This window comes from Phalacrocorax carbo, chromosome 5 (genome assembly GCF_963921805.1).
Source record: "Phalacrocorax carbo chromosome 5, bPhaCar2.1, whole genome shotgun sequence".
Classification (NCBI taxonomy): domain Eukaryota; kingdom Metazoa; phylum Chordata; class Aves; order Suliformes; family Phalacrocoracidae; genus Phalacrocorax; species Phalacrocorax carbo.
In genome coordinates, this window is record NC_087517.1 from 66,229,278 (window position 1) to 66,373,456 (window position 144,179).

A 144,179-nucleotide genomic window follows, 5' to 3' on the forward strand; every position below is an offset into this window, starting at 1 on the left:
CTTGAGAGCTAGGGGCATCTCCCACCACACATCTGTGCACAGTCAGAGGAGAGAGTAGACAGTGCAGGATGTTGGGTATTCAGCACACCTCCCAGCTGGGACATAAGAGATTATCTCCACGTCGGGAGCCGAAGTTGTTCTGCAGTGCCTATGATTTTAGTCATCTATGCTAAAGTGCATCTAAAAAAATGACAAGAAGCTACAATGGTCCTTTTTTATATAAAAGGATAAATAGAGCATTTTATTAACACTTTTTGCAGCAACAAAAGTGACACGGTCCACATCTTTTTCATTAAACACAGCAAAAGCTATGGTCACATTTTACATCACTTTGAGGCACAAAGCAAAATATTTTTTTCTTAAGGTCAAGGTATGATTTGCATTAAAAAAAAAAGGAGAAGAAACAATCCTCAAGTTGTATATTGCGGTAGCAGGGTTTCCAATCACTAGCACAATACAATGAACAGACCAAGAATCCAGAATGGATTATTACATACAATAATAATCATTTGATTGAATTAAGAAATGGATCTTTGTTGTCATTTTAGAGTATTAAGAAGTGGTCTGGTGTTGCTAACTTCGGTTTGGTTCAGTTTGGTTTAATCCCAACAACCCCAAATACATACAACAAGCTAAATGAAGGTTAATATATAGTCTAGAAGATTATGCACTTCATAATGCATTGCACTTATTGCTTGGTACACTAATGTTGCAGTCACCGTTGAGTTATGCTAAAAAGACAAGCGTGATGCTTGTTGGCTTCTTTCAACCCAACACTGGTTATTTGCCACTTTGGTTTGTTGTGAGTTTATATGTTACTCATATTCAGTGTCCATTATTAGGTTTAATTGAAAGACAAATACGTTTTTTATTTCAGGGATTTCTAAAATAGCAACATTTTCTATAATTACAGTATCTTCAATAAACATATCTATGTATACAACTGTGGCACAATGTGTAAAAATATGAAAGCTATTAAGGGAAGAATAAGGGTTAAATTATTCTCTGTTTCCTCTATTGGCTTCAAAATATTCTGCAAAACAAATACATCCTTTTCATAGGGCTACTTGCTCATAGGAAATTTCTCTTTGGAATTTTGTAAAAGACTATATCTTTTTCTAGGTTATATCAGTACGTTTTTTTTCTCTCTCTAAAGACACCAGTACAAAGTTGGAGTCTACTGCAAAGAAAAGAATAAAGCTTGTTTTTTCATAAAGGGATTTGACAGTCTGCATGAAAAGTCAGACGTAACATTATATATTGTTTTTATATTAGTTGACAAATGCAGGGAAGAACATGACAATAACTATAATTTCATAAGATTCTGTAAAGAATAGAAATAAGAATTTGTGCCCAAACATTCAGTATAAAACTCCTAAATAATTCCTTTATTCATCACAGAGTAGCCTGCAGCATGTAATCACGATAAACATACAATATGCCCTATTTGTTCTTTAGGCTTGATACAATTACCATTAAAGGAACTGAATCAATCCTCTGTAAATGCCTAGGACTCGACCTTTCCTCTTTAAGAAAGCCCTTGTCTTAGACTAAACACACAATTCCTACATTGCACTGAGTAAACGTGTGTATTTAACACAATCTCTTTCAATACAGTGTAACAAATATATAAGTGCATTTTTAATGATCAAGTAATTTTGGCTTTCTAAAAAGAGCATTAGATGTGCCAACTTGGTTGCTTAGTTGTGCTTTAATCCTTAGTTATGAGTTTTAGCTCTTGTATACTGTAAGTATCTAATTGCCTCTATAGTTTTGACCAGTAAACCCTTAAAACTCTAATGTTTATAGAACAAATATAACCTAATGAAAGTGATGACATGTCACAACTCATACAGATTGCACTTTAATGGATTTTTTTTTACAGTAAGACCTTCCTTTTTGATATGTGTTTACATGTTTATACCACATTTTATTTCTGTGTGCAAACAATCACAATGAATTTAATCACAAACACTACAAAATATACCCAATATTTAGGTTTGTTATGAATAATCTCCTTCCTTGTAGTTGTATGAGTCTTGTACTTCCTCTTGTACGAATTCCTCTTTTTTCTCCCAACCATTAGGCCAGCCACCGTTGACCTGGGTTGTAGCACCATAAGACTTGGTGGTACCATAATTTACATAATTCTGAGTAATGTCCCCTGTCTCTTCAGCAAGTTCATCTTCATGAATAAAGCCACATTTCTCTTCACTTGTCTGTTCAGGGTCTGCCCAGGGTTGTTTCTCTCCTGAAGCAAATATGCCATAGAATATAACACCTCCATAATGAACTAAAGCAGCAATGAGGAAGACATACTGCCACTCTTCACGTGTCTGTAAAGAAGAAATTTGCTAAATCAGACTAGTGCATAGACTTACCTAACTTCTCTGAGCGGAAAGATTTAGGTTAGGGATTGAGGCAGTGACAGCACACCTAAAACCTTCAAGCGTCCGGTTTCTGTTTATTTCTTCCTTTGAAAAATCACTTTTCATTAGCCTACAAAAGCATTGACCTAGTGAACATATACTGAAGCATGCTTCAAATTCACAAGTTCCCAGATGCGATCCCCTCGAGGTCCCAGACTCTAATATGGATATTCTGGCAAGTTGTACTACGGAAAGGTCTTTTTCTTGAAACCAATGGTATTAAACTGGAAGATTTGAAAACTGTATTGCCATTTACCTTGTTCTTTGTCATTGCTCCGACAATTATAGGGCAAACCATTCCAGACAAGGTCCCGACTCCATTAGAAATCCCCATTAAGATGCTGGCATACCTCGGGGCAATGTCTAAATGGTTGACATTGAATCCTGCAATGCAAAGGTCAGCAAACATTCATACCAAAAGCAGAGCATTACTTCAGTTCTGAAAAGTAATGCTATCACTTGACAATTTTACTCTGACATATCTGGGCTGTTTAATTGCATTTCTTTTTCTCTAAAAGGCTTATAATGGTTAAATATTCCTAGAGAGACTCTGGGTTTTAATTTTCTTTTAAAAATATATTATAAGAGGTTACCAAATATATTTTTTTCCCAAAATTGCAGTTTAAAAAAAAAATCCCAGTAGTGACTGTGTGGAGTAGAGAACCCAGAAGGTATTTAGGCAGGGAGAAAGTTCATATTTCACACTGTGATTCATGACCACTTCATGCTGTAAATAACATGTCATTTCTTCTTCCAGCTTGTACCGCTCTCCTTTCCTATTGCCCACATTTTTCTTTTTGTCACACAGAGCAGCAGAAGGGAGTTCCCTTCTGTTCTTGAGTGGTAAAATGAAGGGACTAAAAAGACAGTATGTATAAATCATTTATTAATTACTTTTTAATAAATCTTTGTTTGCTCTTTTGCACTTCCAGCAGCTTAATTCTGTTCAAATTTATGCAGCAACTATTTAAATAATCTTTGAAAAAGCACATGCTTCTCTGAAGTGACAGAACTCGTTGTCCCCAAAATAAACACTTAAGTAAATGAAAACAGAAACCAAATCTTTGGATACAGAAAGATAATAGAAGGGAAAAGGCAGGCAGTATGATATGGATAACTGTTAGAGAAAGCGCAAGATGCTTTTCAAGTTGTACGAAACAGGCATGATACCTTGCAGAATATGTGGGATTAAGGAGAGTTCAGATGTTTGGCACAAAAGAAAAGAAAGCCTGTTTTAGACATAAGGAACCAGCATGGGAGAGGATACAAAGATCACAGTGGGAAAACAAGGGAAGGCCAGGTGACTTGTGTTTGGGAAAGGCAAAGGGTTATATATCAGTAGGAAAGCGGAAAAGCTGAATTTTACATCAGACAAAAGTTGCTAGTAATTAGGCCCCAACATAATGAAAAAAATGCAACACTAACAAAACATTAACTAATATACAGTGGAAAAAAACCAGTAAAAGGCCTATATTTAAAAAAAGCCATGGAAATGTAAGTATCATTGTATAATATCAGTCCATTTGTGTTGTATGCTTGATTTCAAGAAAAATCTATGGTGTGCATTAGCACCTCACTGTAAAGAAAGCCTAGTCTGCTGCAATGATTATGGGAAAGATTGAAGTATTTCAACAAACAAACTGATATAGAAGATGTGGTACGGATTGTATTTTCCTTTGTAACTATCATAAATAATGTCATTTGGAACTCTGACGTTTGTTTAAATTACTGTCAATGAATAAAAACCAAAAGAGATGTTCTATCTCTGAAAATAAAATAATTTACTAATAACAGTAATATAATCTTACCAGATATGGCAAATCCACTAAAGCCTACAGCAAGCACTAAGAATGAAATAGCCACTCCTTTACTGTGAGAATACCCCACCACGAGAAGAAGAGTTGCTTCCATACCAAAACCTGGGGAAATCATAAAGAAAACCAGGCATCAAATTTAATTCCACCCCAAATATTGCAGGCCTGAGGATATGGTAATATTTCATAGGAAGGCAGAGGCAAACCATTAACCTCAGAGTGGAATATAATCAGGTATTTCTTTCATCCCTAAAAAACACATGTTCTGGCTATCTCAAATAATCCTTGTTTTATTCTTTGTATGCTAATTTATCGTTACTTCCTGTGAGTTTTAAGATAAAAAGAAATACTTGTGATTTGATTAGATCTTTCCAGCCAACCCTAATGGGAATATACATTTAACCTGCTTATGAATTTTGCAGCCCTTATCACAGCCAGGATTCTGCTCGTGTGACTTTAACCTCTCAGAAGTCAGATAAGTAATCTCAGGTGACTGCCTGGGCTTTCTTAGTGCAGAGGGTGCTCAGAGGGGGAGCTAAGATTCAGTAAGTAGCTACAGGTAGGCAAATTACCCCCCAAAAGCTCATCTGTTTCTTTAACAGCCTAAATGCTTTTTCAAATACCAAACATCTGCATTGGAACTGGGAATAGGAACAACTGCGTTTACTTGTCTTTAGTAACCACATCTGTAATACACCAAAAATGCACAAAGTATTGATTCATAAGTACATAAAACCATGCAGTTTGTTTGTTTATGGTATACAGCATACTATATGGACATTGAATCTGTACAGGAAGCTTGTTAATAAAATAGGAAGGCTTACCTCCGCAGTTCATTATCTTTCTCACAGTAGTGGTTGAAAGAATCTGCCTGCTTCTTAAAAAGTCTGCAATTTGTCCCCCAATAGGAACAATAATTGTCATCACTAAATGCGGCACAGCAGATAAGATACCCACCTAAAATAATCATTAGAAGTAGCAGAGTATAAACCATAAGAAAATATTGATTCTTCCTTTTCTGAAGTATTCAGCAAGTAATCAATTGTTTGTCTTCAGTTTCAGGCAGCGTGCTAAAACTAAAAATCTTAACTTGGCTTATTAAATGAACAAAACTGGTGATCTTAAGTTGGCTTTGTATTCTATGAAGGACAGCCAGAGTTTTTAAGAGTCTCTGATGTCCTGACACTTTCTGTTTTCACAGCTTATATTTAAGCTAATGGCTTTTTTCCCCCTGACTTATAGTCCCTCTGCCCTTTCTTTTCTGAAAATTTACGTTTGAACGTGTCGAACTGAATCGCTCCATTTCTGTTGGTGATATGTTTAGCGTAGCACTGCCCAGCAAACCTAACGTGTCTAGACAGATTCCCTGTGGATCATCCTCATGTGCACAATGGCCATTTGCCTTCGATTTCTGACCGTCCCTCAAGCAGGCAAAGGATATGTCTGGGAATCTCTGTACATAGTGAAAGATAACATACTAAATATCCATTGACAATATTCCAAATCCTGTACGTACTAGCAAAGTGAGACACAGTAATTTTGTGATGTCTGTCCCAAAATATATTTGAAGACCATTCCTTCAAAGTGAGTGTGGATGGACTGCCACCAGCTACCTCCTGTCTGACTTGAGTCACATCAGCATGCAGAGCAGACAGACTCCATGACAACAAAAAGGAGACAAGTTTCCTCTCCCTTCAATTAAAATCGTGAAATTGTGAATTTCACTGTACTTTATATATGTGGCAACTACGTCGTGACAGTTAGCTTCATGGTAATAGCTGTTTCTCCCAGTAAGCCAGATATTAACTATGAGATGACTGGTATTGCAGCCACCTCTCCGAGGTATTCCTGACTAAATGATGACTATTCGTTACGAGCATCCGTAGCCACAGCAGGTGATAACTGACTTTTCAGTCATTGTTTACAAAGCTCCACATTTCTTTGAACACGCTCTAAGAAAAATCTTCTAGAACAAAATGATCAGCTTAATTCCATAGGATGTTACCATTCTTACTGCATGAATACCAGAGGATGTTTCAAGCATAGCAAAGCTTCTTAAAATAACTCCGGCTAAAGATGGAAGCCCATATTTAAATGCAGGATGGTATTACATAATTTTGACAATACTCCATAATATGGCAACACTTTGGAAGCTGCTCGCCTAGTTGTCACTTACACCACAATTTAGGGTGACAATACCTCATGGAACAATAGCAAAAGAATACAGGTCTCTCAAAAGCACAAGCCCCCGTCATCTTTCACAAGAGGAAATCTGTACTAGTAGAAAGCTTACTATACACGCTGAAGGGCGTACCAAACACCCTGAAGGCTTGTTTGCATGTATCCATACTAACAGTACAGGTCTGATCCAAAATTCATACAAATGATGTGGAACCTTAGATCATCCCTATGTCCCATATTTTGTCACCATCTCTTTCACTTCCTAAGTGAAAAAGGGGGAGAAATTCTCACCACATTAAAGGGAGGTATAGAAAGGTGATAAATTGTACCATCCTTCCTAAAACTAGGTGGTCCTGATTTGTAAAATGCACCTGGAAAAATAGAACTTCTTGTCAATGTTTTCTTTGGAGCTTCAGTGGGATCCTGCGTCCCGTGGGATGGCAGGGACAGACGTGTAATGGGTCTCTCAATACCTTTCTAATACCATGCATGATCTTGTTGCAAGCACGTAACTGAAGGTCTTTTTGCAATATGGCCCCAAGTAGCTCATCACCAAATCTCATCCTTCTTTCACCTTCCCCTGTGCAATCCCTTGTCATTGTTGCTTCCCTTACGTGTGCTAGTCAAGGGAACTGTAACTGGGAGGGATAAGTTTTAAGCCTTGTAAACCCATGATAAAGACACAAACACTTTTCTTTCCTCCTCCTAATACATACTGCAAATGTAGCTCTGACATGTACTTAGCTAAGATAGAAGCTTTACATTGTTTTTACATACCTTGCTTATTTCAAATCCAAACACTTCCTCAAAGTAAGCAGGCTGACTAATAAGCAGCAAGTAAAAAGTCCAGCTTCTACAGAAGTTTGCAACAATTATTGCATAGACTGGCATAGATGTAAAAAATTTTCTCCATGGAGTTTTGTATTTCTGAAACATAGAAAGGGGGATCCAGTCACTATTTTGATCATTATCAACTAGCTATCTTCCCCTTTCCTGTCTTGTTACTTTTACCTGTACTCCAACAAGCTCGTATATGCACAGCTTTACGTATCTGAATTCCAGTGACTTCGATTAGCATAAAGAACATGCCTCCACGTTTGGATGATCAAGATTAGATTTAAAAACACAAGCAAGTAAAAATTACTGCAAAATGCACAAGTGGAGAAACTCAGTAGTACTTTGGTGTATCGCCACACTCGTGTACAGGTGCCACTATCTCAGTGATGTAAACATGAACCCACCAAGTCCAAAATAATATCTCTTTAAAAGACAACGTTGCTGTATCTAAGGCAACAGTCAGATTTTACACTGTAAGTACACAATTTCATCCAGATTTATTTTAAGCGTGTGTTTTAGCATTTAAATATTAATCACAGCATTCAGAACAGGTTTTTTTATCAAGCCTCAGCTGAAACTGCTTGGTCAATATATTTTTGTTTGGTTTATTGTATTTTTAAAAAGAATTGCATAATTAAAACAGAGTGACAGATGGACAGAACTACAATCCTGCTGAGTCCCAGCACCTCTCTATGAGCCCAGGATTCTGCCCATCTGTGTCGATCCAAGAACAGGACCCAGACTCAGATGAGTGTTTGAAAATCACTTCATCAAGGTTCCAGGCTGAATTTAGTCCGACTGTTGTCTTTGAAGAAAAACAGTCCATAGATGGGTATATGCAACACCTTGTATACCAATTAAATTACACTTAAGTGAAAGGTAAGGATTACGTGTGACTTAATTAATGAGAAGCCAGCCAGAAAAACGAACTTGATACTATGGGAAGAATTTCAGCCTAAATATTTTAGAAGCAACTGACCTATTGATACAAACTAATGACTTCCAAAAAACGTTTAATTAAAAAGCAACAATAAAAAGGATACAGCAATTATCCAACCCATTAGTATTATACGGACATCCTTTGGAGTATCTCATTTCACATCAGATTTTCAAAAGCACTGATAGGTATAAGAAACCATGAACACTGCTGAAAGCTATTTAATATCAACCTGGACACTCCATCAAGAGCACCTAAAAATATCAGCTATGAGGGAAAATGACTCTGTCATATTTCCAGTTCCCTATTTAATCTGGATCAAAGGGCTTTTTAACTAAGAGAGAAATGGTTTCTTTCTGAGTTCAATCCAGAACCAATGTTCTGATCAATTAGAGAATATACTGAAGAGTGGTAGTGAGGGTCTGCTGGGAATGGATGGTGTCAAAATCTGAGCAGATGAAGTGAGGTTTAAGAACTAAGATTTTTTTACTTTCTTAAGTTAATAAGCATGGTGATAGTTTCTCTAAAGCTTTTCATTTGTTACAGAAATAAGAAAATTATTATTTAACATGATAGGATTATTAAGTCGCTAGAAAATTCTCTGAGTTCATAGCTGTTTTTTTAGGAGTACTTGAGAACGAATCCAGTACAGAACTAAGTCAGATTATGAGAGGCGTGATAGCAGGTTTCCAGCAGTTGCCACAATAACAGGGAATGTTCCTATGGCTCTCCTAGCGTTCTCTGTTGCAACTTGCAGTCTTTCTTGCAAATGAAACATAGAATAGTCAGGGTTTGCTTTTTTCCTGGTGTTCTGAGGACCTCAAGAGAACCTGAGTACTGCTTTTCCTCCAGTTTACTTTTAGGAAAAGGAAAACATTCCAGAAGGGATTATGTAGGAAGGGAGTTAACCACTTGAACTCAAGGTACTATGAAAGTTTAAGAAAGCTGCAATTTCAAATGTAGCTGTAGGAGTTTTTTATATACTTTGGAGTAGAAAAAGAGGCATAAATTCCATGAGTGGTCTGCTAAAAGAACTGGAGACCTTATTATGGCCTTTCAGTACTTAAAGGGGGCTTATAAGAAAGATGGGGACAGACTTTTTAGCAGGGTCTGCTGCGATAGGACAAGGGGTAATGGTTTTAAACTGAAAGAGGGTAGATTCAGACTAGACTTAAGGAAGACATTTTTTACAGTGAGGGTGGTGCAACACTGGCCCAGGTTGCCCAGAGAGGTGGTCGATGCCCCATCCCTGGAAACATCCAAGGCCAGGCTGGACGGGGCTCTGAGCAACCTGATCGAGTTGGGGATGTCCCTGCTCACTGCAGGGGGGTTGGGCTGGATGGGCTCTAAAGGTCCCTCCAACCCAAACCATTCTGTGATTCTATGATTCTCTTGATGCAGAAGCAATATCCACTCAGAAATCCATCAGCAGATTTCAGACCTCCCCACCCCCCAAAAAAAATTCAATTGTTTGAAACATGCTTTCCTGTGTTAAAGAAGAAGGAAGTTTGGTTTTTTTGTTGTTGTTTCTATTTGGGGTTTTGAGTTTTATTACTATCTCACAGGAAACAAGTGTAAGAGTAATATTCTTACTTCCATTGCACCTAGGAGGTTGGCACTCTCTCCAATGCTTTCTTCTATGTATCTTCTTTCTTCATCTGTGATTGTAGGATGCTTCGCAGGACTCTCATATGAAACCAAAAGCCAAAACATGTACCAGACTATACCAAAGCTCCCTTTGGAATGGAAAGAAAGACTTTAAAAAGATGCACAGTAAAGCAGCAAACAGGAAAAAATCTGTGAATAATTATAACTAATCTAAATGGCAGTTGTCACTGCTCTTCTACTGAGTCATTCTAACAGAGTTGGATCCTGCAGACAATATTTGTGCAAAATGCATGCAGAACTGGACCACCCTGAAGTCCTCTTTGTTTCATTTGCAGAATGATTTCTCTATAAGTGAGTATTCACTGGTATTTTAACATCAGTTTGTACAATGCAGTACAATAAAACAGTTTCCATTTCATTTCACCAGACTGTAAATGAAGTTCCATTCTGCTTTAAGCCACTGTTGTTTGATAACAGCACTAAATATTTTACCTGCAAAATACAAAATTGCGGCATTGTTTTCAACATAGCATGCAATTCCCTAGTTTATTACATTTCAATCAGGTTTTCCCCTAATTCACACAGAATGAACCACTTTGGGACATTTTTTTGATCATGTCAGTTAAGGTAGCACAACTAGTGTGAATGAAGTTATGTAGCTCTTCAGGTGAAAATCAGGACATATTCATTAGGGCAGGTGCTCTAAACTTACAGTTGTATAAAAGAAAGAGCGACGTTACATGATGTGAGGTGCTATAGATCTGCATAGCACTTTGCACTACTTGTACTAGAAGAGATTAAGGTTTCACCATGAACTAGCTTCTCTTCATAATAGTGTTGCTTTCCTACTCTCTCCTTTTCCTGCTCTTTCATTGTCCTTTTCTCTAGACTGTATTTTTAGTTTGACAGGCCCACTTCTCTGGTATTTGGGCCTCTTACAGTAGTTTTTACATTTTTAGAAAGGGTAGAGTAAGGTCATACAATATTGGAGATGAGCAAAAATGCATACCATACACATAGAACACCGAAGACCACCCAGTATATTGCACTAGAATTCCAGCTAAAGGCATTGCAATAACAGCTCCTGCATAGGAACCTACAAAACAAGATATGTGTGGATGAAAAGAGAGGAGAAATCTGTCTCAAAAGACTTTTACATTACAAGTGAAAGAAAGACAAAAATAGAAAGTCACTTACCACAAAAGGAAGTGGTTGCTAACCTACTTCTTTCTAATGGGGGGGCCCACTTGCTCCAAATACCGTGGCAGGCAGGGTAGGTGACCCCCTGGGGAATGGGGGTGCCACAAGTTAGCTAATGCTGATTAATCACTCAGTTCATTGTCTTTGCATGATTCATTTGTTTTTTAAATTGCAAGAAACAAGAAGTTGAGAATGTTTTGCATTCCTATAGACAAGCCTGAGCACAGCCGTAGAAAAACTTCAGTTACTATTAAAGTTGAAATGGGTTTTATATATCATTCCAAATCGTTAACCATGACAAAGCCTTATGAAACAGATATAAGCCATATTTATTTCCTTTTGCTCCCCCTCCCCCTTCCAGGAAAGAATTGCAAAGAATTAAAAGGAAAGAATCTTAATGCACAAGTACCAGTGTCAAAGGAAGGATGAAAAACAGAACCTCTGCAGTCTTTCTAATGCTGGGCTCGTTTCTCCAACCCTCAGTTTTTGTGACCTAACATTTTTTGATCTAACACTTAAAGTATAATTTAGGAAATACAGATTACTGTTCCACTGCTCTAAGACTAGAAAATAAGATTAATAAGAGCTTAAAAATACAATGTTCAGAGAGAAGTTTTTCGCTACCTTTGTCTTTGATGAACCTTCCTGAGCACTTAAAACAAAGAATCAGCTGATATTAGTTGGTTTGATTTTAAACCAGTTATTTTTAGGTCGCTCTTCAAAACCAGCGTCTAATTAGTGATAGGAAAATCACACAGAAGTCAGGGCATCTTGCAGTGTTGAAATTCTAGAAAATTTTATATGAAATATACAAAAATATTTTTGCAAAATCATGCCTAAAAATTATGATATATGCATGGTTATACAGAGTTGCTTTTCTCTTAATTTGATGTTTTGTTTCCTATGCAAGAAATGGAAAAAATTAATAACTTTTGGCAAATGTTGAGATTATCGTAAGCGTTGAGATTTTCAGTCTCAATATATTAAAAATGTTGTAAAATACATTCTTCTGTTTGGAAAGAAGATCCTATAACCAATTTCATGTTCATTTCAGTCTTTTGTTAATTTCTCTAAAAAATCTAAAGACTTAATCTGAAGATTGTCATATTTTATTGTAAACCTTCTTCAGACAGTCCTGTTTGAGAAGTTTTGCGTTCACCATTTCTTTGAACAGTATCACAGAAATAAGTGGGTCTAAAAGAGCTATTTGATTTTGTAATTACCCACTTGCTTCTGTTCCTCTCCTCCCTGCAGTCAAGCACACCTCTGTACATGCAGGTCACTTTTCAGGGATGGATCCATATTTATGCATGTATGCTTTAAGAACTTGGCTGACGGTTACCTAACTTTCAGGCACGTTCTGCACCCTCTTTTGGAGTCTTTTTATACAATAAAGCGCATGAGTTAAAATCAGCTAACACAACAAAAGTGTTTAGCCCTGAGGAACAAAGAACCAACGATCACAGGCTTAAAAAATCTGTCTTTCAGTAAAGAAACAAACAAATTTAGGAAACAGACTCATGTTTTTTCTCTCTCAAATCACAGTAAACCTCTCATTTGTACCAACAAGAGCATGGTCAGGACCTGTGACAGAAGCTTAATTCTTTATTATAGATTTCATCCGTGAGGCTGGACAGCAAATAACTCTTGAGAACAGCACCAGTACAAGCCCTATGCCGTACAGAACTTCAGTGAAACTTCAGTGTTAAATAGGTATCTCACTGGCTTCTCAGCAAGGGAAAACTTTGCTGTGTAATTTCATAGATGGAGGAAAAACAAATGGCTGTAATTCATACACTGAAATCCATTACACTGAAAATCAGTAATAAGCCAAAACAATTTTTATTTTGCCCTGAAAAGTTACAATTGCTAAATAAAAGCAAACAAACATCTGTCACATTTACTGGTTATTTTGTAGTTTTTCCATACCTCTACAAGGCCCTGCAAGATCCTAACAAAGATGACACACCCATAGTGCACCCTGGCTGCAGACGGTATTAACATGTTGAGGGAGGATGTCAGCAGTATAGCAGCACCAAATACTCTGCAAAGATGGAAAAAAGAAAAAGGAAAGGAAGTAACTTCATTGTTCTTCCAACTGACTTACTCCACATATGCTCAAATATCGATATAGATGTATTTAAACATATGGTATTTATGTAGGGAATATACTAACTGCTGGACTGGATTAATGTCTACTTCCATCCTGTGTAATGACCCGTCTGATAAGACCCAGACCAAACGTGGACTTATACATCTATTTAGAATCATTTCCTAAGGAAATACATCACAGGTATAGAAATTACTCTCCCTATAAATCCCCACTCTGATTTTCACATTTATTTTAACCAAATCTGATTGAATTCACCACCCTTTAGAGAAATCAGAAATTAGGTCTCCAAATGGTTGGCTAAAACAGGTGGCCAAGTAAAAGAGAGATTATCATTAGTGCTTTAATTGTAAGACAGTGGCACCATGCATTCACTGCTTATAAAGCAGAAGAGAATCCGCTTTTATAAATGCCAAAGCAACAGGAAGAATTTCAGAGAGCTGGGATTTTCTTAGACACAAGAGTTAATCAATCTGGAAATACATATCCATAGATCATTCTTTCTGCTGGATTTTCAGAGGCTACATACGGAATATGGCTGATTTTTACTCCAGCAGCATCCTAGGAATTGCTTCAAATAAGGCACATTACAAGGTCTAAATAAATGGGTGAAGTGATAATACATTTTCAAAATTCCACTACTTTGAATTTTAATTTGATTCAATTAATATCTGCCCCTTATAGGAGGAAGCCTTTTCTCCAGCATTATTATACCTTTTTTCCATATTAATTTATTTCTTTATTGTGGAAATAATCCCACACACACACCCCTTTTCCTTTCAGTAGAACTATGCAAAGGGATGAAGCCAGTAGCAATGACTGGCCACTTTCTTTATACAAAACTATGTAATGCTAAGATAAATCCTGGAGATGTCTTAACATATGACATCACGGTATCTGATGTGGAACTGATTTGACAGAAACCTTTAACCTTAGCATGTGTTCTTCAGAAATTGGTACAGTGCCATAAGTTAGTGAGAAACAGACCTTGGGCTAAAGAAGCAGGAAGCAGTGGTGAGTTTCAAGATGAAAATTCTTCCCAAAGACATCTATGGTTCACATTCTCTATTTAGAATTACAGCCCAGTACAAATCTTTAAATAGCAAACTGAGCATACTCCACTTCTATCTGACAAATATTAAAGGGCAGCAGTAAAAAAGCTTCTGGCAGGGTAAGGAAGCTTTGTTAAATAGCTCTAAATCTGGTCTCCTCATTGTGTTCCCTGTGATCCTCATCTCGTGTTAAACAAGATCTAGCTGGCTGTGCAGCACATTTCTGGCTTTGTTTGGCAGCGTGCTCAACACATTTACTGGGACAGACCGGTGCATGTGTTTTTGTTGCACTGTGTGAATTATTTTGGCCTGAATTCTGTCTTTAATTTTAATTTCTTTATGTGTAAGTTTCTACTCCAAAGTAAGTGCTGTTCATTTCCTTACATTTTAACACCCCCCGTACGTTCACATAAAGCATAACGGTGCCTTGGGTTTCATTTGCTTTTTTCTTTATTTATTATTGAGAAGACTGCTAGGAACTTTGCTTGTGATTTTTACTAATTCTTTTAAAAAGTTAGGTGTTCCTGTTAGCAATTTTTGAAGAGCAATAGACTGTAACTGTTCTACAGGTTTGTCAAGAAAATCCTTATTTGCTTGTAAGCAGGAAGGAAGGACAGTTTGGTTTGCAGCCTTCCCTGTTTCTTTTCTGAATAGATAGTTAGCTAAATGCCTAATGCAGCAATACGGTTTTCGATTTGTGATTGTGCGTAGACTTACTGGAGCAGATTCTTAGCTAGTGTGAATCAGTGCAACTCTTTCTAAATCACTATTCGTCTTAAAATCATGCTAAGGTAGAATATTAAAAAATGCCGCTTCTTTCTAAGAGTGAGATTTGAAAAATTGTTGTGGTATGTAACTGCTTCTTCAAGGAAATTTGCTCTAGTTTTTCAATTCTATATCTGAAACCAGCTTCTGTTTGCCACAACTGAAAGCTGTGCTTCCCAGAATTGCCTTTGTTCTCGTGTTCACTAAAGAGAAGCTGTTTCCTTGAGTCTGTTCCTTCTAGAAGAGAAAGGAAAATGTAATTTAAGGAATGATCAGAGATGTGCATCTCCCAAATGAAAATCTTGCCTGTATTTAGACACACAAGTACCAGCGAATATTTAGTTGCATCGAGGAGCAGGTAATGAAATAATTCCACAATGTCACTTGTAAGTCAATTCTCTCTCAGAACTATGCTTTATCGGAACAGCCTTCTTAAAAACAGATCAATTTTTCACCCCAAAATCTATGGATTTAAGGGTAGAATAAATTAAATTATGATTCTTGTCAGAAATGGCTTTTTTATGCTTTTTCTTGAATGCATATTAAAAGTGGTACCATGAATTTAGTGCATGTCTATTTTAGTGAGTCTGTTTCCTCTATAACTCTTAGTCAAGACCAAATACATCTTCCTACATTTGCTTTGCACCTCTCAATGCACAGCCATAAATATAATCAGAATTTCTCCTTTGTGCTCTTTTTTCTTGTTACATTTATTTCACCTCCATAAAAATAAATTCTTCCTAACAGAATATTGTGATATAGTTCTGGTATTTGTACAAACTCACTGTTTTATTGTTTTAAATATCCCAGCTAACTAAATTTATGATAATTTAGATCAAATAAGACTGTTTTGCAGCTACAATAAATCTAAATATATTTGAATGCTGCTCACATTCTGATATATTTAATTTGGAAATGGAACATTCTGATTGTTCCTAAGGCATTTCTAAGGCATTTTACTGACCCACACATCAAACCTCAAGATTGTGTTGTCTTGTTTTGTGCTTACCTTTCAGTTATGTTTGTTAAGCTAGTTATTCTATGATCTGTTATGCTTTTTAGTGTCATTTCTGCTTCTCAAACAATTCTGATTTGCTCAATTTTGCTGCAACGTCAACTTCAAACATGGGTTAGAAACCATGTTTTTCTTTAAGTTCCTGTGTTTCCATGGCAAATTGACAGTACGTGGGCTTCCACAGTTGTATTTATTGCAATTGAAGATAGATTATGTTCCTTCTCAGACAGACATGGTTCCCTGTTTAAAATAAGACTTTCAGCCTGTTTAGGGGTGTTCATTCCTACCCCACACCCCACTGCAAACAGTCATGTATCTGTTTGTCCTCTTGATATTCCGATATCATCTTGAACGGCAGGTGTGGCCCTTATGGGACACGCAGTCTTAAAGCTGCTGTACCCTGTTGTGCATTTCTTTGGTCATTCCTGCTGTAGTGGCATGGGCTTGTGAAGAAGGCTTTATTCCTCAAGCACAAATACCACTAGAGTTCATGTCTCTTACAGAGCCAGACAATTCTTGCTGCATGGTGGCCTTTGGGTTGAGCCCAGCCTAGGAATGCCATGTAGCTGTGCTGTTGAATTTTCATTCAGATGTATCCCTGAACATCCATTTCATGCTGGGCACACTCCAAACCCCCCAAGCATATTTTAATGCCATGGCAAAAATGACGAGCTTTAGCAGATCGAAGGTAAACTCTGGGAAAACTACAGTATGCCACAGAGACAGAGCAGGGGAGGCCAATGACAGTGCCATCATTCTCAGCCCTGGCATTAGGAGGGAATTAAAATGCTCTGACATGCCTTCAGCAGTCCCTAGACTTAGAGGAAGATTCCTATCTGACACAAAATCAGCAACTGTGTAACTATATATAGAAGAAAATAACCATATACAGGAGACAAATGCATAAACACAGTAGTAGTATGTCAAGGAGAGGAAAAAAGGTAAATCCTCCTCCTCATGAGTGACCAGAATAAGCCCTGAAACAAAGAATTATGCTTTGCTTATCTGTTTCTGTTTCTAGACTCAGTAGACTCAGTCCCAAAAGACAGAATCTAACATTGCTCCTCAGTGTTTTACTGACATTGGCATTATATGAAGGTCATGAGCTGTGACTTAGTCCTCCTGTAATACAAGTAGTAATAATAGCAAAATCATATTTGACTAAGAGACGTTTGGGATGGGAGCAGAGGAAGGAAATAACTCTGACAATTCAGGAAAAATGCTTAGAATGGAATGAGGTTGCAGGGGGAATTAATCTTTTTGGATTTCAAGCCAATTGGCTCCTTTTTCTCTTTGGGGAGAAACTAAAGAGAAAGAAACGTATTTATTTTCATGTCTGGATTTCTAATTTCTGCATCTGTGCAGCCCCACTATTCTCATCTACCTTTTCCAGGCAATTCGCATTACATGAGCGTTCTGCATGGAAGTGCGTTATAGATATTGTTACTCGGCTGGAAGAAGTGTCAGCTCAGAAACTGAGCTGAGCACAGTGGGAGCACAGATGCACGCCAAATGCTGAATGCCAGATGGGTGACATACTGGGGTACACATATGATATCTGAAAGCAAGGGGTCCTGGTTGGAAGCATCCTTTTACCCCAATGACTGGGACTGGAAATCGCTACGACGACTCCATAAAGCTAAAATCCCTTTCACAAGTGTATGGGGAGGAGTCAATGCCTCAGCTGTCTGAAGCCCTTGTATTTCTATTTATGACTTTTTTTAATATAATTGACAAATTCCACAACTACCTGTGTCTCTTTATTATCTGAATAAATGGTCAAGCTTTGTGAAAATGAAACTGGTATGGAAACCAAATAATATGTCTGTTCTAAAGCATGTGAAGCACCTTAACTAAAGTTTATCCTTCAAAAAAATAAAAATCATAGTAACTCTCTATGTTCAAAACAGCACTTTTTAAATATCTATTTAAAAGAGAAAATACTGTAGGTTTAAGATGCTTAAATGTGTGCTGTGTCAATGAATTATGAGTGCCATTTCATTAAAATCCAAAATAATTAAAGAAGAGTAAATGCTGGTCACTGACAGCTACAAAACAAGAGTGCAGATATTTTAGTGGATTTACACTGAGAACTATGAAGGCACAGAAAGTTTCACATTGCTCTTTGTGATAACTTAAAGAAGTTTTTAATGGCTTCAGGAGAAAATTCATTCAGGACTGTAGCTAAATAATTTTCATCTCCAAAAAGCCACTGATCATCACTTCATGTGACACCTATCTACAGAATAGGAAAGTTTGATAATTTTGTTTTCTGTGGAATCAGGGCTGGGCTGGGATGTGAAAGCATTTCGCAGTGCTATAATAGATTAAGTGAAAATATTGTAAGGTGGTTTATTCTGACTGTAAAGAGGAACCTTTGGAAAATGTAGCCTGTGTTCTTTTCTGAGACATAAAACCTCTGCACCTGACAATTTTACAGTAATACTGACCATATTATAGAGGACATATTTTCATCGTGTAAAGTATCTGTGAAAATATGAGTTTTCCTTGCAAAGTTTTCCCAACCCAGTTTAAAGGTAAGATGAAAATCCTGGCATTTAAAAAAAAAAAAAAAAAAAAGGACATTTATTTGGATTCAAGTTGGTGAGCTGGTAATTGCCATTCCTTTTCCTTAGAGAAAACACATAAAATACTTTGAACAAAGACTTATTTTATCAAACACATATAAAAACTAAACTGGGTCTTGACTATCCTTTGGTGTTCTTTCTTGAACGGTGCTTGTTTGGGAGAGCCGCAGAGCAGCAGCAGCAGCTTTGAGCAGCTGAGCACGTAGCATGCAAAGTGACTTTTTAGACTATTCTGACAGCTCAAGATTTCTAAAATTTATTATCTTGTACTCTGACTCTGCCTACTATCATTCACCTTTGACATACCTCCTGCAAAAGGCCAACAACACAACATAGAACTGATTATGTTATAGTTTCATAGAACCCAAATAATTCGTTGTCTGAGAGGAACTTCAAGCTAAATGCTGGATTAAATGCACAATTTTTTGAGTAGAACATAATGCCTAGGGAGAAACAGGATTGGAGCTAGCTGGAATGCCTGTAGTCGTGCAGCATTCTTCAGAATCCTTCCTTCTGCAGATGTTGCTAGCAATGACAATTTGTGATTATCCTTTTTAACTTAGTTTTTCTTGTTGAGCAATGACTGAATATATAGAAATTTCAGGGGTTTGGCTGCCAGTTAACACCTCCCTTCTTACAAAGTGTGTCTCTACCCATGTCAGCTTGTGATGAGGGCCTTCTAAGACTTTGATAGAGAACATAACATTTTGATGACCTGAATTTGTTGTGGTTTGATCTGCCAGCTTTGAAGGTAAACAAATCCCAAAATATTCACAAGTCTTTTAGCAAAGCAGACCCTACAAGGACTGGATCAAGCTCCAGAGTGAAATGCCATGCAGAGACTAAATCAATGTGTATCAGTAACACAGAGTCCCTTTAGCCTTCTGCCTGCTCCAAGCCCCAATACTGCCACTGCCTTGTACAGGTCAAACCAAGACCCTGAAAGCTTTTCAGGCTGTGCCTTCCTTTGCCTGTTCCCAGACCTATTTTTGGTATGTCACTGTGTGTTACGAAGAACCTGGGCACTGTTGGATGACAGCATCATTGCAATTGATGTTGAATGTAAAAGACTCCTGGGTCATTAAATTCTGACTGTTGCTCTTACCAGCAAGTACATTACATCATCCTTTCATAAGTAGATCAGGTTCCATCTCAGAAGTAATTAGCATTTGCCCTACTTATTTTGGAGGACTTTCCAGCTTCTACTTCCTACATCCAGTAGATGCCTTGTACCTATGCTGTTTTATTTTAGCAGTTTTAATCTCTGCAGTTTACCCCAATAGCAATCCTACCTTCTTTCTTTTGCATCGCAAAGCAAGCCAGGCCCCCTTCACCTCGTCTTCTTTATTCTTCATTCATTTCATCTCCCTATCAACCCTCTCTCCTGTTTGAATTCAGCTGGGGAATCTCTCAAACCTGCGGTTTCATTTTACAACTCATTATATCCCTATATGTCTAGATAAAACTCTGACTCATTCCTTCTAGCTCATTAGCTTTGGGATGGCTTGCTCTTTAAATATCTAATCTGCTAGATCATGTTTCAAACCAAGACCATCTCATTCAAATTACCTTACCAAGTTCCAGGGCTTAGGCTGTGATTCAACTGTCTTTGTTGATTTGGAGAGATATAATACACTTATCACAGAAATCATCAGTGGTTTTAACTTTAAAATGTTTTGTGGAGCTGGTTGGGAGGATAACAGCTATGTGTTGGACTCAAAAGCTACATCTGTACTGCTTTGTGGAGGGTTTTCTGACATGTGGGCCACGTGTTACAGCTGATCGTATCAGGACTGCTCAGAGCAAATGCAGATTCCTTCAGAGCAAAGCGACTGTGACATTAGTATTTTTATGCAAACAACCTAAACAGCATTTTGTTGCATGAAATCAGGTGTACAGATTGTGTGGGGTCAAGTATGAAAGCAAGTAGAGGTGTTTAACTCTCCCTGTTAATCTCAATCTGTTGGGTAGAGTGCCTGGAATTAACTATGTCAGAGGCATATGTGGGTTTTGTTTCAGGTAGGATTAGTCTTTTCCTCTCTGAAGGGACCCTGGTTATGAGGTGTCATACATGCAGTAGGGATTCATGGAGGTTTGGGAACCAGGAGAGAACTGGAAGCAAAGTTATTTGACATATCTGGATGATATAATCCCAATAAATAAGTTTCTTTATCAGCTGGGTCTGAAAGCATCTGATGTAATTTCATGTAAACTGTGTAGCAAATTTTCTACAGGTACGGATTTCAAAAGATTTAGACCAATGGAGGATGGAGTGCAAAAATAAATCAAAATTTCAGACCTAATCCTACTCTTGTTAGTTATATCTGAACAATCAGGGCCAAATTCTGAAATTTTTGTATTTAGGCCTGAAATAACTGGTCAAGAATAAATGCAGTTCTCTGCATTCGGTATCTTGAGGATCACTGCCATTCTATATCCAAATAGTTCCAAAAGTCCACATTTGCCAACGGAGAGTTATACGGGTGCTTCTCAGTAACTGAGAAAATACTATTTTAGCCTATAATGTTCTTCCTTGAGGGTCACTTGGAAGCTAAAATTTTAACACCATTAATGATGGTTTACTTGCTTCCAATTTATGTAAATACAAACAGTGCTCTTACTGGCTTCTGAAAATATTATTTTTCCTCGGTAACCCAGTCTGACAATTTTTTGCGTTTTTTTCAGCCGTTCCCCTGTGCATCGATGGTTACCTCCTTGCCTGAGAACTGTGAGTAGCCATATTTATTTACCAAATATTTACATTGCCTATACGAATGCTTATATAGTATGTACCTATCATGTTGTTTGTTGATCTCCTTTGTAACCTAAGTACTCCTGACAATATTTCTCTTACTCTAGTTGTCTGTTCAGTCTGTAATCATGCAGTTTACCCTTCTTGGGACAACTTCTACTTACGTTTATGTATTTAAAATGGACTAAGTGAAAATGAATCCAGTATGTCGAGACACCCTTTAGCTATTCTGCGACATGTATCACCATTCTGACTTTTCTCTAGTATAGGCTGATTTCCTGATGACCCTGTTGACCCCTCTACTGTAGACATATTCCTGTGAAATGCCCACCCTGACAGTTTATGGCTTCATAAATGATAGACAGAATGTAGTGGTTTTTTCTGAATCAGGCCTTTAATTTGCATAAAATGGCATAGGGCTAACAAAGCTAGGATTATGCCATGAATATTAGAGCGGTTGATGAACTCAACTGCCCAACAAAACAGATAGAATAAGCTACCTTTGACATTAGAGAGGAACACTTATTCCCAAGTGCCAGTCTTAGGATGACCGTGCTTCATGAGAGAATTGCTTAAAACTGATCCCCTTTAATAATAGTCTGGCCAGAAGCTGTAGTATAGCAGCTTTATTTGGCTTTTTAAAAATGTGATAAAACAGGTTATTTTCATTCATATGTGTACAAGGGAGGAGGGGGAAGTGTCTGTGTGCCCTTCATACTAAATCCTATTATAAGCCCTTCATGAAGCATTAATATGGAAAAGCCGACCTCCCGCCATCTAATCTAGTATAATAAGGGCTTGGATACATTATTAATTTTTGTCACACATCTGAGGCCCCCTTTTATCAACCAAAACCCCCATCCAAATCCCTTGTTGCATCATTAAATTGTGAAAACAGCTTCATCATTCATGACAGAAAAATGGAAGGACCCTGAGCCATATGGCAGAGGAGGCAGCGGTACCAGCCACCCGTAGATGTTTCCCCAGTCCCCTTCTTGCAATGACTGGTGCTTAAAAGACCCTGCAATACAGTAGGGCGACAAAATCTTCTCAGTTTTTTTTTGTGCAAGGTTGGCTTCTTTGCCTGTAAGCAGACAAACCCAACACCAGTGCCTGGGATTGGAACCCAGTTTAATCTGCAGGATTTTGAACTGAACGTGACAGGTGGGGTTGGCAAGTACAGCTTTGGGGGTCCTCTCTTACAGTGCAAGGTCAGTTTACATCTTCAGAAGTTGGGGAGTTAGCTCTTGTCTAACCATCCACAACTCCCCTGGCCATGCTGTGAGTTATACATTGTTTGCCAATCAGGAAAACACACAATATGTCTACTTGCTAAAGGAGAGGGAATAATTTCTCTCTTTAAACCAGGAAACTGTAAATATGTAAGGTTCTAGGAAATCTTTGGACTTGCATTTCTAAACCAATACTTTGCCTTACATGTTTTATGCTCTTTGTCATTATGGCTGAGTTAGGGAGAAATATTCTGATTTCACTTACACTCTAATGACACAGTTTCAGTGAAAATCTTTGGGACTCTGAGCTGAGATGCACTGACATGCAGTTGTCTGAAATATCATTCAGTGTATTCATGCAAATAATCCTGTCGGATTACTTGCTGGGAAGAAGGATTTAGCCCTTAATAACAAGATGAATGGCATTTTAAAAACAAAGATTAATTTGAAGTGAAAGGCTGATTTATATATTTTCATTCAGGTTAGAATGCGACAGTGATGAGGAGTTCAACATAGATGAGAGATAATTGCATTGTAGAGAAATTTAGTATAGTCATGTAGTGACAATTCTTAATATGAATAGTGCCAGGACTTGCTGTTTAACAGGTAAGGAGAAATAGATGTCAGTAACATAGAATTATAAGGTGACTTTAATTTTTAAAAAAATTGTCACTCTATTCTGCTGTTTGTGTTTCTTTGGGAAAGCGTTCTAATGTCTGAGTGTACACAAATGAGCTAAAATGGTCACCCAACTTCATTTTACCAAAAAAAATCTGTGATTATTGCAGGTTTATTTTTGAAGCAGTACTTGGCATATACAGTCAAAACCTGCGTTTCTATTTTAAAGATATAACTGCAAACTCATGAATTAATTCCCTATCCTGTGTAGTCTAAAAATGACCCATTCATTTCAGAGAAGCTTTCCTGATTTACAGTGAGTGCTTAAACTATTCACTTAGGAAATCAGTGAGGAAATACTGCTATAGCATTTTGGTAATGCTTTCGAAAGGGCAAGGGCCTTATTATAGATATCCAGCATGTTTTTTAAAGAATTTTTAAGGAGTTTATCAGAAGCTAAAATTTAAATTAACCTGAGATGAGGTGGTGAAAACCAGTAGAGTTTTACACCTTTCCATATGCGTGTGACAGCACAGCAGGTAGTTTATTCACAGGCAGCTACAGCTTTGCAATAGCATGGATGTGGGATAGGAAATATTAATTTAAATAAAATTATTATATTTCTAGATTAAAGACAAAACAAGTGCTTAGTTTTAAGGCCATCTAGCCTGACATTCACTATGGCATTAATCCTTATGTTTCACTTAATTATCCCTTATAGTTTGCTTAATCTTCCCTGTACTGAAAACACTTGTTTATAACAGCTAAAATATAACTTCCAATATAGGAATTTAACACCCAAAAAAGAAGAATCTAGCATATAATTTCTCTGGCTGGACCAGTGGTGGCTAGTCATTATTGCTAATATTTATGCTTTTTTCATTTATGTGGCTGTCATTTAGTGATTCTTGTTATACCTTTCCACAGGACTAAAGCACACATTTATACCCAGCAATTTTTTTTTCTAGTGGAGTTATATGCATGCTTTGGAACCAGGTTACCTCCTGGTATTCTTTGTTATATACTGACATAGTGAATACATAATTCTTGCTCTTTCTTCCACTGTATGACATTATATACCATCACCTTTTAGGTAATTAAAGACCTCAAAATAAATCTCTAATTTTTTACCACTCATTTTAATATGCAAGTACCCAAATTACCTGCAACACTGCAAGGTCAGTGGCATTGACCTAAATACACCCACTGCACTAAATACAGAAGAATAAATATCCCAGGATTACATCGACTTCCTTATTAGAACATCATGTTGGAAGCTCATGATGTGTTTCTAGTCCAGCATGGCTTAAGATCCTGCTCATCATGACTGCTTTCCAGGGTGGTTCCCTACTCCCAGATGTTACTTTGCACTTAAGTGTTGTATATACTGAACAGAACCGAGTTTACCAAATGGCATTTAACATATTATCTGATTGACTGGTCTTTCCTGAACCCGCAAGTTTATCAGTATTTATACATATTTCCAAAATGGCCAATGAAATGTGGAGATCACAGGAGATCTTGTTTAAGGACTATTCAGCAGTATCATAGTGGCATTTAAGTCTTTGAAAGGTTCATAAACACTAGCCAGTTAATCATCCATCTCCCAGAGTGATATCACTAGTCTGGTTACAGGCACACACTTGGTTGTGCAAAACACAAAAGAAGAAGTTTCATCACACCACGTGTTGACCCAGGCCAATACCCCAAGTAACCTGGGGTCCCTATACCGCAGACAGGCAGCGAAACACATATTCAGGGAACGACAAAATACACCTGAGGTCTGAAGTGCTTGTTAACTCACTTAGTTAAACAATCTAAATCTTCTTGGAGGAGTTCAAAGTCAAGAATAACTGCACCAGTTTCTAGCTGTCTGTTTTTAAAGCATCAGGACAGCAAAATCTGTTTATAATGCAGTTGTTAAGATACTACAAAAGAATGTGATTATTAAATGTCATTTCTGAATTTCATATCAGAATATTGCATTGGCTCAAAACATTTAAACATCTTGGCCATCAATGTTTAAATGCATTCCTTTTAAATCAATTTTGAATGATAGAGTTGAAGAACCACCAAACCACAATTTTTTTAAAATTTCTTTTAATAAGATTTCAGTCCCTGGGAATTATGATTGTTTTTAAAAATTTGTCAAGATGAAATGAGTTCTGATTAGCCCTAGCCAAAGCTCTTTTCATGAACTAGGTAGAAATTAAGACTAGGTGGGGCTGGAGGACTGTCAGCATTTCGTACCCTTTCTGCTCACATCGCATTGTAATCATATAATGACAGCCTCTCCGGTGGGAGCCTCTGTAATGCTGACACTGAAACCTATAGTTTAAAAGCATTCAAATCAGATTTTACATGCTTTTAAATGGCATTAACTGCCATTATGAGTAATAGCTCAGCCAATTAAAGAGTGCAGATACATGTTATTAGGGCATCGTGCTTGATTTTTCCTGTTTTCCTGTATTTTTCAAGGAGAAATAGTATTAAACAATGCAAAAGCATCTCAGTTACTCCCTCGTGAAACCTCTGCTCATGCTAGTCAAAATCCACTGAGATTTAGTGAAAAACATAGCATTGAATCTCCGACAATCTCAAAAAAAAAAATCACACTTTTTGGAGAGCAAGCTTTGCCATTACTAATCAGAAAGGGTTGTAACCAATAAACATTACTATTATTTTGGATTTGTTTCTGGAATCTGCTTGTCTATTCTTGCTCCTACAGTCTCAAAAGCTCTGAATCATAGCAGATTTTCTCCCAGTAAAGATAGTTACATAAGCATCTCTGTGGGGACTATGAATTCTACTCCTGGTGTACTGCAGCCTGGGGAGAAGGACGCTTTTTTTAGTGTACACCTCTATATATGTTCAAATAGGGGAAGTAACCTAGATTAGTCGCAAACCTGGACGTCCATGTGACAAGATGCCTTCCCTAAACTACTAGAGCCAGCTCAATACTCTCTGCTGTCCTCGTGTCACGCGTAATCGATGGCAAGGTTAATTGTTCATTGTTCATTGAGAACTTAACCCTGAGAAAAGGCACAGCTGTAACAAACCCTGCCCATGGCACTCCACATTGCGCTTCCTTTGTCCCTCCAGTCTCCTGCGGTTGGTTGCATAGTGGTTTCATACCAGCATCTTCCAGAGGTGGATCCTCCTCTGGGAGAAGAGGTCTCTAGCCTTGTAGCAAAAGGGAACCCTCTTCTATTTTCACACACTACTCAAGGGATGCAAGTTTAAAGCTTCACTGATTGCAAATGAGGGGACACCTGAGGCCCGATCCGTGTCTTCTGAAAAATTATGTTGTCTTGCAACGTACTGAAGGTTCTGTACGTTCCTATTCCTACAGAGGGTGACAGTGTTCAGCAGCACTGACCTTTGTAACATATAGCCCAACTTCTATTGACCGCCTGAGAGGTAAGCGCTCAGCAGATGTGTTGATTCTGAATGTTCTCTGGAATTTTCAAACACGGTTTTTTCTGACCTTGTTGGTACTACAGCAGCGTAAATACACCGCTTTTAACTAACGCATTTTTCTTAGTGCAGGGCTGAAAATGCTCTATAACAGAAAGTTCTCAGTGATGCAGTATGAGATAAATTGACACCCAAGCTATCAAGTGCAAATTCCTGACAAACTCCATTTACTACTTGCAAATCTGTAAACCACTAAAGCTGATCTGTCAGAAGTAATGGGGAGCTCGGCAGGGTAAAAGCAGTGGGTCAAGGCAGAACAGAATAACTATGCAGCAGCAGCCTTGAGTTCTACAATTAGCAATGGATCTCAGTAAAATGCTACCCATTGACAGATTCAGTTGAAGGACGTATTTTAGAGAGCTTAGAGCTCAGGGCTGCTAATCCTTGATTGGCACTAAGCATTTTAATACAGGGTCAGAATCAAAATAAAGGGGTTCAGCTCAGCTTGAAATTCATCCACTGTGTGTAGAAAGGTTTTCTTGATACCACAGGAGGGTCATTTCTTCCATGTGTTGTACCTTAGAGAAACTTTTGAATTTATGTCGACCCAATCTCTATAATTGGTTGCTAGACTGAATCTTGATGTCAGGCAAACTCAGCAACTTCCTGTCAATAACAAATGGAGCTCACAAAGCACACCTTAACCTTCCTCCCAGTTTCCTTCCTCTCAGCGTCTTGGAGTCAGTTTTTCACTCATGCTTTTTCCTTGTAACAATTATCTCCTTCCCTTCCAGGGAATGAATCTCTTGAATATCTCCCTTTCTCTTGAGCTCAAGACTGAGTTTCTCACCGATCATCTTGAATCTGGTGATGCTATTTGAGAGTCTATTATTTTTTACATAGAGCACATCTGAACTTCTGTTTTCCATATGAATTCATACTTATTCCAAATGCAAAGGACACCACAAAAATATTTGCTGAGGTTTGTTTAAAAAAAAAAAAAAGAAAGTTCCTTGGCTGTCATCCACCACAGCGTGAAGGGACCAGTTGTGGCTGTAGCACAAGATGTGTAAATCAGCAGAGACTTTCATAGTATAGCTCGTATTCTGTTGGTGCTGTAGGCCTCCAGGCCTGAGTACTCACTTGTCTGACTTTTTCTAATGCAGCTTCTTGGAAAGGGTATGGACATCAAAGCTTGCCCCCTAGTTTGGGGGCTGCTTTACCCTACAGGCATCCTGTTCATTTCAAGTTGAATGTGTAGATGTCAAAATCTCTTTGTAGCATTCAGGAACTAACCTGTATTTTCACCTCCTCAATACCCTGTTATTTCCAACAACTACATCTAACCACCCAGCACTCTATTCTCTACCATTTTTATCTCCAGACTAAATATAAAACACAGCCACTATCCATATTTTACTATTTGCAATACTGGCATGTATGTCATAGCTAGTTCCTTAATTAAATGTGATCTACATAGTCATTTGCCTTGTGTTGGAGTTGTCTCAGAGGCTTCCACAATAGCAATAACTAACCACTGGTCTGTGAAAATTGCTGGGTTAAAATACAACCAGGTTAATAACTGGAACTAGTCTTCACTCACTGTCATAAATGTAAATGTTTGTGAAAAGGAGGAAAAATTGATTCACATGTACCAGGTTGTGTCTTTCTACTACTGAGTCTTCCTGGGAATGTCCCTGCCATTGTCTTGCAGATCTTGGTAGTTGCACCACTTTAGGTCTGGATTGATTCAAATGACTTTACTGATGTTGCTCAGATGAAGCAAGACAGATTTTTGACACTCTCAGCCAAATTCTGTAGTTTTTCCTCAAGGAAATCTCCAATTAATCCTGAGGAGCTACAGACTGCAAAGCTGTAAAAATGCTCAAAGGCGGAAGAAAAGGAAAAGAGTCCTTTAACTGGCTGTTAAGTGTTGTTTGAAATGGCCCTTTACATTTCTGAGCCGTTATCAGAAAGACGGCACTTGTAAACAGACAGGCAATGTTCATTGCCTATTAAGCCCCAGTTTAATAAATGTTGTATTTTGTTTTATTTGCCTTAAAAGGAGGGACATTAGAGTTATCTCAGTTACAGAGCATCTCTCCATTAGTAAATACTCATTAGTTTTAATGTAGGTCTCTGTCTAAAAGGTATTTCCCTTGGAGAGAGCATTTTGCCATAGGTCCCCTCTCTCCTCCCCTCTTTCTCAAGCAAACACAAGCTCGCTTCCAGGCAAAGCTCTCCGCCTATCCAGGTCTACCTTTGATGTTGCCCACTCCTGAGAAGAGTTAAAGGTATGTATTGCTGATTTTAGTATCCATTTGCCCATAGTTTGCTATTGTTTTGAAGAGCGGCACTAGGACCGTCGCTACTTCTGCAAACGATGAGCCTATGGCATTAAGCACGGATGTGAGAGCCTCATGTGTCTTGAATACTCAGTGGATCTAATTAACAGGTAGAATCGCACCCTGGGTGCTTGAAAGATTGCCAGACACCATAGAAACGAGTCCTTAAGTCCCCGCACCATCTGCACTTTCTTTTCATTGCGGAAATCTCATTGAAACATGTTTTTTCGACCATTCTAAATTCATTTGTGCGTTAATGGAAAATTCCTGCTGATGGTTTTCCTTTTCATTAAACCAAAAATCATAAAATTCTTTCGTTCAATCGGGGCGGGGGGGGGGGGGGAACAATCTCAAGCTTTGATGAAATAATGAAGCTTTGAATTTGCCTCTGGCTACGGGTTGTTTGAATATCATCGCCACGACCTCCTTAGATGACTTTTTAAAGGAAAAAGAAACCAAACCGAGACATCCCCCGCAAAACCAGGAGGCTGTTTGAAGGCAGGCGGCCGATGCCTCACCCCACCCGCGCTCCCAGCGTTCATACAAGCGTTCCCTCCTTCTTTTTTAACGCGACTGCCTTGGTAGGAGGGCCGGGTTGGTGCCGGGGGGACCCCCCGGGCTCGGGGGATCAGTGCCTGGGCTGCGGGGGGTCCCCGCCGCCCCGCGCCCCCCGGAGCCCCCCGCCCGGACTCCTACAGGCCCCTGAGGCCGTGGTTACCTGTTAGCTGCCAGCCGGGAGGAGATATACCCGCCGGGGATTTGGGTGATTATGTACCCCCAGAAAAAAGAGCCGTGGATCATGCCAACTGTTTCAGGATCCCAATTAAACTTCGCTTTCTTCCAGTGCAAGGGACCGGGAGAGAGGGAGAGAAAGAGAAGAGGAAGGCTGTAATCGTGCCAGGTTAAAGCATTCACGGGCAGTAACTTCACACCGGGCAAGAGAGGCAAAAGAGGGGGGTTCCAGCGCAGGGGCAGGGACAGGGACACGGGGCGCCCAGGCTGCTCCCCCCGCCTCTGCCCGCCGCAGCAAACGCCGCACGGCTGCCCGCCGGCTGAACCAGCAGCGAAACGAATTCGTTGCTAGCAATAAAAATAGCATCCTCCGTGCCTCTGTGGGACACGGGAGGGGCAGGGTCGCTCATGAGTGACCCCCGCATGTGCCGGGGGCTGGGGAGAGCCGCTGGGACCCCCGTGAGAGCCGCTGGGACCCCCGGAGGGAGCCGTCGGCTCCTGCCCGCCTCGGGGCCGGGTGCGCGGAGGTGGCCCCTGCCCTCCCTGCCCGCAGGGCCGCGGCAGGAAGCACCCGCCTCTCGCCTGTGCAAGGGGTGAGCCACACGGGTTTGCCTGTCCCCGACTTGTATATTTAACCCTCGTCTGTAGTTAGCACTCACCTCTTTGTCACTCACTATAACCCGCTTTAAAACGGGTCTTAGCACTTCACGCCTTTTCTCGTTAATGTAAACTCTCTCACGCGGGTGCTTTCAAACCCTCCTGCACAGCCTCCCCGGCTCCGTGGCGGCACATCTCCACTCCTTCCCCTAGCCCCTACATTTATTTTACGAGATTTCTGCGTTTTTCAAGGTTGTGTGCAAAAGGGGGGGGGGGGGGGGGGCGGGAACCAAAACAAAAACCCAACAAACAAATCTGCTCGCAAATTAATGCCGCAAAATGGCTTTGGGCTGGGAAGTGAAAGGGAAAAATGGGAAGAATCGGTGGAAATAGTTTCTCCTTCAAGAGCAGGGTTCCCGCCCTACGAAGTGCGGCGGCGGGGCCGGGCGGTGCGGGGGGCCGGGCGGACGGACGGACAGAGTCCGGGGCCGGCGGGGTCATCGCGGGCTGGGGCGGGGAGACACACGCCGCGGAGCCGCCGGAGCCCTCGGGGGCTTGAGCCGGGAGTTGTGCTGGGAGGACGTGGGATTTACGAGGGAAGGGTTCCCACCTCTTTAATAATTTTTCCTCCTCGGTGTATGGTGCTGTTATTGACCATATCCACGATGGCCACTCCCAAGTTACATCGGATCCCGAAGGAAATGCAGAATCCCAGTCCGCTCATGATGGCAATGATGTACCTCCGGGGCAGCCCGAAGCAGGTACAGTCGCACAGCGGAGCTTTCTTCTCGGGCATTTCCATGGGCTTTCCATCTTCCGTCAGCTCGATGGTGTCCCCGGGCTTCTGCCTCTTCTCTAGGACTCTGCCCGACAGAAGAAGGGAAAGTCAAGCCCCGGCCGCCTGCACGCCCAGCCACCTGGGGTAGCTCAAGGCTTAAGTTCACCGCTCCCCCCGCCCCTTTGGTTCGGTTTGGATTGATTTGAGGATTTATTCCTTGTTTTCCATTCACCTTCAGCTGTTCTTTAGCAGTGACCTGTGGGAGTCACGATTAGTCATCCCCAGCTCCCCCCGCCGCAGAAGCCCAGGGAGGAGCTCTAGCTGAGAATTGCTCATCTATCATTAAAGACTTCTGCTTAAATATGTAGGACGCATTAAGAAGACATCATCTGTAACCACTGCAGAGGCGCCATGTTGGGCAGCCCAAGAGGCATAGTATGGACACCGAAACAGCCTTTAGGAGAAGGTTTTAGTCCCTCCTTGCTGTATGCGAAACACCAAGGGGGGGATCTCGGTGTGCACCTCGCTTCGGGTCTGGGAACAAAAGGAATATTAGAAGAAGGGGGGGAGGGCGGGGGGCGATATTGCTACTTATTTTAGATTTGCAAAATGGCTGTCACATGCAGTGGAAGAAAACATGACCGTCTTTAGAGAACGGGCATCTCCAGAGAAGTCTTTCCAAAGGATGGCGTCTGCTCAGCCGCACGTTGTAAGCGTGCGATCGCTTAGCGGGTTGAACCTTCCCAGACCGACTTTAAGCCCGATCTCATTGCCCCCACTCCCGTGTTTGTACGTAAGAGCCCTACCTCCTAGAAAACAAGGGGCGGGAATCTGAAGGGGAACCGTTATTTGCAGCTATTTCGAACTGACAGAAAAATACCGGGGGAAAAAGCCCCTGCCATCCACGAAAGGTGACTTAAAGCGTTTCATTTTATTTCTTCTTTGGTGGAAAGCTTTAAAAATGCCGGCTTGGCAGCGAGAAAGATCGGGTTTATCGAACAAGTGTCCCGTGCTCCATCTCTTAATCTTCTTTTGTAGCCACCGAGACATTTAAAAGACAGAAAATGTAACGGCGTCCATCCCAGCTCCAGCGTCTTGAGGAGCGAATGTGTGACCACCTCGGGGCTCTCCCACCGCTGCCCTCACCCCTGTTCTGGGAGTGTTTTCTCACGTCAGAAATTCTCCTCGGAGGAGCATCTCTTTGAGGTTAACTCAGCCGGCTAATGGGGCAGTAACAATTAGCAGAATAAGGCTCAAAAGGTCCTCCGTGTTTTGAAGAAAACACGGAGATTTTCTCCAACAGTTACTCAGTTGAAATCCTCCCGATTTTTCTTTGCTGGGAGAATGATTTCCATGCTTAAAGACCGCAGCAGTAAGAAATGCCTTAAAGTTGTGAATAAAATAAACCACTGCGGTTTTTCGTTCGAAATTCGTTGGTGCGAATAAAGAATGATGTCGAAGTGTCTTCTCCCTGAAAGAGCCTCTCGTCTTCGGGAATACACTGAGGTGTAAGGGAGAGGAGAACTATTTGAATTCTGAGAATCGGAAACGAAATAGTTCAGTCCCGTGCGTCGAAAAAGATAAGTAAATCAGGCATTTGCTAATCAAGGGGGGAGTTCAAACGGAGTTGGGCTGGAAAATGCAAACACCGTTTCTCCATTATTCGCTGTGTGACTGTATAAAAAGCAGCAGACATGACTGTTTTATTTACACATTTTCGAGTCTTTCACGGCGAGGAAGAGGTTTATTTCCTTAATTATGCTTTAAGCAGTTATTCTGGGTTATCAGTATTTCTTTTTTTTTTTTTGACCATTGAAAATTACTTAAATATGACCAAAAACTGTAGGATGTTCACTGCCTCGTTGATGGCTTTGGCTTTGCTTTTGGGTTTGCAAAATTGTACCCTTCCTACTCACATGGAAATCTTAATTTTGTCTTTATCACTTCGCTGAAAATCTTTGTCTTTATCACTTCGCCCTTTCCTGAAAATGGCAGCAGAAGTTGTGACTCATGCTGTGGAACAGCCTTGTGCCTGTGCCCAACACTGCCGCATAGGTATGGAAAAAAAGGCTTTTACGTGACCTGTCCTCGGCAGATAAATCCGCAGTTACCTTTAATCTGTAATTCGGGGGGGAGGGGGGGAGAGGAAAAAAGAAACCAAATTCGGGGTACTTTCTAGCAGAGAGGTAATCGAAAACACATTGGTATTTCACAGACTGTTCTTACACGTCCTGGAGGTCACTAAAGTCGCCGGATCAGATGGAGCACGATGTGACAACTTTAGTGCACACACTTTTTAGGTATGCAAGAATTTGGGCTTGTTTCATCATGCGTACAGGGCTCGAAGAGGGTACAAATGTCCTGTACACACAGAAACATACTGTTGAGTGATGCTTTTGAGTTCAGCGGTTGCAGTTGTGTGTTACTCATAAGACAAGTGGATGCTTCTCAAGGCAGACGGATGAATTATTAAACACATCCCTCTATATGTTTCAGCTTCAGGAGGAAAAAAAATCGTTCGGATATCAATTATTTATACATCTCCATGTTTATCTTCCTCTGACGACGAATTACACAAGGGGCAAGACTAATCGAAACCAGGAAAGATTATTATTATTATTTTTTAATGATCGGTAAGGGCAGGGGGAAGGATCCTGCGACTGCATTGCAAAATTAACACAGAACAAAAATCCAGGGAGCTGCTCTCTCCTGATTAAGATTTCAAGATGGGATCCTGTTTTGTGGGGGAAAAATGGTGTAATCTTTTCGCTACACATTCACTGACACCATCTACGGATCAGATAGAGAAGTTACGAGGGTGCCATATTGAGAAGCTTCAGCACTAGTTTCCAGGATCCAGCCTGTATCAGCAGTATCTCAGCAGCTCCCAGCCCCTCTACCACCAACCTCCCCAAAGTGTTCGACCTCCTTCAGCAGCTGCCGGCTAGGAAAAGCTTCCGATTATTTCTAGAAAGTACAGTCCTTAAGAGATCTCAGTCTTACCTGTAGAGTTGACCAAGCGATTTTCCAGCAAAATTCTTCAATCCCTCCTTGCCAGGGGTCAAAATCCTTTGTTTTACCGACTCCATTCCTGCAGAGGTGCTCGCTGGATTCTGCTCTGCTCTGGATAGGGCACTGCTACGGGCAACGATGGTTCATATTGGTTTAATCTCTTAACTTTTCCCCCTCATTAAATGGCTATCAGTGCACCTCCGGGTACAGGGAGAGTGAGAGCAAGCGTGCGCGCGTGTGAGTGTGAGAGAGAGGGAGAGAGACAGCGTGCGGAGCCGGGGGGGGAGGGGGGGGCGAGGGCGAGGGCGAGGGAGCGCGCCTGTGTGCGGCGGCGAGCGGGGAGGCTGAGAGCGCTGCAGGCAGCCCCCGGCTTTCCCGGCAGCGCGGAGTTGCCAGGCACGGTCAGAAAGTCTTCTCGGCCTCGCAAGGTTCACTGGTGGCGGCTGGAGGCAGTGCCATGCCCGGCTGGGAGGGAGACGGAGATCCCTTTGCGGGAGCGTTTCAAAGCAATGTCGCTTTGGCGCTGGCGGCTTCCCCGGCTGTAGGGCTGGAAGGGGGAGGGGTGTGCTTCGCCGCCGTAGGCAGACAGCTGCGAGGCACCCCGCGCTCGGGAGCCGCTGGCTAAATCCCTCGGAGAGCGAGAAGCCCTGGCGTGGCGGCGCTGCCCGCGCCCGCCCACCCGCGCCGCGCTGCGCCGCTCCCGGGTCGCGCCCCGAGGCGGCGGCGGAGGCGAGCGGCACCCTCGGGGCTCCCGGGGCCCTGCCTTCCCTCAGCACCGCGGACAGCGCCGCGCCCCGCCTTCAGCACCGCGGACAGCGGCCGCGCCGCGCCTCGCCGCGGGGGCGTTCCGAGCTCGGCAGCCCACGGGGAACCCGCAAAAGGTGGGGCCGTGGGGGGCCCATCGCCGATCCCCGCTTCGGGGACAGCGCCAGGCGGCCGGCAGCGGTGTGCCGCACGTCGGGGTGAGCACCACCGATCCCTTCGTGCAGAGAATGGACGCGGCCTTCGTGCAGCCGGTTGCACTTTGGCAGAAACAGGGCATTAACTGCAAACAAAACTGCTCTTGCTATAACTAGATAACATCTATTCTAAAGGTATATTTATCTCTGCATCCATATTTACCCAAACAGCTTATTTTGTATCGTATCAGGCATCCATTAGCAACTGCTTTCTCTTAAGCATTTAATATTTCCCTTCTCTTTTGCATCCTCTGCTTTTATGCCTTGGAGCAGGCCAGCATCACATTTAGACTTCATTTGTGGTATTTACAGCACTGGAATGAGCTGGGCACATTCTGAATTATTTTTCATTCCAGAATCTAGTAGTAATTTGCCAACTTTAATCACTTTGAGGTAGATTGAAGTTGCAGAACGTAGTATTTCTTTGTAAGTCATACCCATTATACTTCTCTTAGGCTTCATGTTAAAGTTTCTGCAGATTTGTTAATTAAAAAAAAATAATCTATAACTTGTGCTCTAAACAAATCTTTCTAAAACTATTAAGCTCCTCCACTTGCCTAGTTGGTGAAAAAATGTAAACAGCATATTTTAAAAATAAGACTCCCTGATGAAAATATGTGTTGTAGCTGCAATATCCTAAAAGCAACTGCTCTTTGGATTTATATAAATATATTTTTCTGATGTTGCCCTCTGGTGGAGGGTTAATGAAGGTTTCCAGCAGCAAAGCACGTTCATACAAGAAAAATAAATTATTTTAATATTGAAATTCCCATAATGACCAATCCGTGTAGAATTTCAATATTTCATTTCAAAGTTGGAAAAGAACTTCCATGTACGAGAGTAGAAAATAAATTAAAACTACCTGTAATTGAAAGGTTGCTAATTAGCACCATAATACAGAGCTGATTTCTAAATCATGGTAGGTACTGACTATGGCTTTCAGCATATGTTTCAGTCAGTACAGCACCTTCCCTACCTTTATGCTGCCAAAAGGATTTTTCCCAGTAAATGTGAAGCTGACTGCACAGTTACATAAGCAACTCTTCCCAGCATTTCATGGCTCCAGTGTGCCATTGCAGATGCTCAAAGGAAACCCGTATTAATAGATTTTTCCAAGGGTCGGCAGGAAGTGGATATTGTTTAGCAGGGATGAAGTGGGATTGGGTTCCGTAACGCGAGCCTTTCAGAAAAGTACTGAGCACTTGCCTGAGCTGGAATTTGAGAATATAAAGTCTGCGGGTGAGGGGGCTTGCTTTGTTTGCACACTGCATACAAGGACCTCGAGCCCCTTTTGTCGAAAGCTCAGCACTGGCGCGTTTGTGATGCCATGGCTACTAAGTAGCAGCAATAATTATTAGAAAAATATTAGCATTTAATAATAAATGATGACTGATTTAGGAAAGATAAATGATTTATTGTATCACACAAAAATGGATTTAAAGGCCAGATGAGATATTCCTGGGTGTAGACTTTTGCTAGAGGAGAACTAGTTAGTCCTTAATTGGATAAAATATATATAATCAGAAAGCAACCCTGGTACAGTAAGATGTTATAGTGACTAGGCCGCTGCTGCAGCTGTCTGAAGTAGAAATTTATGTCTATCACATGTTATAGCCAGATATTACTGAGTCACGTCCTGGTGAGGCTCAGCTGTTTTGGTTTCACATGAGGCACTAACAAGAGCAGTAGAAAGCTAATGTCATCGGTGCTATAAAATACGTACAGACTTGTCACCTTTTTGAACTTTCTATATTAGTTATTTAAGCTTGGTAGAATAAGCTATTTCTAGGAGAATCATCGCATAGCGTTTACATATGTTATCAAAATTGTTATTCATAATTATTTCTACAACAAATACCTGTCACAGACAGACTCCTCTCACAAAAGACCCAATTCAAACTCCAGTGAAATCACCGGGAGTTCTTCCCACTGGTGTCAGTGGCAGGCGAAACAGGACATTATGCAGAACATTCCAGTCCAGGTATCTCTGGTAAATATTCACCTATTGACCAGAAGGAAAGAGATCCAGTCAAAAGTCACCCAGTAAAGAAATGCCATTCTGAAAAAGCTCTAAGAGGATCTGGGGGATTGTGTGGTATGATGCAGGATGCTGCAGATGCCTGCAGTTTTTCACATAGAGCAGAAAGCTTATTGTTTAATCCAGAAATATCTACTACAATTCTCTTCACCTGATAAAATCTTCTTTTTCTTTTGCATGTGTGAAGGCTAAAGGATGAGTCCTTACCTGCCCTCCTGTTTCTATAGATAGCTCCTTGTTAAAAGTTTCTGACTGAGTGATTTCAACAAGCTAATTGAAAGAGATGAAGAATTACAGATGTGGTTCTTAGCTCGTTTTTTCCTATATATATATATCTAATCTCAAATTTTTCCACAATAACCCTCAGAATAGTGTCTAAATATTGTATAACCCTTTTAGAGAACTACAAAGTTAGCCCAGCAATATACATTTCTCTTCTCTGCATTTTAGTCTTGCTGAAGGAAACTACACCCTAAGCTCAAATTTTTGTCAGTGATACATACCAGTGATTTAAAAATACAAATTATTTAAATTCCATTTTTTACCTTATCTTTGCTGCTGACACACTGCAATACAGATTTGCTATTTCCCAAGTGCTGTGAGTGCAGAGCTTATAAATGAATATGTATTTTATGATCTATTTTGAAAAATAATATATGTATTACTTCAAATTCATACAGATAAAATCTAAGAGATTTTATTTTCCCTACCTACTCAAAGATGACAAAACACTGTTCTTAATGATACAGTATCATCTTCAGAAATAAATGATTTGCTTAAAATCTTAGTTATGCCATTAAATGCAAGTCTGTAATACAGAGTCATCTGGGACTGAGGACAGCATAACCATGCCCCAATAATTATGATCTGTTTCTCACTTTTATTTATGGTAGCTGTCCATTGAATCCAATGGAATTTGATGTCAACTTAAAAGCAAAGCAATTTTTTACCTTCTCTGGGACGACATAACTGCAAAATTCCAAAGCAATGCCAAAATAATGAACTTGCATGTCAGGATCATGGCTGACGGTGATCCTGTCGGTGAACCATCAGGAAGACTGGAAGACGGTTATCTGGAAGAAGCAGACTGGAAGCAACAAGTTGCTGGAAGGAGCAACAGCTTGGTAAACGGTGTTTCAGTAAACTATTAATTGAAAATATGTATTTGATATTTCAAAAGTTGTTGAAATAAAACCACGTGCCAGGCCTTTGACTGAAGAGGCAGAAGAGCAGGGCAAGGGGATTGTTTTAAATCAGGACCTTCCTCATCCTCCCTGAAAGTTTGTGAGGGTCACTCCCTAGAACAACTGAGGTGGGCTTTTGTTTTATCCTCCAAATTCATGATGGGATTCATGGCAATGACTGGCCAGGTCTCCTGAAAAATCACACAATCGAGCAATGTGAGGCTTTAGATGTAGCGTCCACGTGTTGACACATTAAAGACGTGCCTATGCTGAATCCTGTGCTCCAACCTGTAAAGATTCCCGAACCCCAGCTAAAAGTACATGAGGTCGGTTTGACAATACTTTATAGATTATTTTGCCTTTTGGAACTATATCCAGCAGTGGCAAAACTTATATTTTATGAAATGTCCTTGTTCTTTTTTGTGCATATAACTCCAGACCTGGGTTGTGTGCACAACGCGGTTATTACGTCCCGTTGAGAAGTGTGTTACACAACGGTGCTGAAAGGAGTAGCTGTAATGTGCCGTAATGCTAGTTTGCAGAATTTCTTTGTTTCCTCCTGATCTGTGTCACTTACGTCTTGAATGATATTTTAATTTCCTGAACTGTGGGCCGGACTGGTAATTTATATGCTATAAAACAAACGTGGCAGAAGTTGAACTGTTGGATCAGCTCTTGGCTCTGTATCTCTACAGCTGTGCGAAGACTGTTTATCTTTCTTGTTTTGTGTGCCAAAGAGAACAGGCTTTAGCTGAAGCATGCTAAAGAATGCATACGGCTGGGCAGAACATACACATTCACATGGAAGGTCACTCTCAACCAGCTCGTGCTTCTTGGAAATAGAAAGCTGGAACTATGGGCCAAAATCACAGGGACAAATAGAAAAATCTAGCAGGAAGCTGGCCCCAGAGACAAAATAAACTATGACCGTGGAGTTTGTCAAGCAAAGCTGTGTAGCTTTTCCCCTACTTCAGCTAAGTGTGATATATGACAGCTTAAAGCTTGTAAATTGGGCTGCTCTCTTTCAGATGCCCCCATTCAGTTCTGAGAACATTATTACTTTGCTTTGCCAATAGCCTAATAAGCACAAGAAGTGATACATAATAGAGGACAGAAGTTGCACACTAATTTTTCAGGGCGATTTCTAGTTTTAAGCCGAACTGGAGGTCATTTGCCCAGAAATCTCTGCTCTAACATAGATGATGAAATACTCTAATGACTTGCTACAAGCCCCAGTATTTGGGAAGTTGTTATTGCTTTCGGAGATGGTAACAATGGTCATTAAAAAAAAAGAAAAAAACACATGAAAGTATCTGAAAGCTGTACTTTTTTTTATTAAGGAATATCTTGGTTTTAAGCATATAAATTCATAGTGTTAACTCTCATGGCAATGCCTAATGTTCAGGTAATCCAAGGTGTCTTTGGTTTGTGTAGCAGGGCAGGTTCATTACCGTGTTGAAGCTGTTCCTTCGGCCCTCTAGCGGTAAGAGCCATTAAGGCACTAGAAGTGCAGTCAATGTTTACATTCTACTAATACAGCAGATTTCACTGGGGAAAAAAAAAAAAAGAAAAGCCACTAGGTGATCTGCAGTTGCCACATATGACTACTCTTGGCTGGAAAATTTCCTGTAACGTTACATAAAGATTTATTTATTTCCTCCAGCCTCCCTTTCCTGTCTAAAATCTAGTTTGTTTTTAATATTCTCAACTAGATTAAAAAAAAAACCCAACCCTAATAAAAGTCCACCAAAAGGCAAATTACTTTTAAATCGCAGAAGCAATGATATTCATATTCAAAATCCTCCTTTTCTTGGTATATCTGTGGAGAAATTTGACAGTGCCGAATATATTTATCTTGAAAGTAAATGGGGGTGCTTATCTTCTTCCCAGATATTACAGGAACATCTGTTCCTTTGAATTCCTGTACTGCTCCATGAGTTAAATGCAGAGGATGCTGAAGGACTTCAGGCCATCTGTCATGTTATGCAGACAGAACCGCGCCTGCCTCTGGGGGTGAGCCGGAGTAGCAACTCTCTTAGTAGACAAGAAAGCTAGGCAACACTCGGTGAGTGGGATGTGATTTCCCACAATGAAATTTAGCCAAGGATTGCAGCATATTACCCTATCTTTTATTAATATGATGGTTAATGATCTTTTATATCATTAATCTAGCATTATTTTGTTGTTCCATGATGTCCATCACTGGACTGTTTAACAGCTTAGGGAAGGCTTTTACGCAAGAGTCAGTTTGGTCTTAGTGATAGTCAGGTCTCTTTTTGCTGCACGAACAGCCTTGAGGGAAACATACACATTGAAGACCGTATTATGGTGCCTTTTTATTGCTGGAATTAGAAAATCAGAACCAGATTTTCTAAGGCTGCAGTAGTCCTTTCTTTTCTGTTGACTTGTCTCTTAACATTATTTTAAAATGTATTAAGAGAAGTTCGGGGAGGAGTTTCTGTTGATTCAGATCACAGGTCGCACTGATTTGAACAGGGCTTAAATCTATTATTGGCAATCATTTGCTAGGAGAACTGTTAAAGAGATACCAAAGATAACTTCAGATATCTAATTTGATCAGGAAACTCTTCCTGGTGGGGAAAAACAACTCATAATAGATATTTGGAAAATAGTTGTGCTTAGTACAACAGGGAACTGACATCTGAGTTTGCGGGCAGCCTCTTGGGCTACAGCGTTGGGTCTGGGATTGCTATTACAGCCTGAATTTGTCGCTCATTTTTTCCATGACTCAGTTTTTATAGTTATGAAAGAGGGAGAATAATCCTTCTTTAGGACAAATATTGATTTGTCAATAGACAGAAATTAAATGAAAACGCATGAAATGATGTATAGGAAGAATGTATGGAGATTGTATTACATGTAAAGCGGTTTCTCTATGGAGAAACACATACCTGAAACTATAATTAGTAATCTATATCCACAATGTATAATTTGCTAGTGATACAGGCAACACATTTTGACTTCACCACTAGACTCTGCCAGATGAGGTTCCAGTGATCTAAGGACACGTGTGTATTTTCAACTGCTATCCCATAGCTTTTCTATTCAGAAGGATATTGAGACAGTGTGCATAACTCTAGCAAAAAATTAATAAGGAGGCTGCACGTGTCTTTAGTTGATGTTTGGGGTTAGTGGAGTGTGTAGAAAGTGACTCTCATGTCTTCCCAAGAAAGAACCATGTTTTTCACAGAGGGAGGCTTCCATTCATCCCATATTTCCTTTAGTTTTATTTCTTGACAAGCTGACAATCATCACATGAATTCAAGACTGAATGTAATCGCATTTCAGCTCTTAAATTTCCTTGGAATCAGCCTGGTAGAATTGTCTCCAATCGCGATCCAAAACAAGAAGATAAGGAATGGGGGTGTGTGGGGTGTGTTCTTATGTCATATGTTTGCGTCTGTATCAGATAACACTAATCCAAGCTACCAATGCCAACATACTCTCAAATGACTACTAATTCAATCAAAAGAATCCCATCATTTTATTTATAATATAAAATCACATATTGGTTGTTCTATGAGCATCAGAATGAATGCGTCTGCCTCCCTGAGGCTTCCTGTCTTCAGTGACCCTGGGTTTCTACTCCCCCCTCCTCACACCAGGCCCTGGTCAGGGTCTGTGAGAACTCCAGTCCTCCCCTGCATGTTCCCTAACGCTTTCCTGTCAGCATCCTTCGTTCCTGTCATGTCATCAGCATGCATTTTCCCTCTCCTTCTTCATGTCTTTTCTATATTTCTTCACAAAACTGCTTCTGATAAACTATTTTTTCTGAAAATTGTAGGGAACTCTCAACTCTGGCACTTTTATGTTTCTAGCAAACTTGACTGAAATAGCTTCAAAAGTGATTATGAAGGGGAACGGACACACAAAAAAGTGTAAGTCTCATTTAATTAGAAAACTGAACTGAAACAATCAGCATTAGATGTTGTTGGTTTTGTTGATCTCATGTTTCATTCATAGCGGAAGTTGTCTTTGATATTACTCTATCTTTTGAGAAACAATTCCTCTGTTTTCTATAACCACAAAGGTCTCACCTCTTTTATACAAAAAATACTTAAGAAGTGCTAGGTACCTTCTTTGGCGAATATGTCCATGGGTTTGAAGGCAGAAGGGTTCAAACATTCTTTTTCTTTCCACAAGATACAAAGGAAAGCTAAAGACTGTAAAAGGCTTTGAGGGAATCTGAGCACAGAACCTGTTCCTGTTGGTTTGCTGAACCCATAAGATGTTCCTTACCCCCTGGGAACATTAGAGCAGCACATAATTCAGGATGACAGGAAAAGCTCTGCTCTATTTTAGGGCACTGCTAATGACCTCAGTGGTGACCACATTGTGTTCCATAGGGCAGGGGGAAAGATCAGGGTATCACATAGCCTTTACGCTTTTGGCCTTTAGGCCAAAGCGCTCGACCCAGCCTTTTCAAAATACCTGTGATCTCGAAATGTAACTAAATATACCAAGTTCTCAGTTCAGACCCCTTTTCTAAACATCACAGGGAACACCCTCAAGCTTAGGCTTCATGCACGTTTCATTTTATAATCTGGTGTTTAAGTATTTTATATTTATTTTTTCTTATTGCTTGTTATAAATAAATCATCATAGAGCTGGTGGATTAACTTCTTGATTCCACTAAAGGAAGCTGTAGCATGATTAAGCTCTACAGGCACAGAATGAAATGGGCAGAGTGCTTCTGGACCCTTATTTAGCCCTTTTATATATAGGTATACCAGATTAAGGACAGGCCCATCCACACAGTTATGAGCATGGTCTTGATTCACTTCCAACTCTGTCCTTCCTCTTCCTTCCCAGGTTCCTCTGGATGTAGCTAGCCAGAAATTCAGGTATTTCAAGGAATGCCTCTGGCTTATTCGATTCCATCTGGGTCAAACTGAGCCCATCGATTCCTGTGTGACTCAGTCTCTGTGTGCCCAGTTCTGATGTCTTTAGTTGTTCCAGGGCTTCTCCTACAGGGGAGGTCAATTTTAATTACACGTTTAGTGGTCTATTACAAGACCATTCAAGTTCAAACCATTCAAAAGACTTATGCTCAACCTTCAGCCCTTACCAGGCTCAGGGTTTTCTTGTCTGTCTCTTAAGCTGGCATTTTCATCGTGAAAGCCAGGACAAGCTTTTCTGTCTTTTGGCTTTCAGCCCAAGAGCCCCCAGCTCGATCGACTGGGCCTCCACCATGGACTTCTGCTGCATTATGTCTCATTATTACATGTCATTCTGTATTTGAGGTACTTTCTGGCTCCTCTAGTGGCAAAGATTTTCTGGCTGCTTCCCTTTTCTAACCAAAGGGCACTGTTTTATGGGCAGTTCTTAACCGGCTTTTTTTCTCACAGCTGGAGAAGTGATCAGTATTACAGTTAGTGCTATCTCCTTAAGCTGTGGTGTATGAGCTATGAATCCCACTCTGTTTGCCAAAGCCAAATACTGAAGCGTAGGTAGAAAGCTCTTATAAGGCAATGCTACTTATTCTCTCTTTTAGTGCTACAGAAACTTCTCAATCCATTAGAAAATAACAGTTTAAAGAGGGAAAAAGACAAATGTCAAAGTCTCTGCTTGGGCTGTATTCCTACCTAGCTCAGCAGGAGGCACGTCTCTGCAGAATATCAAGAAAGGAATTCAGGATTTGGCCTTCTGTATGGAACTAGCTTTAATGCGCACATTGCATTTTGCCAGTGGTCTGTCTTTAGCTGAGAACCCTGCCATACCGGGTTTCACATCCTCTATGCTCTCCTCTCAGAAGTGATGCCAGTTCCTCAAAAATTGTCTTACCATTTGGTTGTTCTAAAGCCCTGTTGAGGAATAGGTATTTCTTAGATATTAAGCCTGCTTTATCCATGAAAAATATGCATTATGCTACAGCCAAGCAAAGATCAAGACTGAGATGTGTATAAATACGTAAAAAAAAGGTAGTCTACGAGCACAGCTCTATTGCTGTTCACCAGATGTCCTGAGATCACACCCTGGGGGCTGCAGCGAGGTAATTAATTTCTGCAACACATAACTTGTTAAATTTAGCTGCTTGTTTTCTTGTTCTCTCTCACTTAATATTTCCCTACAGTTCCAAACTGTAGGTCTTACTTTGTATATAACCCCAACAAAATCGCTGGGACTATTTCCAGAGCAAAGGATCTAAATTTTTTTAGATCTGAATCATGCCACATCTTTTCTGTGCAGATCATTTTTTCCCCTGATCAGGATAGACTGACTTTTAACTCAGTAAGGAAGGTACTGGTTGTACCTATTTTTGTTTTGTTCTATTTTATTTTGTTTTGGAGTGATGCATGTGTCCAGTAATCGGTCTGAGACTGCCAATTCATTCACACCTAACAGGTTGTTACATATTCCTTTTTTTTCTGGATGTCCTCTGTTTTCTGAAGGGCTGAACACATCAGAAGCATTACAAAGGCTAGCCTTTGCGGCCTTTGGAACAACAGGCTTCATGGAGTTTTTTTGCTTTCCATTAGGAATAATCATATAATAATCAAGGCTCTAAAATAACTACATGTCCCCTAACTGAATGGCTGGAAAGGAAGTAGTCTCTAAAAATCCATTCTGTCAGTCATGTCTTCTTCACTTCCAAATTCCCCTTTACTATGAGGCCCCCATGGTTCAGGCAAACGCCTTCCCCTGGAGGTAGCTTATCTCTAATAAAAATCTCCACTGAATCCATGAGTTCAATCATTCTCATATTACTGAGTCACTCTTGGTGAATTGAGTTGGTCTTCTGCTTTCACAGACAAATTTGCTTGGCAGGTTGCCCATTTCTTTCCATTTATGACAAGAATATTAATCACTCTCAGAATGGTGCGTGCTCCATCATCAGTGCACATCATAAATCATTGAGAGGTACTTTCGCATCTGGTTAACATTACACCTAAGGGCCTCGCACAGCGTACACTTTCCCCATCTACATGGGCATCTTTCCTTTGCTCGTGTCTTGTACCTTGACTAGTATTCTCCAAAAGGCTTCATAAATCAATTGCTTGTCTTTCAAAAGCTGCCCTACACTCTCCAGCACTTCTAATAGACTTCAAAATGATCCTCATCAATCCTTCTTCACTAAAAGGGTGGGTGACCAATCATACAGCCTGAAGGAGATGGGACAATATGACCGGTGAGGGCAAGAGAGAGCAAGATTCTCTCTTAAGTCCATGTGGAGCACGGAGGAGGTCAGAGAGTGTGAAAAACAGCCCAAGTTTCTCTACTTGAGCTCAGTCTCCAGGAATATGACCTTAAATGCAATAGGACCTTCTCACGAGCGCTAGCTTTTTTGCAGGAAATCTCACAACGATTCACGTTCTGCAATTGCTTTCCCATACCACAGGCAGGTTATCGGCCTGAAAGCAGACCATAACTAGGCCTTTTTAGGGGGGGGTTTTCTTTGTCATATATATTCTCCTTGTTTCCAAAATACCCTACGCCTCATCATCCCATGCCTCACCTACCCCACTCCCCTGTAGCAGGGTAACAAGCAGGTTACAGATCCAGTGGTTCCCAGTGTCTGAGTGAATGGCTCTTTATCAGCAGAGTGGGATGGCAAATGGACAGGACAGCTGAATCCCCATCTTCTCCAAGCTTTTTCTTAATGTAATCCTTGTTATTTCGCAAAAGGTTAGAGGGACATAAATAGCAAAAGATGACCTTCAAAATTAAAATAATTCTAAACAGTTGATCGTGTTGCTAAACATTTGGGCCCACTTCTGATACCCTTAGCAAATACTTGCCCACAGAGTAACTTCATCGGTTTTCCTGCTAGTAGCTACTCCAAGAGAAATCAGGCTCAGAAGTTCTTTGTTCTCTGTGCATCAGGAGTGAAAAATGAGTGAACTGAGCATGTGCAAGAACTATTTTCTTCTTGATTACGTTCAAATACCTGATACTTCTCAGGATTTTTGTTTATGAATTGGCCTGAGGTTAGTTCTCCAGCTAATAGGAATAGGCTACTCATCATATACAATCTGTCTGATATTATGGCCCCATGACAACCTGCGCATGCCGGTAGCTGAAATGCATCTTGAACGTGGGAATTGCTAATTCAGCCTTGCAGAACAAGACGGAGGATGGAGAATTGCAAGAAGTTGAAAACATTTTGCCTTTGATGGTAACAAAAAATAATGACAGCTTCTGTTCTTAATATTTTAAAATATTGCCAACAGCATACTTAACAACCATTTAGAAAATTTTGTATGATTTAAAGCTTTTCCAGTTTAAACACTGTCCACATAGAAGTTTGATTTTAATGAAAAATCCTATTTTAGAAAATATTGGGATAACAACTAGGAAATAAACCTAAGGGAATCATTTCATTTGCCAAAAGTGGTGGGTCAAAATGTGCTGACTCCTTTCATGGTATCTTTAATAGTATCTGGGATGTATTAAAGCAATAAAAGAAATAAACAGACAAATCTTGATGAAGCGATCAGTTGTGAGTCTTCAAAAGAAAATTTTGAAAGCATAATTTTTGGCAGCGTTATAGTTTTTCTTCCAGCTCTCTTTATTGCCTACTTCACTTCGTTCAAAATCACAGAATATTCAGGGTTGGAGGTTGACAACTGCGGTGCCTGAAGCCGTTTTGCATCATTCCTGGAGATGCCCAAATTAGCAGTCTTTAGAATATAAGCATGAGTGTCAGTATGTTTCCTGCATATACGGTGTAATCCCATCTTGGGAAGTCGATGGGGCTTTGCTGTTGATTTCAATGGCAGAAAAGTTTTCATTTCTTCAGCTAATACTGTGGGAGGCTGGAGTTTTACTGGTTATACAGGCGCCCTCTGCTGCTGACTGCTCTGAATTATTCTGGTACAAAACGAGGCTACTCTGAGAGCAACCTGTTCTCAGAAATCCCCACCGGCTAAGAAGCAGGAGAAATGGTTGATGCACGTATTTAGGCTGCGTGCTGCCAGCTTCAGAAAGTATCCACCCACCCAACGGGCTTCCTGGCAGTGGGCCACCATGCTCGCGAAAAGGTGCAAGTTTTTCTTCACAAGGGTTCAGGAAAACAAAGGAACAGAAAATATTGGAAAAGAGTGGAATACCTAAGATTGGGGAGTTTATTGCTGTTAAGAAAAGGCAAGGAGGGCTCTATTTGTCAGCATGCTGATGCTGCTGCAGTTGGCAGTAGCAAACACCAACAGGCAGTAAGCAGCCAGAAATACACAGCTGGAGGAAGGGGCAGTGTTGGAGAGGTGAAGAAGCTGGAAACTACACAGATGCAACAAATAATGTTGTTTGGAGACATCTGATTACGGACAGTAGTGACTGGCACACTGCTCAGGGTAGTCATGGTCCACATGGGGAGGCAGATCAGAATCCACCACTGTGTAACACCCTTAAGGATTTCGGTGGATGTACCAGGGCCAAATAGCGATCCACACTCCGACACGTGGCAAAATCAATGGTGCCGTAGTAGCAGATGTGGTGTACTGTCCTGGGTATCTTGCAAAGAACATCTCAAAAGATACAGTGGAGCTGGCTCAAGTGGCAGACAGTCAGAAAGGGCAGGGTTAGGAGCCACGTGGGTTCAGGGTGCAAGGGAAAGTCGTGCTCGCTGAGTCCAGCCTTTCCCCTGGGAGATGAAAACCCAGGTAACAGAGATGTTCAGTAAACCCCACAGATGGGCTGAAGAAAAAGGCCCTGGAAGGAGAGTCCTGTGAACAATGTCCAAGACGGTACATCTGCGTTTCCACAAAAATCTGTCTTCGTTTTCTGTCCAAATGCAGAGATATAAAGCACGACGTTTCCACTTTATGTGACAGACGTCTCCTCTCTGCGTTACCGTTAACATGAACATCTTGTGATTGCCTCTAGCATTATTGCCAGTTCTGAGAAGAGATTTATGGTGGGTGCATCTTCATTTTTTTTAGGTGTTTGACATTTTACTGACAAATCGCTACGGTCTGATCAAAAGCATTACAATTGACAGAAAAATTCCTACCTACTGCTTTGGACTGGCCTTGGCCTTATCAAAACACCGCCAGGCCCAGCTGCCGTTCCAGTGCACTTTAAAAAGGGACAAGGAACAGGTTCTTTGAAGAAAATGATCCCATATCACTTGCTTTTTCTTATGCTAAATAATATGAAACCTTTTGCAGGATAGAGGTTTAATTATGAAGTTTAGAATGACCAAGAATTCTGTGCTTTTGTGTGGCAAACGTGCGCCAAATAATTGGCATTTCTGGCATAACGAAGAAACCCACCAAGGCAGCCTCATAGGAATTTGTAACTGTTCTTTTCACAAAGGAAACTGAAGTTACCTTCCTCAGCTTTTGCCCCATCCTCACCAGACCTCCTGAGCTCTTTGGGAAAGGCACTTGCTCCTGTGTCTTTGTGCCCAGGAATGAGTCAGTCCCTGCGATGACAGATGCACGAGTGAAACACTGATGAGGGGTGGTGTGTGCGCAGGAGACGGGGAGGCTGCGCTGTGCACAGGGAGGTGTCTGGTTACTCTGGGTAGACATTTGAAGCAGAGTTTATCCTAGCAAAAGTGAAGCAAATGCTCCAAATGCTTTCTTTGCATTTAATTTCTTCCAGGTGCAAAAGCAGAGGAAAGTCTGCTTTTCCCTTCCCTGCAGAATCAATGGCTTGGATGCCCCGTTTCAGTTTCTGTATTAACTGCTAATAAAACTGGCCCCTCTCTCCTAGGCAGGGGAGGCTTGCTGACAGACTAGCATTTACATTTAAAGGTTTTTTTTCTACACATCTGAATATTAACAACTCTCCATAGCAGTTTCCCTACATGGTCTGGCTTCAAGCTCGTCTGCTGCCTCAGCTTTTTCTATCTTCTCCAGGTCATGAGCCTTTACACTTCCATTTATTCACCCTCCCCCTTTTGAAGATAAAGTCATTATATCAAGGACTTCATAGTTCCTTCCTAAATTCAGTTCCCTCCACATGTCCAGCAGGTAACCCTAGTGCTTTGAACTTCCAGTAAAAGTACAAAGCAGGTTTCTTCCTGCATTGATTTCCTCTATGCATGGCACCTCCTTCAGCTCTAATCGCAGTAGTGACCCCATTAACTAGCTCATCATCTTGTTACGAAGCCCAGAGAGAATACTTTCATTTGATGATAAAGTTGCATGTTGCTCATTGGTACGTGGTGACTCGGCATATTGCGGCATCCGCTAATTAAAATGTGCGTCATCGTGACAGGCTGGTTGTAGCCACAGACTCGGTCGCTGTTTTCACTTAAGTGCACAGCAAGAAAAATATAATGAAAAAGCATTGAGCCACTTAATGCTTAGTATAAACCACACAGGATCTTGTTGTTCCCTCACTCAAAACATGAGATTTTTCTACTTGGAAATCTTTGTGAAAAAAAAAACCCAAACAAAAACACATCCCTTTATGGTGATATACCAGACTGTCCCAGTTTTTTGAAAAAAACAGTGAAGTAGAGGGCTGGAAGGTTTGTCTTTTCCCAAGGAAACACCCCTGACACACCCCACAGGATCCGCTCTCATTGTTTCTCTGGCCTGAACCTACACACACCAGCTTCAGCGGAGCCGAAGCAGCAGGAAACATCCTTAACTCGGGATGCTCTGGGTTCTTGGCCGAGGTACAAGGAATAGTTCTTGCGATGTTCGTGCGATGTGGGGTGAACACGCATATCCTCCCCAGCGCAACCCTATTGCCTGGCACGTGCCCCTTCACACTCTGCAGCATCTTGGGAGGGTGCTCGGGAGGCACAGGAGTCTCACGTCTCGCTGAGGAGCTGGAACCCATGCAAGGAGGCCTCTGTTAGCAGATGAGTGGAAGTGTGACCTGGCACCCAGGATGCGGTGTGCGGTACTACTGCCACATTGTCTCCTGCACTGCTTCTGAGGAAGCCAAAAAGCTGTCGTGACATGAAGGCAATCCCATGTGAAAGGGGAAAGCAGGGACTCCTTCCTGATGGCAACGCACTAGCAGCTTTCTTAGAGCAGCGTGAAATCTTGACATCTTAAAATTAGAGGACTGCCGTTATACGGTGAGCTGTAAGGAAATCTCTTGGCCCACCTGTTTCAGCTCGTTTCTTTTTTTTACCTGGATCTTTGTTAGAGAAATGTTGCAGTCTTGGCCACATCTGAAAATAATAGTACGATTTCCATCAGTATAGTCGGAGCCAGGGTTTTATCCGAAGAATAATGTAGGTGCCACAAGCAGAAAACAGGCTTAACTGTAGCCTTACTGCTTGCTGACGCTCTACTAATGGGCTAATGTCAACAGAAATGTTTATTCAGGAGAACCCGATAGCAAAACTGTCTGTTGCAATGAGGTGGTGACACAGCAGGGAATGTTGCTTTCTGATCAGTTTTTCCTGCTAAAACCTTCTGTCTGGAGTATTTTTATTCTTTTTTGAAAATGTATTAAAAGAGTCAGCGAGCACGCAGCACCCACTGCTTGAACATCGGCTTCCTAGTGATTGCGCCAAGTACTAGTCGAGACAAATTAGTAAAAGCCTTCAGCACGGGAGATGCGTCGAATTGGGGATACCAGATACAGAACTTTTCCACCATGGCTTTTCATTGCCGAGGACAGTATGGCTCAGCTACACAGGTGACGTCAAGCATTTCAACCTTTCCATGGTATGGAAGGGACAACATAACAAAAAGGTTCATTTAGTTAATGCCTCTTGACTACAGAAGCAGTTATGATGTCCCCGACATCCTTCAGTACCAAAACTGAAACGCTGACTAGCGTTGGACGCTTACAACACCCAAGGAGGAAGCTAGGGCAGCCTGTAATTCAGATACAAATTCTGACTAGCTAAGAGCACTGGTTTGTTGAAGAGTTGAAAAAAGAAGTAAAAAGAATCCTACCCTTACTAAATGTTTTAGACTGACTCATTTCTGAGTGACGAAGCATAGTCACTAATTATTGCAGGGGAATGTGCATATGCACCTTCCAAAAATTGATATGGCTGCTGAATTTCACATCCTACTCATCTCCCGGCAGATTTCTCGGTACACATGTTTACATTAAAAAAAAAAACAACTTCCTGAGCTGCTTCTGAATGATGTAAGTGTTGGGTAGAGACAACTGATTATTTAAAACCAGAACAAGATTTAATTTAGCTATCCCTTTTTCAGGATGCCAAGACTATGCCGCAGAGCTGTTGTGCCCACCCCCCCCCCCCCCCAGCATGCAGGAAGGCAGACAAGAAACAGTAGATGTGGCTTAATGAGGTTACAAAGCAATTCAAATATTCTGGAAATTATTTTGTTATCATTCATATGGTAACGATAATTTTTTCCCTTTACTTCTTTCCATCTGTTCAGGGAAGGACAGATTTTCATGCTAAATAAGTCCTTTGCAGGGGTGCCTTTGCCCTCTCTTGGTACCACCTCTCTGCCGCACCAGGCGTTAGGAACCCCGACTCCAGCCCCTGCCTCTGTCAGCCGTGTGCTGCTCCCAGCCTCCTTCCAGTTACCAGCCGTGCTCGCAGACTGCAGAAGCTGCCCTTGGTACAGTTGCACTGAGCCGTGGTTAAGACGTTATTTTCAGAAACACAGGTTTTCTTTTAATTTTGAACATTTTGAGGAACGTTAGACAGGATTTGCGTTGTTGCAGAGCCCACACAGCTGAAACAGACCTGAACCATGCAGGCTTCAGATGTTGGGATATAGTTCCGTCCAAATCCTGTTGTTCTTTTCCACTGATCTACTAGTGAATAGGTTATGTGTTTTTCTATTCCTGGTATTCTACCCCACTTTGAGATGCACACATTCAAAACACCTATTTCAGTGCTTCCTACCATTTTTTGCACTGAATAAACAAGGACTTATGTTTAGAAAGTCCCTTTAATCTGGGTAGACGAAGACACCGAGCAAGGGAGATGCCTTACCTATTTTTCCCATGCAAAAAGAACAACCACCAAAATTTTTGTGCACCTCTTCATTTATTCATCTCACCTACGAGATGAATGAAGGCATTAAGACAGCCAGGAATGACCCAGGATTTGCGAATGTCTCACAAGTTATCACATTGCTCTTTCTTAGAAAGTATAATTGGGTTTGGAGGAAATTGTACCTCACTAAACTTCCTTACCCATGTAGCGCAGGCCTCAGTGGAAGCATGGTTTAACCTCCAAAAGCAAAGCCTGAATGCACCTGAGAATTTCTAACACTTTCATAATACATAAATATCCCCCATTTCCCGCACAGCAACAGCGCCTTCGTCTCTTTTTCCCCCTTTCTCACTTTCCTTTTAATACCACCTTCTCTTCCATCTTCCTTAACACTTTATTTTTCCTTTTGATACCTACCTAAGTAACCCATCCCTCCTCAGTAACCAGCACAGCGGGAGCAGCATAAGACACAGTTACACCCTGCTTGTTTTGGTCTTTTCTTCTTTTATTATAGACAAGATCATTTTATTAATCTCATATATTTCTTGCATTTGCTCGCTGCTATTGCATCTCTCTTATTTTATCGTTTCAAAACTGCAAAGGAGATGAGACAACCTCCCCAAGTCTGGCAGGTTCCCCAAGTTCTGCCACCACGGTCTAACAGGAGCGATAACACGTGCTGCTGCTGTCTCTTGAGAGCACGTCATCAGCTTGAATCCAGCTTCTCTGTGATTTAATCCAAAGCCCTACACTGGTGCCAGGAGTGAGTTTTAAGAAAGATTAAAATATGTAGAGGCATCTATGAACAATAAGACTAACCAGTGCCTCGGAGAAGCTTTAGCTCTGCCATATTTTCCAGTCTATGTGCTCAAAGCTATTTAAGTCCACGTATGTGAACCACTCGCGCTGCGTGTGAGAACCGCGCGTGTGACAGAGAACTTGAGAAGCCACCTCAGGTCCTGGCATCACAAGAAGCAAAACTCTATCCAGCGAATGGAGGGAAAAGCAGCTTGGCTGAGAGTGAATGTGTGTCAACACGCCGTTTGTACCGTACCTAAAGGAAGATGAAAGTGCTGAGTCTTTTCCACTTAACTTTGGTCTTCTAAGGTAAGGAATCCGCAAAGCTACGTCCCCCCATGGGCTACCACACGCTCCCGCCACCTCGGTCCTTGCGCGTTGCCTACAAGATATGCAGAACTTAGGACAGGTTTTCCTTGGTAATTCATTCCTAAGAAAAGGCACGACGAGAGAAAAGGCAGACAATGTGATTATCAGGTGGAAGATGGCAGGCAGATGGAGGCTTTCTTCAATAACCCGAGTAAGAAACTGGTGAGGTTACAACTGCAGGAAATCGATACACAGCGTCCAGATACCCGGCCCTGCGTTGCAGGAATCCGCACGAGCACTTTTCGCCATGAGGCTCGCCGGGCACTCCTAATACGCCTAATACTCCTAATAACTCCTAATATTTCAGCTCCTCTCCAGAATCTTGGAATACTCAAAAACAAGTTGACGGCACATTAGAAATAAACACTGCTTTATTTGCCAGATTTAGATCTTAGTAAACATACATATATATAAGTTAGCTGAATGCAATGTTTAAAAAAGTTTATTCCAACATTAGTGTATCATATGTATCGGCAACATACTTAGCAAACAATAATGCCTCTCAGATTACACGGCGGTACAGGTCAAAACAAGCAGTACACATGGAACAGTAGGGAAGCCCATCTATTTTCCCTTTTCAGTTGTTGTCTCAAAATGATAGTATTACCTAAAAAAGTAAAAGCATAGTAACAAAATCTTCTAGAAAAAACAGTATAGTGTCTTAGACTGGCACTCTTATTTTGCAGTCGTTTGCAAAACCTACCACACAAAATCTTTCCAGGGTAAAAATATTAAATTTTAATCGGAAAAAAAAATATTCCCTGATGGCATTACACTTGAAAGGCCGATCTTCTCTTTCTATTTCTAATGAAGCAATCTAGCGTTGCTTAAATTACTGTAGTTCCATCACAGAACTATCTTCACTTTGGTTAAAGGACACTTTTAGATACTTGCATTATTAAACGCATCAAAATCAAACATTCCAACAGTAAGAATGAGCACATCCCCAGACTGACCGGTCCATGTTTCTGATTTTTGTCACTTTCCAAGAACACTTCAGGAAATGGCCATGCATGGGAACCAGTCTAATCCCAATCATACCATCAATCTTCTGTCAAAATACTGCTTGATGACAAGTAAAGGCAAACTATTACGTGAAGAGGTGCTACCGACTTATTTTGCTATGTGACATTAACTCGTAATACAACACATTCTCTCTTCAACAGTTTCTATACATGAAGTAGTAATGCTATGAAGTGTAATGATATATTTTCAAGATATATATTTCTTTTTCAATAATCTGATCCCAGATTATTTCTAATTTCTATTGTATGATACAACGTATGCACAACATCTGTTTGCATAGCATTAAATAGGAAGTTATCTCAAAAGATGTTTGAAAGGAGCAAGAAGTAGGGTCAAAACATCAGTTCAAATTCATGGTCTGCAGGCGGGGCTTCTGCCTATCAATGCTGTATCCCAAACTAAGGTGTTTCCTTGCTTTCCTCCACCTTGCTTTTAAACAGCGTTATTCGTTCACAGCACAGCTCTGGTGCTGACATCTTTTCAAGTGCAGTGTATCGGGACACTTTATCACAGGACCCGAAGAAACTAATGTTCCGGAAGCAGGAATAGTGCACCTAATGCTGAAGTTTCAAATCTGTTTTCAGCTTCAGATTGTATGTTTTGCATAGAAATACCGTTTTGCATCTCACCACCTTACTGTTGGAAGCAACTGTTTGCACTGCTAACAGTAACAAAACCATGAAGCCTGAATCGAGCGGTTTAGTTAACAGTATATGTGTAAGAAGCAAGTGCTTGCGTTGTGTAAATTCTGGTGTCGCATGCGCGGCTGCGGTGACAGATACTCCTCTTTGACTTATACATTAAGCAGCAGAGCTAATTTATGTATACATGCATTCCTCCAATAAACCCATTACTTCAACTATATCTGAATATTCAAGAACACGGTCAGTTCATCATGAACGTGAGTTGCCAGCGTGCTTGATTCATCAAGCAAACTTACAGAACGAAGCTAAATAACTTACAGTAACAAGAAATGTACATCTGCTTCAACTCCTTGACTGGCAGCCAAACCATGGGATGTTTGTTCGAGGTAGGCACTTCAATGTTAAAACTTTCACTAATAGTGATGGTTCTACCCAAGACATCGATTTAAAACTCTGTTTTAACGTTAAGGTTACTAGCCAAGTGTTCCAAGACGTAGGCTAGGTCTGCTAAAACAGAATACGGAAACCTTAAGTTGCGGATCTAGTAAACAGTACGTTCGGCTGATACGGAACACAAATCTGAAATTTTTTTGTGTATACTTGCAAGAAGTATAACTTTCAAAGTGCAAATATAGTAAAATTTCTAACCTCTCTAGCTAGTGTACTTCAGCGTGAGAGAACTCAACAGTCTGGTGCTACTTTACCTAAGCAGTCTAGGCATGAACTGCTCTCTGCGGGCAGTTCGATAGCGCTAGAACAGAAGCGGGCCAAGGCAGGTTTGGCTAACACTGTACAGCCATGTGCGCAGGTTCACAGTATCACGATGCCTGCAAGCACGCTTTGGAAATGCGCGTCTCCCCACAGCGATCATCTTCACATCTTTCCCCAAATGCAAACAAACAAGGCACTAAGCATGGAAGTGCTGATATGTTTTAAATATACAGCAAAATCAGGAGAATGACTAACTGCTTCAAATTATAAAACGAGGGCACATTCGTAAACAGCTAGTAGCTACTCTGCACAAGTAGTTGTTGTGTATCTAAAAACTCAGTAACTTTGTAGAAAAGCTCCATGAGAAAACAGAAAAAGCCCCCGAACCTTCTTAAAGGTTAAAAAGAAAAAAGAAAAAAAACCAGACCCCAACCCCAACCCCCCCAGGCTCTGATGCGTAAGGACAGTAACAACCTGAACACAGATGATTTGGCATGCTTAAAATCTTTCGAATACAAATCCGAGCACAAACCATGCAGCTAGATCAATCAGCGTGGCGGTCCAGCTCCCAGGCCCCTGCGCCGTGCAGTCGTACTCCACAGTGCGCACCGAGTACGGCCACACAGCTTTAGCCCCTCGTTGGCATTCCCAGAGAATCCGAACAAAGAACCCTAACAAAGAACCCGAACAAAGGGGCCGCTTTGGCCAAAACTAAAGTCAAGTGTGATCGTCCGATGGCAGTTTTGGAGACCGAGAAATAAATTAGCTTACTTCTCCAAACTGTGTATTTCTTTTAAAAAACAAAACAAAACATCGTCATTAGACGACTCCACAACATTTGCATTTAAAGAGCAAACTCTTTGGCAGACCATACCTTTACAAAAATAAGTTATGGGTTTTTTTTTCCTTCATCAGTCTGTATTAACTGAATTCTGTGCCTCTAAATAACTCCAAGTGGAATTAAGCCAATATATCTTTAAAAATCCATTCCTTCTAAAAATTGTATAGAAGTTTCAAAGCTGCAAATAAATGTTTCATAAGACATAGCGGATTAAAAAAAAAGCCCCAAACCCTTGCATCAGGAGTGTTCTCCTATTTAAATGATCATGTCATAAAAATAATAATCCTCAACATTTCCCACAGCAGGAGTCCTCTGTGATACCCTTTTCATTCAGCTGGGATACAGCCTGGAAGTTTGCATTTATCAGCAGGGGGAGGGCTCGGTGGTAATCACCTCAGTATATCCTGTGAGCCCTTTGGGGGTCACATTCCCTATACCGGGAATCCAAATTCTAGGATTACAAGATGACGCTTATTATTCAAAGCGATGGGTAAACAGAAAACAGTGCTGAAGTCATACAGTTAAGTGGACTTAGACCTAGAATGCTCAGTAAGACTTTTAAAGAAAAGTCTAAAATCTTTGGCGTGAAAGCAAAGGGCTGAAACTGTCCGATAGCTTTCCAGATGATGCGTACTGAGCAAATCACAGATAAAAAAGCTGAAACGAGCTAAATCCCAAGCAGTTGTTTTTTTCAGCTACATTGCTCTGGATAACTCCACTCTCCCTTCCGTGGCGATGAACTCCTTTTCCGTGGCTCGTTTATCACCTTGACACAGTCTCTCCTTCAGTTTTTCAAGTTCATACTCATGTAGGATTTTCTGCGTTAAATACTTCTCACGTTTTATTTTGGCTTTCACGTCTGCGGGCACATCAGGAATCATCCATGCTACAAAGAATTTGACGATGAATACAACATGCTGCCAAAAAATAAAAAAAAAAAAAAAAGGGAAGCCAGGAGAAATTAACAACTCGTTACCAAACAAAACACCTATTGTGTTATCTAACACCGAACAGACTGCTGCTCTTTTTGTTCACAAACAGAACACATTTCATTTGGCTGTCCTGGAACAATACCTAACAACTAACGTGTATCTGTGATGTGCCCAAAGATTAAAACGTTTCCTTTTATGCAGAAATCTTAATTCCAAACTCCATTTTCCCTTCAAAACTTGCAAGACAGTGGCTTAAGACTGAAATGCCAGTTATCCAGAGGACTGATTTAGCTATTTTTAGCTGATTTTTTTAGCCACTGTACATCACTGGCAAATGCTTTCTGGATTTTGAATACAGTCATCTCACACACAACACTTTAGTGAAACCAGGAGTGAAAGTGCTAGTCCTTGTGGTTCACGTCTCTTCCATCTGCATAAAGACATTTTTTTCTTCTGCTGTTTTATTTTGATCAAATCTAGCAGTCTCCTCAGCTGTTTTCACTGTTCTTACTCTGAGGGCAACTTCCTGGAGTTAAAAGACCCACTTACAGGAATCATTTAGGACGTGAGGATTTGGTATTACTTACGGAAGAAACTACTATTTTCTACTCCCAGCAATTCTATTTTCTGTCACATTAGTAACTACCTGGAGAATCCGTAAGGTACCGATTTTGGCAGGAAATCTTGCAGGGAACGTACCTCCATAATAATTATAAAGGCCAGTTTTGCAGCAAGAATGTGCCAAAACTGCATAGTGTGTAAGTATCTCCGCTCGTGATCTGGAGGATATCGATAGTCTCTGTACCTGTTGGACAGAAAGACAGGCGAAGGTGAAATGTCACATTCAGCCTGAGACAGACTACAAGCGCAGTGACACTTACAGGCAAACACAGCTGTCGCTTCAGGAACCTTTTCATCTTGTTTTAAATGGTCTGCTTCCTTCTGCAGAAAAAGGTTGCCTCTCAATTTGTTTCTATCTTACGTTTGCTTGAATGCCCTCTTACTCACAGCACCCGAGCAGGGGCGAGGATGTGCGAGAAGTGAAATTTTGTACGTAGGTTGCTGGTTTTCTGGGTGCCGATCAAATAATAGAGGACAGAGTGAGGGAGTGGATCACACAGTAACGGACAAGTAGGGAATAAATGCGAAAGATGTTGACAGATTAGGGACTGGACAGAGGGAGGGTTTAATGGAAGGACAGCCTTGAGTGCTATGCTCACACGTGTAAGTAGGGTAAAGACTCCTGGGGCTTTAAAGCTAAAACATCACACAAATGTAGCGGCTTCTTAAAATGTCGGGGTTTTTTTCGTTTGGTTTGTTTTCCTTTTTTTTTTTTTTTCATCAAATCAATACTTTTCCTTTACCACGGACTTCTCTGATGTTCTTTCTCAATTATTCTAGAACCTCCAATGTTTCTCCTAGCGAGAAAGGCCTTTTTTCTTTTTTATTTTTTTATAAAAACAGGACGGCCCGGATCTCAGTAACATCTAGCGCAATAACAATTGACTTCAAATACCATATTTCATTTTCAGCTTTGGAATCTACACTGCCCTTAATAACATTTCCTCACCCACTTAGGCACTGCAGCCTAAAAACTTTTGAAAATATAGGCTAAAATTGCAATCCTAGGGACATAAACCTCCTCCCCCATTCAAAAAAATTGATAGTTTAATTAAGTAAAAAACCAAAACCAAACAATAAAACGTTAGCAATGAGACTCTATTAAACAACAACAAGGTGTTCTTTTTGTTTGTTTGTCACTGGCATGATCTCTCACCATCTCAAGCATTGTCTTGTTAATAGCTTAAATATTGCTTCTCACAATTGGGAATTATGACAATGACATTATTTAACTTCTAGTGGACAACTTAGATCTGCATTGACTTCTTATACTGTACTCTAAAGAAAGCGATAGAATATTTATTATTACACCAACACCAACCTGCATATGACAAAGTTTTCTGGACTCAGTTTAGGCTTGGTTCTGTCAGGAAAATCTGAGATTTGAAACACTGACAAACTATTGTTTATGTATCCAGACATAGGCGAGTTGTCATTTACGGAATAAGCATAGTAGTAAACTAAACGAGGAATCATATCTGATGTGAACGCAACAATAAAAGCCTGGAAAAAAAAAATCGGAAAAAGAAATTAAGGAAGTAGCACACAAAACTGGTGAGCAGATTCATAAAGGGGTTTTGGTACTGTGACTCTGTGGCATAACCCAGGACCTTTTAAGCAAGGGTGAGCATGATTAGGGCACTTTACCTTGGTAAAGATGCTGACCGCAGCCTCTGCTGCAAGGGCCAGCACTCTGTGACCAAAATACGTGAACAGTCCTTACAAGAGGCACCAAATCCCACACAGCCCCTCACACCAAACTGCCTTCTATCTCTGATCACAGCGCTCCTTAGTAAAAGAGGAGGTGCAGTTTAGAATGCTTGTGAGAAAGGATGGACTCAAATCCAGTGGGTGATTGCTTTGTGAAAGAAGGGGAGCCATTTTCTCCAGCTGTATTTAAAAAGGAAGCAATAGCTACCAGCACATTTTGCCTGGAAACTTGAGGTACTGCAGATACACAGGTACCCTGCTAATTAGGCAATACCTGCAAGGGGGTTTGTTGCCCAAGACACTTGCAGACCTGATGATGTTTGCTCTTCTACGTTAAGAAGAGGCAACTCTTCTGCTCAGCAGTCTGCTTTACGTTTTACTTAAGATGAAATATTAGCAGAGCATTTTGTTTCTGGTTTATGAAAAGTACTCTGAGCCGTTGCCCTCCCCACCCCGGGACACCCAGAAGCAGCTGAATGAGCAGAATTCCCACAGAACAGGCCTCATAACGACAAGACAGAAATGTCATCCGGCCGACAGAATTAATTCACCTCTCCTGTCCTCTACAGTCCCCTCTGCTTCAGCAGACTAAGCTTCAGACTGGCTTACGCCATTCCAAAACATTGGAAAAGACAGACAAGTGAATGAAAAATGACGGTCCAACGAAGTGTGGATTGGGAGCTGCATGTCATCAACGTACGGCCAGGCCGAACCACCCAAATGGTTTGGCCTTACCTCCGTAGGGTAGCACGTGACAAAGGGGACACTGCTGATGAAGGAGAAAAGGCATCAGCTGATTTTTAAGTCTGCAAATTCTGAGCCCCTGGAAGAATCAAAGCTGATGTAGCACAGCTAAGGTACTTACGTTAGTGACAACAGACAAGATGGCCATTCCGTTCAGGATCTCTTGCCAAACTCCTATGCTATGCGCTTTTGCAGCCACAGGTCTCCTGTACTGAGTGGTTAATTTCCAGGAGTCTACTCGAATCTCCAGGATATTATTCATCAGAGCAAGAAGGGGAGCCAGGGGAAAGGATGCCACGAAGAGAGTAATGAATCCAAACTGAATGACTGCGAGGGAGAAAAGAGAAGTGCTAAAATCTGCCCCTATGAAATACCCTCAGGGTGATGACGAAACAAAGTTGCCACTCGCAGACAAGTGGCAAACTTCTGCCAGGCTGCACAAGGAGTCATCTCCCGGCCTGGCCTGAGCTAAGTGACAACCTGCCCCAGCCCCAGGACTTCTCTAGTCTCTTAGGGCTGCCACTCAGCAGCACCCAGGGGAACAGGACATTCGCGTCCTGCCAAACGATGCTGCCAGCAGCGCTGGACACTAGCTCTTTCATGGTGCTGCAGTTCTGCTCTCATGAACGGAACCTAACTGCAGGGGAATGTACTCACACATCAAGTTTCTGAATTAGGAGAGAGGAGTAATTTAAAGTAAAATAAAAGGGCTAGTTTTCCTCTCCTGCAGTTTGTGCAGAGCAAGCCTGTTCTCCTGAATGAAAAAGAGGAAATACTTTTACTTTTATCACAACCTTACCTCCACCTATTGTTATTGGTTTAGTCAAAATATTAATGCCAAATCTGTACATAAGAGTTCCACTGGGGAGTCTTAACATTAGTTTAAGAATTACAAGTAAAATACACAAGTGATCCCTTTAGTCATTACCAAAATGAAATGTCTCTGGGTACAGAATGTGACAGCCCCCAGTGCAGAGCCAATACTGCCACTGTATTTTCCAGACAGGAAACAGAACATCTTGTCTGGTTTAGGCAGTGGATAAAAATAAATTCCCATACACTAGGCATCAGCTCTTCCATGATTTCAGCGATCAGTGCTTCACCCTAGACGAGCAACAAAATTCCCACTAGCTTAGCAGCCCCAGGACAATGCTAGAGCGTACTGGTTCAGTTCTGATTTAGGAAGAGCGAGAGACCACTTTTCAACAAATTTTGTCCTTCTAATAGACAGATACTAATATTCTTTTAGTGGTTTTCAGATTCAGTTTGGTTTTAATTTCTAGTTTTAGTATCTCAGGTTTTGTAAAGTAATTTCATACGCTGACCTGTTCATGTTACCTTTGAAAAAATCCTGTTCTGTTCCCTGTGCTCCCTCTGCTGGTCTGCTGGACTGTATCAAAACTCTAATCTGTGCAAACCTAAAACTAAATGGATTCTCCCCGATCCAGTTCGCAGATCTCATATCTGCAGTACCCACCCTTACAGCATATTTGGCACTCACCCCATACATACAGTTTCCCCTGACATCAGCTGAGAAAATGCTTGGAACAAGAAAGAAGAGACACGGAGACAGCTGGCTGTGCTGAGAATAATGTTCCCCATTCAAATGAGGGAAACAAACAGTCTTTGCAGCGTTTCTGTGAAATTCCCTGCAGTCTGAGATGCAAAGGCAGCTTTTTCTTTTTATTAATTGGGCTGACCTATTTAATGATTTCCCATAGTTCATCGTCTACTGTTTACCAGACCGCAGTGGTGGCATCAATACGTAACAATTAATTGAGACTCTATTTTTTTGAAAGTGTCAGTACAAGGTGCCTTCTCCTCAATTCTAAATGTGTATTTTTAAACTTACCCATTTCTAGATATTCATAGAACAGGCCTAAGGCTCCAAACGTCTGCAGATCATGGTCTTGCTCCCAGCGACTGTATAAATTTTCTGGATTATTCCTGGCTTTCCGGCGACCCCACCAGTTACAAATCCAGCTGTATATGCAGAAAAAAGTTAACAGTGAGAGAACCAGATCAAGCATCCCTTTCTCTAAGCAAGCTTCTTGTTGTGACATGCTTTTTACTAGCGTGGCTTTCACAAAAAGAGGCCAAAAGCCTCTATGAAATGAGTCTACATGTCAGAAGTTGTGCTTAATTTACAGAATTTTTCTTAGCTTCTTCATACAGCAATACTTGTTATCACCCCTTCCAGGAATTTCCTCTGTCTATAACATGAGCACCTCAGTGTAAGAGCTAACTTACGGTACAATGGCCTCTTGGATATTTCCCCAGATCTGTTTGCCAGCCATGACGATGGTGAGCTGTGTCGTCAATTCTATCAAACAGCCCGCAGGATCGCACTGGCAGAGACAAATTAGGGGTTAGTGACATAAATAATGGACATTGCCCAGATAAACTATATTCTACTACTGCATAAATAAAAGAAAGAAGAGAAGAATAATTCTTAAAACTTGTTTGGACAATACTCGGTTTTGACCTGGACTGCCAGCTAAGATACCCTCTCAGGACGGCTGCTACAGAAAGGCTTTCAATGCTCACTGTGCTTGAAAAAACGCGCACCAGAACGTTACAACCATTTAAAGATGAAGTAATTCAGAGCTGCTTCAGGCTGACCACCGTGCAGGTACCCAAAGGCAGGGCAGCAGGATCCGTGTGCAGCAGCCACCCCACAGCCCCAGCAAGGTGAATCCATGGCACTCAGTTAGCTCTTAGCACCAGACCAACACTGACTGCCCAAGCACCTGCATTTTCTGTTCATATCCCTACACCAGAGGTATTTAAATACCTGCCAGTATCTGGTCTCTGCTGTTTGCTGTAAACACTAGTTTTTAAGTTTCAACTCTTTACGGAAGCCTTCTTAAGAATTTAGCAGCCAGACCAGTATTAGGAGATAGTCCGTCAGTAAGCACACTGCATTGCTTCATTGTGTTTTGCATCAAGTTTTTCCTCCACTATTGAATCCCAAGCAATGCTTCACATTAAACACTGTTATTTCACCTTTGAACAAAGAGCATAATTAGCAATGAAATGAGGGGAAGAAACCGAAAGCTTACAGTTGTGTCTCTTACCAAACAGCTTCTCTGAAAATGTACTGCTTCAAAAAGCTTATGAAGACACCCAAATGCCAGAGACCATTTCCATTTATATTAACTTCCTTCAACCTAGAGGATCACTGTTAAGACCTACAGTGAGATCCACTGGTATTTCAGGAGAACTGAGGCCAAGAAAAGCTTTTTGATTTTTCATAATTGTGACTGACGGCCACAGATTTTCATTGCTGGCACTTCCTCGACCAGCAACAGCGGGAAGAGTCCTTGGAAGCCCCTCCATCAGCCTCAGGATGGCCAGCTGAGGTCCAGCTCGCTCCAGACCAAACCTGCAGCTAGCAATTTATGACTGCACAGGTCGGAGGGGATAAGGAGTTTAAACTAGTTCATTAATATTCAGTCCGCTTTAATTAAAAAGTCCTACCTCTTCGTTCCGCCAGCGATTAAACATGTATGTGTAGGCACCTGGGTAACCAACAAACTTCCCTTTGAAGAAGGCCACGTAGAAGCAGGATGAATAGTAGTTGACAAACTGGAACAGAAACATTTTCATAGTGAGCCTGTTCTCATACTCCATATGAGTTCTGGGAATCTCTGTGAAACCAGAAAACAGTAATTTTATTTTCCTTTATTCCCTTTGAAAGGATACAGATCCATAAATACTCATCACCCACAGTGCCTTTTCATCTCCAAGGGAAGGAGAAGGGAAAGGGAAAGGGAAAGGAAAAGGAAAAGGAAAAGGGAAAGGAAAAGGGAAAGGAAAAGGGAAAGGAAAAGGGAAAGGAAAAGGGAAAGGAAAAGGGAAAGGAAAAGGAAAAGGAAAAGGAAAAGGGAAAGGAAAAGGGAAAGGGAAAGGGAAAGGGAAAGGGAAAGGAAAAGGAAAAGGAAGAGGAAAAGGAAGGGGAAAAGGAAGAGGAAAAGGAAGAGGAAAGCACCTACAAACAGTCCAGCAGATGGAATTCCTGCTCTGAGACCCTACCCTTCGTTTACAATGCAATGCTCTGAGTAGAGAGGCAAGCGAAATTCATTCTTGTAACTTTTATAAATAAGCTTCAATTTCCCCTTCTTTGTACTGTTCACCAGCACTTTTCCACCCCGAAACCTTACCCTGTTTTTAGGAGATCCAAGACGAATCTCAAACATTAACTAGCAGGGTCTCCTCAACTATGAAAATGTCACTGTTGGCAATGCACACAATAAAGACTTTTTTTTTCTTTGTGGTAGAGAAGTACACTTCAGTATTGTTTTTTTTTCAATATGCTCCATGTGTGTAACTTCTATTGAAATCAGCAGAAACCGGATGGGTCCTTGTGCCTCTGGAAGGTGAGGCTGGTAGTCAGGGGAAGATCAGGGAATGATACAGGCATCTCAGTGGTACTGAACTTCACCAAGCCTTTGCTTAAAAATCTGCTGCCATCACATTTACATTTTTAAAGGTAGCAGGAAGCCCTACGCACATTATTGGTGAAGTGTTAAATGATAACATTTAACCAATTCAAGCTGGGCAAAATGGGAAGAAAATACACCACAAGCATTCACATCCCTCTGAATTGGTCAGGACCTGGCAGACGTGCTGAACTCACCGCCCATATGGCAAAGTTATTTTATATATCCGAGTAAATTAACGTTTCCAAGCTTGGCATACGTTTGCACGACAGAAGATCGTTACTGGGAGCCTGTAGTGTACTCCAGAGAAGGCAGTACTCCGTGAGGCCGTCTGCCCAGGCTGCAGCTCTTATGGGCAGTTCAAATGTTTACACCAGACACTCCACATTCAGAGCACCAGAGGCAGGTTACACCTGCATGGCCAAAAACAAACTCTGGCCTAACCTTTTTAAGTAATTCAAGAGTGAGAAGAGTTAGAACAGACAATCCTGATGGCCGCAGCCAACATTTCGTACCCTGGACCTGGGATAAGAGCAGCTGCCAGAGCTGCCAGAGGAGGGCAGCAGACCCACAAAAGTAAACGTTTATTTTCCCTCTGTAACGGATAACCACAGGTAATGCCGACACTTAAGAAATTAATCCTCTGCACTTGCAAGCAGCAAAATAACACTGCTGAGCCTTCATCCTTGTAATTCATGCCCTTCAAGAAAGAAAGGTTTTAAAAAATGACGATTTTCTGGTTTGTTGGGTTTTTTTTTCTTTTTTTGCTAGACGCAATTTTACTTATTACTTGTTCTGTCTTTCTTTGGTCTAATTTGGCCAAGTGAGATAAGCAATACCTATCTCTGAGACAAGAGATGGTTCACGATAAATCAGAAGAAACCCGATGCAACATGACATTAAGTTTCTGCAAGAAACATCTTTCGATTCTTGATTCTACTTGTAAGACCTCATAAAAAAGATCACCCAGCTGTTTTTGACAGCTGTACAAACCACAAGTACCTAATACGTTCAGCTCCCCCGCCCCCAGTTGAATATTCTGCAATTACTTCTTTCCATAAAGCACCCGCAGGGACTTTTACATCTAAATCATTTAGGGGAAACAATGAAAAACATGTAAGAAGGGCTCTAGGGAAGGATATTTCCAGCAAGAAAGCGACAGTCAAACATAAAAACCTGCTACAAACCCAGCAGATCTTTCTGGGCTGGCCTGCCTGCAGCTCCTCCAGCTCTGGAGTGAGCCTACTGCAGGTAACGCTTCCCAGGGCTACAGCCACAAGGACACATCCTGGGCCCAACTTCTCAGCCTGCTCAATCGCTGCCTTCAATCGGTATGAACTCCAATCTAAACCCAGGGCTACAGGAAATGGTGCCAAGAGAAAACCCTGGAAAATATACTGTCCTATCCCATACCCCAGCCTCCTACCTTTTCCCCCAAAGAAAGAGACACGATTATTTAGTCTTTTTTCTTGTAAAGATAGCTGTGAAATCTGTGATCTATTTGTAAAAATATATCTAATTTCTAACTAGGATTTCTAATTGAAACACTGCTAAATCGAGACAGTTTGATCTTGCTTTGGTGACTCTGATATAACACGATAATTTTTAATTATGTTCAGAACTAGGATTGTCTCTGTAGACTAGTTTTAATATAAGCAAACATGATACTGAGAGAAACCAGCTTATGATAACTATTCAGATGCAGGGAACGTGTTCAGTAAGGCCATTAATCCAACCGAGTCATTGCTGCAAGCTGCAGACTAAGGTCCTAGCGCTCCTGCTGTGTCCCAATTGGGAACAACTACACAGAGCGCCTCTAGACGCATTCTACCTTTAGCGACTCCGTGAAAATTCTGTCTTCAAGTGCACTGCTTACCCATATCAGTAATCCAGATGGCTATTCTCTCGTATAAGAAATTCAGTATCATGATGATGACAAAATTCAGGCACGAGGCTGTGACTGAAGTTGCCAGCTGGGGGGTCAGTAATCCGCTGATGGGCTGCAACGTTTGAGTGTTCTCCATCAGGCTGGCAAAGGCAGCGTACACCGCAAGACGATACACGATCACAGCTATCATGCTGGCTATAATCAGAGACACCTGAGGAAAGGACAGAGATTTGAAATACACTTACAGCTCAGCAGAGCTATATGCACACAGCTTTGGACGTAAGATGTAAATCAGCATGCTTTGTAGTTTGTACATTTTATTCTTTATGGGTATGAGTTCAGCAGCATTGAAATGCAAAGTACACAGGCAAAATACTTTGTTATATTAGACACATTAAACCCAACAAAATTCCTTTGTTAATGCAAGAGAAGCAGACAACCTAATACCAATTAAATAAACAAATAGTGCAGAAGGATACAGACGGACAGAAATGGAGATGGAAGGGACAAGTTAATCATATTGCCTGCCCTGAAATTCACTCTGCAGATATTTCTACAGAGGAATATGTAGGTATTTCATCGTAGTGAATAATACTTTTTTTCCCCTTTACTACAAAGTTATTCAGTATCGTCTGTCAACAGCACATAAGCCAGCAAAAACGTTACCCCTGTGCTAAAATGTCCAATCAAATTACTAATTAATGGTAGATCTCCAAGGTAGTTTTTTTTTTTAATCTAAATTGAAGTACATTTTGCATGACAGCAGGATATCTGCAGGACAAGAATAAAAGCATGTGTTAATATCATGATTAAAACCAGTTTGGGTTAATGGCATGATTAGTGATGATCAGCAACTCTGATAAATGTTAAAATGATGATTCAAATAGATGCTCACCCAGAACAACACTGTAGTTCCTGAGATGCAGAACCGCACAGCCTGGCTAGTTATAGGCAAATAAGGCTCCATCTCCTGAAACAGTCAAGCAAGCACAGCACAGTTCACAAATCCGTAATCTTATTCTAACATCAAGCAGCACACAGAGCTCTCATCAGCTGTGTGAAAGTGCCCACATCCGAGGAAAACCATTCAGAAGCCCCCTCTCTAAAAGGGCAGGTATGACACGATTTTGAATGTGCTGGTGAGAAAAAAAGATCAGGACACAAGTGGCCATAACAATGCTAAAAGTAAAGACAGTACTTGGAAGAATGGTTAAACCTTTGCAAAAATCAATCAGTAGCTGAAGGACAAAGACCACCTCCTTCATTAGCTGAAGAGGACAGAACAATTACTGTAAGGCTAGGTCAGCAGTCATACAGCTCTGAGTCCGAAACTGGACTGAATTTTAATAAATTCTTCATGTCAAAGTTTCTTAAAATGGTTATCTACTTGGACGTACCACATTTTTCCACACAGCCAGAGAGCGTTTTTCTCCACTCCTTCAATTTATTTCTTTATTCTTTTTTTAATGGAAGCAATGGCTACATTCATTAGTTGCCAATCTCTGCTGCAGCATCAGGCAGCTAGGTCTTACCCAAGAGAGTATCCCCACATAGCACATGAACAACTTTCCATGTTCGTGTAAAGTTCTCTTTTTCGCAACCAATTCTAATTCCTACAATATCAGATTATATGTATTAAGAAAGGATCATTTAAGAACTAATGCCAGTGGAAGAAGATTTAGTAAAAAAAAAAAAAGTCTGAACTTGATAAATCTTTGGGACAAGGCACCATAGTATGCTTACGCTCCTCTTGGTCAAAGGAGCACCAATTACAGGCGAGCGCAATATTAAGTAATATTATCAGTAAGTATATTGAACGAGGAAGTGCTTGTTTTGACAACAGAAGATATCGATCCTGTAAAATGCTGTTGAAGGGAGTTTATTTTCTGTTGCACAAAAGCCCAGAATGTGCCGAACGCGCTGCTGTAAGGTGGTGTAATTACGCTGAATACAATGGCCCCAACTGAGCCATTCTTTGGTGATGTTACAGTTAAAGGCTCTATTAACAGAGCTATTAAAAAAACCAGCTGAAGGTAAGATACAAGCGCAGACAGCAGGTGGCTTTACATAGGCTCATAACATTTTATACCTATTATGTATTAATAGGTATATTCTATATTAAGAACAAACGTTTCGCACATTCTAGGCTGTTCTACAAGTCTTCCGCTTTAGAACAAAACGTAGGTGATAACGGTTGCCTATCAATGACAGGCAATGACAGAGCCTAGGTCTGAATGGAACGTTTTGTTATTTATATAAATTAAGATTCTACTGTAATCATCAAAAACAGATTTTAGCTACTATCTAGCTAAATAGTTTAGCATTGTGACCAAATGAGGGGTTAATTAAAGCCTCAAGATGGGCAAATCCTGTTCCAGTGCACCTAGAACTTTGAATCATGGCCAGGAATAATGAGGACAGTTTTCCGAGCAAAGCAAAGCCAGCCTCCGGATGCAAGAAACTCAGTGACCTGTATCCATATTATCTTATCAGTCTTCAAATAAGTTAATTCTGCAATCACTGTCCTTTCACACGTTCAGTATTGCACATTATCTAAAAAAAGGAAATTACACTGCAGTGTGGCTAGCCTACATGGTTTGCTACAAGTGGGTATTGATAAGGATCACAGCTAAAGCCTGCCACGCAAAAGCTTCTGAAAATCTACTGAGGAAATAAATTGATGTGTCATAAAGTAAAGGACTGTACAGTCATTGAATTTTTATGGTAATTGTTAATGCATACTTAGAAAGCACAGAACAGTGCAGTATCTCACTCTTGAGATAAGAAAACTATGGTCCAATTTCTGTTTCCAAAGTAAAGTCCAAATAAACCGTCCTAAGAGACCTGCATTATTTTGAGAGAGAACAATCTTCTCCCTCCGGACAGTCACACAAACGCACCTCAGCCAGGCCATCTTCGGCCGTAATCTGCTGCAGCTCATTCACCTTGCCAGACTACAGGTTTTGGTCCCTGCTGTACAAAACCGCTGCCTACCCGTCAGCCCATTACTTCCCTGTCCTCACACGATTACCCTCCGCTGCAGGCCGTTACTTCAGAGCACTCAAGGGGCACGAACTGCCTGTGAGATTTCCCCTTGCTCTTGCCTCCGACTGCAGAAGCACAGCGGTTCAGCTGGTTTTGGTCACTGTGCAGCCATGTAAGACAGCGGAGGTTTTGAGCCTGAGCATACACAGGGATGGATGCAAACTAGCAACTACCACGCAACAGGCAGACATCTGTTTTCAATTAGCTGCACTAGCTATCCAAAACCTGATTTACCTGAAACCATTTTCCTGAGCATGCCGAAATCAATATCTCAGCGGAGCTACACTTAAAATCACAGTGCACGGATATCAAAGATCTCTGCGTGACTCCAGAGTACAAGTTACAGGTATAAGGACAACAGCATTAATGCTGCATGTGCGGAAGGGGAAGGAGAGACAGAAAAACTGCCTCTCATGGGAAATAAGATTAGTGTATATACTCCCTAATAATTAAGGAGAGAAACCCTGAAAGACAGGGCTACTCTTTATATAACAATGATGCTTCCCATGTTCTGGCTAAGCTGCTGTTTCTTTTCTGAAGACTGTGTTATCTAAGTCTACTTACGGCTACTGAAAATAAGTTATTTATATGCAATTCTATGAAGAGGAAGGATGATTTAAAAAGACGTCAAATTCAGGTGGCAGGAGTTTTTATTGGAATGCAACCACCTGATCCCCAAATTTGTCAAATAATTCCTACCTAAATTAAATTTAAATGAAGACAATTAACATCTAGTGGGTATTTGCATAGAGCATTTAACAGAGTTAAACAATGTGGTTAATTGTATCTCAGATTTCAGCCAAAGGGCTTCAGCAACCTTCATCTCTCTAGAGAGAGTTCCCCAAAGTGGCTGTATATCAGAAACAAAACCACAGCAGCACAGAGTGTTTTTAAAGCCTTGAAGATTTCAGAGACCACTACCTTGAAACATGCAGGACACTGTAAAGATGGTATTAGCCACGTGAAAGCTATGAACTTTGCCTTTGTATTCCTGCTTTAATATATTGGTTTCCTGTGGAAATTAAAATCAGGGTAGTAAAATTAAAATCAGAGACTAATTAATGAAAGTTAAGTGCACTCCAGAGGCAAACCCCTGCCACGTTCCATTTATTCTGTGTCAAAAGCCTAGATACAGAAGACGGCTGCAGGAAGAGAGCCACGGTCCAAGAGACGGGGCATGCCCGCCATGTGCAAGAGGAGGCTGAAGTGCTGAGCGCCCTCTGCTACTGTTACCTTCAGACTGGAAAGCAGGACAGCCTCACCGCAACGGCCCTGCGCCGGCGTAAAACACACCCTTGAAAGGCAGGGCTAGGAACTCCAGAACTTTGCTTTGATATTCAATGCAGTCTATGCTGTTCAGTGAGGATATGCTTGGCATCACGTTCTACATATTTAAGCCAAACTCACTGCTACCATAAACACAGCTCTGTGGAGATGTAATAGCTGAGGGCCTGCCCTGTGCCAACACAAATGCAGCACTGCTTATGTGCGTCACACAAATCTCTACCTAGCCATGAGATACGGACTTGTTCCTGAGGCACAACTCATTATCAGACCATCTTTCAGCACACAAGTGAATTTGCGTGCACGTCAGCCCAGCAGGCTCAGTACCTGAGTTACAGGATTCTTCTTCTTTTGGGTACATTTTGCCTCGTACTCAGGCCTCAGCTGGAGTTGTTGCTGTTCCTCTTCAAAATCAACCAAATCCCACTCATATTTCAGTCTAGCTTGCCGCCTCTTCCAAAACTCCAAGAAAAGTGTAACTGCAATTTGGAAATGTTAAAATAAAATTAAAGGAGAAGTTAAGAAGTTCATGAACCAAGTTAAACTCTTCTGCATTGGCTTCTATTCTGCTATTATTTATCCTCACAGTGTAACCCTTCTGTTTTTGTTAACTACCTATTAAAATCCTCAACTAAGACCATACTACGGATTAAGTAATTTATCAGCTACCTGAATTCCAGAATTGGTTGACAAGGAGGATGCTAAGACAGGACACGGGTATTTCCATGGTTATGACGACCACAATCAGTTACAGTTTAACTGCTTTTCATACACAAATAGCAACATGGAATTGACAAAGGAACATGGTAATTCAACTAGTTGCTTGAGTATAAACCCGTAACACATGAACAGCTATTACAAGTAAGGAGAACTGTTTTCAAGCAGAATGTTCAAAGATTTCTGTTGCTTTTTGATTATTACTCGATATCATGGCCGTTTTAAAGACAGCGAATGTCTGATGTTTTCACATGATTAAGAGTGAGGCTGGCTTAAGAAAGTTTTAAGGCACGAGGGAACTGATTTCATATATAAAATAAACAACATTATTGTATTATGTAAGGTTTAAAAAGCCCTCCAAAAACTACTTTAAAATGTAAACCTTTGGTAATCTGATTGTTCATGTTTGAAGTGGAGAGGCTTTACGGTTTTCACAAACCCAGGAAAGCATATCTTCTGCAGTTCTAAAACCTTTTGCTAGTACTTCCTGAATGACTAATCCATGTCACTCAAAGGCTGGTGCTTAAAACCAAGAGAAGTTTTCAAAAATGGCCATACTACGTCATCTTATTTGATTTTTTTTTTGAGAGTGCTCTACAAAAAAATTCGTGGCTGGGTCCTTCGATGACAAATATACAAACAGATTTTCTATTAGCATACAGAGATCTTTGTGTGTTAATGAAATATCTATATTCAAATCGAAGATTTAATTATGATATTTCATAGAAACTGTATGAAACAGGAGACAAGGTACTTAAGGAAATAAGAAACAATAACTACACTATCCTGCATCTATAAACCTTCACAGAGTTTAAGAAAAGAACATGTATTCAAGACTCTGAATGAGTATCACTTGGTGTGAAACCGTGCTTATAGAGTCAGGAAATCCACCTATTTCTGCACCATCAAAACATACTATAATGTATGAACTTCACTGGAGTAGAAGCCAACCAATTCTCATCCTAAAAGTGCTGCTAATGAAGTGGGCATGCTGGACCACCATCCAGTGAAAGGACACGGCTCTCTGCTCCTTCACAGGGACACTGATCATGTGCAGGGCTCAGCAGAGAGGGCTCTTACGAGGACTGCCTAAGGTAGGACCACTCTAAGGTTACTAAGGAAAGAAACAAATCTTAGCAGTTAGAGCACGCAGTGCTTATGATATCCTAGATATCTGCTGGATTTTGTTTAGGTTTGTTTAAGCCCAGTCCCTCTGTAACTTTAAATTATTTTTACTCCTTCATCACTTTTGCATCTGGGGGAGAATATTAAAGCAAAGCCATTATTCCTCTCCTTCTCAATTCCAGTGTCCCTCAGCAGTTTGGCCAAGATCTCCTTATTGCTCAACATAAAACTTATCGACTGTACTCACCCCATATGCCCATGAAAATGGCAAAAAAGAGAGTTGCCACGTTGTCAAACAAATAGGAATACTGCAACGGAACACACAGGAACAGGTTGGTACCGAAACAGTTTTCAGTGTGAACAAAAATGACAAGTGACTGGAGAACCAGATACAGACCTCTGAGGACGCACAGGTCGTGTTTAGTCTCCAGTATTCGCACTCTCGGTCACAAAGAGGGCACATGATGATCTCTCCTCCAATTGCAGGGTCACAGATTTCTTTGCTGAGGAGAAAATATTGTACAGTATCTGTTTTCATAGCATCTTAAGAGCTTGCTATATGAAATTTATTTTTAAAAAATGAATTAAGAGCTTCATTTGTTCAAAGCTCAACATCTGCAGCTTCACAGAGAAGATGCCAAGTCTTGTCATTCACTGGTGTTAACCTGGAGCTGGTCAGGACAAGCCAAGGAACGTAGCAGCTGCTACAAGGACAACTAGCAATTCACTTGGTATGGGCTTTCTGCTTCTATCAGTAACGAATCAGAAGCCTGTAAGGAGCCATACTGCACATGCACTGCTTCCAGGCGAGATATAACCCATGTTATTTCTCATCAGGTTAGCAATGCGTTCAAGACACCTGTACTAAAAGCAGAGGTATTAATTCAGCTTTGCTGTCTGCAGTAAAATTTGCTACTTCGATTGAACTACTACAGTGGGCAAAGTTTACAATCCTTTGATAGTCCTTCAGTGTCCAGAGAAATCTGCACATGTATAGCAGTATTCCCAGGTGAATTCTGAACCTAGCTAAAATGTAAGTCTCAAAATGACATAATTCAATAGAATGGATGATAATTTTAACCTGTTATTCATCTTTTATGGTTAAACCTCAAAATTTTCTGGAAGCCTTCTAATAAAAATCAATGTCAACCCTCTTTTCCGCTCCCCACCCATCCACCCGCCCCAAGTCCCCGAATACAATGAATCTTGTGACCCTTCAAAAAACAATGCTTATTTACAAAAGAAGCAAACCCTGGCTTCCAAGATACTGGATCCCTCTTTGATGGGAGAACACTGCTGATCTGTGCTGTACTCGTGCTTTCAGTAGTTAGTACAAATGACGACCTACACAAAACGGTCAACGGACTACTCTGCCAGACAGATTAAAATAGGAAAGCTTAAGGCAACAATGAACACTTGAAACAACTGATTTTGAGAGATACCAGTGGTAGCCTTAGGACTTTATGTATTGCAGGTACTCCAGTATAAAACGCTGTTGCCAAATGGGAATAAAATATTGCTTTTCACCTACAAATTGATTCTTACTAATTAATAGTCACAAGTTCTGCCTTAGCCACAAGTTCTGCCTTAGCCGTCCACCACCATTTGAGTCAATAAAGATAGATAAAGAACAAATTAATCTGCTCTGACAAGCTTTAAAAGCTTGTTATCTGTCTTTTTTGCAAGAACAAAGTTTTCATATTGCTTAGCTTTTTCCGCTATAAGCCCAGAAGATTGCCAAAATTACACTCACCTGCTCATATTTTTGTCCATTGTACACAAACCATAAAAAAAACACATTAAGCCAACAACTGCTGCAAGGAATAACATCTCAGTGTAAAATCCCAGCCAGGCAAAATAGATTCCAATCTTCTCACCATAGTACTTCCTGAATACAGAGAAAACGCAATTAACAGGAATACAAAGCAAAGTATAAAACTGCAGTAGAGCAAACCGGCCAGAGTCAAAAATGGAACACTTGGCAAAATTCTCATTTAACAGAGAGGAAATGCATTGATGCACGCTGAAAAAACTGGATTTGAAGCTAGCTGCGAGAAGTTACACAAGCTCAATGAACAAAATATATGGCCTCTTTTGACCCTTTTTTCCCTCCTGGCAGAAGCTCCAGCTTTAAAATTACTCTTTTCCCTTTCCACGGGTTAATATAAATGAAGACTTACTTTATTTTCCAAGGAGTTACACAAAATGAAACTGGGCACAACAGTTCTGATCATATGGTTGGAACCAGCGAGTAATTCACAGAAATACAACTGGCTGTGTTAAAAATGGGGCAATTGTAACCCATGAATAAAGTAATGTTTTTGTTATATTGTATGAACTGACTCAAAGAAATCTTGGGCAAGGCGAGTTCAAATTCAGATTTAGTACTGAATTCAGAGCCCAGCCTCAGAAACTGATTTCATCACTGTTTTTAAGTCTGTATTGAAATTTCAAAATTTCAAATCAACCTTCGAAAATTGTGGCAGATATCGATTATAAAATCCAAGATATTCTTCATACAGGCTCCCCTACAGCGGAATTACCTGTAAGATACCTGACCCCAAGAGCACTGTCTAGATTTCAAGAGGCTTGATTTGAGACAAAGCATGTTTCCAGTTGCTAGTAAAAACCTGCGTCGTGTCCTCCAAGGACCTAGTGCCCAATTAAGGAGCCAGTTCTCATCAAATCTTAAAAGTAGTAAAAGGTTCCCAGCATGATCAAGCTACAAATGAATACACGCTTGTATTGCAGTGAGAACCAAGTAAATATAATAAAGCACAGGCAGTATTTTACCTGATGAGGTCCAAAGGCTGTTCTTTGTAGAACTGCAAGAAACGGGCCCACTCCATGTACAGCGTGTATCTCTCGTTGTCACAGTTTTGATCATTTGCCTTTTTCCAGTACTGGCACTGCGAGCAAATCAGAGTAAAGGCAAAACACCTGACTGACAGACTCAAATAGTCCATTAAAAGAAATGAACATTGATGATGCATCCTTCTTAAGATTATGCCAATTAAACTGATTTGAAATTCAACCTTAGCACTCTACTTCACCACTTTATTTAAGTGGAACCCTTTTTACACGTGTTTTAAGGTTATACACGTTTTCAGAAAACATTTTCTGCCTTAGACATTAAGTCAACCTGGGCTGTAACCACATCACGCTACTTTACGCCAGTGTTGTGCCAGTACAACATACTTGTTTGCACTGGTAGATTACTGCAGTGACTGGTTTGTTCCTTTACACTTGCAAAGCACGTGCAGTTGCAGAAGTTCAACCTTCCCTAAAGCAGAAATCCACCATTTTACTCCAGCTTCATTAAAAATAATGCAAATTTAAATCCTGTTCTCTGTACTTCTGAATCAGGCTCTCATCGTAAACTGCACAACCAAAAGCATTTCACCCAGAGATGTAAATTAGGGGATATAAATTAAAGTTGTTTCCTGCCTCCAGCCATAGCACTGTAACGTACTCCACGCCACGGTTTCTCAAGCTGTGTAGTGCAAGGACGTGCAAAATGAAATTCTGACTCTAATTAACTTCGGTGGTGGTCACCACTATCGTGTATCTACCTGTCAAATACTACGAGAATTTTGGAAGTGCATCCATTTCTGAGGAATTAAAACCAGCACAAAATCACCACAGTTTCTGACAGCTCTTGCAATTTCATTTTGTGTTGCAGAACTCCGCCTTCAGAAATACTTTGCTATGTCAAATATTACGTTTGTGATCTCGGTTTCCCTTTTGTCCTGACTGTCCCTCAATGACAAAGAAAAGCATGAAAATTGGTTACTAAATATAAATTGAGATGTTTAAAACACCTAGAGTTTGCATTTTTAAAATATTTTAAAAGGTTAAATACTTATTTTCTAGACAATGATTTGTGAGTCTGTCTCATGATTTTGGATTTTTTTTCCAGCGATTTCTTTGCATTTAAGGTTGCCTGTACTTGTATAGAAGAGAGTCTTGTACAACTGCTTTTTATGATCTGTGTTTTTGGTAGTCCCAACAGTATGAAGTACCTCCCAGCCTAGGCTAGTCTTCTACAGCCTAGACTCTGAGCAGCTAAACTTTCCACCTGAAAACCTAAGGAATGTCCATTCATCCATTCCTTTTCATTTTCTAAAGAAGAAAAAAGTATTTTAAAACATTGAAAAATATAAACCTATATAAAGTATCTTGTGGTAGAATTCAGATATAAATAAGCAATTTAAGTTCACTAAAGCATTGTGACAAATCTCTAAGTATTAAAAACAAGGAGAGAATTTAAGATTTAAGCAACAAATTAAACACAACATTCAGAAGGAAAAAAAAAGAAGAAATTTTAAAAAAAATTCATAAAATATGGTAACCCATCTCTCTCTTGTTTTCTCCAAGGGATTTCAGGGCTAAATCCATACGTGTTGTATTAAAAATTGACACTACAGCAAAACTGAACACCAGTATTCACCATCCTGACCGTACTTCCAATATTTGCAGCTGCTCACCAAAGCTCACTAGGAGGTGGACAGGTGACCACCCCACACTGAACTGCAGGGCTCGTGCCGCTCATCTGGCTTCCGTCCCAACACGGTATGATCCCAAGGGTATTTATGTAACTACAGCGTATGGATGAACACACCCTATACACACACTGCTGAATGCGTGCACCTACAGTAGGTGTGCATTCCCTGTTAGCATCTTTCTGATGTACCACCGCATAGTCTGTATCATAAACATCAAAGGAATATACTATGGAATAAGTCTCTTACACGTTATGTGACAGACACATAAGTATATCCTAGAAAGACTCAGCTCCCGTACGCGTGCATAGGAAGAAACAGAGCAGAGCATAGAAGCCAAATAGTAGGGCTGGCAGATGTGCCCTGTGTATTATAAACCAAAATCAATTACTGGGACAAACGGAAGTGTTTGAGTGGATTTTCACTTCTGCTGGAAACAGCAAATGTCACAGTAGGTAGAAGAGTAAAAAACTCGGGGAAATGGTCAAGGGAGCAGAAAGCTAAAATACTTACGTCATGAAGAGGGTATGCAGCTGAGTAGGTGCCATTATTCAGCAGTCTCTTAATCCCAAACTTTTTCTTCCCTTCTTCTGTTCCATACGGGCAACGTGTAAGAATATAATTAACCTGGGATTCAGACACAAGGATTTCAGACCTTTCCTGCTTTAAGGCCGTTTAATAGAAACCTTTAAAAGCTGTGCACTGTATATAATCTGCAGGAATAATACACAAACAGTGTTTCTTCAGAAAGCCCTACCCTGTATGAGACCAGAGCGCACGCTTGCCTTGCCAATGTCTAGAAGATCCATACCAACAAATACTATTCCAGATTTATAAGAAAGATGCAGAGCCATCTAGGTCTCCTCATATTTACCCACAGATATCACAGTTTATATACTCACTCCTTGCATGAATATTCCTACAGGACTGTGTAAATCCACATGTGAAAAGAAGTAGACAAATTCACATACGTACTATTCTGTTTCTCATGGACGGTGAGAAGAAAGTGTTCTCGTCATTAATGAGGTACAGCTCCTGCTTATCCTTGCTGAATGGGGCTGTGAAATAATCCGGCTCGGGGTGCATCACCTTGTCAGGAAGCCTGAGCGGGGCAAGCATACAGTCCAGGGGGTTCTCCACCGTTGAGGGAATGTCGTTTTCCTTGATGGGAACTTTTATGTTCAGCACTTCCGCATACGTGATCAGAACCTCCCATGGGGCATGGATCTTCACAAAATAAATCTTGCCATTTTCAGATTCCTGCCCCATAAAAGTTAAATCAGACATCAGATTAAACTGTGTTTTACTGCAAGATTTATGAGAAGTTACTATACAAAATTTGTTGCCTTTTACATATTTCTGAAAGCTTTTAAAAAAAAAGGGGGAGAATAGGGGGATTTTTTTATATATATGTATTTTATATTTTTAGGTGAAAAGCTTATTCGAGTGGTTGTTTGTTAATAAAGACAATCTTTGCACTATTAAAAGTTCCCAAAGGCTTTTCAAACTCCATTATATTTGCACACTGAGGCCCGAAAACTCTCATTAGACTCTGAGGGCATTGGAAACGCAAGGGTTTGCTGTGCAGGGCTGGCCACTTCGCAGCCCAGGCGTCCTGCAGACCACCCTGCTGGACTGCGAAGCTGTTCTCTTGCCCGGAGGGGGCAGCTTTCATCCAGCAGAGCGTAGGAGACTCCTCGCAAAAGGGAGTTACCAACCACAGCTCAGACCTGTTACAGCCTCACAGCTATGATAAGAAATAATCTTATCACAGGCCTCAGCCCACAGTATATATTCTTCTAGTCCTCCTCTGCATACACAGGAGAAAACAGCAATCCGAAGGTATTTTGAACATGTCGCTCAATGAATCCCTGTCTTTGGAGGTTACAGAGTCTAAACGTCAAGACTTATTTTGTCCCACTCGATCTCTGGCAGAAGAAAAAAAAGCATGCTGACTCATGAAGTTCTCAAGTTATTAAACAAAACAGAAAGACTGATCAAACATCCTCCAGTTGTTACACCAGAGTCCTTCCTCATCCTAATTACAACATCCAGTGGGCATATACTAATCTATTAGTATAGATTCCAAACATTCCAAGTTGTTAGGTGGGGTTAGATCTCGCTGTGATCATGCTTCTCATTTACATGGTTAAATGAAGCCACAGCTATTTTGGAACTGCTTTCTTTTTGTTATGAAACCAAAACCCATCACTTCCTCTTGAATTAGAATTATTTTCCGCAATTCTTATGAACCTATCTGGAAAAATAACTCAAACAGACCCATTAAGCTTGTTTCACTTGAATTAGTTGCACTCCACAGGAATCTGTTAGAAAAATCTATATTTATTCTCAAAGAAACAAAGTGGAATACATTAATTAGTAATTTGCAGGTCTATTTCTTTGCTCTTAATTTTTCTTTTTTTTTTCTTTTACCTTCTTATCTTCCGTTTCTAGTTCCAAACCAGCCTTTTGCAAATTGCTCTCAAATTCTTTTCTTCTTTCCTGAAGAGAAATAAACACACTTTATTAACTGATGAAGTTTGCAACTAACTGATCACTTACTGATGACTTCATGGAGTTTGACTCCTCCTAACTACCCTGCTGACAACCCCTCAATGCTATGTGACCTTTGTAAAAGAAAGCAGACCAACAGACAAAAACCAGCTGATGCATACCAGGCCACTTCCGAGCGAAGGCCTGCCTAGCATGGCAACACATCAGGAAACGCATTGGCTGGCAACAGGAAACCTATTTGTTAGGAATAGGATCATAAACTGTGCAGTCTTGTTAACCAGTGTCATGGTTTAACCCAGCAGGCAGCTAAAAACCATGCTGCCATTTGCACACGCTCCCCCACTCCAGCCAGTGGATGGGGGACACAATCGGGGAAAAAAAACCAAAAAAAGATTCATCGGTTGAGATAAAGACAGTTTAATAGGACAGAAAAGGAAGGGAAAATTAGTAACAGTAATAAAATAATATACAAAATCAGTGGTGCACAATGCAATTGCTCACCACCTGCCGACTGACACCCAGCCAGTCACTGGGCAGCGGCCCCTCAGCCAACTGACCCCAGTTTATGTCCTGGGCATGATGTCCTATGATATGGAATATCCCTTTGGCCAGCTGGGGTCAGCTGGCCTGGCCGTGCCCCCTCCCAGCTTCTGCATCTCCAGCCTCCTCTGTCAGCATGAGAAGCTGAAATGTCCTGACTTCGTGTAAGCGCTGCTCAGCAGCAGCAACTAAAACGTCAGTGTGTTATCAACGTGACTCTCATCCTAAATCCGAAACACAGCACTGGGAAGAAAATTAGCTCTATCCCGGCTGAATCCAGGACACCAGAGAAGTAAATGAAATCATGTCTTCAACATTTCTGACTCTTTGGAAGGGTGGTGTTTGTGGTGTATTATTTTTCAAGTTTAGCTATATTTCTAAGAGAATGTTAAAAACAGATGAAAAGAAAAATTCTGGAAGCACCCAGAAGGCTGATCGCTTATAGTAACATCTAGTTAGCAGTTTAACAAGCGTGCCTAATACAGATGTTCAGGTACTGATTACAGACAACTCAAACAGTATGCTTCACCAACAAGGTAATTGTAAACCTGGATAAGACTAACAAATCATCACATGTAAGCTTATGTGTGCTCAGCTTGCATAAAGTCAGCGTGGACTTCATGCAGAGATAAATAAACCTGCCTGTGGCAGTGCATGATGGCTGCACGACCTCTGTGAGTTTGAGACTCTCCTTGAACTCTCTGTTTTGCCAAGTAATTCCTAGGCGGCGTCTTTAGGTAAGAACATTTTCTTCCCCTTCTTCTCTGTAGACTACAATTTTTGCTCCTGTTGGGAGACTGAATTGAATTTCTTTTTAATTATATAAAATTTGCTGAAGAACTGCCAGAATAACTACAAGTTAAGCTAAATACTGAGTCCTAGTCTCTTTAGAATGCAGTAGCTAGACTACCAATTCATTTCTAGTTAAAATTTGCAATGCTGTGTGTGATGTTTTCTCTATTGAAAGTTCTTAAATGATGTTTTTGAAACACACTTAAAAAAAACCAAAACACCACAGTTTTCAGCCAATTTCCTTTTCCTGCAGGTCTGTGAGGAGCAGGCTGCCCTATTTGTATTTCAGTTTGCATAAACTACTCAGATAAACACATACAGACTGAAGAATAGCTTTAACGGTCCTCAAACCTATGTTAAAATATATTGATATATATTTTCCTGTGTTAGTGGCCTTGCATTTTTACCTGTCACATCTGATTTTGCCAAGTGTTATTAGATACTAAACACTGGCCTAGGTAAACTTGCAAATATGATAATTCCTGAGTTCTAGCACATGCTGGGGGCAAATGCAAATCCGTGCATTATTTTTTAACTCACGTATCCCACAAACCTGCCTACTTGCACCCATATAAACACAACCGTTCACTGACCAGCTGATCTGACAGAACAATTCAACTAAAAGGTGATTTATGATTACATTCAAAAGTGCTATATAAAAGCTGACATTCAAGCCTGGTATCCAAAGCTATGTTGCTGTGCTAAATTACGTTTTCCCCAAACAAAGCACGCGGGCGTGCATTCTTTCCCCAGCAAACACTGGAGGAGAGCCAAGTGAGTCAGCTCAGAGGGTTCTCTGCCACCAGACACCAGCCAGCTCCTCCTCCAGCTGTGCAGCTTAACAACAGACAGACCAAAGGGTCCATCCCCATCTTACTGACCTTTCCTTACTACACACTTAGTGTGATAAATTGCAGTGCTCTAATAGAAATTATGCTCTCTTTACCACCTTGCTCTCTTCCCATAAGCTACCTTCTCTGAAACCCATGAGAATGTACTGTACTTCCCAGTCACCTGAAACAACCACCTTTAAAAGGAAATCAATTTGCTGCAAAAATAAAACAATGCTCCCCCTTTTCTTGCCAAATAATGGATTTCTTCATGTCGGTGTCCAAGACTTAGAACAGAAAAAAATGTACCCTTGGACCCAGGGCTCTTTTGTTCTAATATGTACTTGTAAGAATTTTAAGCTTACTGTACCAAATGTAAAAAAGCTAGTCCTGGTGCATGTATTTGTGACTCCACTATAGATGCCACTCTGCAGCCAGAGGGAAGCAACATAAGTAATCACATTAGTGAAGTCCAGTAGTAGCGGGCTAATGTCCTTCCTCACATTGTTTCAGTAGAGTTCTTAAGCCCCTCCGAAGTACCTGTAAAAGACTGAAACCACATTTTCTGAGACCACTGTGGCCTATATAGGCAAGAGGCCAGTAGTGCACTCATGTCTCCAAACACTGCTGTGGATACCCCACATACTTGTACAGAGTATCTTTACCATCTACCATACGCTTAGCTGTAATGAACTGTCCTGATAAGAATAACAAAGCAAGATCCAAAGTCCAGAAGTACTAATATGCCCAACGCAGATGCAACACTGCATGATTACTTACCTAAAAAAGACAGACAACTGTTATTAACCTGTTTTTTCATTACAGGGTTGTTACTGCTAGTAATAACAATCAACAAACAGGAGATAAAATAATTTTAAGTTCACACCATACTATTCCTTCACCAAACTTCTCATCCTTGCTTTTCCCCTTCATTTAGGCAGGGAGCACCAAGCTTATAAAAGCTGTCTACATATGAGGATGCTCAGGCTCATTCTAACTGCAGTCACGGGCAGGACATGGGGAAATAAATATGGCCTTTCATCATTCAGAGAATCACAGAATCACAAAGTGGTAGGGGTTGGAAGGGACCTCCAGAGATCATCCCATCCAACCCCCTGCTTGAGCAGGCACAGCCAGAGCAGGGGCACAGGACCGCATCCAGGCAGGGTGTGAATGTCTCCAGGGAAGGGACCCCACACCCTCCCTGGGCAGCCTGTGCCACTGCTCGGGCACCCGCACAGGGAAGGGTTTTTTTCTCATATTGAGGTGGAACTTCATGTGTTCCAGCTTGTGCCCATTGTCCCTTGTCCTGTCCTTGGGCACCACTGAAAAGAGTCTAGATCCACTGTTCTGACACCCACCCTGTAGATATTTATAGGTATTGATGAAATCCTCCCTCAGTCTTCTTTTCTCCAGGCTGAACAATCCCAAGATTCTCAGCCTTTCCTCACAAGGGAGATGCTCCAGTCCCCTGACCATCTTGGTAGCTCTCTGCTGGACTTGCTCAAGCAGTTCCATGTCCTTCTTAAACTGGGGGGCCCAAAACTGGACACAGCACTCCAGATGTGGTCTCACTAGGGCAGAGCAGAGGGGGAGGATAACCTCCCATGACCTGCTGCCCACACTCCTTTTAATGCAGCCCAGGATACCGTTGGCCTTCTTGGCCACAAGGGCACAGCGCTGGCACAGGGTCACCTTGCTGCCCACCAACACTCCCAGGTCCTTCGCAGCAGAGCCACTTCCCAGTAGTTCAGCCCCCAGCCTGTACTGGTGCACGGGGTTGTTCCTCCCCAGGGGCAGGACCTTGCACTTGCTGAATTTCATGAGGTTTCCCTTGGCCCAGCCCTCCAGCCTGTCCAGGTCTCGCTGGGTGGCAGCCACAGCCTTTAGGCCTTTAGGAACAATGACATGCTATTGTAAGACATATACAAGAACTCTGCTCTTAGCTGTACCCTGAGAAAACACAATTCACTTCACAGGATAGATGGGCTGAGGCCAGGCTCAGGCTGCTCATGCAGCTCCTTGGCAAGAACATTTCAGGTGAGACAAGGCCCATTTAGAAAAGGCCCCTTGTCCTGCCATCCACCTGCAGCCATGACAGCAGGGGGCTGGCAAGACGGATGAGATAAGTGTCCCCACTGCAGCGCTGCAGGGACTGCCTGTGTGGCTTGGGAGGGTGCTCCGTGTGCCCTCTAAAAGCGCGGGAGATGCCAAACACCTTCTTTCCACAAGTACCAGCCAGGCTGCTGTAAAGCAGCATGGGGAGGTACCCAGCTTGGACCAAGCAGTTCTCAGCTGCTCCTGCAGAGCTGGGGACACAGCTTCTCACAGTCAGCAGCCTAAGAGGGTGCAGCAGGAGCAGCAAGCATCTGATTTTTTGCTGCCCCTGGTTCCCTAACTTTGGGCTATCTGGTGCCTGTGAGAAAGCAGAAGTTTCTGTCTGAGATGATGAAAAGTGATGAAGGACTAGATAAAACTTCTTTCTGTACCTCTGTGCCCCACTGGGGCAATGGGGACTTTGCTTCCAGTAAACACAGGAACAAGTTGCTTTGTAGAGAGATTCCAGAGTCCTAATGCTCTGGAGTTTCTTGTAAAGAAATACAGTCATGGACAACAAAGATCACGTCCTGGTCATACATTAGTAATTTTTTACATACTTTCAAAATTTATATTTATTTTCCCATGTTCACATGCATTTTATATATGGGTAAAATATTTACACTTACCTGCTAGAGGCTTTGAGGAAAAATATAAAGTATTGTCTCACAAAACTTTAATCCTAATTTTTGTTTAGAAAGACTTAGTGGTAAGGATTTATTCATGCAGCTTACAGAAGGCAAGTTCAAAACAGAGTTTAAGCAGAAAAGTTCCCGGGGAATATCAAAGACGTTAACGCATTTATTCTTCACAAAGTTAAAGGAGAAAATGAACAGACCATCTCTTACATCTGTATCAGGGCCATGTTGAAACACACAAAGACGTTATTCACCCCTTTCTTAGAAATGCGCAATAAAGCTGTTTCCTTGAGACAAGGAAACAAAACCATTTGTCACAACTGTTATTCTCTTCCCATGAACATTTCTATTCTTAGCTGTTACATTTTGCTGTATCATTGTACTACAGTAGAAGAAATTAACATTTCTTTCCTGTGACAACTGTACAATAGCAAGTACAGTATGTCAGACAAATTCCAAAGGCTGCAGTGCATCGCTATTTTATTCTTGTTCCCACAAAGACAACAGCACGGTACTTCTACGCTAACAAGTCTGCCTTAATTTATGGGCATCTTCATTGTATAGAAGTCTATGCTGGACATAAATACAGGGCAAAATTATTTTTCTTAGCAGACTCCCCAAGAACTGTGTAAAAACCTCACAAGCCATAACACTGATATCTTCACGCCCATCTGTTCTGCAACCGCAGAGCTGACCTACAGGGCCACAAACCAAACGCTTTCTTCCAGGGGGCCAGAAACTCTTTGCAAGGAACAGACATATACAGAATGATAGCCCACAAAACTTAATGCGCGTGTTCCAGCCTTTTGCAAGACAGAGATGTTTCTTCCTAACTAAGCTCTTTTTTTACCTCAAAGAGGGTCTTCAATATTAGCTACTAGCTCTTGGGTTGTTCCCCATGTGAATCCTTAGTCAATAATGACACCCATGTACATGGCGTCTGGTCTGGCAAAGATTCCTGCTCCCCCCAACAACCTATAAAGCCATGAGAAGGAAACGGCTGCACACAGCTTGAATGAGTGACTAGACCCAGCATCTGGCTCGTTTTCCTTCCCACTTGAAACATTACCTAAATAGTCTCCATTTCTTTCCTCATGTTATTTGAGTATGAGTAATGGAAAAGTTTATTTTAAGAGCAGCTTTCACATATTTTGCGTGGATATCTTTCTTCTCTCTACACTGACTGGTCTCTTCCTTCTTTTTTGAATGCATTTTGCTTTATGGGAGAAGAAGAAACCTAGCTAGGATCACAGCCTGACACAGAGTCAGTGTGGGTCTGAAAAAGTATGCCTTTATATAAACTTATGGTACCATAGCGATAATATAACCCTGGTTTTCCAAGCAAATCTCCGGATCTTGGCTAGCTGAGGAAAGCAGACTGTGAGATGCTTAAGCTGGGAAAAGCATCAGAGATGTTGACAGAGATTCTAGCTTTTTTCTAAGATAACAAGAATATGATGCAGAAGCTGTGTTGCACACTGGGTCATGCTTGCATATAGGCAGCATAAGTCTTGAATGAAAACAGCACTTCCTTCAGAGATGTGAGCAGCAAGCAATTTTTTAAACAGCCCAATTGGGCAGTTTTTGTTCAAAGGAAATTATAATTTTTAATTATGAAACACTTTAATATGACAAAATATAGATGAGAAGTGTTCTTTACTTCACAGACCTTTAGTTTTGATCATAATTTTGTCATAAGCCTCTGGATAATTAGTTTTCTTCAAGAAGCCTTATTTTTCAAAATGATGTGATTACATGAGAATGAAGTAATTTTTGCCTTTTTTTTGTTTATTTGTTTTGTTTTGGTTTTTTTAAGAACAAACTTTGGAGACCTGTATTGGAAAGACAAGTTTGTAAACTAGTCTGAGCCTCTTTCTGAGCCTCTCCTGGCTCAGAAAAACAGCAGCAAATAAAAAGAAAACAAAATAATTAAAATCCCTGCAATTATTAGGTTTTTAAATGTTATGTTTGTATAGAATTTACTGTTCATCTTGACTGCGTTTCATAGCACTGGATTTTTTAAATACCTTGGATTTATATTAGTCAAGTTAGACCTCAAGTGTCAGTGTGAGCAAGTAACAAATCATGTCATTTACCGATTCCATCTGACCTACTGCTACCATTCAGGCAACCGGGGCCTGCTGGGAAGTTCAGGGATGATCAGTGACCACCATTTTGGAGAAAGCCTGTACTTGAGTATTGCTGAATGCAGCTAAATCCAGTTGGCAGCTGGTCACAAGCAGGGTTCCCCAGGCCTCAGTCTTGGGGCCAGTCTCATTTATTATCTTTATCAATGATCTGGATGAGGGGATTGAGTGTGCCCTCAGTAAGTTTGCAGACAACACCAAGTTGGGTGGGAGTTTTGATCTGATTGAGGGCAGGAAGGCTCTGCAGAGGCACCTGGACAGGCTGGATCAATGGGCCGAGGGCAACTGTATGAGGTTTAACAAGGCCAAGTGCCGGGTCCTGCACTTGGGACACAACCACCCCAGGCAACGCTCCAGGCCTGGGGCAGAGTGGCCGGAAAGCTGCCCTGCAGAAAAGGCCCTGGGGTTGCTGGTCAACAGCCGGCTGAACATGAGCCAGCAGTGCCCAGGTGGCCAAGAAAGCCAACAGCATCCAGGCTTGTATCCACAACAGTGATTGTGCCCCTCTGCTCGGCACTGGTGAGGCCGCACGTCGAATCCTGTGTTCAGTTTTGGGCCCCTCAGGACAAGAGGACCTTGAGGTGCTGGACCGTGTCCAGAGAAGGGCAATGGAGCTGGTGAAGGGTCTGGAGAGCAGGTGTTATGAGGAGAGGTTGAGGGAGATGGGGGTGTTCAGCCTGGAGAAGAGGAGGCTGACGGGAGACCTTATCGCTCTCTACAACTACCTGAAAGGAGGCTGTAGCAAGGTAAGGGGTTGGTCTCTTCTCCCAGGTCACTAGCAACAGGATGAGAGGAAACGGCCTCAAGCTGCATCAGGGGAAGTTTAGATTGGATGTTAGGAAACATTTCTTTACTGAAGAGTGGTCAGGCATTGGAACCGGCTGCCTAGAGAGGTGGCGGAGTCGCCATCCCTGGGGGTACTTAAAACACGCGTAGATGTGGGACTTCAGGGCATGGTTTAGGAGACAGGGTAGTGTTGTGTTGATGGTTGGACTTGATGATCCCAGAGGTCTTTTCCAACCTTAATGTTTCTATGATTCATGCTCTGTTACACAGGAGGTCTCTTATCAAAGCCACTGTAAATATTCTTCTAGAAGAATGAAAACATATATGTAGAGAGCGAGTCAAGCAGGGGGAAGAGCTCAAAGAGGAGCTTTGTGTTTGTTTTTTTTTTTAATACTCTGAGCAAAATAAAGTCTTAAAAGTCTTCAAAGGAAAATTGCATGGATTCTTGGATCTCTAACTGAAGTCAAAGGACTGGCAAGAAAAAAGTTATTGTTACGTCTCATTTGGATAATGCTTTGCTTATTTAGAAGAAACCTCCTTCATTTAATTAGTTACAGATACAGTTTCACCAGAGCCACAGCTAACTGGAAGACTTAAATGAAGAAAGCAAAATTATTTGTATTATTTCCACTGATTTTGTAATATATTGACCAGCCTAAATAATGGGACAGCTATCAATTCAGTAAATAAAGCCCCCCAAAGAGCTAATAAAATTGGGTCCCAATGCACAACAGTAAATTACACAAAAATTTCAGTACATGGAACGGCTTTTTACACAATCATCAGATTTTTAGCTAAGTCCGATTCCAGCTGAGTGTAGTGACCTGAAAGGCTCAGTAACTGATATTCAGGTTATAACAGGTAAGAATTAAGAGGACCTCAAAAAGACAAACTTACCAACTTTTTTTCCCATTCCTTATTAAGATCATCCACATAGGAGAGAACAAAATCAATTCTCCTGACACCGTCCCTGAAGAAAATAGAATCTTTGCTTTGATGTCTTTTATCAATCTGTGGAAGATATAGGCATATGATTAAAAAAAACCAGGTATTGCTGTTGCTCTAAAACATAACAGAAGACCAAGAAGTTTCCCCAAATCACCCCAATTCCTCAGTTTCTTCATAGCTGAAGATATACTTGGGCAAGTTTTAACAAGGGCTAAATCCAGTTAAAATTACTTAAAAATTAAATGCTTATATCCACAAACAGACATGTAAATAACCGGCATATGAAGAATGCATCTATGTTAGTGTTGCAGTACTTGTGAACAATGCTACCATTTATTCTTTCAGAATCTTTACAGTGTGTCATAAATGATCAAGGCAAGTGTTATTTTGCAGCATGATTGTTTTCTGCAGTTAGTCAGAATGCCCCTCTACACAAAAGCCAGCTGGGGCACAATTCATTGACTTGAAGCAGGTAACAGAAAGTAAATTCCATGCATTTTCTTCTATGTAACAAGATTCACCAAACCAACCACCATGGAGAAGTATGTCCCATGTATGAAAACAGCACATGAACAATACTCAATTTTGAACTGTAGCCCCTGTATTTACTTTCTTGGGGAAGGAAGGGGGGCAGTCTAATAAAATGTATCAATGCAACAGGGTAATTAGTGTTCCAATTGATCTATTAAAGGTCTTATTTTCATTTATCAGCATGCCAGAATGTCATAATATCAACATCCATCTTTTTCACTGTACAGGCTACAGCACTTAATGTTAAGCAAACAAAGACTATTACTTCACTCTCCTAGACAACTTAACATAACATTAGGTAATGTTATTTATTATCGTATCAGTACTCAGCCATACCAAATTGTTTACAAACTAGAGGTTCATAGAGCAAAGTGCTCTCCACAGAAGCTAAATTTAACTCCATGCTAAGGAAGGTTGTCGGTGTTTTTTTTTAACCACACCCATCAGCAAAAGTGTGTTTCTGTAGGACCAAATTGGGGTTTCATTTTATTAAAGTAGGAACAAGAAATAATTTAGAGGATTATGTCCTGTCTTCTCTCTCTTAAACTACGCAATGATGCATGTGAAAAATTTCACTGAGAAAACAGAACATTTGTAACAGTGAACCTTGCTCCCAGTTAACAAAAGGCATCACACAGTGAAGCATGTTATTACTGCAGCCATCCAAGCCACTTGCAATACCATTCATCACTGTTTTACCCTGAGACGTCGCTTCAGGAACAGATTATATCTCCTTCCACTCTGCCGGAATAACGAACAAGTAGTTAGCAAGCCCACTGTTCCTCTCCAAGACCCAAACCAACTGCTTCAAGCAGACAACCCCAACTAAAGTTACCAAGAAATTCATGTCCTTAAAAAAGTCAGGAAGAGCCTCCAAGTATTAGAAAAACACAAGCACCCACCAACATTATGACTATAATGCCTTTTTTATTAAAGGCAAAGCTGTGCTGGCATCCATTCTGATAATGGACTCGGGTGGTTTAAAATATCGCTCCTGTAATGCAATTGCCATCATTTGGATGCTTAAGCAGATTTAAAAAAAGAACAATAAGAAAGTTTCTTTGAATGCAATGCAAAGGTAACAAAACAAGGACTGGCTAATGAATAGTGCATGCGTGTTTCTGTTATGCTCATGTTGCATTGGACCCACTGCAAAAAAATCCCAAAAGGATCCCTATTGCTGTGTAGTGTTGCGCAACTTCATGCATCTTCACAAGATGCTCTGGTAACTGCTGAAACCAGACAGGTGCCTACTTGGGCCATCCATGCATTACAGAGAATCCCTATACTTCTGAAGCTATCCTACCCTTTGGGGAGCTACAAAACACTGCATTGCAGATCAAAGTAACACAAAAGCGCTAAAAGAAATTATTTCCTGGAAATGCTGCAATCATAGAATGGTTTGTGTTCGACGGGACCTTAAAGTTCATCTCGTTCCAACCCCCCTGCCACGGACAGGGACATCTTCCGCTAGACCATGTTGCTCAAAGCCCCATCCAATCTGGTTTTGAACACTTCCAGGGACAGGGAATCTACAACTTTTCAGGCAACCTGTTCCAGTGCCTCACCACCGTCACAGTGAAGAAATCCTCTCTTTGCCTTCCACCATTGGCAGTTCTGTTTTTTGGGTTTTTTTTTTGTTGTTGTTGTTTTTCTTCTTGAGAAATATTTACAGCAGATCAGTTAAACTACATTGTAAGATTGAAATCCAGACAGTTACCTCAGAAAATGCTTTTGCTTCCAAATGCAGTGCATAATCATGCAAGACTGGAGGCTCACAAAAATCATGGAACCCAACAGAAGAAAAGAAATGCTATTTTTCTATTCTATTTTTTGCTTACAGGTTGGGGTTTTTTTGTAAATATAATTGTGACTACAAGCAAACTGCAACAGTTTAGATATTAATTTGATGAAATTAACACAGTGCATAGAACCACACCAACATCTATATAGCATCAACAGTACTGTAATTATTCAGCATTACTGTAAGTGAACCTCAAAGTGCATTTAACAACTTACTACGCTGGGAATTGGCCTAAAAACAGACCACCCCAACCCCCAACTTAATAAGACAGAGATTGTGCGAGCACAGACATTGTCCTAGTCAACTAAAAAAATCCATACACACAAAGAAAAAAAAAAGATCAATAAATAATATTTACTTCACAAAAAGCTCCTGCCAAAGGAGTGTCCCAAATTCTTTGGGTGGCATAGTTATCATTAGATTATGCCACACAATTGATGTAATACTTTATCCTTAGTGCCATCAAAGTTTGCTCATTTTCTAAGATTTATCAGAATCCTGGTCAGTCATTAAAGGCCCGACTATCAATTTAAGAAGACTGGATCATTGTTGGATCTGCTTTGAGAAGGGGAATACTTATCACTTTCCCCGCCTTCTGTACATGGGATTATTCGTCATGGATAGTGAGAGGCCTACTTATTAAACCCATAAATTATTCCTTTCCATTCTGCTGCATTTGGATTTCACAAAAAGAACAAGATCAGTCTTGCATATTCATGGAATTCTGTGCAGACATGTGCACTTGCAGGTCTAAAATGTATAAAATGATAGTAATTTGCACCGGTTGCATCAGTGAATCATAAAACATTATGGAATAGTATATCTTATTTCTTAACAGTTCTTTCCAGAACTACATTCAAATTAATTGATCTTAGACAACGTGCAGTTATTAAATGAAGTTACACCTCATCAGAGCAGATTTTCTGTGACATGTACCTTCCGGAATACAAGTAGCACAATTAAAACTTCCCAACGCAGCACAGCAGAAGCTTTTGAATAATTGAATAATACCCAATGAGGGATTACAGAAGAGATGGAACCCCGAGGTGTACGGTGAAAACTCAAGAGGCAACAACCACAAGTTGCAACAAGGGAAATTCCTACTGGATGAGAGGGTGTGGTTGAGCAGGAACGGGTACAACAGGTTGCCCAGAGAGACTGCGCAATCACCATCCTCAGAGATCACACAGCTCAACCCCAGCAAAGCCATGACTGAGCAACCCGATCTAAGTTTGAAGTCAGCCTTGCCTTGACTAGGAGGCTGGCCAAGGAGACCTCTAGAGGTCCCTTCCAATCCAAGTCACTCTATGACTCTATGAAATGGTGTTATTGCAAGCGTTCAGCATTTGCCAGTGCTTCCAAAAAGTTGAATAAATCCATCAGCTACAAAGCAAGTTTACAAAAACTACTTGTTTGAAAACAAATGCTGCCCTCCTCCTCTAGTAAATTTCCAGTTTTAATAGTCTAATTATCTCTATAAGAACTAAGCAACTTCATAGCCTGTGGACAAATATGCTCATTAAACACTGTAGTGGTCTATCATGAAGAGCTAAATTTTCTTTTCAGCTGGCTACATAAGTGGAAACTTACTGGATTCATACAGAATTATATTAATATTTCTAATTACCACATAACCGGTAACTTCCGTCTAGATATCCAGTGGAGGTCAGGGTACAGGACTGTGTTCAACCAAACAACCCTTCAAGTACCTCAACTTGCAGTCCTCACATTAGACACTAACTAAAGCCCTGCCATAGGAAATCCTGACTCAAATAGGGCAGGTTACAGGAACGACCAAGATGTCAGTATGGAAATAAACAAAGCACAGCTCAATACAACGTGAGGCTGTAACACCCCACGTTCAGTTCTGCCCGAACTGGTTTGGTAAAGCATGTAAACGCTGGCTGGTGGTTGCACGCTCCATTCAAATCCATCAAAACCCTCCCTCACTGCTCAATACTTGATGAGGCGGCCTCGGCCACCTCGCTCCCACGGGTGGCTCAGATACCCTCCTCCAGGGCCAAAGCAAATAAGCCAGTCACCGCGAACAGGAGCAGGGAAAGAGAGCTGCTGGATGTGGCATCAACCGCTAAACACGGTAACAGGAAAGTGCTTCAGAGAAACGACTCTGGATTGAAGCTGAAGAGACTGCGGTAAACGTTTCCGTGGCCCTGCTCACCCACCGAAGCACACCAAGAGCTGACCTTGGTCAGTACGATCAGCGAGCCCTCAGTGGTCTAACAATATCACAGTATCTGAAAAGCAAATATATTTTGCAGATTATACCTGAATGATTTAATCGTGTATATTTTCACAGGACTCAGAGGGATTTATATTCCTGGTCATCCACCTAACAGGAAATTTATGTCCTTACAGGCCCCTTAGCACATCTCTCTCCTTGGAGGCAACCGCGCTTTCTCAAATACACATTGCTGCTAAATATCCCAGCCCTCTCCACATCTGTACTTCAAAGACAGAGGAGCTTGGCTTAAAGCAATACTTTTCAGATTAATATTCAGTCGGAAACCTGCAAGTTTTAGGGGCCCACATTCAACTCCCCAGAGTTTAAGGTTTCACAAGTGTCCAGCCTCGCAGAGTTGGGATTGTGGGTTCAGACCTCTGCGTCCTTCACCTTCTGCTTTTCATATCTCGAAGTGGGAAGATGGCTTAGAGCAGCAATTTAAGTAACAAAGCGGTAACCAACGCTAATCTGCGATGGAGGAACCCAATACATTAGCTTTATTAGCATTATAGCATAGTGAAGCATAGCTTAGCTCTGGCTATGATTTAACCGCTATCCTGAGAAGTTACATCAGTAACATGATCCCCACCAGCACATCCAGAAGTTATATTAACAGAGTCCTACATTAACAGACAAGAAAACTGCCTGAAATTACAAAATAACAGTGATTTGCAACATTTTGCTTGCTTACCAGATACCATCTACAAGCCAAATATTTATTTACTGCATACCTTTGATAATCATACAGGCAAATTAGTTTTTATCACAGACAATATAACAGACCAAAATAACTATATTACAAAGCAATTGGTAAATTTATGAATTAACAATCCCCTGCAGGAAAATGTTCAGAATGCAGAAATGGACAAAAATATTAGGGTTTGAAAGCTGAATCAAAATACAAGAAAAGCCTCCGTAACTGCAAGGGTAGGAAACATTCAGTGGCTTAAAAACAAAATTATGACTCTTACTTAGATCCCCAGTTCACACAGAACATTTATACACCCGTCTTTTGACAGAATTAAACATGCTTACAGCTACAGGAGAAACATGCTGATTAAAGTGCTGCTGTGCTAAATATAACCATTCAACAAAATTTATTTCCACAAGCAAAAAGCTCCTGGAAATGCATTTCCACAACATATGAAAATATACAGGCACTCTCTGCTGCAAATGAAAAAGGCAAAATCCTGGTTTATGCACAGTGAACTCAGTTCCCATTATACCAGAGATCCCCTTAGCATGAAGTTCTCTTCAATATTCTTCCCTGGAGGAATCCATGCAACTGAAGTGCTTACCCACTTCAAAGTAGTGTGTTAACAACATTCTTAACACCACACATCCCGATTTCCAGTTATGCTTCATGCTGGCTACAAAGCTGCACATGAAACTACAACCTTTCCCATTCAAAGAAACACAAAACCCCAGGTATTCCTTGCAAGCTACTTTTTGCACTCTTACCACGCTTGTGTTTCAGTTTTGAACCCTGTTAAAGTCTGAAAGCTTGAAAACATGCATTTCAAAGCAGTTTAAGACACCAAGATGTTTGCACTAAAATTTAAATGCGCAGAAAAAGCCTCTCTGGATAAAAGAACACATTAAACAAGCACAGAACAAAGAAAAATAAAAAAATATACTAAGAGAGCTTATGTGTTAATGTAAGACACCAGAGCCCAATGTAAGCAAGCAGACAATTTTGATACATCTCAGCATGTACTTCTTCAGTTATCTTAAACGAGATTTTGTAATTTTTTTCTCCATAGAAGAATAAGTTATTTTACGTTTTCTGATATATTTGACAATTACCACCATTATCTTGCCTGTGAATTTCAGCAAGAGGAAATTTTGAGCTTTTCCTTATTACTTACTACAATAAGAAAAAAAAAAAGGCAACACATTTCAAATGGTGTCAGTGTTTGCTTCTTGCTCTTTAAAACATTTTCAAGTATCATGCTGACTCAGGGAGCCCTCCAGATTATTATGATAAAAAGGGATCCCACATTTGTTAATAACACCATAGTCAGAATATGTCCTATAGCCCATCAAACCAAAACAATGATAAAAAAGCAAACTTTCCAGTTTACTCCACCAACACTTAACTTTTCAATTTTATCTATTATCCTTTCGATTTGCTTGATTTTATCAATTAAGCCATCACTAGCAATAAACTCAAAAACCACATTCATTTTTATATGCTAGAAAAAAAAACCAATTCGTTTTGGAAGGATGGCTTCCTTGAAACTGGAAAATTTTCTGGTGAGGGACCCCCTTGGCACACGGTAATAGAAGACGCCACACAAATTCATGCAAGGAAGCATGAATATCGCTTACTGCTTACCACATGATGTTCAGGGATGAGTAAAGTAGTCTCAGTGCTGTTTAGGCCCTGCCAGTGGCATCACGGGAAAAACAATGTTATTAGCGATGATGCAAAGGATGCTTTAAAATAAAAGGCTATTTCAGAAAAAGTGGTATAGTTTCTGGTTTAAGCTGCTGAAAAGCTGTTCTGAGTGATAGTTGGATTTTCAGCCTAGATACTCAAAGTTTAAACAAACCTTTACTTCCCCAGATGAACTGGGTCTCTATCCTACACCACCGCCTTTTACATGGCCCAAACTCGTTTTTAAATATTAATAACTTTTAATAAAAGCCATACAGTACTCCTCCGCACTTCCATTATAACAAATGAGGTCTAAACAACTTGGCACAGATTTCTGTTTACAAGCTGATAAAGAACAACTTTTAACAACACTTTTTATTATTTTAATATCAAAGAGAGAAAATGTACATAGCACAGACGGCTGCACTTGCATTCAGAACAAACGTGACAGCCTTTACTATTTTTTTCAGGACAAACTGGAATTACTCCACGTGAACCGAAGGAAGACAAACGCGAGGAGACAAATCATTAATCTCAGTGTAGACGAGGCAAATTGGTATCAGTAATTGTAGTTGTTCCGCTTAATGGGACTAGTCATGGCTTCCCAGCTTCCAGTTCTGATCCCCTGCCTGGCGAGGCCCTACCTTGATTTTAATTGTACAGTATCTGGGTGCTCATTATTTTCCTGTATGTGAGCCTGGAGGGTGCTGCAATGTCGTCTGGCCACACTCCACTCAGGGATGACAGAAATACCAACAGCAGAGGACTCTGCAGAGCACAGCCATCTTACAAAGACATCTTCATAAGCCATCTGGGGTACTGACCCACAACTGTGTGATTGCATAAGCAAGGGGTTTTGAGATCAGGCTTTGCTACCAGTATGAATAACGGTTTACAGTACCGAATTCTGTTAGTCAATAATTTCTCATACTGTTCTTTTGTTTTCCTTCTGAAAACAAATCCTAGACAGGTTTAAACTCTGCAAGCAAATAGTGTAAGCGCCTTATGAAAATGTGACAGTTCTCTATGGCATTAAATTAACTTTGAACAGAACCAGAATACTAACTTCATTTCATTATTGTATCACCATTTATTTGTTTAGAGTTGTAATACTTCAAAAAGTGTATTTCTCAAAATCCCATTTTCATAAAGTACTGTCTATGATTCTTGAAATTAGAAATTAATATTTTTTGCTTTTATTACAATTTCACTTGACAGAAACCCCACAGGCCCATTCCCATAATTCTGTGAAAAAACCACATTATTTTTCTTCTTGTTTACATTGCAAGTAATATCTACACACATCTGTACATCCTTTCTTAATGATGCCATCTAGGTATTTGCTTATCTAATAAGATACAAATGTCTTTTTCAGAATTCCGACACAGAAGGATCAGTCTGCTTTTTTGCCAAGGAATCCCCATGAGAAACAGCGCAAATATAAATAGCTGCACAGTGCTCTTCCCCTAAGATAGCCTGAACTGGGTTTAGAGGTCTAATCCTCACAACACTGATGCTACAGGAAAAACTGCGCTATTTGTAGAGAAATAAGGGCTGAGATGCTTAAGCAGAAAGTTTTTCTCCAATTATACACTGAAAACATCTGCCATGTAAAGTACGGTAGAAATCTGACAACAGTAAGAGCGCAGCCTTGCTTTGCGTTGCTGCCCTACGGCTCCTGACCTCTCCACTGCACACCTGCCCTCCCCGTCCAAGCTGGTCCCCTTCCATCTTCTTTTCTTCCACCTCTCCGTCCTGTGCTCCTCCCACCTCCTCCACGACTAGGTGTAAATACGGGTTTTAGCTACCCACTGGCCCTCATATGCTGCCCACACTGCCTCACTCTGAGACAAATCTTAATGCATTTAGGGAAACACTTAACTGCAGGATGAAGCCACACAGCTGACAGAGCCCAGCTCCTAAAAACCCTTTGTCCATTCCCATGCGCTTTGAGAAATGCTTTCCTGCTAAACTAGGGACTGACCCTGCTCTCGATACAAGTGCCTGATTAATTAGCTCAAATCATGGGGGTTAAGTATTGTAAAGCCGGTGACAGTCAACATACCCTTTCCTACACATTTAAAATGGAAGAACTCTTGTAGAGAGACATCACTTTTTCGTTATATGCCACAGTCTATGTACAGCACAAAGGGGCTCCCATCTTGACAGCACATGACCCCCCAAAACAGGAACTAAACAGTGCTGTCAGAAACACTCAGAGAGTCCATCTTCATATGTAAGCCAGGAATAACGAAGGTTGGCAGTGGTGGCAGCAGTGCTGGGCTGGCCCTTCAGACTTTGGAATCCACTCTCGTAAGTCTTTAGTGCACTCACTCTCTCCCCAAAATATTCTTCAGACTGTGTTTTGTAGTCCTTTTTGTAATTCCCTCTAGATTTTGAAACGGATCTGGTCTGTCTTCACAGTACTAAGTTTCTCTCTACTTGAAAACCCACTGGTCTGAACTGAAAAATGAACAACCATGAAAAGTAATGTACGTTATCATGGTTTTTCTTCAGGAGAAAAAAAACCAATTAATTTAGAAAACCTGCAGCACCTGCTACTCTCAAAGAAAATTATCTGTGTGTCACAGCCCTAATTTTGGTAAAATGCACTGCTTTAATACATCTGATGGAGCTCTGCCAATTTACTTCTGCTAACCTGGTTCAAATAAAGACTGCTTGTTCTCATATTTTCTCATGGTCACATTACCATATGGAAAATCCTGATTAACAGGATTTTTTCGTGAGCATTTCATTAGTGTGAAATTAACAGGAAAGGTGAAAAAATTTCATGTAGAACTGTGCAAAATCGACTCCTACCTTCTCACAGCTAGAACAGGGCACAATCCTGCAGCTCTACTCAGAGAATAGTGCAACCACCTGCCTTTTATGAGGGTAAGAGACTCAGGGTCCACATACATACCAAGCAAATGTTTTAGGTGCCTTTGTACTACTTAGCTGGAATAGCAGACAGACAAATAGTCCTCAGTGTACCACTCCTACAGATGTCGATACAGGACAAACTAGTTAGCGATTCAATCTTCCATAAAATCTGTACTGATTTTACAATGATCCCACTTGAACGGCCTAAAATTTCACTATCAGGAAATGTAATATAAATTCCATTTTTTAACCTTTCTTAACAATCTTGAATTATTTAACTGACCTTCTTCCCTCCTAAGAATAGGAACTCTATTTTGTCCATGGGCCTCATCCTCATTTACTTTGCACTTGAGCAACTAATAATCACTGAACAGAGGTGCGCCGTGCTACCAAAACAGAATCGTGCCATTAGGTGTTTTTCTAGCTCTCTTGCTGCATAAATATAAAGGACAGAGGAAAACCAGATTCTCAGGTTTTATTTCATTCATATGTCCAATCTGCTTGAAAGGATTTTCAGAGGCTTTTATGTATTTCTTGGAACAGGAACTCCATAAAGACTGATTCAGGTAGATTCTACATAGAGGGTCAATCAGGACAGCTGCCTACCCCTAACAGAAGTGGCTGCCTGTGAATTACTGTGATTTAACAATGATATCATCTGAAGCAGTCCCCATTGCAACACCTATTTGGAAATATCCCTGTCATATCCATTTTTTTCCTTCTCCAGTCTGCTCTTTGCTGGAAACCATCTCCTTGCCTCCCTGCATAACAAAGCATCTAAAAATGATGCATGCTAGAAGGCTTGTAATATGAAAACCTATTGAACTCCAAGTGATCCTGTTCCTTTTGTCTTTGTGGGAGATTAAAAAGGAAAAAAAAAAAGTAAGGAGGCTCAACAAGAAGCAGATAAAAGAAAAAATGGGGTAAAAGTAGGGAAGCAGCAGTGGATTAGAGCACAAATGCAAAATTTTAAGGAAGGGCCAAATGCACCATTGATTGGAGAATCAATTGCTTTTTGACTCCTGGACTTCATCTGACTTTTGTATATATGTTGGCAGGCTTCACTACAGACTATTTTTCACCTTCATTTTTGTTTTACTTGCATCATTCGTTATGTACAAATCATGTATTCTTTTATAGATTACAAAAGAAGAAAAAATGCCACTGAATTATGCATAGGTAATGTTTTCTGCTCTAAATATTTGAATAGAGATTTCTTTTCTTTTTTCCCCTCCTCTGTTGCTAAGTCAACAATAAGGCTGTAGCTTTTTCTCCCTACTGCTGAGCAGAAGCATACTGTTATTGTATGTTACATTTCTTCTCTTCCAAAAGAAAAGACAGCCCAAGCATAATGAAGTTGTGACCTGAATGTAAATTCATTTAACTCATTCCCAATGGTCTTTGTATGAATGAATTCTATTTCTATTTTAAAATTACCTGACTCAAATTGTTTTAAGACTTCCAAGCGTTCGTATTTTCCAATTGCAGGAACAAAGTACATCGTTAAGTAACAAGAAAGTTACCAACCTGTCACCAGAGTAAATTATAAAATAGAGGAATGTGTTATCTGTCAAAACAAGAACACAGCACGTTGACCTGAGCTCAAAACGGTCTTGGTGAAAAGAGGAAGAAGCCTGGCTGGTCTTTCATGACAGGACAGACAACCCTGCTCAGTTCCTGCGGGAATGCATCAAGGATGACAACAGGCAGCCTAGCGAAGAACTGAGGAAAAGGAATTCTTCCAGTTCATAGAAAAGAAAACTGAAGCTGTGACAACACATGAAGATAAGGTATTAGCGCTACATTTAAAAAAAAAAATTAAAAAAAAAATCAGGGCGATCTTACTGTTGGAATGAATTAACGGAAAAGCTGTAAGGATAAACTTAACCTGAATATCTACAACATTCATCATCAAGAACTAAGCCTGTCATGGCTGATAAGAGCGTGAAACTGCACAAGAAGATTAAGAGTAACTCAGTAACTTTATGTCTGGTTAATGCATAAAAAGCAAAAATCAGATAAATGAGACAGTATTAGGGGACATGGGGTAGGATAACGCAAAACACAGACAAGTACTAATTTAAATGTAAGCAAAGATCAGATAACCAGCTGATCCAGAAAAACAAACTATCTAAAGCCAAATAAGCTGTCTCTTCTTAGAAGGAGAGAGGAAAATAACAAAACAAAAAACCTCAGTCATCATGTCAACTATGGACTAATATTGCTAATATAGCAAGACTTTGTGATATTTAAGAACAAATTATGAAGAAAAATAATTACGTAAGGAACATGGAGAAGTAGAAAACAAGAGGAAAGGCAGCATGAAGTTATCAACAAGATGTTTTTGAGAAGGTAACCAGATATAATTTTCACATGGAGACTTCCTCCCGGACAAGGAAGTGCTGAGGATCAAAGCCTCCTTTCCCACCCTATCTTGAAACTTTCACACTTCAAACAAGGTTCAAATCCCACGTCTCTACACATATGGCACAAGCGTTGTACCGTTTCCCCCATGTTTCCTGCTCTTTCCTACATAGTAAGTCATCAAGTGAGTTCTTTCAGGTTTTGATGAAATAGATCATCTTCATCTACTCAGAGACACTCAAGAAGAACCCAGAATCAGCTAACGTCAGACTCTGAAGCTTATCACAGTATGATGATTCATATGCTGTAATTTGAGATTGTATCTGCCCATGGTTCAATGAAGTATTTGATATGGCTGTTCACTGAAAGTTGTCCTGGAGTAGAAGATTGCTACAACGCCTATAACAGATTGAGAAAGTAGCAGGGTGAGCATACAAACAATTTTCTAAGATGGAACTGGCAGATTTATGAAAACATTTATATGATATGGTTGCATGCACTGCAGATCTGTGTCATCTAGGAAGCACTTCTGTCTTCACAGGACCATCTCCAAATTTGCCTCTTAGAGGTAGGTGAGGATATGTTTTACTCTTAAGAAATTCAACAGAACAACTACAGTTTTCCAACGCTCAATTCAGTAGACACAATTTCTAATGAGTGCTCACGGCAAGTATGAGACTCTGATAGGAAAAGAAAGTGTTGCTCTATCTAAAGCTCTTCCTATAATCCTCTAAGCATGTAATTACCATCACAAAGAAATCGGACAATAGACATTAACATAAAATACAAATTTCAAGAATGCATATTTTCCATATTCTTACTGAATCTGTTTCTTAACTGAATAGTAACTACACACCACTTTATTTAAGCTATTCTGTACCGTACATATTAAGCAATAAGGTACTGTGAAAAAACGAAGACCTGGCGATGCTATTTGGATTGCACACATTGCAAAGAAGAGGCATTCTTCTAAGGCAAATCTTCATTTGCTTTCTCATAAACCTTGCTGCGCTGTCAAAAAGTTCCTAGAGCAGAGAACGCAAGAGTGCCCTGACTCCCCTATCAAGCCAGCAATGTAATACGCAGCATAAAACCAAGCGTTGGGTTTGTACAGAAGCATTATATTTTTCCAATTGCCAAAACATTACATGACCATGTGATTCTTATTTCAACGCTGATGCTGGAAAGCCCATGTTGTTTTCTATGACTACTGTGCTGTAGCACTAACACTTCTAAGTCTCTTTTAAGACTCAGTGCATATCACTGTTACTTTCATGGTTTTGCTCCTTCAGAACACTAGAGGAAAAAAATGTTTACATGGATAAAAAAGGAGATATAAGACAATGTAAAAAATATTCCTTTTCAAACTAATTCTCTCTTTCACAGCAACTGTTCGTCTTTCTTCCTACCAAGAGTGGGTTAGTACCATCTGTACTGGACCTTACCTCAGAGCTGCTTGGGACTTCTGATCCTGTAGTTGAAACAGTTTCACATAAAGGTCCATTGCATTCTTCCCCTAAGGAACATTGAAAGAAAGAGTCACATAAATACATTCCTTATTTTAAAATACGATTGTATCTGAAAATGAAGTGAAGCTTGAAGGCACTAAACTATCAACAAGCAAAAGCTGGAAAAATAATACTCAGCTACATGGAATCTTCAAGAATGGTTCTTTGAAGGGAAAAAACACTGCAAGACACAACACGCTCAGTCTTTACTACCTGGTTGTAGCCTTGCGGTCATAGAAACACATTTTTAAAGGTGACAAACAAAAATCTGTCAGCATCACATACTGACGAGATAAAATTCTTTCTTGTCTCAAATGTTTGATAGGTGACCGCCTATGAGAGTCTCACACCTGGAGCTTCGCTGCCTCAGTTACGAAAGTTCAATTATCTCTGGGGTTGCTTGTTAAAAATGGAGTTTTTGGGTTTTGTTGCTAAGGGATTAATGGTACATAACCTCAAGATTACAGATGCCCACATAATGGAGATATGATGACAGGATCAAGAACAGTAATATCAACTTTAATTACCAAGCTTCTTGGTTTTCTGTTTGGTGGTTTTTTTAGTTGTTTTTGTTCGCTTTTTTTTTTTTTAAAAACCCACCCCAAAAGAAAATCACCTTCATTTTAACAACTGCATTGAACTCTGACGTGACTTTCCCACAAATATAGTCAGTCCACCAAGGACACTGTTACCAAAATGTTAATATTATAGGGAAAAATCACACTGAATATATCTTCAGACCCCCAAGTCATACTGAGACTTTACTGAGTTTGTGGCTCTGAACCTACTCTGTCAACAATTCCCTCTGGAGAACAATTCAGAGCCCATAAGCCAGGCTCCTGCTCCAAGAAGCTTTTGTAAACTACCATCTCTCTGCTGATTAGACAGACAGACCAGTCTCCTAAATCAGACATCTAAATAATTCCGCCACCAATGGAAAAGGATAAACATAGCAAACAGCAAGGAAGTATTGATGGGTACAGCTTAAACTAGACAGACTGACTAGCTCAGCTTAGACTCAACCAATGTCATCCGACAACTAGGGCTAGATTAGTCCTACCAATAAAACCAGCCTACTTTTTTCTTTTTTTTCTTTTTTCTTTTGTAACCTGCAAATATTTGATGTCAGAACTGCATCCAGGCAGGATAAAAAACGGGTTTCCTAAAACCCGTAATAAGCTACTCAGACAAAAGAAAAAAATTAGAGGAAACAAAGTGCTCTCAAGCTATTTCTAAGTTCACTTACAGAAAAAGGTCTCTGTAATTTATAACTACTGAAAACACATAACTGATGTGATGAGAAACTGAGCAATAGTACATAATGGTATATAATATATAATGAAGTTTCTGCATGCTAAGACATTCAAAGTTCTTGCATGCTATTTTGCTAAAGCAAACTATGTCTGAAAAATCTATATTAGTTGATACAATTTGAACACTCAAGTTTTATTTATGCACCTGTAGAAGGATGTTTGCATTTACTGGTACAAGTTGGGAGACCAGTGTTAAGGCACCTCTAAAAAGTTAGTGTGGAGACATGTAATTTGGGATCATTCTGCCTACCCAAGCGTATCAGAAATGCTACAGGCACTACGCTGAAAGGCAGACCATCAAAACCAGAAAAGGTTTACAGAACAGCTTCAGCACAGACTGAATTCACTTCACTTCCCAACACAGCACACGCGTTCAACATGTATGAGAAACAAATGGTACATAATGGGAGAATATCATAAGGACACAGAAGTCTTGAATCAAAAAACAACTACCAAAATATTCAGATTAACTTACTTGAGAAAATGCTTCTGCAAGAATATTCATAAGCAGAGGGTCTACCTTCAAACAGGGCTGGCTCTGAGCGTATGCCAGCTTGGCAGCTGCCCAGGACAGCAGACCGCTGCCTGATGAAAGAAAGGGATGATCACCATCACGCTCTGCTGCCCGCTCTGCCTACAGCCCCGGGAAGCAGGTGGCTGCTGCAGCTTTGGCTGAAGGTAGCGAGCCCAGGAGCAGACAGCCCAAACATCTGGTCACACAATCCTCCGTGGCAGGAGCAGCCTGGCACCTCGTCCCTGGAGCAAACATTCAATTTGCCTACGCTGCTGAGGGGACTTGAACTGATTCCACGGCCTACAACAGCCACCTTGGTGTTTGTTTTTTCTGGATTATTCCTTCTGTAGTTGTGAAAGTTTAACCTCAGGAACCAGCACGATTCAGAATTCCACATTTAAAATGTTCTCCCAGTACCGTAGGTGATTACTCATGCAACTTGGGAAAGGAAATCCTCTTGGTATCTCTGATCCAGGGGAATAAAACTGAATAACCCTGGTATGGCACACAAGGCGGCAGAAAGAGAATGCAAAACATACATTAACTAAGAAGTACGACATACTTAATACATTCAATCCTTGAAAAACACATAGACAGGTTCCTAAGCAGCGTAAGAAATGCACGTCCAAGTCACGAAGGAAGGAATAAGGGAGCCACAATGCAGAACTGCAACAAGCACCAGGAATGGAGATGCCCAATTAGTTATTAACCAAGAAAGCTGCCCACAGACAGCTAAAAAATGACTTGTAAATGATGTTGCAAAAGGCTTGGCTCATATGTGGTATCAATGACTCATATAAACTTAGGTCTGACTTCCAAGAGACTCTCAGCAGAAAAAAAAAACAGGACAGAGGACACACACAGAAGGGAGGATGGCGTAATGCCCGTTAGTACAATACCTTCTGACCACGATGGCTTGAACTTGGTGAGAACCACAATGTCATCTTTAAAAGGAAAAAACACTTCAGTAAGAACCAGAAGCAAAATCCACTTTTAACATGAACCCATTAAAAATTCTCCTCTATCTTTACGATACAGCCACTATATCCAAACAAAAGAACAAGCCCTGGAAACAAGAGACTCTGGCCTAGACAGAAAGCACAGAGCAGGTTCCTCTTGAAACACCAACATTCACCTTTTTGTCCAGGCACCTTATCCAGCAACACAAACACGGATGTCACTTTTCCCTTCTGCAGCAAGGGGGACAATAATAATTTCTGCTAGCCAAGAAAATGCCTTTAAAATTCTTCAAGAAATTACAACTTTGTATCTAAATACGGAGTAAAACAATAATATTCTGATAAAAACATCATATTTAAGGGAACGGCTTTGTTCTTCAATGCTACATGCTCTACTCTCCAGGTAAAGAGATCTAGAAAAGCCTGCACACCTAGAAAAACGAATGAGGACACCTACTAAACATAAGTGTCCCTTCAAGACAAAATTTGTTTGTACAAATTGCAGTCACTCCTTGCAAATTTTTTGTTCAAAATTAGTCCTAGAACCACACTATGACTATTGGAAACCACTAAAATTGTTCCAAACATAGATCATTTTAGTATTTATTCAAATCATTGGCCTTTCATGGGCATGCACATATCCCATCTGAAAGAAATACCTCTTTCCCTATGTAACCATCGTCTCCAACAACCTCGTAGCTCTTCGCACAGCTATTTGTAACTCCTTAAACATAGGTGTCTTGGGAGTTTGCACATTATTGGAAATAAGAGAGCTTCACGTGGCCTATAATTTTGCAGTATTAACATACGCTGTCCCAAGCTACACCCTACCACAGGGCAACCTACTTATAAGCTTTCAGTATGCCACCCCTAAGAATTACAGACCGTTTCTATTTCAATTACAGACCCGGATGATCAGATCAACAGTAACTCCAAAACAGCTCATTGAAATCAACATTCAGAACTGAAGACTGGAGAACATAATCAAGACTGATTTCGCCTCTTGACATGCAAGAAGTTTATTCCATTAAAAAAAGGGTATTTTTATTAGTGCAATCTTACAATTTCTGTAACAAGCATGAAAAATAGCTTCTTGTGTCATAAAATGATTAGTCATTCTACAATAGTTTAACTTTGTTCACAGTGCCTGATTCACTTTCTTTTTCTACATGGCAAAACTGACGTTTTAGGAAAACAATAAAATTAATTTAATTCCACATCTGGACCTAATGGTTAAAAGAAGTGGTGTAATATGATTAGTATTTCAGGAATCAAAAAGTTGTCCTTCAAAACCTTCCTATTCCTTCCATGATGAAAGATGAAAACCCTTAGTAGTCTAGATGCCAACACACTCAGTCTTTCAGTGGCCCTGCTGCAGCTGCAATTCACAGAACTGGCACACCAAGCTACTGAAGTATGACTGGCCGTCATGTATTTAAAATCAGATAAATGGATGGGAGACAGCATGGACGACCTATTTACCCTTTACACAACAGTATGGCAGAAAGGGGAAAATGGTCTTTGATGACTACAATAGTAACACAGGCATTATAAAATAAAAAATTAAAGTCACCTGCAAGTAAACAAGAAGCTCAAAATAAATTGTTTATTTTGACAAGTGCTGTTAAATTTCATTTATATTAACCTTCATAAAACACAAATAAGCGTATTCAGAGCTGTTGCAGAAAAAGTCAGGATGCTGTTGTAAAGAGGGGTCTCCTGTAGCCCCCTATTTTCTGATAGCTGGAGTGAGGTAAGCAGCATCACTCAATCATGCCACAGGACTAGTGATGCATCCCTCTGCAACAAAAACAAGCTGCACACCACCCAGGAGAAAGGCAACCCATCACAGGCCATGTCCTGGAACTAGGAAAATAAAAGGTCCAGGACACGGGCCCAACCACAGGACTGCTCGCTGAACTTAATTATTAGCGCACTTTGTGGAACGGTTATTGGCTTCCCAACTATCCAACCGAGCAGAAGCACACCCTGGAGGACACCGCAGGCCAAGTTCTGGTCTCTGGAGAAGTCTGTACTGCTTGGGGAAGAAAGAGGTTTATCCGTAGGGACGTGTCTGGACTGTGCTACATGTCCTCTAGGCTAATGAAAAAATCCTTGGCTTTTTTAATTGCTAGCACAGGCACAGCCCGGGATGCTCTAGCATCTTGAACAGTACCTTTCTAATACCAGCAATTTTGCTGGAGGATGATGATCTATGTCACTCCAGCACCCTTAGGTAAGCTGGGGTCTGCCAGCAGATGGAAAGAAATAAAAGCTTTGCCGAGGATGATGCACTCACGGTACAGCCAGGCACAGAGCAGCTGGTGTAGATGCTCCAGTCTGGCACAGCTCAGAGCAGCTTTGTCTCAGAAACTGAGCAAGAGGAGGATTTTAAGTTTTCCGTTCTTTCAACTACTGTCACCCTGATTCATCTACACCAAGTAAAGCTCTTGGTAGATGTCTTTCTGCCAGTAAAAAACTTCATGTATTAGGTGCCTCTAAAGCCAAGTGGCAGCTGAATGGGCAGTTTCAGGGATCAAAATTTTTATTTTGCTACTGAAACCAGAAAAATCATCTGTACTTGCACACTTAAGACCTCCGACAGAGCTATTCCAAAGGCAGTGTCAGCGCCAGGATTCTCAGGCAGGTGTGACAAACTGTTTATTCTTTAGCCGCCATAAGACAGTATTACTGCTGGTACTGCTATTACTTTCAGCATTATTTCCAAAATACTGCCGTGCTGTCCTGTCTATGTCTGATGCCTTCAGCATGTCAGTTTCTGCACATACATATCCCTAGAGCAAATTTTTGATGGTACAAGGAAAAAGGAACATTTAAAAGAAAAACAAGGAAAAATGAAAACAAAAAAACCCAAAATAAACAAACAAAAGAAAACACCACAAAAAGCCCAAACACAACCGCCCAAACTTACACCGCAGCTGTTATGAGGTAGCTACCTTACATGATGAAGAAACTTCCTAATATTCATTCCTATCAAGCAATGAAAGAAAATTTTATTCCTAGATGTTACAGTCTTAATAAAGTTGAAGTTACAGTCTTAATAAAGCCCTGCCATTATTCAATAACCTGGCCTGCCTGACAGAAAGAGAATTCAATTTAAAGCATGACTATTTATCACTACATCAATGCGCTGTTTACAGTACTGTGTCCTTTGCTCCCAAAAGATCACCATGGGATTCCTGCTGTAGTGGGACCTACTCTGACTGATTTCTATCTTTGATAGAAATTTTTTTTGATAGAAACTTCTGATATCTGATTCAGCACTGAGTCACCAACAAAAATGCATGCTGAACAAAGACCTCTCCAGAGTAAGGTCACTCATTCCAAATAAGCTTCATAATGACTATTGTAAGGGCTTCCATATCTAAGAAAAACATGGCTTTAAAATTACTTGTTAACTACACTGATGTGTATATTGAGCATATCCTCCCAGAGCTGGATGATGGAGTTGCCCAGGGGAACTGAGGACCCACCCAGTACACTGAGTCCTGAGTAAGTAATGTAAGTGTTATCACTTCCCCTGGCATCACGTGATGAGTAACAGCTGCACTGCTGAACCAAAGATTCCGTCTCAAAATTATGCTTGCAGTGGTAGTTTATGCACGCTCGGCGCTGCTCCTAGAAATTTAAAACTATTCCTTAACAATGAAAACATTACATTCTTACTAAATCCAAGAAAACTTATTGGGAACATTTTAAAATAGCTTATGATTCCCTTAGAAAATGAGACTGCATTCAAGCATAGTCTGCTTCACGGACATATTTATTTTCAGCATGTGTGTAATTATTAAACAAGCAATTTCAGGGAACAGGTATTTATTGACACAAAGAAAGTAAAGAAAAAAACATCAGTATTTCATATAGGGATAAATATGCAGAAGAGAAATCTGTTCTTAACAGTAAGAAACTCCCATTCAGCATTTGGAAAAGGCATGAAGTCCTCAGTTCTAATCTGTAATATAGTAAAACGGTATTTCAAATCACAACTGGGGTTTACACTCAGCTGCCTTCTTGTTAAAGAACCATAAAACAAAACCTCCCTTTTGATTAAAAGGTACTGGGTTAAAAAAAAAAAGAATAAGAAGTTGTGTAAATCTGTTTTTAGCAAAAAACCACAAGCATAGTGTTGTAATACAGAGCTTGAAAGGCATTTTAAGGGGGTTAAGTCAACAACCATTACTGTATTGTACATACCAGCACAGACAAGATGTAAAGCATGCTGTGAGCACTGAGGTTAGCACTTACACCTTTCAGGTAGCATCATTTTGCAGAATGACGTACGTCAACTGATTAATAGGTTCAAATGCAATTAAAAAAAGAAAGCCCAGACCAGTGACAGATGGATAGATAGGTATTTTTAAGTTGTGTAGCATTTAGATGCATGTTAGTAAGGGGAATAGTATGGGAAATAAACCTCAGAAGAGCAGAGTGGTAAAATACCAGACTGCAGAATTCCCAAGAACTCATGGCGGTGCTTGTTTGCACTTAGACTATTTATATGGGCAGGGCCAGATCTCATCAGCACTATCTGACTGCAGAGGCAGACAAACAGCTCAGGCAACGGCCTTGCATGTGTATGAAAGTACCAAGAGCACTCAAATCTCCTTCAAGAAAAGATGAAGAAAGGGTCATGGTCATACTGCTTTTCATCACAGCCCAAGGGAATTACAAGCACTTCAGAAAGCGGTAGGTATTGACTTGCTTTCCTAGCGTTCCCACAGGCACACTCAAAATCTTCCAGCATTATTCATTAATGCATTTCTCCATCTTCCACTGAAATCACTGATGTAACCCCAAAGCAATGCAATCTCCGATATCCTTAGGCATTTGTAATACACAAGTTTTCCACAATAGTGGAGAGCCCAGTGTGCTGTTCATTCTATGGACACACAGCACATTCCCATCCTTGAATGGGAGGTCTCCTACAGACACTGTAAGAAAAAAGCAATACGTGAACAGGGAACTAACAACAGGGAAATAGTGAAAAGGGTTGGGCTAAGTTTAGCATAAACTAGGAACATACATAACTCGTATGTTTATTAAGAAAGTAAAAAGCAACATATAAAAAAACTACACCTCGAATTTACTGTCCTCTGGCAGCACTCCTCAGGTTCATGCTGCCTGGACATGTCATGTCAGATGGGCAAGTTCATCTGCAATGTTTTGTTGCTTCTGATCCTCATGCTCTGCCTAGTTCAATACTATTTTGGTTATGCTTCCAATGAAATGTGTCACTGAGAATTTTGCTTCTGTATTCACCAGGACAAGCATTTCATTTTCTCATATTAAACATCGTAAAAAATATACCAGTATCGAAAGACTTGTTCATAAAAAGTCCCTTTTTTTTTTTTTCTGAAGTATGACTTTGCAAGACTTAACATTTTCAGTCTAAATTACTTCAAAGATGATGGAATAACTCTGGAATTCATATACTGACCCCAGAGAGAAACAGTTCCTATCAGTAAAGAAAATAAGCAGGGCAGCGGACCATGGCTCCCATCACTTGGAGTCTTTCACGCAAGCACCAGGCGATAACAGGACTGAAGTACGCAAAGGCATCCAACTTGCCAATGGCCTCAAAACCACGTCTGCTGGTCATGACTCGTTAGCATGGTATATTTCTAGCACACTTTAAGTTGTGCAAACATAGCCTCTCTGATTTCCTACCTGATACTTAAGAAAACCTCTTTGAAAAACAAACCACAGGGCCCTTTCTAATTTAGGGCTAGTGCAGAAAATTAAAGGCCAGCCATCTGCATCACAAGCCCTACCCACACGGCTTGCTGGGGATCCACTATCTTGCCAAAGGCCTCAAATTTCACATTTACCCTTGGGAGCCTGGTAAGGAAGACAAGGGGATCACTTGAGATTTCCAGATTTAAGACTACGCTTCACCCAAAGACATTCTCACTTCCAAAAAATCAGCATTTGGAACTCCACTACCTCTGCTGGTCCTGACCGAGAACCAGTGGAAAAGGGTTCTGACTGTGCCAAAAGACCCAGACAAACCAAGAAGATGAAATAATGAGGTGCTTGTATTATACTGTTATGTGTAAATGTGTGATCCATGTGCACTGGGAAGAAAGTCTGATTTGAAACAGTAGCCTAGAATGAAGTCTTTTAACATAAACAACATCAAATGTTAGTCTATTCTTAATGGTCAAACCCGTAAGAGACTACTATACTACAAATGCAAAACCAAAGTAGAAATCCCATAACCCTTTAATCTACAGGATCTATTGAAAATTCCAGATTATAACTGTGCAAACAAGACCTAACGCAATTTCTCTCCTCCTTTCTTGGGCACCAGTTACAACTAAAGCAGAAATCCTACATTAGCAGGAACCAGCGACGAAAAGAAGGGCTAAAAAGAGAGATCCTGAAGGCAGGCCTACAATGTGTGAGCATACGCGCTAGTTCTGCCTTGACGTGGTGTGGAAAGAGTGATCCACGTTTACACATGGGCGTATTCTGAAACACAGGAATAGGTTCAGAAGCCTTTACTGGATTATGAGTATTGCAGGTATGGAATTAAGGTATTCTCTCAGCTGTTCTGGAGAATTACACTTACACATGGATTTTCACATTACATCTCTTAGCCTACCAAGACAGGCAAGCTAGGAATTGTATTATGTTACATTAAGAGAGGTAATTAGTGCTTACAATGCATGTCAGCACAGTTGCACAAGACATGAAGTTTCCAGCACTGGTTCAGGTGTCCTGCCTTATTCTGATCCTTTTTATCGGCAGCAGCTAACCAGCCTGCTAGCACACCTTTTCTTGGCATGCATCAAGATTAAAGCAATGAGCATCATGGGTTTAACAGCTGTAGGCTCTTGCAGGAGGCCCTTCATAGGAAAACATGCATCTCTATAGTACAACCCAAGTTACCAAGTCCCAACCTACAGTCAACTCCTCCCCCATACAACGTTCAATCTATAAATAATTCCAGACATACTATTCAGCTTTCTGCAGACAGCTGACACCTCAAAATCCTTCCATAACTATAACTGCAGGAACCATCCCTAGCCATACAACACGAGGATCCTCCTTCCCCTTTGTGCATTTATACACATGCGCACATGAAAAGCTGCTACCAAATATAATGAAATTACTGCTAGATAATGAAGCGCAACCTGGCAACTACACTGCTCTTCACTTCAACCCCCAGATAACAATAAAAAACTAGTGGAAGAATTCACTGCACAATTACCTTGCCACTTGACATCTGACACAGCAACTCTCACCACATTTTTACATTACCTATACCTTAATTACATGTTTATACTACGTGACTGTACTTCTCCTCCATGTGTATATACAGCTCATTAATTAGTTTACAGATACTAAATATGAAGACAATTGTTTGGTTATCTGTTTTGTTTTGGGAATTTTTTGGGGGGGAGGGGTTGTTTTATAAGAAACAAAACAAACCAAAACCCCCAACAAAACCAAAGTATATGCCTACTGTTCTCATCATGATTTAAAAAGTACATTTTCAGTAGTGCCCTTATATCTTATCCTAGCTTTTCCTTGCATCATTGTAATTATTAATAATTTCTACATGGATGTTAAAGTGTCCTTCCATTTTATGATACAGTTGCTCATTTCTGCAGACACTTCTCCAGAATGCAAAAACTTGCATTTCAACACAGCTTTCAGTTCCCAACGCATGCTACTAACGCACCTGTTAAGTAAAAGCTTGAAAAGCAAAGTAACTTCGAATTTTGGTTGTAAGCTGGGGAGAATTACTTATAAAAACCTTCCTGGGTGCGACACCATACTTAGGGCACAATTTCATTTACCAGCAGCAAAGACTGGAAACTTTCCAGCTGTAGGTGTACTTGCAAAATTTTGAATTTTCCGCAGAATCAAAGCCAAATTGTTATTAAAAAAAAAAAACAGAAAATCAAACCCCTATGCGTTGGAAACCTGCATTTCCATTAGTCCAATAAACACCTCGGAATGGGACACCACATCAGACAGGACCCGTAGCTGGAAACTGCCTGGGAGGGAAACACAGAGAGAACAGCTCGCTGCCTTACACTACAGTTGGGTTTCAGTTGCTTCCTTAGCCTTTATTTGACATTCCCAGCCAGGAACCTCTGCTCCCAGCTGGAACTAAGCCCTTTCTCCTGGAATCCGAGCAAGGGAGAAACCGCTGCAGAGTATTTTCTTTCATTTTCTCAACAAAAAGGTGAAGCTGCAGACCCCTTTTTTAAATAGAGGCTAAACAGTATTCACCTGCAACGGGCAGGACGGTGGCTCGGTTGTTTACCTGAGGGAATTCAGCTGTACTTCCCAGCTCTCCAAAGCATGGCCTGAACTTCCCACATAATTGCCACTGGGTTAGGAAGGCATGCGAGAGACTCCTGATCCCTCCTTTGGAGCTGCTCTGCTTTGCCACTCCCCGGGCTGCAGAGAGAGGGTGTAAAAGTGACTTCAGCCTCACATGCAGGGTCTTCATCTAAAAGACAAGTTTTATAAGTCTCAGTCACCAGTCCAAGGGCATTTTTTTTTTTGGTTAAACTGACATGACCTCTGGATAAAATCCGTATTTAGCAGCTGTGGTGGCATGGGTTTGACATTTTCATTTTCTCATTAAAAGCACCAGAGCATGTATACAAAAAAAAATTATGTACAGAAGATGATATTATGCAATTTGTTGGGATCAGTTCCCAAAAGCAGGCTTTCCTACTACAAACTGGAGTTTTCCATGAAAAGAAGGTTTACCTTCCGATAACAGACCTGTATTTACACTGTGCCCCCACAGTGACGCATTGCAGCCAGTAAAGAAATTCCACTCAGAAACTACACCTTGGTTGGCCCAAGGGAGTATCTTCTCCCCTGCCTTTTATATTCTGAACTACATCTAAATTTCTCTGAGCTTTTATTTTATTACCTAGGAATAATCTTTTAAAAAAGCTTTCACAGTAACAAACCCTCTGCTTTAGCCCTGTGGGAACATGATATCCCATTCAGCGTTTCCACAAATAGAACAGAAATTACTACATACATTGCTCCAGTAAATAGAGACAGATGTAGTTTTGAACAGAGGCCTGTATTTTATGTTACTAGCATGAATCATAATAATTTTGATTAAATAAGCAAAGTATCATTCTATTAAATGACAGCAGTATTTGGCCCCGAATGCCGAGCCATTATGAGAAGCCGACACATGGGCACAAGCACCATTTGCAAGTCACACCATCAGCTTTTCCCCATGTTTTCCTGCCTTTCTCAGGGAACACGAGGGAGGTGACGGCCAACCTAAGTAAGCATTTGTATTTAGATCAGCCTTAGAGCATTCTGAGTTCAAACCAGACTCCTGCAAGTTTTGAAAAAGGAACCACGCTTATGATGGCAGCATATTTCAAATCACGGCATGGAGCCAATCACAAGTTTCCAGAAGATCCACAGTCTTGGGGATATATCCCACAACACACAGCTACTGCTGCATTAACAGTTCATGCTGGAAAAAAAATGCTGAAAGACAGCACAGAGATAAAGAAATATTCCTAGCAACATACTGTGGTCTTCTTCCTCTGATATTTACGTTCCGATTTTCCAAGTTCACTTTTCTTAGCTTTTAAATATTTGAGGTAAATGCCACACATCCTCTAAGAGAAAGCAAAATCACGCACACAAAAATGGAAGTTATTACCTCACGCGGGTGTAATTCAACAGGAAGCCAGAAAGTTCCCTTCAAGGTAGAAGTTTTGGCTCACGGTCTCTAAACACAGACTGTGCAAGCTAAACTTTCTGCTGCTGCTAAGTGGTTTTTCACCCCCACAACCTGTTCTGCAGCATTCAAGTTTAATGAAATGCAGTAGTAAACCAGAATTACACACACATGTACCATCCAAATACGACCACATCTTTAAGAAAAATAAGTAGATGTTTTTTTGTCTGCCTTGTTCCTACTGACTCACCCAGACCCCTGCTTGTGCATGTCAGATATCTAAAGCTTGGAGCCTGCTTAAAAGGCTATCTGTTCCTTAAAAGCACAAAGCAGACATTTAGATCTACAAGAAGCCCCACTGGCAATATATGCAGACTATTCACTTTCCTTAACCACCATTTAAAGATTTTTAAAAAAATTTTTTTTAATCCTTGAGAGATTTTTTTGGACAAGAAATTAACATTAACTTTAAAAAAATCTATTCACTTTGACCCATATTCATTTTGTTTCTCTTTTAGAAAAGTGTTTGATTAAAAAAATACGATTTTGTATGGATAGCTATGTGCTACTGTATGGTAAATCCTACTAAATTGTCTTTGTTCACTGAAACCCCTCAAACCTCCTTATATTTGATGTTTACGACCATAAAAAAACCCCACAAGACACTCATGGGGAAACTGAATGCTGCAGAATTAAGTTTACAAACATAGCTTCTAACATCATTCCCTAAATGGTTATTGTCTATTTTGTAAATATTTTGGTCTCAAGCTACTTCAGAAGAACAACCGCAGGTTAGAGCGGCTCAGATCTAAGCACTCCGCGTTGCTCACAGGCAGCGGGACGGGCAATGACTCAGGCCTCCCCACAAGACTCTGGAAATACATCGCTGGCCAAAAGGCTGCAACACCCATCTGTTTCAGTTCCTGAGCAAGTCTGCCAGCTTCACCGGGCTTTCGCAGAGCGGGCAAACGCTCGTCTGACACTTGCTGCAGACGCCTGCCCCGCCGCAGTTGGACGCCGCTCCTTGCTGTCACTGTAAACAGCTTCTTTTGGATAATTTTCATAGTCGTCTGCTGCTGTCATATCTCTCTGAAACAAGACTCAAATATTTTGAAAATCATGGTTTTTACACCAGTGCTCAAAGTGTTTAAAATGGCACTATATGTTTTCCTAAAAGAGACAGCGTAGTCGAGCTGTGAGGGAAGACACACAACCTGAGCAGCCAACCCACAAACTCTTAGTAGTTCTTTCCTGCTTTAAGATCTTCACTTCCAGGACTGATGGCAGAGCACAAATCCCATGAAGAAATTTTTCTAGGTGAACGTTTTTGTGATTAAGTACCTCAGAACCTTTCTGAAAATATCAAGGTACTGCCTTACATCTGACTGTTGATTCATGTTGCCAGGTGAGGTACTGATAAATACACACTTAGCACTTGCGTCATGTTATTTTATGAACTCACACTATTACCACATTTATTATAAGCAGTTACATTACATACTGACATGAAACCTGCCTATCGCAAAGGAAAAAAAGCAAGGCCCCAACACCAACCCACCGGCTGCGCCGGTGCCGAGGCCTTGCGCGAGGCGGCCGGGGCGGGGGGAGCCCGGCAGGAGAGGGGCTGCTCCCACCTTCCGAGGCGGGGTGACCTGGTCTGCTCTGCGCCTTCGTGCCACGACAACCTTGGGGGACAGCAGCTCATCTCGGCCTGAGCCCAGGCGGTGCTTTGTGAAAGGCTTAAAGTTTGCTGGTGGGAGAAGGCAAGCTTTGCATTTGAAGTGGGTTTAAAAATAAAAATTACGGGCTATCTTTAGTGTTCGATCTGAGCAACGTGCTGATATAGGAGCCATTTTGCTCAAGGATTATTTAGGGTTCAGAAAGAGCCCATCAAGCCACGCTCGGGCTCAAGCGAACGGGTCCGGTGTTTCCAGCGGAGGCCGGCGGATAAACGGCGGGACCAGCCCCAGCTCCCGGGCGCCAGCCTGCAGAACGGGGCGGGCCCGGACCCCCCAAGACCCCCCGCATCCCCCACCGCCAGCCCCGGCCCCGCCGCCTCCCACCCGCGACGCTTCCACGGGAACCGAGTCAACGCGGGCAGGAAGCCCCGGCCGCGCCCGCAGCACCCTCCTCACCGCGGGGGGAGGCGGAACAGCGCGATCCTCCCCCCCCCCGCCCCGCCGCCATCCCATACCATCCGCGGACAGAGCCATCTCGATGAGGGTCTCGTTCGCTTTCTTCCCCAAACGATTCATGGCGGCCGCCTTCCCTCCGCTCCTCGCCCGCGGCGGGGGATGCCTCCGGGAGCGGATGGGAGCGGAGCGGGTGAGTCAGGGGCCGGGCGGCCGCCCCATACATGCGCACTGCCCGCAGAGGCGGGGCGCGGCAGGGGGCACCGGGGGGAGGGAGGGGAAACCGGGGGCCGGCACCCTTCGGGCGCGGTCCCCGCGCGGGGCCGTCGCCCGCGCCCGGTCGCTGGCGGCTGCTTCCCCCGTGAGGGGAGATCCCTCCTCCCGTAGGCTCTTCATTAAACCCTTCGCTTTTCCGCTACCTAAAGAGAAATGAGGGAAGGCGAACTGCGAACACATCCAAAGGGTGAACACTGGTTAAAATCTCGAGCCTTTAGTGGCATTTTGGAAGAGCAACCCCGTGGGACAGTTTGTTTTCCTCGTTTAAATTCAGCAAAGGGTATCCCTTTTTTTTTTCTTCTTTTCCTGTCAGCATCTTTTACAATAGTCGATCTTTCGTGAGAGAAGAGCAAAGAGAAAGTGGAGTGAAGTAATATTCCCTTTGTGGGTCTGGTTTAACACTGGCTTGGCAACTGGGCCCCACACAGCCCCCCAGCGCACTCCCCCCCCTCAGGGGGCGGGGGGAGAATCTGAAGAGTAAAACTGAGAAAACTAGTGTATGTTAATATAAACAAAGTTTAATAATAACAACAACAAAAAAAAAACCACAAATGTTGTGGAAAAAAGCAATTGCTCACCAGCAACTGACCGATGCCCAGCCAGTCCCTGAGCAACTGCAGCCCCTGCCAACCTCCACCCCCACCAGCTTTATTTCTGAGCATGATGTTGTATGGCACGGGATATCCCTTGGGTCAGTTGGGGTCAGCTGTGTCCCCCCCCAGCTCCTTGTGCCCCCCGAGCCTGCTCGCTGGCAGCAAGGAGCAGAAAAGGCCTTGACTCTGTGTAAGCGCTGCTCAGCAACAACTAAAGCATCCCCATATTGTCAACACTGTTTTCAGCACAAACCCAAACACAGCCCCATACTAGCTACTCTGAAGAAATTTAACTTTATCCCAGCCCAAAACAGCACATTCACTGATTCTTCTTCACTGAGGATAAATTTGCTCCTACTTTGGATCCTGCAGGGATGTTAAGAACAGGACACAGTTCTGCCTACAGGGCAAATTTAAGCTGGTGTCAGACAACAAAGGGTAGTGCTGTTCGCTGTCCTGATTACAGATTCAGAGCTACCAAAACCATTATTTTGTCTAACAAGCCTGGGTTCTTTTTAAGTAGTAGTTGGGAGAGAGAAAGAAATAAGAATAAAGCCTGAGGAAGGGGAAATGAGGCATGAAAAGGTGGCAGAAGTAATGTAAGTCTCTTACTCCAGGTGTTGGAAAAGAAAGGCCATCTCGGTCCATCAGTCTGGCTGAATCTAGTCTAGGCTGCCTCAGGATCTCTGAAGCAGAGGGCACCTCCCAGGACCGGAGCCCAACAGTGCTGGGGAGGACGCAAGGCTCCAGCCACAGCTGCTGTCCCTTCTCCCAGAGCTGTCACTGTTGCTGTGTCTCAAACAGCCCCATCTCCTCATCGCTTCCTTCAATAGTCTGAGGTAGTTTCAACAGGCCGTTTGTTTAGTATACGTATTTCACATATTTTCTGTTCATTAATATCTTCTCAGGCCTTCTTTCAGATTAACTTTTTGTATATTCAGCTTTTACGGCCTAAGTACCCATTTTATGCACCAAACTGATAGGGAGTTTTGTTACTTGGGTAACTGAAACGCAACAGTGGTTTTATGACAGTTCTTAATCATAAAGTTAATCAAGTAAAATGAGTCAGTCAAGATGCTGGGCTTGTCATCAGGTCTACGTAGAGTATTAGGCCTTTATTTGTAGTGTACAGCATCATTGCTTTGAGCAGTATATTATTAGTCAGGAGCAAGACCTAAAAATGTGTCTGGTTGGTTGCTTTCCAAAGCCTGAAATGTTTGGTTTCATTTTTAATCTCACAATGCTGGGTGGCAGGAACAAAGAGCATGGGCATGGTGCACCGAAAGACGCCTTTAAACAGCTTGTAGCTGCATACAATGCACCAGGTCACAAGGTTCAGTTCAAAAGCTGTATTTTCTAAGCCTTTAATTTCCTCACAGCATTATATATCTCAGATAAATGCTTTTATGCCCATAGAAGATGCAATTAGAGCCAGTATTCAACAAGAGCCAGAAACAGCAAAAATTGCAGCAGCCGTCACTGGGTTTTGCCTTCTAATTACATGCTCGCTCTTCCCAGCTCCACCCAGCATGTGCAGCGGCAAAGCCAGCCATACCTAAAGCTGTGTAAGTACCACATCCAGAATGCCAGAGATGATTTTGCAGGTCTCTGTAACGGGACAGGCATGGTTTGTGGAGGCACTGAATTTGTGTAAATTACACAGCAGCCTGTATTAGGGACGGGACAGCAGTCTGCTCTCCCAGAAGGAGCTATCTATGGAAGGTCTTGTGCCCATGGCAGGCGCACAGGAGGTCCATGCAATACTCAGCCTTGAGGTTTCTGGTATATTCAGAGTTTAAGCAACCATTGTCTGACTTGGTGGTTTCACAGTATGCCTAAGCGATCCAGGACCATGCTTCCCTCAAAAGGCACAGACCTTTTTCCCTCCCACCTTGTATTTTCAGTGCTGGTTGATCATAAGGCAATACAATGAGTCAGGTCAACCTGATAAACTGACTGATCTATTTTTTTCCTGGGTTTTCAATTCTATGACTCACTGCAAGCAACAGGTACTGCCAAAACAAAGGAGGAGATGGGGAACCATGCAACACCAGGACCATTTTATTCCTGAAATACCAATACAATAGCCAGGTACGCCCTAGTGTTTCTGATTTTGGTGGCCTGGAGTTCAAACACTGTTTCTAATAAAACAAAAAATAATTAAAATACCTAGAAGGCTGTGGGTGCAGGTAACAAGGATCACCAGAAATGACTAGCAGTGAACACACTTAAGATGTTCGGCACCAAAGCATAATTCTTAACTGAGTGCTAAAAGAGAGCAGACAGTTTGTAGCCCTTATAAAGTCTGGCTTTCCACTGATGGGCTTTTTCAAAAGCATGCAACTGATTTCATATTTTTAAAAATCACTATTTAAACACAGAAGAATTGGTGACATTAGGAGGCCAGATTTCAAAGATATCTCTGCACCCATCATTGTCTCAGGTAGGCACCCCAGGGCCTGTTCAAAACCACTCACAACCTGAGATCCCAACTTTTAAAAGTCATGTGATGGGATTGTCTAAACCTTTTGGCACCAAAGCATCTTTGAAAATATGACCCTGAGTCCTAAATCACGTGGAAAATTGAGCTTTTGTGTCTATCAGATGCTTTGAAAATATTTATTATCCATCCTCTAGGAAGGAATCTAGTATATACAGTTTTTGCATTTACCACTTGGGGACCTACCTGTGAGTTGTTCAGATAACATATGCTTTCAGGATTCCCTCTGCTGTGCATGTCATATGTCTGTGTCACAGTCTCGGAAGGTGCAGCAACTTTCTGCTATTGAAGATAGCTGCATTGTGTACACTCCTTTTGTTTGTTAATGATTCTATGATCCTATGATTCTATGAATACAAATTTGAAACTGATATGGGAACAAAAGGGAAGCAGTATGTCTCCTTCCCAGCCTCTTCAACCTGCTTTTTCTCCTCTGATAGCTGAAAAACCACAGAGATGGTCTCTTTGCTGTGAGATTTCAGCACACAGGGGCTGCATCCTAGAAACAAATGTTGCTGCCTCCCACATCTTCATGGGTGTGCTTTTGTTAACTGATTAAAGGCCGTAGAGGCTTTCTAGTTAAAGCTCTAACCAATTTCTTTCCCCATCTTTGAATTAGCCCTTTAGACTCTAAGTAATAATGTCATTTGGAAAGAAGTGAACATTTTAGAGACCAGTAGGGCCAGATACCAAACTGGCTTAGAAAGATAAAGTGGGACTCAGATTGGGTGCCCAAATCCAGCCTTATGACACCCAAAACTGCTGTTCAGTTATCACATAACCGTGGAACTTCCACAGACTTTTTCCTTTGTAAATGTACCGGAAGGGAAGTGCAGTTTCTTTAATCCAGGCAATAAGGTCAGTTAAAGTTTCAGCACATGCCTGGAGGGTGGGAGATCACAGGCCAATTACTGTGACTGGAGGGGGTTCAGCCCCTCCTGAGGTAAGGCTGCCCCACCAGCCCACAGCTGGGGAAGGTGTGGGGAGGGAGTGAGCACCTAGGCAGGAGACAGGGATGATGGGGAAGCACTGTGTGCTCTCCTGTGAAGGCTGCCACTGTAAAGAAAGGAATGTAATGGCCACTGACCAGAGAGGCAGTCTGTCTGGAGATTGAATATGGGATCCCTAAACTCCTGAACTTCACTCAGAGGCTGTATGACATCTGACTCTTGCCCTCCTGCCATACACAGTTCCTAGGGCTAAACCCAGCTGCTTGAATACCTCTCCAGGGTCAGGCACTGAGAAATACAGCAAGGCTTGCCGATGGGATGGGCATTTGAATTTGTATATTGAGACAGCTTATTCTTTCTGTGTGCTGCCATAGTGCCCTAAGCTGTCAGGAAATGAAGAGAATGCCATAGAGAGCTGTGGTGCCAGGCAGCAGAATGCAAACACTTCCCAAAGGAAGTAAAATGTTTTAGATAGTATGCAAAAGTTCATTATTAGTCACTGCATTTTTTTCTACTCTATCATTTTTCAGTTAATCAGCTGTTTGCAGTAAGTGGTGCAGGTAAGAATAATACCTATGATGTCTAAACAAAGAGATGACTTTACAGACTGTAATCAACCTTTTTCTTGGCTGGAGTTACTACACATTCGTAACAGTAAAACTAAAATCAACTACCCGGTTTGCACTCTCCCCAGGGCAAGGAAATCGCACGGGTGCGGTCCCAGCTAAGCCCAGCCACGTCCCAGCTATGCTGGCTGCTGGAGGAGGAAAGCCTGAGCCGGGGACACCGCCTCAGTGCGCTCTGCGTGAGCAACAGAGATTTTGAGAGAGCTGCTAGAGATCAAGGTAATCTTAACAGAAGCCTGTATCCCCTTTCAAGCACAAGCAGACATTTTAGTTCTGTAATCTTGCAGGTATGCTCCCATAACTGGATTGTCTGGTTTGCAGCTGCCTTCAAAGCCTTCTTAAAAAATAATCCAAAGAAACCACAAAAAAAGACAACAGGAAAAAATTACTTCTGTGTGTTTCGGGGAGTAGAGAGAATCTCTTTCCTGCTGGTAGAGACATTCTTAAGGATACTTGAATATGTACAAAGTCTATTCACTAACAACATCTGAGGCATGATTCTTCACTCTCATCGTGCCTCCGTGGATATAATTCCACTGATTTTGGTGAACTGCTCCTAAACAGCAGGAGTGAAGATCAGTATTTAATTCTGGTGGGTTGTGTGCTGATAGATACGCTCACATAAAAGATTATTGAATGCTGTAGGGTTGGGATAAAGCCACTTCATCAGTTCTGTCACTTAAATGACAATGTTAAGATAAGAAATTGCATCATCCTAGTAAATTCCTGTGTGATTCTAGTGAAATCATCCATTTTCTCGCTTGTCCTTTTATAGGCAATTTAGTTTCTCAGGGTTTAGTGCCCTCTGGTGGTAATAGTGGGGGTTTTGTGTGAAAGTAGCTAACGGTGGCACCTCATGCTTCATTTTGGTTTTTTTAGCTCTATCTGTTGATTATCACAGAGTGAAAAATAAAATCAAATTATATTTTTTTTTTTTAACACAGAGGATTGTGGAGTGAGTAAATGAGGCTGAGATGTGAAAGCCAGAACACCAAAATGATGCAGGGAGCTCAGTAGCTCTAGAAAAAATAGTAAAGAATTCAGTTCAGTCCAGTGGGCATTAATCAGCTTAGACAGTGAAGCCAAACTGAATGATATAGGTACCATAAAAATACTAGAAAGCAAAAAATGGACAATAAAATTCTGATAACCACAAATTTTTGTATGCACCTTTTAATTCCTTGTGCATCTCTCATATAGTCATATTTTTAACTGTCCTTGATTGCATATTTTATTACGAAGGGTATAAAAGCTATATCAAGAGATCAGCAGCTTTGTAAAAAATTCTAGAAAAATATAAGCCCTTCAAGGTATTCAAGCACAAGTTATTTTGTGCAAGATATTCAAGCACCATTTATTTAGCTGGCAGGCTGGAGAGAATAATAGAGATAATGGTACAAGTGTTCGTCTAATCCTATGGGCAGTATTGACTGACCGCGTTCATCTCTGCTGTTTATAACATTCTCCGTAAAGAATAGTTGTAATGTGAGCTTTAAGAAAATGTTTCACATTCTCTGTTATAAATTATTGTTAAATTCTACATATTTGGTAGACCTCTGCTTTGTTTTCAAAGCTTCCATTCACTGCAGTGCACATATTCAACACCCCTATAAACAACTTAAGCGAAGGAAGCATCTTTCCACATTGGCTTCTCTGCATCAGACAGTCAAGCTACACCATCTCTTTTCAGCCCTTTTCCTTGGGTAGGCTCTGGAGGCTAGGGCCAAGGCCTTGGCTGAAGGTTCCTGTCCTTCACAAGCTCATGCAGCTTCCACCTTTCCCCTTCTTTGCCAGCATTCCCATTCTCCCTCCCTGCAAAAGCAGAGAGAAGCAGCTGCAAAGGTCTCATATCTTACAGAGTGCTCTAGGTGAAGGGCTGCAGGTAATACCTCTAAGCAGAAATAAGTGAAGACAGATGGGCGAGGAAAGAAAACAATATGCAGTTTTCTAAGGAGACAGAAAAGATTTGACAGAAGGAGAAGAAGTTAGAAACTAGCATTTATAGGAGCCAGCAAGATGAGGGGGGGTGTGTAGGGCTGTCTGCCTTAGGGAAGGCTGTGTGATGGTCGTAGCCAGAAAGGATGGTGACTAAGGTGTTTCTGCAATAACGAACCCTACCCAAGCACACACAGGTTTTCCCAGATTCTTGGGGCAGTGCACTGGCTGATACCATCTCACAATCCAGCTGCGTGCTTCAGGGTGCTGTTGTCTGGAGATGTGGATGTCTGTGCTGGCCTGTACCCCAACGGATGTAGTAATGCTAATATATGCTGGAAGGGAGCCTTTCTCATAAGAGATAGATTAAATAGTGGAGGACATCAGCCTTGGTCCGATACCACTTGATACAGTCTTGGTTTTAATTCTACTAAAGCTGATAAGTGAGCTGGTAGCTCTTGGTTGTTGCAGCCCTTCAGTTCCTTCTCATTTTCACAGCTTTTCCAGGCAACTGTGTGAGAAGCAGTAACTGTATGGTTTCCAGCCTTTCCCCAGTCTCTAGCCCTAATTGATCCCTATCCCAGATCCCGTCTGAATAATGTAGCGCTTATCTCCCCACCCAGGGGAACCCTCATGCAAAGTTGTCAGGGCTGCCTCAGCTGGCCTGTCCATCCCAGCTGTGGCTCAGGCTGGGCATACAGATTAGTTGTGTCAGCTCTGTGAACATGTTAAGCATCCAGGAGCAGCTAGAGCTGTGAAACACTGTCGTGGTTTAACCCCAGCCAGCCACTCAGCCCCACACAGCTGCTCACTCACTCCCCCTTGGTGGGATAGGGGAGAGAATCAGAAAAGTAAAAGTGAGAAAACGTGGGTTTTGATAAAGACAGTTTAACAGGTAGAGCAGAAGCTGCCCACGCCAGCTAAACAAAACCGGGAATTCATTCACTGCTTCCCATGGGCAGGCAGGAGTTCAGCCATCCCCAGGAAAGCAGGGCTCCGTCATGCATAATGGCTATGTAGGAAGACAAATGCCATCACTCCGAACATCCCCCCCTTTTGTTCTTCTTCCCCCAGCTCTATGTGCTGAGCATGGTGTCATACGGTGTGGGACATCCCTGGGGTCAGTTGGGGTCAGCTGTCCCTGCTGTGTCCCCCCTCCCAGCTCCTTGTGCCCCCCCAGCCTGCTCGCTGGTGGGGTGAGGGGCAGAAAAGGCCTTGACTGTGTGTAAGCCCTGCTCACCAGTAATAAAAACATCCCTGGATTAACAACACTGCTTTCAGCACAAATCCAAAACACAGCCCCACACCAGCTACTCTGAAGGAAATGAACTCTCTCCCAGACAAAACCAGTGCAAATGCATGGACACCCTCAGCCACATCAAACAGAATTGAAAGGATCGGACAAAAAGTAAATTGACAAACTCGAGCAGAAAAGACATATCTAAAAATCAGTACTTTAAAAGTAAGATAAGAAGTATGAATAGTAGGATGAAATCAATATAATCTAGTAATTTATGTACACATTCTAAACAGGAAAAAGCGGAGCCTGTGAGGAACAGAGTGAAAAAGAATAGAAGCAATAAATAAGAAAAATGTAATATCAAATTAAAACATTCATTGTCTGGGAAGTATATTGAAAATTTCAGGGGAATATATAAAAGCCCTCAAAATACAAGGTGCTACTTTGTTTCATCTGGTTTCACACAGGCCTACCAGTGCCAACAATATAATTTCTTGTTTTGCTATTTACCTCCGGCTTCAGGTAGGAAAGCCAAAGCGTAACACAAATAGGCCAGCACAGAATTCTGTAATTTCTGTAGAGCCAGTCTGCCATTTGAACACTTCCTCAGTGGCCACCTCTCAGAATGTTAATTTTCCTTTCCTGTCAAACCCTGAATTCGTAAGAGGAGCTATGCCATCTCTAATAAAAGTCAAATCTCCTTTCTTGAGATCATTGCTACTATTTATAATAAAGTTCTTCTTATGAATTGTAAATTGTATTGTTTCTCAGAAGACAAACTAGTTGTGCCTTCTAACTATGCCCTCTTGAATATCCATTCAAGTGCATAATATATGAGGAAGAGTCTCATTTGTCATTTCTTGTTTCCCTCATTTTCAAAGTTCTGCTGTTTCACACTTTAGTTCAAATGTGAAAAGAGGCAAGAAGATAACACGGTACTTACTTATTCAGTAATTACTAATTGGACCATTTCTGAAATACTCAAGCCTTACTGTATTAATTGTGAAGATTTTTCCTGATTATTGAATTCATTACTTCTCCTGTTAATGAGCATACAATATATAGGTTTGGATGATTCCATTTAAGTTAAATCTTCAGGTAGATCTTCAGCCTGCTAAGATAGCTGGTATTAGCCTATCAAATGCTTGAAATTCCTGGGTTTATCCGTATTATCAAACATAAAAGATGAACACACAGACATGCATTGGTAGCCTCCTGTATTGTAGAGGAGAGAAAGTGATATTTGTGTGATCTGGTACATAAACTCTGGTACTGCAAATATATTAGTAGGTCTATTTTTCAAGACGACCTGTTGTTGGTTTTTCTCACGCTAGACCTTTAAGTCTAGAATAACCTTTCCTTTTCTTGGATTAAACTCGGTCCTCAATTTTCTCACAGTTTTCCAGCCCAGTCACACTCAGCTTCTCAGAGGCATCGTCTGTGCTTCACAGCTTTAAATTGTGCAGAATCAGGAAATGACCTAGTATAAAACACACAGCACTTTTTGCCCCGGCTTTTAAAACCAGTCAATTGCACAAGGACCCAGCGATCACAGTATTTTCCTTCATGCCCTCCCCTGGGTTAATGAAGAAGCTGCAGCATCAGGACGTGCAAGTGTAGTGGTATGACTCTGAATTGCCTCACAGCCTGCCCCATCCGTTCTAGTGGGTGCACTGGAGGAGTGAATGTGACTTTACGTAGGAGGGTAACACCAGCTTTCCCGATCCATCCCTACATTAATCAAGACAAGATGCTATTTCATTTTTCGGTTCAAAGCACATCTGCATGTTTTGATAGAAGTCCTGAATGATATCACTACTATGAGTATCAAGGTAATTTACTGTTCAATTTCCAAATGCCTTTGGAAACAGAAGTGAAGCCGTGTGCAGTATCTGTAAGTACAACAGTTCTTAGTCCATTTTTGCCTGATGTTCTCCTAAAACTTGTCTGGCTCAAGTTAATGGAGTAGGCTTTAGTTAATCTCTCTGTTAAAATTATTGAGGAAAAGTTTCATAAAATTGGCCTTTCAGTAATAGGTCTGTGGCTTCTGATGTGATTTAATTTTCCTGGGTCTGACATATTGAGAATTAAAATAGAATGACATTTTTTAAAACTGTCAGTAATCGCTGCTCTTATCAATCATTAGCCGGTGAGGCGCCATCTGTATCAGCTAACTTTGCCTCGGCCTGCTGCAGCTTTTTTCTTCATTTCCTTTGTACTTTCACAAAGTAATGAAGTTATTAAGCTTCATCCCTTCGTTTCTGTTTGTAAAATTGATATCCTCCCCACACATTTCCTGTCATCCTCAAATGAAAGCTGAAATAGGCAGAGCATTTCTCTTTACCTTGCACTTACAAGCATCCACGCTATTTTAAAATAATGTTTCTGACTGTCTGCTAATGGTTTAATATCTCCATACCACAGCCCTTACGGAATGCTAATGGTCTAAGAGTCCATCATTGTTTATCTATCTGCATGCCCCGGAACTCATGTTTAAAATCTCATTCTTCTTCTGTTATAATGCTTTTTAACCAGACATCTGGTAATCTTTGTTCTGAATTCATTTTCAAGATCATGCTTTGCTGCTAGATTGGGGCTCATATTCTCTAATTCAGCACAATTGCATATGTTGTCAAGGTCAACAGCAGTTGCACCACTTGTTTTAATCAACCTTTCTTAACACTAATCTTTTTAGTGGTGTTATCAGACAGTGGAGAATTGATGATTAGTATTCTTTTGCTATGGTACATCATATTAAATCATACAAGAGAGCTTCCTCCTCCAAAGACCAGCAACTTTTATGCAATCTTTTCCTGAAATATAGTCAGCGTCCCGTGCTGCCTCGTGAGCCCTTCTTTTACATTTTAAGAAACCTATTTCATGTGTCTCCCATAAGCTTTCACTAATTTTTTCTCATCGGTGTCATTTGTTATTTTTAGGGCTGGAACATGGAATGATGTGATTCTTCTATTACTTTTCTCTTACAAGAAACTCTGAAGCACAGTTCTGTTCCCCACCGTGATTATGTGCAGTCACCATGACTACATACTATATGAGAAGCTAGATTTGGAACTTACCCTGTGTGGATTCCTAACATTGACCCTTTCACTGCTAATGTTAATTCAGATAATAAACAGGCCCAAACAGTGATGGGCTAAGCATTGTCATCGACTGCTCTTCAGAACAGTTCCCCTTGTCACTACTCATTATTATTTTTGATCAAAACAGTCCAGTGATAACCTATCAAGTCAAGTTTCAGTGATAAAACGATTAACAACAGGAACATCGTTCCATATTTTTACACTATACATCTCTGAAGTTGCTTAGCTAGCAGGTAAGGGGTATGTCAGGAAATAGGGTCCTGGGTGAGTTGTATGAAAAATGTGCCAGAGACTTGCCTTAGTTTTATTACACCTGTTGTGACCTTGACCAAGACAGCTTGGCTTTGCACAAAAAATAATTTCCAGTAGTAGGTCTCAAGCTACAATCAATTTGCCAGTGAAAGCAGTTGGTTCAGTGGGACATAGACTGAGCTGAATCCAAACCAACGGCTTGGCTGGATCCCTGTTTTGCTGTTTCAAAATGCAGAGTAAGCAGCAGGAATCACAAAGCGGTAGGGGATTCACAATTGCCTTAGCATTAAGTATAGTAGTGTTGTATTTAACTCCTGCCAGAGTAACCTGACTTTAGCTTAGTTTTTCTCTCCTACCTAAGTTTGTACCTTGATCTCTCCCATCTCATACCCATCTAGGTTATCCTAAAACCTGAACTACCCCAAGTACAATTTATTAGCTCCCAAGTATAAAAACCTAACCTGTTCTCCTGCTAATTCTTTTCTATTTTTTCTCTCTTGCGAATTCAAAGGCATCGCTTTGATGTGGTTTAGTCAGCCTTGTCCTTTAGGAGCTTCACTTCCAGACCACCTTCCAGCTGGCCTGCTGTGTTTTGGACATGACTAGAAGTCATGGCAAGAGGCATATGTAGATATCTCCCATTACAGAGCCTGACTGAGACGTAGATACCAGAGTTGGCAGGGTGGCGATTCTATGTGACGGGTATGCTCAATAGCTAGGGGTCATTAGGCATATACATCTAAAATACAGATTTAAGTGTTGAAAGGGTAGTTGGGAGAAGGAAAAGTAGCAGGTAAGATAAGACAAACAAGGTGTTAATCCAGAAGGTACTCTATTTTAACAGAAATACTCTATTTTTAAAATTGTTTTTCTTAATATTTCAGAATGAAAATGTTTTCCTTTCTGTATGTAAAAAACATGACCCAAGGAAAAAAAGTTCTCCCCTCCCTACTTTCTTTCACACTTCACAGCTCTTATTTTGTTCTTTTCCTGTTAGTCTCACACTTCTATATAGAGTGAAAATTATGTGTAATCTGAATAATAACTCATGTAGTTTTACTGCTGTATTGTATACAGTGTTTGATGTCAGTGATTCCTAAACTTCTTTTTACCAGGGATTCCTCTGGCATGTAACTAAACATGCCAGAGCCTTTGCATTCTCTCTTCTTACCCACCTCCAGATCCCTTCCCATTCCACTTCATTATGATATCCTCCTTTCTTCCGTTCCTCCCCTAACCAGCCTTCCCATGAGAATTTATCATTCTCTTCCCAGCCAGCTCAGAATATCTTTTCATCTTCTCAGAGTTTCAATGCTTTTCCCTTAAGAAGGAAATGAGGGTACGGCAACGTTACAGGAGTTTTGCTGCTTCCATGGCTGGCCTTCTGCTTTTCCTGCACAGCCACATACTCTTCCTCCCTAGCAAAACTAGATTTTCTGCTGTCTGAAGCAGAGATTGCTGGAGCAGCGAATAAGTGCTGTCACACTAGGTGTCCAGCGGTTACCCTTGGGGAGCAGCAAGTATTTTATGTCACCTTGGAATGCATCCCAGTCTCTTTATCTGCAAGTATTTGACATTTAGCATTTGAATATATAAATTGTTTCAGGATCAGACTACTGTGGGCTGTTGCTGATACTGCCGTCCTTTGTTCCCAGCACAGTCCCTTTGGAAGTATTACAATATCATTCATGGTGAATAAATATTTATCTATTTGAATCTAATAATGGCATAATTCTATGGACCTAATCCTGAAATGTTCAGTTTGTCCATTTTCAGGCAAAATTTCCACTGAAGTTAATGGCTCAAGATTTTTTGTTACTGTTTCAATGTCATTGAAAAATAGAAAAAGCTTGTCAGAAGCATTCGTTTTTAGATAGCAATGTATCTCTTTCTTAGATGAGGAGAATCAACCGGAAAACAAATACAATCAAGAAGATCTTTAGGCATTACAGGCATTACACAGCGAATGGAAATGCTTTTATATAAGGGTTTGATATGACAAGTTAGAAGTAATTTCATTTCTTTTAAATTAGCATCTTACATTCCCAGAGGCTTTGTCTTGGGTTTAAAGAGCACAAAGAAGAATACTGTCCCCAGAAAAAGCTATCCTATGTAATTTCTTTCTTCTTTGCTTGCAATCAATCATTCTCTAAGTGAGGCTGATCTTATGTGCTGCTCTTTGGTTGCAGGATACTTCTTGCCATATGATACCCATAGCCTGAAGGCTGTGCTGCCATCCAGAGAGACCTGGACAGGCTGGAGGGCTGGGCTGAGGGGAACCTCATGGAGCAAGTGCAAGGTCCTGCCCCTGGGGAGGAACAACCCCCCGCACCAGTACAGGCTGGGGGCTGAACTACTGGGAAGTGGCTCTGCTGCGAAGGACCTGGGAGTGTTGGTGGGCAGCAAGGTGACCCTGTGCCAGCACCAGGCCCTTGTGGCCAAGAAGGCCAACAGTATCCTGGGCTGCATTAAAAGGAGTGTGGGCAGCAGGTCATGGGAGGTTATCCTCCCCCTCTGCTCTGCCCTAGTGAGACCACATCTGGAGTGCTGTGTCTAGTTTGGGGCCCCCCAGTTTAAGGACATGGAACTGCTTGAGCAAGTCCAGCAGGGAGCTACCAAGATGGTCAGGGGACTGGAGCATCTCCCTTATGAGGAAAGGCTGAGAATCTTGGGATTGTTCAGCCTGGAGAAAAGAAGACTGAGGGAGGATTTCATCAATACCTATAAATATCTACAGGGTGGGTGTCAGAACAATGGATCTAGACTCTTTTCAGTGGTGCCCAAGGACAGGACAAGGGACAAGGGGCACAAGGTGGAACACATAAAGTTCCACCTCAATATGAGAAAAAACCCCTTCCCTGTGCGGGTGCCCGAGCAGGGGCACAGGCTGCCCAGGGAGGGTGTGGGGTCCCTTCCCTGGAGACATTCACACCCCGCCTGGACGCGGCCCTGTGCCCCTGCTCTGGCTGTGCCTGCTCAAGCAGGGGGTTGGACGGGATGATCTCCAGAGGTCCCTTCCAACCTCCACCATTCTGTGATTCTGTGATTTTAAGTCCTCTAAAAAATCTTCAGCTTTTAGTTTAAGCTTCAGATAAGTTGATTTCAACCACCTCTGAGTACATGATGTCCCTCCCTACCTACTGTTTCTTGGTGTAACGGGAATATTCAGCAACCCTTTCCTTGGAAAGTGAAAGCCATTTTGACAGCAGCAATACAACTTTCAACTACTGACTAAATCTAAAAAGAGGGACTTATGGGTTATGGCAATTTGCAAACAATGCTGGTGGTATAATCATGCAAACTTGATGCACTCCTGCTTTTCTGAAAGTTCTTCTTAATAGCATATCAGAGGAAGCTGGTGTCTTTGTGCATAGTTCTATAAATGCTCTAGCGTCTGGGTGAATTCATTAAACTTACGGTCTTTTCTGTCTCCAGTTTCCTGGACTCTCTCTGTTTTTCTCATAATCCCTCAGAAAAAATAGTCCCAGCCTTATCAGTGCTTAACCCTGTGTTTTGTTACTTGTTAGCTAGCCTTGTGTTTTGTATTTTAATACCAAGAATACCTCTTAAACTTCATGACTGCCTGACTCTAATTCACCCTGTGTTTGTATTTGCTGGAGCGCTTCTATTGTTTCAATATCCTACTTATAAAAGAATGTTTCATGGTTTCTTTATGTTTATGCTGGAAGGAAGTTACTCATGAGCTTTAAGATGACAGAAACCTTCCTTGCCCATCTTTCCTCTCCCCTACCTCACAGCCACTGTAATACACTAATGGAGTGATTCTGTGAATATCAAGCGCAGAATTTGTAGGGCTCAGCCCTAGTGCTTCCTCCCCACAGTAATCCAGCTCTATATAGTAATCTTGCTGGAATTTATTGCTTACTGGGGGTGCGAGGGCTGTGTGCACTGGAGGGCTCCAGGTTCTGTCACAGCCCTAGTCAGACTCCTTTGTGTATACAGTTCATATAGTTACTATTCATTCTATAAATTAACCTGCTATATTCTTTTTACAATGAAAACTAAATGCATCATGCTAAAATCAAATCAATGTCATCCGTATCAGTCACCAGGGGTCTCTTGATCTCTTTCTAGCAAGGATTTTGTTATTCAGACATTCCCCACAAGCTGTCAACTGGTCCAACTCAATAACAACTAATAAAGCAAGCACCCCTTAAAAATTTCCCTGGGGAATCTTTCTAAATTGAACAGGGAGTAATAAATCTTGTAGTGTCAGTAATGATGAAAATGTTAATTTGGTTGCCTCTACTGTGTGCCTCCGCAAGTGAAATTTCAAATGCTGTTCTGGGAAGATGCCTGCTACTTGTATTCACTCTGTTGCTCTGTTTCCCATCTGTGGCAAGGGCTACCTGAGATGGCCTGTATAGCAAAAGGGTGTTCTGGTGATCTGGGGGGGTTGCTTTCTCAACCTTTTAAATCTCAGCTACTGATTTTAGCGATGCCCTTAAATGAAAGTTAGATGACAGGGATGAACATGCTGATAAGACTTTCTCAGATGGCTGATACGGTCCCTAGCACGTAGCAGAAATGTGTGCATCTGCTAAGCATAGCATGAGCCTGATTTGCTCTACCACACAAAGCTGGTTTAACACTAGTATCAAGATCATAATTTTGTTCATTATACAAACTGGGTAGAAAAGGGGGTTTATGGTGTAAATTTAGTCTATTAAGGGCATTTCTGTGAATAAATTGTACTGGATGTTCTTTTCATCCTTTTTAGCACAGATTTTTTTCACAGATGTCACTTTTGGGCATTAGACAATTTTTTTTTTCTCCTGCTGTTGTGAAAGGAGAACTGCAAGTACTGACATTAAACATTTTGGGAAGTTTGTTCTGTTCTTTTTATCATAAGTGAAAGCAGTCCTGCCAGAACTCAAACCTTCCAGTGACTTAAATTTCTATTTTATTTTGTTATTTCTATTTACTTGATATCATCCTAAAGAAACCAATTAAGGGACTGTTTCTGAAGTCCCAGCTACATATTTACTCCTTATAACCATGCCTTTTTTTTTCTTTTCTTTTCTTTTTTTTTTAAATTCTATCTGCAGTGGAAACAAAATGGCAGCTTTAAGCATGACTACTAAAATATGTGTTTTGAATACAAATTGGTGACATGAGCTAAGAAAAGCTAAAAATTTCTGACTATGATACGTTCATTTCCGGGCTTTGGTTGGGCACCAGAGCAGCCTCGAGGTGGTACAGTTAAGGACCTACATGGCCACTTTGAGATTCCTATTCATATTTTAAAAAACTACTTTATTCGTTCCATCCTGCTAAATCTAGGAAATTTTCATTTTCTTAGCTGCTTAGTCCACTTCAGGGTGTGTTTAAGCGCTTTGTGGGTGGTGTAGGAAAGTGTTTAATTTGCATTCTAGGCAGGCAAGGAGACCTAATAGTCTTTATCCATCAGCTTTAATAATGAAGATCAGCCCTGCACTCACTGCAACACAGACCTCCTGTGTGGCATGGGAGCCCAGCTCCCCTGCCATGTCCAGGTTGGTGCACTTCCTTTCCTTTCCTTTATAAATGCAGAAAAAAAGAGAAGTCTGGTAGTTGGGAGGAATGTTAAAGGAGGAGGACCCAGAAGACACAAAACAAACTTGCCAGGGCCCCAAGGGCACCACCAGCCCTGCCTGCCCCGGTCCCTCTTCCCACAGCCCTTGGGGACTCCCATGCTTGGCCATGGGACCACCCGAGATGAGCCCAGCCGACACCCCAACCTGGTGTCGTCCCCACAGAGGTGCCCAACGCCTGAGGCTGGAGCTGCCCCAGTGCCCCCCAGCTGCCCTGCTCCCAGCGTGGGCAGTGGGGCTGGGCTGGCTGCCAGGCCCTCCACATCGCGCGGGGTCCTCATTGTGCACCCCCTGCGTAGCACTGCAGGTAAAGCAGGCGTTACTTAAAATCCTCTCCTTGCAGGCAAGAATCTTGAGCAAGAAAACACTGTCCATCTGCACGAGCACGGGCAGAGCCTGGATGCTCACCCGGATCTCTCATGTATGGATGAAGGTCGCTCTTCCTCACAGATTACCTGTCATGGTTAGCGCGAGCATCTGCTGTCACGCACGTCGTGCCAGGCAAGCTGTTCTGCTGAGTGGCTTTTTGGAAATCTCAGGGCGTGCACAAACATACGAAACTGCGCACAACTCAAGTGAAAGCAGGTGTATTTCAAAATACACAGAGGTACAGGTAAAACTCTGTTTACGTTAGGTAAACCTCAGGAAGAGGGACTCCTTTTTGTTTTTGGGTTGGGATGGGGCTATGTTTCCCCACCTGGCTTTGCCCCCGCGGCATCCCTGCGCTGCCCGGGCTGCGCCGGCCCCAGCCCGCTGCGCGGCGGCTGCGCGGCGGCTGCGCGGCTGCTGCGCGGCTCGGGCGGGGCGGGGCCGGCAGGGGGCGCTGGCGTCCCGCGCTGCGCAGCGCCGCCGCCGGCCCCGCCCCGGCCCCGCCCCTCCCCGCTCCAGGCCCGGGCTGGGGAGGGGGGAGCGGCTGGTGTTTAACATCACCCCTCGCTTGGCAAGCGTTGGGCTGAAGGTCGCTGTTCAGATGAATTGTTAATACAGCGGACAGAAGGCGCACGCTTTGCGGGGTAAAACTAACCGCTTCCGTCTGCTTTGAAATACTTTAAAGGCCAGAGGTGGCTCAAGGGTGGTAAATAATTCTAATTCCAATAGAAACCCTCTAATCTTGCCGTATTTCTCAGACCGAGAAGGGAAATGGTTAGGAGTGAACGCTGAGCATCGCATATCCAGAGCGGGTCCTATTTCCAGACGAGGCCATGAAAAATGCCAGTGCTGTGTGCAGTGCTGTTTGGTGGGCTTGTTTATTTGCATTCGCAGCAGAGAATCCCAGCGCCTCACTCGTGAAGTGAGACTGCCTTCTGTTCAGTGTTGCATAATAAAAAGACGCAGAAGACCAAGAAGGTTTCTGCTGCAGAGAGCCCACGAGTACCTGCGCACCAAGCAGGCGATGTCCCTGGGCCATGACCAGCTGCTTGAGAGAGGTGTGTTGCACGTGCTCCCCTTTGTACCTGTGTACTTTGTACTGGGTGCCTTGTAATTCGGTTGGTCTATAGGTGGCATCAACAGTGTGTTGCCTTTGCACAATATTACTCTGAGGCACTAAGTTGTGATTTACCTGCTAGTGACGTACATCAGCCAGGATGTGCAAGTTCTTTTCTTGATGGGGGGTCACAAGGCTTGAAACTTTAAACTTCTTCTGTTTAAGCAAATAGAAGTAAAACATATTAAGGCTTCCTTTTTAAATGCTTTACGCCCATCTGTAGAAATGCAGCGCCAGAGGGAAGTCCCTAGATCATTGGTTCCAGCTATCTGCTTTCACAAGCAGGTTTGTTTTATCATCTGCTTTACAAAGTAGTACTGAGTGCTGCTTGCTGGCAGGCATCTTCTTTTGCAGGTGTAGCAAAAGCAGAAAGAGGAAAAAATTTTCTCGAGCACTGTTCTTGGCAAGAAAGTTCCATATATAGCAGAATGGTGGGTTTCTGCTCAGATTTTTCTTATGTTGTTACCTTTAAATGAATTCAGCATTGGTTGGGGTTGTTTTCATGACAGGTTTTGTAGCCAATGCTCCATCTTTTGCACACAGGGTACTCACCGAAATGTCACCAGTAATAACATATCAGCAAAACCTTGTGAGAAAGAATGTCCTAATTTTCTGGTAGCAAGATGCTACGGAAGACTTCCTATTTGTCTCCTTGCCATGAAATCATCAGTTTGAGATCATCATCAACTTCTCTTCTCCCAACCTTCAGCCTTTCATCTGAAACAGAAAAATTTTGCTATGTACTTTCACCAAGTGATTTTCTGAAATTAAAATAATTTGAATTCACCCCTATACCTCCAAATGTAGACCACGGCAGAGAATCGGGCTTGGTTGTCCTTCTGCCGTTGTAGAAGCTGGATATGCATGAGGAGGGAAAAACTATAAAGGAAAAATATTTACTTTTAATTGGGGAAATCCTACATCTCTGCATGGACTCTTGTCCATTTCTTTAGCCAATTATTTGCCCACCCTATTAATCCTATCTGAGCATTTCCCAGATGTCAAAATATCTTTACCCTTGTCACACACATAGTTTTCTCTCGCTTTTGGTTCTGCAGCAGAGTTTTCTCAAAGTTTTGTTGGTTCATTTTTGAGAAATCCTGCTGTGCATTTCAAAGAGGTATTTCCAGTCTTCCTCAGGCTGTTTCATCACCGGCTTGAAATATAGCAACAGCAAAGATTACAGGCTCTGATCAGACAGAGCAAGCATGGCAAGCACAGTAATGTCAGAAAGGGCACAAGCATCACTAAATTCCAATACTGCAGCAGCGCATTGATTTAAAATATACTATTGACAACCATTTTTTTTCCACACTTGCTCTCAGGAGTATTCTTCAGTAACATTTATTTACCAGTTTAACATCCTTTACAGTGTATGCCTGAGTACCTTAGTGCTTTGAGTGATCCTCCTGAGTTTGCAAACATTGTGTCCTAAGTTTCTATCTTCCAAATCCAGGAATGAATATTGGTATGAGTTTATCACAACGTATCTTAATATGAAATGGGAAAAGGTTATTGCCAACAGGTTGGATGAGTGCAGTTCTTTTAGAAAAGGTATCAGATACAGTCTGGAAACAAAATTTATAGAAGCAGATTGGTTTCTGTGAGTTGATATATTATTGTCTCAAGCAGATCCTTAGTGATCTGCCAGATCCTTAAATGTCATCGTACTTTAGGGGATTTTTTTTTCAGAATAATAGGTTGTTAGAGTCTTGACACAGATGGAAATGCCCAAGACTCTGAAATGACCCTTTCAAGTTACAGACTTCAGAGGCAAAAGACCATTAATATAATTAGGCCCCTATTGTGCTAAGCACTGTACAAAAATGAAGAAAAAGGGAAGTCTGTGCTCAAATAAGTAATCATCTGCTCCAGAACTCAGCAGATTGCTGAATGTTAGAAAATGCCTGAGGATTTATTTTTTTTTTAAATATTTAGCTGATGGAAAATCCTCTTGAGAAATTAAGGCACTGAAGATATTTCTGGATGCAAGGAAAAAGCAAAATTGAAAGGCAAGTCCCCAGCAGGCAGCTCCATGTTGAGGCTGAGGAAGCAGCGAGTTGGACCATTTATCACACAGCTCGGCAAGGGAAGGAAATATGGGTTTGGGTGCACTGCTTCCCTTGCAGCCCCTTTACCTGGCAGAAGGGGAGTGGGGCTGCTGCGCTAAGATTTTGGCAGGCTACCTAGAATGGGCCTGTAGAAAGAAACTAAAATTGCCTTTCATTTTCCCAGCTAGGAAGAGGTGCGAACACATGTATTGCCGCCTTCTTCCTTTTCTGGCAATCCCTTCCCGTGGAAATAACTATTGAAATATTTGCCCCCATTCTAAATATATTTTCATTTATTTTTCATTGCATTTTCATAATAAGCATTTGTATTTTCTGGTTTGGTTTTGATGCTCTTTGAGAAGTCTACTACAAACCGCCTGCAGCTATGGAAGTGATCTTGCTCAAATTGCAAGACGGAAAAAATTACCCTTAACCAACTCCAAGGTGAAGTAATTTCAGATTTGGATGTAAAAATAGAGTCTGTAGAAAGTATACATAGTGTCCTTATTTGCTTGAATATCAGGAGAAAAAACAGTTGCCATTTGCAATAATTCTGTTCCTTAAAAGATAAAAAGTTTAATTCACATTGGTATGTGCATGAGAATTGGGGAATTATGGTGTTGACTCACTTATATTTTTAGAAAAGTTAAGCTTGTCAGTTCCTACCTCACTTTCAAAAAGGGAATTTAGGTTCCTAAGTCATCAACATGCTTATTAAAATTTTACTATAAATGGCTTTTACAAGCACTCAGTGGCTCTGGAGTGCGAGCGCCTCTACGTCACATTCATATTTCTGAAAATGCTAGAAAAAAAGGAAAGACATCATGTAAGTGGACCACCTGCCTATCCTTTCCTCCAGGAAGTTCAGCTGAATTGTTTTTGATTAGATTAGATTTGATTTTAGCCTTTAAAAAATTTGCAGCATAGTCTGCTAAGTATTACTCGGAAGCATTTTGTACAATCAAAGCTTAGCTGCTTGCCAAGGTATTTTCTAATGTAGATTTATGGCTGTCCTAAAATTTAATCTAGAAATATACTGGACAAATATGTACTTAGTACTTCGAAAAAAGTATGCCCTATTAATAAGACAAAGGCTTTTCAGTCTTTTCGAAGTCAGAAAAAGGAGACAGCAAGTCATGTTTTTAGATGTGGGAAGAGTTTGTCACTACTGTTCCCCATTATACTGAACTGGGAAGAACACTTGGTTCTGACAACCTGCAATTAGGGATTACAGTTTGCTTCTTGTCTCAAGCTGTGGTGATTTACATGGCAAAAAAATTATTGTTTTCATTATGTTTGTTCTGTAGCATAACCTGACCCGTGCCCTTCTTCAGGCAACACAGAACTGAGACACTGAGGGTAGATTCTCAAGGGGATTTCTGTTGCTGCAATACTAACCTACATAATTCCTAACTTTTCATACCCAGAGGGCTAGACATGTTCAGAACCCAGAGAGAAGTTTATAAATCTGTCACCCAATCCTTGGATCTAATATTTACCTAAAAAAAATGGATTTATAAAAGTCAGCGTGCAGAAATGGCAAAAAAGCTAGCTGATGGAGAAAGGCTAGCAGAGAGGATGGGCCAGATGTCAGTGCCTTTGGGGAATTCCCTGTCTCTCACGGTCCTCTCCAGCTTCTCCCTACTTTTAAGAAACAAATATTAATTTCCACAAGGACTTTAATTCATTTTGCTTTTATCCCAAATGAATTCCAAGAATCTATCTCAAAGTAATGAGAAATATTTTTCATTTTTCAATGCAAAGAAGAGCTTCACAAGGAAGGACTGAGAACCACTTGTCTTGTGGTTTCCAGTGGGATGCTGTGCTGGTGGTAGGGTTGATAGGTCCAAGTTTTATAATGTGATGAAGCTTTTCAATCTGGATTGTCCAGTACCTAAATGAATATTCTAATGACTGTATGGAGAGTTCCTTTGCTCTCTTTGATTGGGTTGAACATGCTCAGAACATATTGTTTAGGTCCTGTTGGTGAGAAAGCAAGGGCAGTGTCTGTGTTATGAATTACAGTGTTAATTTTGAGTGTGAAGAGTCCACAGACTTGTACTGGAATATGGAGACAGGAAAAGAGAAAGGAATTCCAACCTCAGGGTGTTCAGAAAAGCCCTTGTCCACCATTCACTGGTGAAATCTAAATGAAGCCTAGTAGACTTCTCATATTTTTGTTGTTGGAATTTGCAGCGATAGAAGAAACAAAACATCAACACAAAATATCTTCAATTATTTCAGACACCAAGAGAATAACAAGGGGTTTTTTTCAGAAGCATCTTGCTAACTGCTATGTGGAGCCTTGCTATTGCTAAAATTACTGAAACCTGGTATTTTATGTAGTCAGTGAAATAACATAGTTAAGTAATTTGCTCCTTCTTACTGTGATTGTTTTTACTTGCTGGTAGTTCGTGTTGTTAATTTGGGGTTATTTAAGTCTGAACTATATCTGAGTTAGACTAGTTAAGAATTTGGCTTGGAAACTTCAACTGAATTTACACATTTTAATCCATTAAGTGTAACTTAATTTCCATATCATTAACATAAGGAGGAGAAACCACACTCCACACCTGAGAACATTTCTTCCTTCCTTATAAACTTAGGACCAGATTTCAGTGTTGGTCAGTTCTCAATTTTTTGTAGATAACATGGAAAATCTGGATCAGTTTGGTACCCTACCCTCATATTTTTGGGATCTGAGATCCAGAATCAAATTCAAGTGCTGACCTTTATAAATAATGTGCTCTCTAATTTTGCATTAAATTCATTGAAGAGAAAGGACTATCCATTGGATTTTGGTGTATATTGCTGCAGTGGATATGTAGGCTGTGCTGTCTGTGGTGATTCCTGTGAAATGCTATTAACAGCAAGAGATTACTCTGTAAAGTTTATGATGCTAGCCTTGCTGATAGAAGCAGGTACTTTCTATTACATTAATGTTCCATTTAAATAACAGATTGCCAGCCACAAACTTTATATATCTTATTCCCCATATGGGCAATATATGGGTCTCTGAGTATGGTTTGGTAGATTCATTTAGCACCTAATGCACTTTTAATGAGAAATTTTTTTCAGCATCTCTTTGTAAGGCTTGTGATGTGAGTTTTCATAGTGTGTCATAGAAGAGGCATTTATAATTTTCAAAATAGTTATGGAAGTCAGATGTTAAGTTTACTGAAGCATACTGCACTGGTGGGGGGGGAGGAAAGAAGGAAAAATGAAAGTGAATTAGGTCAGGAAGCCTCACATATAATCCAGTACAGTCTCGTGACATTTCATCCTGCTCTTTCTGCTGAAATACATGATCTAAGCTGATGAGCTGTTTCTACTGCAGAGCGCAGATGCAGAACTAGTCAAATATCCTTCCAGTTATGCATTTCATTAAAACCTATTTGACAAAACACCTAATCAAGGCCACTGATTTTTCACAATTCCAGAAGAATGGAAGTAAGTGCAGGGAGAAATCTATTCTCCCCACACTAACGTTGAACAGGATGCAGAACACGTTTGTGTGACTGCCTGTGTTGGGCTAACCAGTATGAAGTCCTGCTGCTAGTGTTACAAATCCATGCTTCATTTCTGGTTTAGGAAACATAACAGAGGTGGTGGTCATGGGGAAATTTATCTGAGCAGAGCAGTCAAGAAGAAAGGAGGCAATGCGAGGGATTTGCCTCTGACTCTGGGAATATAAACCAAAACAGACAGACAGCTGTTAAACTGAAAGCTAATGGCTTGCTCTTCAAATGCAGTCTCTAGTTAGGGTAGTTTGGAATATTAGACCAGACTGTGAGCCAAAAAAATTTTAACTGGAAAAACTGGTGGTAATGGTTCTCTGGCAGTTTATTAAAAAACTCTTCAAAGATAGGGTTTTAGTATAATTAATGTATTAAATCACATTTGTTGGTAGCAGATGGAAAGCAGCCTGTTTCTCAATCGGTATAACTCGTGTGCTGATGAAGTAGGAGCATGCAGTACAGGAGTGAAATATTGTTTAGAAATACATTAGTTAAAATGGTCTCAGTATTATCAAACTACCAGAACTGAAATTGGAAAGGACCAAAAAATATTAATTGGATACAATATTTAAATGTTTAAAAATAATTATGTCTCAGGGCATATTAATCATAGGATCATAGAATCATTAAGGTTGGAAAAGATCTCTAGGATCAAGTCCAACCATCAACACAAACTACCATGTCTCCCAAACCTTGCCCTGAAGTGCCACGTCTACACATTTTTTAAACACCTCCAGCGATGGTGATTCTACCACCTCTCTGGGCAGCCTGTTCCAATGCCTGACAACTCTCAGTAAAGAAATGCTTCCTAACATCCAATCTAAACCTTCCCTGATGCAGCTTGAGGCCATTTCCTCTCGTCCTGTCACTAGTGACCTGGGAGAAGAAACCAACCCCCGCCTCGCTACAGCCTCCTCTCAGGCACTTGCAGAGAGCGATAAGGTCTCCCCTCAGCCTCCTCCAGGCTAAACAACACCGGCTCCCTCAGCTGCTCCCCATCAGACCTGCTCTCCAGACCCTTCCTCAGCTCCGTTGCCCTTCTCTGGACACGCTCCAGCACCTCAAGGTCCTTCTTGTCCTGAGGGGCCCAAAACTGAACACAGGATTCGAGGTGTGGCCTCACCAGTGCCGAGCACAGGGGCACCATCCCTGCCCTGCTCCTGCTGGCCACACTATTGCTGACACAAGCCAGGATGCTGGTGGCCTCCTTGGCCACCTGGGCACTGCTGGCTCATGTTCAGCCGGCTGTCAGCCAGCACCCCCAGGGCCTTCTCGCCAGGCAGCTTTCCAGCCACTCCTCCCCAGACCTGTAGCATTGCATGGGGTTGTGATGCAAGTGCAGGACCCAGCACTTGGCCTTGTTAAACCTCATACAGTTGGCCTCAGCCCATTGATCCAGCCTATCCACATCCTTCTGCAGAGCCTTCCTACGCTCGAGCAGATCAACACTCCCACCCAACTTGGTGTTGTCTGCAAACTTACTGAGGGCACACTCGATCCCCTCATCCAGATCATCGATAAAGATATTAAACAAGACTGGCCCCAACACTGAGGCCTGGGGAACCTTGCTCTTGACCGGCTGCCAACTGGATTTAGCTCCGTTCAATGTGAGCTTAAGCCAGAATTTTCTTATTGAGCCTGCTATTCAGAATTTTCCGTCAGAATTTCTTGTACCTCTTCCATCATATTCTATGATGTCAGGTAACTCATATTGACCACCACAAAGGACAGGGCATAAAACTACATGAACTGTTGGTTTGGTTCAGTAAATAATGCATTTTTCCTCTGCAGCAGCAAATGCTTCCAGAGCGTATGGAGTGAAATGGCAGAAAAGACAAGTGGAAAAAAACCTCAGCCAAAAATCTGTAGCAAGTAGCAGTTCTTCCTTTTCTATGAGATAAATTTATCATGGAAAATTCTCATGTCTCCTTTTGTAGACCATGAGACAGCAGGTAGGTATTATTAAGATGAAATGTTTAATAGCTTCTTCCTCTATTAAGATCCTTCATAACCATCTACAGTAGGTGACAGTGCCTAATGACTACTGCTCCCAGTGGAATTTTGAACCAAGAATTTACTTAACATATTAACTAGTGAACCCACACTTCAGGTTATACTTGTTTTGCTGGACCACGCTTATTGAATAACTAAAACTAAAAAGTTGCACTGCCCATGACATTTTATTATATATTTTCCCCTTTTTCAATTCTCTCTCTTTTTGTGAGCTTAAATATGCCATGAACTCCTGCTTTTCCTTCTGTGTGTCAGGATCTGGATGCCGGCCCTTTGACTGCTGTTGGCTTTCATAGAGTAGCTGCAGCTGATTATACTAAGTATGTTTCTTTTCCCTCTTCTGCCAGCATTCAGATTTACTCAGCCTTGTCCAGATACCAAGCTAAAGTAACAATGAACTCATAACTGGTTTGATGGGCTTCACATTCAAGATCCAGTAATTAGATAATCCTGTGATTAAATCTCAAAAGGGATTCCACGTAGTTAAGCACCTTATGAACTGGAAAGATTGGACAAAATGCAGTAGGAGATGTCATTTTCCTTTAGAAGGAAGAAAGTCTCACCCTACCGTTTCCCTTATACATAGTAGCCTGTAATTGCAAAAGAATTATGTTCACCTTTCATTCCTGTCTTACAGAGTTGAGACTGACGTGCCCCATTTTCTTGCCCAGTTTAGGTGTGTGTGGTTAATGGGGTATATATGTGGGCAGTGCTCTTCAGCCATCCTGTTGAATCTGGATTGTTGTATAGAAATGAACTCAGGATTCACTGGGCCAGTAAGATAATAGGAGTTGAACATAGCTTCATGGGTAGGGCACTACATGATAGATGGATAGCTTGAGTTCTGCTCCAAGGATTCATATTTTATTCAATGCTGTTTCATCATCTCCCCTTTCAACTGTGTTTTAAAAGGAAAAGAATAGTCCCTGCTTAGCTATTTCAAAGACAGGTCACAGACC

At 41.3% G+C, this 144,179-nt stretch overlaps 2 protein-coding genes across 5 annotated transcripts; both read right to left on the reverse strand.

Annotated features, from left to right (window-relative positions):
* Positions 1 to 217: 217 nt before the first annotated feature.
* On the reverse strand, positions 218 to 34,639 carry SLC17A6 (solute carrier family 17 member 6). The gene is made up of 12 exons (XM_064452854.1): positions 34,011 to 34,639; positions 30,840 to 31,092; positions 29,619 to 29,737; positions 12,936 to 13,050; positions 11,004 to 11,091; positions 10,816 to 10,902; positions 9,792 to 9,934; positions 7,202 to 7,351; positions 5,068 to 5,200; positions 4,238 to 4,348; positions 2,686 to 2,813; positions 218 to 2,336 (listed from the first exon to the last, which is right to left on the reverse strand). The coding sequence occupies exons 1-12, from the start codon at positions 34,094 to 34,096 to the stop codon at positions 2,004 to 2,006; spliced, it is 1,746 nt and encodes a 581-aa protein (XP_064308924.1). The 5' UTR covers positions 34,097 to 34,639; the 3' UTR covers positions 218 to 2,003.
* An 18,942-nt stretch (positions 34,640 to 53,581) lies between these two features.
* ANO5 (anoctamin 5) lies at positions 53,582 to 117,333 on the reverse strand. Of its 4 annotated transcripts, XM_064452855.1 has the most exons (22): positions 117,148 to 117,333; positions 105,191 to 105,235; positions 102,402 to 102,472; positions 95,668 to 95,715; positions 88,702 to 88,815; positions 79,894 to 79,962; positions 78,436 to 78,720; positions 77,974 to 78,087; positions 75,752 to 75,867; positions 74,712 to 74,846; positions 73,356 to 73,461; positions 73,206 to 73,266; positions 71,444 to 71,595; positions 67,683 to 67,757; positions 66,776 to 66,998; positions 63,938 to 64,107; positions 62,708 to 62,805; positions 62,310 to 62,440; positions 60,579 to 60,784; positions 59,325 to 59,506; positions 58,082 to 58,187; positions 53,582 to 57,367 (listed from the first exon to the last, which is right to left on the reverse strand). In XM_064452855.1, the coding sequence occupies exons 1-22, from the start codon at positions 117,206 to 117,208 to the stop codon at positions 57,146 to 57,148; spliced, it is 2,790 nt and encodes a 929-aa protein (XP_064308925.1). In that variant the 5' UTR covers positions 117,209 to 117,333; the 3' UTR covers positions 53,582 to 57,145. The 4 variants fall into 4 exon arrangements, with proteins under 4 accessions (XP_064308925.1, XP_064308926.1, XP_064308927.1 ...); XM_064452856.1 differs by lacking the exon at positions 105,191 to 105,235; XM_064452857.1 differs by lacking the exon at positions 95,668 to 95,715.
* Positions 117,334 to 144,179: the final 26,846 nt, after the last annotated feature.

Coding starts and splice junctions, on each gene's coding strand:
- SLC17A6 (XM_064452854.1), bottom strand. CDS start 34,096: ATGGAGTCGGTAAAACAAAGGATTTTGACCCCTGGCAAGGAGGGATTG. Junction 11,092..12,935: donor TCTTGCAGGGCCTTGTAGAG/GTATGGAAAAAC, acceptor CCCATTCCCCAG/GGGGTCACCTACCCTGCCTG. Junction 4,349..5,067: donor AAAGATAATGAACTGCGGAG/GTAAGCCTTCCT, acceptor TGATTTCCCCAG/GTTTTGGTATGGAAGCAACT.
- ANO5 (XM_064452855.1), bottom strand. CDS start 117,208: ATGAATCGTTTGGGGAAGAAAGCGAACGAGACCCTCATCGAGATGGCT. Junction 73,267..73,355: donor CGACCTGTGCGTCCTCAGAG/GTCTGTATCTGG, acceptor GTTCCGTTGCAG/TATTCCTATTTGTTTGACAA. Junction 66,999..67,682: donor GAACTACAGTGTTGTTCTGG/GTGAGCATCTAT, acceptor TCCTTTCCTCAG/GTGTCTCTGATTATAGCCAG.